Source organism: Hippichthys cyanospilos, unplaced genomic scaffold (assembly GCF_059441005.1).
Source record: "Hippichthys cyanospilos isolate Australia breed blue-spotted pipefish unplaced genomic scaffold, RoL_Hcya_1.0 HiC_scaffold_26, whole genome shotgun sequence".
NCBI classification, from domain to species: domain Eukaryota; kingdom Metazoa; phylum Chordata; class Actinopteri; order Syngnathiformes; family Syngnathidae; genus Hippichthys; species Hippichthys cyanospilos.
The window spans coordinates 578,346-722,524 of NW_028283382.1; positions in this window are offsets into that span (position 1 = coordinate 578,346).

The following is a 144,179-nucleotide window of genomic DNA, read 5'->3' on the forward strand; positions in this document are numbered from 1 at the left end:
ATTTATAGTCAACATTAATGTAATGTCCCAAACAAGCGTTTTCAGCCCGAGTGGAGCACATTTTGACCCTTTTTTTAAAAACATCATTGTACATTGAAATTTCTGCTTGCGTATGCTTTAGAAGCAAGAATTAAGAGGACTACATTCATTATTTCAGCTGAAAAATGCTTAGTTTATGATTTATAGTCAACATTAATGTCATGTCCCAAACAAGCGTTTTCAGCCCGAGTGGAGCACATTTTGACTGTTTTTTTAAAAACATCATTGTACATTGAAATTTCTGCTTGCGTATGCTTTAGAAGCAAGAATTAAGAGGACTACATTCATTATTTCAGCTGAAAAATGCTTAGTTTATGATTTATAGTCAACATTAATGAAATGTCCCCAACAGCGTTTTCAGCCCGAGTGGAGCACATTTTGACTGTTTTTTTTAAAAACATCATTGTACATTGAAATTTTTGCTTGCGTATGCTTTAGAAGCAAGAATTAAGAGGACTACATTCATTATTTCAGCTGAAAAATGCTTAGTTTATGATTTATAGTCAACATTAAGGAAATGTTCCGAACAAGCGTTTTCAGCCCGAGTGGAGCACATTTTGACCGTTTTTTAAAAAACATCATTGTACATTGAAATTTCTTTTTGCGTATGCTTTAGAAGCAAGAATTAAGAGGACTACATTCATTATTTCAGCTGAAAAATGCTTAGTTTATCATTTATAGTCAACATTAATGTAATGTCCCAAACAAGCGTTTTCAGCCCGAGTGGAGCACATTTTGACTGTTTTTTTAAAAACATCATTGTACATTGAAATTTCTGCTTGCGTATGCTTTAGAAGCAAGAATTAAGAGGACTACATTCATTATTTCAGCTGAAAAATGCTTAGTTTATGATTTATAGTCAACATTAATGTCATGTCCCAAACAAGCGTTTTCAGCCCGAGTGGAGCACATTTTGACTGTTTTTTTAAAAACATCATTGTACATTGAAATTTCTGCTTGCGTATGCTTTAGAAGCAAGAATTAAGAGGACTACATTCATTATTTCAGCTGAAAAATGCTTAGTTTATGATTTATAGTCAACATTAATGAAATGTTCCAAACAAGCGTTTTCAGCCCGAGTGGAGCACATTTTGACCCTTTTTTTAAAAACATCATTGTACATTGAAATTTCTGCTTGCGTATGCTTTAGAAGCAAGAATTAAGAGGACTACATTCATTATTTCAGCTGAAAAATGCTTAGTTTTTGATTTGTAGTCAACATTAATGAAATGTCCCCAACAGCGTTTTCAGCCCGAGTGGAGCGCATTTTGACTGTTTTTTTTAAAAACATCATTGTACATTGAAATTTCTGCTTGCGTATGCTTTAGAAGCAAGAATTAAGAGGACTACATTCATTATTTCAGCTGAAAAATGCTTAGTTTATGATTTATAGTCAACATTAATGAAATGTCCCCAACAGCGTTTTCAGCCCGAGTGGAGCGCATTTTGACTGTTTTTTTTAAAAACATCATTGTACATTGAAATTTCTGCTTGCATATGCTTTAGAAGCAAGAATTAAGAGGACTACATTCATTATTTCAGCTGAAAAATGCTTAGTTTATGATTTATAGTCAACATTAAGGAAATGTTCCGAACAAGCGTTTTCAGCCCGAGTGGAGCACATTTTGACCGTTTTTTTAAAAACATCATTGTACATTGAAATTTCTGTTTGCGTATGCTTTAGAAGCAAGAATTAAGAGGACTACATTCATTATTTCAGCTGAAAAATGCTTAGTTTATGATTTATAGTCAACATTAATGTAATGTCCCAAACAAGCGTTTTCAGCCCGAGTGGAGCACATTTTGACTGTTTTTTTAAAAACATCATTGTACATTGAAATTTCTGCTTGCGTATGTTTTAGAAGCAAGAATTAAGAGGACTACATTCATTATTTCAGCTGAAAAATGCTTAGTTTATGATTTATAGTCAACATTAATGAAATGTCCCCAACAGCGTTTTCAGCCCGAGTGGAGCACATTTTGACTGTTTTTTTAAAAACATCATTGTACATTGAAATTTCTGCTTGCGTATGCTTTAGAAGCAAGAATTAAGAGGACTACATTCATTATTTCAGCTGAAAAATGCTTAGTTTATGATTTATAGTCAACATTAATGAAATGTCCCCAACAGCGTTTTCAGCCCGAGTGGAGCACATTTTGACTGTTTTTTTAAAAACATCATTGTACATTGAAATTTCTGCTTGCGTATGCTTTAGAAGCAAGAATTAAGAGGACTACATTCATTATTTCAGCTGAAAAATGCTTAGTTTATGATTTATAGTCAACATTAATGTCATGTCCCAAACAAGCGTTTTCAGCCCGAGTGGAGCACATTTTGACTGTTTTTTTAAAAACATCATTGTACATTGAAATTTCTGCTTGCGTATGCTTTAGAAGCAAGAATTAAGAGGACTACATTCATTATTTCAGCTGAAAAATGCTTAGTTTATGATTTATAGTCAACATTAAGGAAATGTTCCAAACAAGCGTTTTCAGCCCGAGTGGAGCACATTTTGACCCTTTTTTTAAAAACATCATTGTACATTGAAATTTCTGCTTGCGTATGCTTTAGAAGCAAGAATTAAGAGGACTACATTCATTATTTCAGCTGAAAAATGCTTAGTTTATGATTTATAGTCAACATTAATGTCATGTCCCAAACAAGCGTTTTCAGCCCGAGTGGAGCACATTTTGACTGTTTTTTTAAAAACATCATTGTACATTGAAATTTCTGCTTGCGTATGCTTTAGAAGCAAGAATTAAGAGGACTACATTCATTATTTCAGCTGAAAAATGCTTAGTTTATGATTTATAGTCAACATTAATGAAATGTTCCAAACAAGCGTTTTCAGCCCGAGTGGAGCACATTTTGACCCTTTTTTTAAAAACATCATTGTACATTGAAATTTCTGCTTGCCTATGCTTTAGAAGCAAGAATTAAGAGGACTACATTCATTATTTCAGCTGAAAAATGCTTAGTTTATGATTTATAGTCAACATTAATGTCATGTCCCAAACAAGCGTTTTCAGCCCGAGTGGAGCACATTTTGACTGTTTTTTTAAAAACATCATTGTACATTGAAATTTCTGCTTGCGTATGCTTTAGAAGCAAGAATTAAGAGGACTACATTCATTATTTCAGCTGAAAAATGCTTAGTTTATGATTTATAGTCAACATTAATGAAATGTTCCAAACAAGCGTTTTCAGCCCGAGTGGAGCACATTTTGACCCTTTTTTTAAAAACATCATTGTACATTGAAATTTCTGCTTGCGTATGCTTTAGAAGCAAGAATTAAGAGGACTACATTCATTATTTCAGCTGAAAAATGCTTAGTTTTTGATTTGTAGTCAACATTAATGAAATGTCCCCAACAGCGTTTTCAGCCCGAGTGGAGCGCATTTTGACTGTTTTTTTTAAAAACATCATTGTACATTGAAATTTCTGCTTGCGTATGCTTTAGAAGCAAGAATTAAGAGGACTACATTCATTATTTCAGCTGAAAAATGCTTAGTTTATGATTTATAGTCAACATTAATGAAATGTCCCCAACAGCGTTTTCAGCCCGAGTGGAGCACATTTTGACTGTTTTTTTAAAAACATCATTGTACATTGAAATTTCTGCTTGCGTATGCTTTAGAAGCAAGAATTAAGAGGACTACATTCATTATTTCAGCTGAAAAATGCTTAGTTTATGATTTATAGTCAACATTAATGAAATGTCCCCAACAGCGTTTTCAGCCCGAGTGGAGCACATTTTGACTGTTTTTTTAAAAACATCATTGTACATTGAAATTTCTGCTTGCGTATGCTTTAGAAGCAAGAATTAAGAGGACTACATTCATTATTTCAGCTGAAAAATGCTTAGTTTATGATTTATAGTCAACATTAATGTCATGTCCCAAACAAGCGTTTTCAGCCCGAGTGGAGCACATTTTGACTGTTTTTTTAAAAACATCATTGTACATTGAAATTTCTGCTTGCGTATGCTTTAGAAGCAAGAATTAAGAGGACTACATTCATTATTTCAGCTGAAAAATGCTTAGTTTATGATTTATAGTCAACATTAAGGAAATGTTCCAAACAAGCGTTTTCAGCCCGAGTGGAGCACATTTTGACCCTTTTTTTAAAAACATCATTGTACATTGAAATTTCTGCTTGCGTATGCTTTAGAAGCAAGAATTAAGAGGACTACATTCATTATTTCAGCTGAAAAATGCTTAGTTTATGATTTATAGTCAACATTAATGTCATGTCCCAAACAAGCGTTTTCAGCCCGAGTGGAGCACATTTTGACTGTTTTTTTAAAAACATCATTGTACATTGAAATTTCTGCTTGCGTATGCTTTAGAAGCAAGAATTAAGAGGACTACATTCATTATTTCAGCTGAAAAATGCTTAGTTTATGATTTATAGTCAACATTAATGAAATGTTCCAAACAAGCGTTTTCAGCCCGAGTGGAGCACATTTTGACCCTTTTTTTAAAAACATCATTGTACATTGAAATTTCTGCTTGCCTATGCTTTAGAAGCAAGAATTAAGAGGACTACATTCATTATTTCAGCTGAAAAATGCTTAGTTTATGATTTATAGTCAACATTAATGTCATGTCCCAAACAAGCGTTTTCAGCCCGAGTGGAGCACATTTTGACTGTTTTTTTAAAAACATCATTGTACATTGAAATTTCTGCTTGCGTATGCTTTAGAAGCAAGAATTAAGAGGACTACATTCATTATTTCAGCTGAAAAATGCTTAGTTTATGATTTATAGTCAACATTAATGAAATGTTCCAAACAAGCGTTTTCAGCCCGAGTGGAGCACATTTTGACCCTTTTTTTAAAAACATCATTGTACATTGAAATTTCTGCTTGCGTATGCTTTAGAAGCAAGAATTAAGAGGACTACATTCATTATTTCAGCTGAAAAATGCTTAGTTTTTGATTTGTAGTCAACATTAATGAAATGTCCCCAACAGCGTTTTCAGCCCGAGTGGAGCGCATTTTGACTGTTTTTTTTAAAAACATCATTGTACATTGAAATTTCTGCTTGCGTATGCTTTAGAAGCAAGAATTAAGAGGACTACATTCATTATTTCAGCTGAAAAATGCTTAGTTTATGATTTATAGTCAACATTAATGAAATGTCCCCAACAGCGTTTTCAGCCCGAGTGGAGCGCATTTTGACTGTTTTTTTTAAAAACATCATTGTACATTGAAATTTCTGCTTGCGTATGCTTTAGAAGCAAGAATTAAGAGGACTACATTCATTATTTCAGCTGAAAAATGCTTAGTTTATGATTTATAGTCAACATTAAGGAAATGTTCCGAACAAGCGTTTTCAGCCCGAGTGGAGCACATTTTGACCGTTTTTTTAAAAACATCATTGTACATTGAAATTTCTGTTTGCGTATGCTTTAGAAGCAAGAATTAAGAGGACTACATTCATTATTTCAGCTGAAAAATGCTTAGTTTATGATTTATAGTCAACATTAATGTAATGTCCCAAACAAGCGTTTTCAGCCCGAGTGGAGCACATTTTGACTGTTTTTTTAAAAACATCATTGTACATTGAAATTTCTGCTTGCGTATGTTTTAGAAGCAAGAATTAAGAGGACTACATTCATTATTTCAGCTGAAAAATGCTTAGTTTATGATTTATAGTCAACATTAATGAAATGTCCCCAACAGCGTTTTCAGCCCGAGTGGAGCACATTTTGACTGTTTTTTTAAAAACATCATTGTACATTGAAATTTCTGCTTGCGTATGCTTTAGAAGCAAGAATTAAGAGGACTACATTCATTATTTCAGCTGAAAAATGCTTAGTTTATGATTTATAGTCAACATTAATGAAATGTCCCCAACAGCGTTTTCAGCCCGAGTGGAGCACATTTTGACTGTTTTTTTAAAAACATCATTGTACATTGAAATTTCTGCTTGCGTATGCTTTAGAAGCAAGAATTAAGAGGACTACATTCATTATTTCAGCTGAAAAATGCTTAGTTTATGATTTATAGTCAACATTAATGTCATGTCCCAAACAAGCGTTTTCAGCCCGAGTGGAGCACATTTTGACTGTTTTTTTAAAAACATCATTGTACATTGAAATTTCTGCTTGCGTATGCTTTAGAAGCAAGAATTAAGAGGACTACATTCATTATTTCAGCTGAAAAATGCTTAGTTTATGATTTATAGTCAACATTAAGGAAATGTTCCAAACAAGCGTTTTCAGCCCGAGTGGAGCACATTTTGACCCTTTTTTTAAAAACATCATTGTACATTGAAATTTCTGCTTGCGTATGCTTTAGAAGCAAGAATTAAGAGGACTACATTCATTATTTCAGCTGAAAAATGCTTAGTTTATGATTTATAGTCAACATTAATGTCATGTCCCAAACAAGCGTTTTCAGCCCGAGTGGAGCACATTTTGACTGTTTTTTTAAAAACATCATTGTACATTGAAATTTCTGCTTGCGTATGCTTTAGAAGCAAGAATTAAGAGGACTACATTCATTATTTCAGCTGAAAAATGCTTAGTTTATGATTTATAGTCAACATTAATGAAATGTTCCAAACAAGCGTTTTCAGCCCGAGTGGAGCACATTTTGACCCTTTTTTTAAAAACATCATTGTACATTGAAATTTCTGCTTGCCTATGCTTTAGAAGCAAGAATTAAGAGGACTACATTCATTATTTCAGCTGAAAAATGCTTAGTTTATGATTTATAGTCAACATTAATGTCATGTCCCAAACAAGCGTTTTCAGCCCGAGTGGAGCACATTTTGACTGTTTTTTTAAAAACATCATTGTACATTGAAATTTCTGCTTGCGTATGCTTTAGAAGCAAGAATTAAGAGGACTACATTCATTATTTCAGCTGAAAAATGCTTAGTTTATGATTTATAGTCAACATTAATGAAATGTTCCAAACAAGCGTTTTCAGCCCGAGTGGAGCACATTTTGACCCTTTTTTTAAAAACATCATTGTACATTGAAATTTCTGCTTGCGTATGCTTTAGAAGCAAGAATTAAGAGGACTACATTCATTATTTCAGCTGAAAAATGCTTAGTTTTTGATTTGTAGTCAACATTAATGAAATGTCCCCAACAGCGTTTTCAGCCCGAGTGGAGCGCATTTTGACTGTTTTTTTTAAAAACATCATTGTACATTGAAATTTCTGCTTGCGTATGCTTTAGAAGCAAGAATTAAGAGGACTACATTCATTATTTCAGCTGAAAAATGCTTAGTTTATGATTTATAGTCAACATTAAGGAAATGTTCCGAACAAGCGTTTTCAGCCCGAGTGGAGCACATTTTGACCGTTTTTTAAAAAACATCATTGTACATTGAAATTTCTTTTTGCGTATGCTTTAGAAGCAAGAATTAAGAGGACTACATTCATTATTTCAGCTGAAAAATGCTTAGTTTATGATTTATAGTCAACATTAATGTAATGTCCCAAACAAGCGTTTTCAGCCCGAGTGGAGCACATTTTGACTGTTTTTTTAAAAACATCATTGTACATTGAAATTTCTGCTTGCGTATGCTTTAGAAGCAAGAATTAAGAGGACTACATTCATTATTTCAGCTGAAAAATGCTTAGTTTATGATTTATAGTCAACATTAATGTCATGTCCCAAACAAGCGTTTTCAGCCCGAGTGGAGCACATTTTGACTGTTTTTTTAAAAACATCATTGTACATTGAAATTTCTGCTTGCGTATGCTTTAGAAGCAAGAATTAAGAGGACTACATTCATTATTTCAGCTGAAAAATGCTTAGTTTATGATTTATAGTCAACATTAATGAAATGTTCCAAACAAGCGTTTTCAGCCCGAGTGGAGCACATTTTGACCCTTTTTTTAAAAACATCATTGTACATTGAAATTTCTGCTTGCGTATGCTTTAGAAGCAAGAATTAAGAGGACTACATTCATTATTTCAGCTGAAAAATGCTTGGTTTTTGATTTGTAGTCAACATTAATGAAATGTCCCCAACAGCGTTTTCAGCCCGAGTGGAGCACATTTTGACCCTTTTTTTAAAAACATCATTGTACATTGAAATTTCTGCTTGCGTATGCTTTAGAAGCAAGAATTAAGAGGACTACATTCATTATTTCAGCTGAAAAATGCTTAGTTTATGATTTATAGTCAACATTAATGTCATGTCCCCAACAGCGTTTTCAGCCCGAGTGGAGCACATTTTGACTGTTTTTTTAAAAACATCATTGTACATTGAAATTTCTGCTTGCGTATGCTTTAGAAGCAAGAATTAAGAGGACTACATTCATTATTTCAGCTGAAAAATGCTTAGTTTATGATTTATAGTCAACATTAATGAAATGTTCCAAACAAGCGTTTTCAGCCCGAGTGGAGCACATTTTGACCCTTTTTTTAAAAACATCATTGTACATTGAAATTTCTGCTTGCGTATGCTTTAGAAGCAAGAATTAAGAGGACTACATTCATTATTTCAGCTGAAAAATGCTTAGTTTTTGATTTGTAGTCAACATTAATGAAATGTCCCCAACAGCGTTTTCAGCCCGAGTGGAGCGCATTTTGACTGTTTTTTTTAAAAACATCATTGTACATTGAAATTTCTGCTTGCGTATGCTTTAGAAGCAAGAATTAAGAGGACTACATTCATTATTTCAGCTGAAAAATGCTTAGTTTATGATTTATAGTCAACATTAAGGAAATGTTCCGAACAAGCGTTTTCAGCCCGAGTGGAGCACATTTTGACCGTTTTTTAAAAAACATCATTGTACATTGAAATTTCTTTTTGCGTATGCTTTAGAAGCAAGAATTAAGAGGACTACATTCATTATTTCAGCTGAAAAATGCTTAGTTTATGATTTATAGTCAACATTAATGTAATGTCCCAAACAAGCGTTTTCAGCCCGAGTGGAGCACATTTTGACTGTTTTTTTAAAAACATCATTGTACATTGAAATTTCTGCTTGCGTATGCTTTAGAAGCAAGAATTAAGAGGACTACATTCATTATTTCAGCTGAAAAATGCTTAGTTTATGATTTATAGTCAACATTAATGTCATGTCCCAAACAAGCGTTTTCAGCCCGAGTGGAGCACATTTTGACTGTTTTTTTAAAAACATCATTGTACATTGAAATTTCTGCTTGCGTATGCTTTAGAAGCAAGAATTAAGAGGACTACATTCATTATTTCAGCTGAAAAATGCTTAGTTTATGATTTATAGTCAACATTAATGAAATGTTCCAAACAAGCGTTTTCAGCCCGAGTGGAGCACATTTTGACCCTTTTTTTAAAAACATCATTGTACATTGAAATTTCTGCTTGCGTATGCTTTAGAAGCAAGAATTAAGAGGACTACATTCATTATTTCAGCTGAAAAATGCTTAGTTTTTGATTTGTAGTCAACATTAATGAAATGTCCCCAACAGCGTTTTCAGCCCGAGTGGAGCGCATTTTGACTGTTTTTTTTAAAAACATCATTGTACATTGAAATTTCTGCTTGCGTATGCTTTAGAAGCAAGAATTAAGAGGACTACATTCATTATTTCAGCTGAAAAATGCTTAGTTTTTGATTTATAGTCAACATTAATGAAATGTCCCCAACAGCGTTTTCAGCCCGAGTGGAGCACATTTTGACTGTTTTTTTTAAAAACATCATTGTACATTGAAATTTCTGCTTGCGTATGCTTTAGAAGCAAGAATTAAGAGGACTACATTCATTATTTCAGCTGAAAAATGCTTAGTTTATGATTTATAGTCAACATTAAGGAAATGTTCCGAACAAGCGTTTTCAGCCCGAGTGGAGCACATTTTGACCGTTTTTTAAAAAACATCATTGTACATTGAAATTTCTGTTTGCGTATGCTTTAGAAGCAAGAATTAAGAGGACTACATTCATTATTTCAGCTGAAAAATGCTTAGTTTATGATTTATAGTCAACATTAATGTAATGTCCCAAACAAGCGTTTTCAGCCCGAGTGGAGCACATTTTGACCGTTTTTTTAAAAACATCATTGTACATTGAAATTTCTGCTTGCGTATGCTTTAGAAGCAAGAATTAAGAGGACTACATTCATTATTTCAGCTGAAAAATGCTTAGTTTATGATTTATAGTCAACATTAATGAAATGTCCCCAACAGCGTTTTCAGCCCGAGTGGAGCACATTTTGACTGTTTTTTTAAAAACATCATTGTACATTGAAATTTCTGCTTGCGAATGCTTTAGAAGCAAGAATTAAGAGGACTACATTCATTATTTCAGCTGAAAAATGCTTAGTTTTTGATTTGTAGTCAACATTAATGAAATGTCCCCAACAGCGTTTTCAGCCCGAGTGGAGCACATTTTGACTGTTTTTTTTAAAAACATCATTGTACATTGAAATTTCTGCTTGCGTATGCTTTAGAAGCAAGAATTAAGAGGACTACATTCATTATTTCAGCTGAAAAATGCTTAGTTTATGATTTATAGTCAACATTAAGGAAATGTTCCGAACAAGCGTTTTCAGCCCGAGTGGAGCACATTTTGACCGTTTTTTTAAAAACATCATTGTACATTGAAATTTCTGCTTGCGTATGCTTTAGAAGCAAGAATTAAGAGGACTACATTCATTATTTCAGCTGAAAAATGCTTAGTTTATGATTTATAGTCAACATTAATGAAATGTCCCCAACAGCGTTTTCAGCCCGAGTGGAGCGCATTTTGACTGTTTGTTTTAAAAACATCATTGTACATTGAAATTTCTGCTTGCGTATGCTTTAGAAGCAAGAATTAAGAGGACTACATTCATTATTTCAGCTGAAAAATGCTTAGTTTATGATTTATAGTCAACATTAAGGAAATGTTCCGAACAAGCGTTTTCAGCCCGAGTGGAGCACATTTTGACCGTTTTTTTAAAAACATCATTGTACATTGAAATTTCTGCTTGCGTATGCTTTAGAAGCAAGAATTAAGAGGACTACATTCATTATTTCAGCTGAAAAATGCTTAGTTTATGATTTATAGTCAACATTAATGTCATGTCCCAAACAAGCGTTTTCAGCCCGAGTGGAGCACATTTTGACTGTTTTTTTAAAAACATCATTGTACATTGAAATTTCTGCTTGCGTATGCTTTAGAAGCAAGAATTAAGAGGACTACATTCATTATTTCAGCTGAAAAATGCTTAGTTTATGATTTATAGTCAACATTAATGAAATGTCCCCAACAGCGTTTTCAGCCCGAGTGGAGCACATTTTGACTGTTTTTTTAAAAACATCATTGTACATTGAAATTTCTGCTTGCGTATGCTTTAGAAGCAAGAATTAAGAGGACTACATTCATTATTTCAGCTGAAAAATGCTTAGTTTATGATTTATAGTCAACATTAATGAAATGTCCCCAACAGCGTTTTCAGCCCGAGTGGAGCACATTTTGACTGTTTTTTTAAAAACATCATTGTACATTGAAATTTCTGCTTGCGTATGCTTTAGAAGCAAGAATTAAGAGGACTACATTCATTATTTCAGCTGAAAAATGCTTAGTTTATGATTTATAGTCAACATTAATGTCATGTCCCAAACAAGCGTTTTCAGCCCGAGTGGAGCACATTTTGACTGTTTTTTTAAAAACATCATTGTACATTGAAATTTCTGCTTGCGTATGCTTTAGAAGCAAGAATTAAGAGGACTACATTCATTATTTCAGCTGAAAAATGCTTAGTTTATGATTTATAGTCAACATTAATGAAATGTTCCAAACAAGCGTTTTCAGCCCGAGTGGAGCACATTTTGACTGTTTTTTTAAAACATCATTGTACATTAAAATTTCTGCTTGCGTATGCTGTAGAAGCAAGAATTAAGAGGACTACATTCATTATTTCAGCTGAAAAATGCTTAGTTTATGATTTATAGTCAACATTAATGTAATGTCCCAAACAAGCGTTTTCAGCCCGAGTGGAGCACATTTTGACTGTTTTTTTAAAAACATCATTGTACATTGAAATATCTGCTTGCGTATGCTTTAGAAGCAAGAATTAAGAGGACTACATTCATTATTTCAGCTGAAAAATGCTTAGTTTATGATTTATAGTCAACATTAATGTAATGTCCCAAACAAGCGTTTTCAGCCCGAGTGGAGCACATTTTGACTGTTTTTTAAAAACATCATTGTACATTGAAATTTCTGCTTGCGTATGCTTTAGAAGCAAGAATTAAGAGGACTACATTCATTATTTCAGCTGAAAAATGCTTAGTTTTTGATTTATAGTCAACATTAATGAAATGTCCCCAACAGCGTTTTCAGCCCGAGTGGAGCACATTTTGACTGTTTTTTTTAAAAACATCATTGTACATTGAAATTTCTGCTTGCGTATGCTTTAGAAGCAAGAATTAAGAGGACTACATTCATTATTTCAGCTGAAAAATGCTTAGTTTATGATTTATAGTCAACATTAATGAAATGTTCCAAACAAGCGTTTTCAGCCCGAGTGGAGCACATTTTGACCGTTTTTTTAAAAAGATCATTGTACATTGAAATTTCTGCTTGCGTATGCTTTAGAAGCAAGAATTAAGAGGACTACATTCATTATTTCAGCTGAAAAATGCTTAGTTTATGATTTATAGTCAACATTAATGTCATGTCCCAAACAAGCGTTTTCAGCCCGAGTGGAGCACATTTTGACTGTTTTTTTAAAAACATCATTGTACATTGAAATTTCTGCTTGCGTATGCTTTAGAAGCAAGAATTAAGAGGACTACATTCATTATTTCAGCTGAAAAATGCTTAGTTTATGATTTATAGTCAACATTAAGGAAATGTTCCAAACAAGCGTTTTCAGCCCGAGTGGAGCACATTTTGACCCTTTTTTTAAAAACATCACTGTACATTGAAATTTCTGCTTGCGTATGCTTTAGAAGCAAGAATTAAGAGGACTACATTCATTATTTTAGCTGAAAAATGCTTAGTTTATGATTTATAGTCAACATTAATGTCATGTCCCAAACAAGCGTTTTCAGCCCGAGTGGAGCACATTTTGACTGTTTTTTTAAAAACATCATTGTACATTGAAATTTCTGCTTGCGTATGCTTTAGAAGCAAGAATTAAGAGGACTACATTCATTATTTCAGCTGAAAAATGCTTAGTTTATGATTTATAGTCAACATTAATGAAATGTTCCAAACAAGCGTTTTCAGCCCGAGTGGAGCACATTTTGACCCTTTTTTTAAAAACATCATTGTACATTGAAATTTCTGCTTGCGTATGCTTTAGAAGCAAGAATTAAGAGGACTACATTCATTATTTCAGCTGAAAAATGCTTAGTTTATGATTTATAGTCAACATTAATGTCATGTCCCAAACAAGCGTTTTCAGCCCGAGTGGAGCACATTTTGACCGTTTTTTAAAAAACATCATTGTACATTGAAATTTCTGTTTGCGTATGCTTTAGAAGCAAGAATTAAGAGGACTACATTCATTATTTCAGCTGAAAAATGCTTAGTTTATGATTTATAGTCAACATAAATGTAATGTCCCAAACAAGCGTTTTCAGCCCGAGTGGAGCACATTTTGACCGTTTTTTTAAAAACATCATTGTACATTGAAATTTCTGCTTGCGTATGCTTTAGAAGCAAGAATTAAGAGGACTACATTCATTATTTCAGCTGAAAAATGCTTAGTTTATGATTTATAGTCAACATTAATGAAATGTCCCCAACAGCGTTTTCAGCCCGAGTGGAGCGCATTTTGACTGTTTTTTTTAAAAACATCATTGTACATTGAAATTTCTGCTTGCGTATGCTTTAGAAGCAAGAATTAAGAGGACTACATTCATTATTTCAGCTGAAAAATGCTTAGTTTTTGATTTGTAGTCAACATTAATGAAATGTCCCCAACAGCGTTTTCAGCCCGAGTGGAGCACATTTTGACTGTTTTTTTTAAAAACATCATTGTACATTGAAATTTCTGCTTGCGTATGCTTTGGAAGCAAGAATTAAGAGGACTACATTCATTATTTCAGCTGAAAAATGCTTAGTTTATGATTTATAGTCAACAATAATGAAATGTTCCAAACAAGCGTTTTCAGCCCGAGTGGAGCACATTTTGACCGTTTTTTTAAAAAGATCATTGTACTTTGAAATTTCTGCTTGCGTATGCTTTAGAAGCAAGAATTAAGAGGACTACATTCATTATTTCAGCTGAAAAATGCTTAGTTTATGATTTATAGTCAACATTAATGTCATGTCCCAAACAAGCGTTTTCAGCCCGAGTGGAGCACATTTTGACTGTTTTTTTAAAAACATCATTGTACATTGAAATTTCTGCTTGCGTATGCTTTAGAAGCAAGAATTAAGAGGACTACATTCATTATTTCAGCTGAAAAATGCTTAGTTTATGATTTATAGTCAACATTAAGGAAATGTTCCAAACAAGCGTTTTCAGCCCGAGTGGAGCACATTTTGACCCTTTTTTTAAAAACATCATTGTACATTGAAATTTCTGCTTGCGTATGCTTTAGAAGCAAGAATTAAGAGGACTACATTCATTATTTCAGCTGAAAAATGCTTAGTTTATGATTTATAGTCAACATTAAGGAAATGTTCCAAACAAGCGTTTTCAGCCCGAGTGGAGCACATTTTGACCCTTTTTTTAAAAACATCATTGTACATTGAAATTTCTGCTTGCGTATGCTTTAGAAGCAAGAATTAAGAGGACTACATTCATTATTTCAGCTGAAAAATGCTTAGTTTATGATTTATAGTCAACATTAATGTCATGTCCCAAACAAGCGTTTTCAGCCCGAGTGGAGCACATTTTGACCGTTTTTTAAAAAACATCATTGTACATTGAAATTTCTGTTTGCGTATGCTTTAGAAGCAAGAATTAAGAGGACTACATTCATTATTTCAGCTGAAAAATGCTTAGTTTATGATTTATAGTCAACATTAATGTAATGTCCCAAACAAGCGTTTTCAGCCCGAGTGGAGCACATTTTGACCGTTTTTTTAAAAACATCATTGTACATTGAAATTTCTGCTTGCGTATGCTTTAGAAGCAAGAATTAAGAGGACTACATTCATTATTTCAGCTGAAAAATGCTTAGTTTATGATTTATAGTCAACATTAATGAAATGTCCCCAACAGCGTTTTCAGCCCGAGTGGAGCGCATTTTGACTGTTTTTTTTAAAAACATCATTGTACATTGAAATTTCTGCTTGCGTATGCTTTAGAAGCAAGAATTAAGAGGACTACATTCATTATTTCAGCTGAAAAATGCTTAGTTTTTGATTTGTAGTCAACATTAATGAAATGTCCCCAACAGCGTTTTCAGCCCGAGTGGAGCACATTTTGACTGTTTTTTTTAAAAACATCATTGTACATTGAAATTTCTGCTTGCGTATGCTTTGGAAGCAAGAATTAAGAGGACTACATTCATTATTTCAGCTGAAAAATGCTTAGTTTATGATTTATAGTCAACAATAATGAAATGTTCCAAACAAGCGTTTTCAGCCTGAGTGGAGCACATTTTGACCCTTTTTTTAAAAACATCATTGTACATTGAAATTTCTGCTTGCGTATGCTTTAGAAGCAAGAATTAAGAGGACTACATTCATTATTTCAGCTGAAAAATGCTTAGTTTTTGATTTGTAGTCAACATTAATGAAATGTCCCCAACAGCGTTTTCAGCCCGAGTGGAGCACATTTTGACCGTTTTTTAAAAAACATCATTGTACATTGAAATTTCTGTTTGCGTATGCTTTAGAAGCAAGAATTAAGAGGACTACATTCATTATTTCAGCTGAAAAATGCTTAGTTTATGATTTATAGTCAACATAAATGTAATGTCCCAAACAAGCGTTTTCAGCCCGAGTGGAGCACATTTTGACCGTTTTTTTAAAAACATCATTGTACATTGAAATTTCTGCTTGCGTATGCTTTAGAAGCAAGAATTAAGAGGACTACATTCATTATTTCAGCTGAAAAATGCTTAGTTTATGATTTATAGTCAACATTAATGAAATGTCCCCAACAGCGTTTTCAGCCCGAGTGGAGCGCATTTTGACTGTTTTTTTTAAAAACATCATTGTACATTGAAATTTCTGCTTGCGTATGCTTTAGAAGCAAGAATTAAGAGGACTACATTCATTATTTCAGCTGAAAAATGCTTAGTTTTTGATTTGTAGTCAACATTAATGAAATGTCCCCAACAGCGTTTTCAGCCCGAGTGGAGCACATTTTGACCGTTTTTTTAAAAAGATCATTGTACTTTGAAATTTCTGCTTGCATATGCTTTAGAAGCAAGAATTAAGAGGACTACATTCATTATTTCAGCTGAAAAATGCTTAGTTTATGATTTATAGTCAACATTAATGTCATGTCCCAAACAAGCGTTTTCAGCCCGAGTGGAGCACATTTTGACTGTTTTTTTAAAAACATCATTGTACATTGAAATTTCTGCTTGCGTATGCTTTAGAAGCAAGAATTAAGAGGACTACATTCATTATTTCAGCTGAAAAATGCTTAGTTTATGATTTATAGTCAACATTAAGGAAATGTTCCAAACAAGCGTTTTCAGCCCGAGTGGAGCACATTTTGACCCTTTTTTTAAAAACATCATTGTACATTGAAATTTCTGCTTGCGTATGCTTTAGAAGCAAGAATTAAGAGGACTACATTCATTATTTCAGCTGAAAAATGCTTAGTTTATGATTTATAGTCAACATTAATGTCATGTCCCAAACAAGCGTTTTCAGCCCGAGTGGAGCACATTTTGACTGTTTTTTTAAAAACATCATTGTACATTGAAATTTCTGCTTGCGTATGCTTTAGAAGCAAGAATTAAGAGGACTACATTCATTATTTCAGCTGAAAAATGCTTAGTTTATGATTTATAGTCAACATTAATGAAATGTTCCAAACAAGCGTTTTCAGCCCGAGTGGAGCACATTTTGACCCTTTTTTTAAAAACATCATTGTACATTGAAATTTCTGCTTGCGTATGCTTTAGAAGCAAGAATTAAGAGGACTACATTCATTATTTCAGCTGAAAAATGCTTAGTTTATGATTTATAGTCAACATTAATGTCATGTCCCAAACAAGCGTTTTCAGCCCGAGTGGAGCACATTTTGACCGTTTTTTAAAAAACATCATTGTACATTGAAATTTCTGTTTGCGTATGCTTTAGAAGCAAGAATTAAGAGGACTACATTCATTATTTCAGCTGAAAAATGCTTAGTTTATGATTTATAGTCAACATTAATGTAATGTCCCAAACAAGCGTTTTCAGCCCGAGTGGAGCACATTTTGACCGTTTTTTTAAAAACATCATTGTACATTGAAATTTCTGCTTGCGTATGCTTTAGAAGCAAGAATTAAGAGGACTACATTCATTATTTCAGCTGAAAAATGCTTAGTTTATGATTTATAGTCAACATTAATGAAATGTCCCCAACAGCGTTTTCAGCCCGAGTGGAGCGCATTTTGACTGTTTTTTTTAAAAACATCATTGTACATTGAAATTTCTGCTTGCGTATGCTTTAGAAGCAAGAATTAAGAGGACTACATTCATTATTTCAGCTGAAAAATGCTTAGTTTTTGATTTGTAGTCAACATTAATGAAATGTCCCCAACAGCGTTTTCAGCCCGAGTGGAGCACATTTTGACTGTTTTTTTTAAAAACATCATTGTACATTGAAATTTCTGCTTGCGTATGCTTTGGAAGCAAGAATTAAGAGGACTACATTCATTATTTCAGCTGAAAAATGCTTAGTTTATGATTTATAGTCAACATTAATGTAATGTCCCAAACAAGCGTTTTCAGCCCGAGTGGAGCACATTTTGACCGTTTTTTTAAAAACATCATTGTACATTGAAATTTCTGCTTGCGTATGCTTTAGAAGCAAGAATTAAGAGGACTACATTCATTATTTCAGCTGAAAAATGCTTAGTTTATGATTTATAGTCAACATTAATGAAATGTCCCCAACAGCGTTTTCAGCCCGAGTGGAGCGCATTTTGACTGTTTTTTTTAAAAACATCATTGTACATTGAAATTTCTGCTTGCGTATGCTTTAGAAGCAAGAATTAAGAGGACTACATTCATTATTTCAGCTGAAAAATGCTTAGTTTTTGATTTGTAGTCAACATTAATGAAATGTCCCCAACAGCGTTTTCAGCCCGAGTGGAGCACATTTTGACTGTTTTTTTTAAAAACATCATTGTACATTGAAATTTCTGCTTGCGTATGCTTTGGAAGCAAGAATTAAGAGGACTACATTCATTATTTCAGCTGAAAAATGCTTAGTTTATGATTTATAGTCAACATTAATGAAATGTTCCAAACAAGCGTTTTCAGCCCGAGTGGAGCACATTTTGACCCTTTTTTTAAAAACATCATTGTACATTGAAATTTCTGCTTGCGTATGCTTTAGAAGCAAGAATTAAGAGGACTACATTCATTATTTCAGCTGAAAAATGCTTAGTTTTTGATTTGTAGTCAACATTAATGAAATGTCCCCAACAGCGTTTTCAGCCCGAGTGGAGCGCATTTTGACTGTTTTTTTTAAAAACATCATTGTACATTGAAATTTCTGCTTGCGTATGCTTTAGAAGCAAGAATTAAGAGGACTACATTCATTATTTCAGCTGAAAAATGCTTAGTTTATGATTTATAGTCAACATTAAGGAAATGTTCCGAACAAGCGTTTTCAGCCCGAGTGGAGCACATTTTGACCGTTTTTTAAAAAACATCATTGTACATTGAAATTTCTGTTTGCGTATGCTTTAGAAGCAAGAATTAAGAGGACTACATTCATTATTTCAGCTGAAAAATGCTTAGTTTATGATTTATAGTCAACATTAATGTAATGTCCCAAACAAGCGTTTTCAGCACGAGTGGAGCACATTTTGACCGTTTTTTTAAAAACATCATTGTACATTGAAATTTCTGCTTGCGTATGCTTTAGAAGCAAGAATTAAGAGGACTACATTCATTATTTCAGCTGAAAAATGCTTAGTTTATGATTTATAGTCAACATTAATGAAATGTCCCCAACAGCGTTTTCAGCCCGAGTGGAGCACATTTTGACTGTTTTTTTAAAAACATCATTGTACATTGAAATTTCTGCTTGCGTATGCTTTAGAAGCAAGAATTAAGAGGACTACATTCATTATTTCAGCTGAAAAATGCTTAGTTTTTGATTTATAGTCAACATTAATGAAATGTCCCCAACAGCGTTTTCAGCCCGAGTGGAGCACATTTTGACTGTTTTTTTTAAAAACATCATTGTACATTGAAATTTCTGCTTGCGTATGCTTTAGAAGCAAGAATTAAGAGGACTACATTCATTATTTCAGCTGAAAAATGCTTAGTTTATGATTTATAGTCAACATTAATGAAATGTTCCAAACAAGCGTTTTCAGCCCGAGTGGAGCACATTTTGACCCTTTTTTTAAAAACATCATTGTACATTGAAATTTCTGCTTGCGTATGCTTTAGAAGCAAGAATTAAGAGGACTACATTCATTATTTCAGCTGAAAAATGCTTAGTTTATGATTTATAGTTAACATTAATGTCATGTCCCAAACAAGCGTTTTCAGCCCGAGTGGAGCACATTTTGACTGTTTTTTTAAAAACATCATTGTACATTGAAATTTCTGCTTGCGTATGCTTTAGAAGCGAGAATTAAGAGGACTACATTCATTATTTCAGCTGAAAAATGCTTAGTTTATGATTTATAGTCAACATTAATGAAATGTTCCAAACAAGCGTTTTCAGCCCGAGTGGAGCACATTTTGACCCTTTTTTTAAAAACATCATTGTACATTGAAATTTCTGCTTGCGTATGCTTTAGAAGCAAGAATTAAGAGGACTACATTCATTATTTCAGCTGAAAAATGCTTAGTTTATGATTTATAGTCAACATTAATGTCATGTCCCAAACAAGCGTTTTCAGCCCGAGTGGAGCACATTTTGACTGTTTTTTTAAAACATCATTGTACATTAAAATTTCTGCTTGCTTATGCTTTAGAAGCAAGAATTAAGAGGACTACATTCATTATTTCAGCTGAAAAATGCTTAGTTTATGATTTATAGTCAACATTAATGAAATGTCCCCAACAGCGTTTTCAGCCCGAGTGGAGCACATTTTGACTGTTTTTTTAAAAACATCATTGTACATTGAAATTTCTGCTTGCGTATGCTTTAGAAGCAAGAATTAAGAGGACTACATTCATTATTTCAGCTGAAAAATGCTTAGTTTTTGATTTATAGTCAACATTAATGAAATGTCCCCAACAGCGTTTTCAGCCCGAGTGGAGCACATTTTGACTGTTTTTTTTAAAAACATCATTGTACATTGAAATTTCTGCTTGCGTATGCTTTAGAAGCAAGAATTAAGAGGACTACATTCATTATTTCAGCTGAAAAATGCTTAGTTTATGATTTATAGTCAACATTAATGAAATGTTCCAAACAAGCGTTTTCAGCCTGAGTGGAGCACATTTTGACCGTTTTTTTAAAAAGATCATTGTACTTTGAAATTTCTGCTTGCGTATGCTTTAGAAGCAAGAATTAAGAGGACTACATTCATTATTTCAGCTGAAAAATGCTTAGTTTATGATTTATAGTCAACATTAATGTCATGTCCCAAACAAGCGTTTTCAGCCCGAGTGGAGCACATTTTGACTGTTTTTTTAAAAACATCATTGTACATTGAAATTTCTGCTTGCGTATGCTTTAGAAGCAAGAATTAAGAGGACTACATTCATTATTTCAGCTGAAAAATGCTTAGTTTATGATTTATAGTCAACATTAAGGAAATGTTCCAAACAAGCGTTTTCAGCCCGAGTGGAGCACATTTTGACCCTTTTTTTAAAAACATCATTGTACATTGAAATTTCTGCTTGCGTATGCTTTAGAAGCAAGAATTAAGAGGACTACATTCATTATTTTAGCTGAAAAATGCTTAGTTTATGATTTATAGTCAACATTAATGTCATGTCCCAAACAAGCGTTTTCAGCCCGAGTGGAGCACATTTTGACTGTTTTTTTAAAAACATCATTGTACATTGAAATTTCTGCTTGCGTATGCTTTAGAAGCAAGAATTAAGAGGACTACATTCATTATTTCAGCTGAAAAATGCTTAGTTTATGATTTATAGTCAACATTAATGAAATGTTCCAAACAAGCGTTTTCAGCCCGAGTGGAGCACATTTTGACCCTTTTTTTAAAAACATCATTGTACATTGAAATTTCTGCTTGCGTATGCTTTAGAAGCAAGAATTAAGAGGACTACATTCATTATTTCAGCTGAAAAATGCTTAGTTTTTGATTTGTAGTCAACATTAATGAAATGTCCCCAACAGCGTTTTCAGCCCGAGTGGAGCGCATTTTGACTGTTTTTTTTAAAAACATCATTGTACATTGAAATTTCTGCTTGCGTATGCTTTAGAAGCAAGAATTAAGAGGACTACATTCATTATTTCAGCTGAAAAATGCTTAGTTTATGATTTATAGTCAACATTAATGAAATGTCCCCAACAGCGTTTTCAGCCCGAGTGGAGCACATTTTGACTGTTTTTTTAAAAACATCATTGTACATTGAAATTTCTGCTTGCGTATGCTTTAGAAGCAAGAATTAAGAGGACTACATTCATTATTTCAGCTGAAAAATGCTTAGTTTATGATTTATAGTCAACATTAATGAAATGTCCCCAACAGCCTTTTCAGCCCGAGTGGAGCACATTTTGACTGTTTTTTTAAAAACATCATTGTACATTGAAATTTCTGCTTGCGTATGCTTTAGAAGCAAGAATTAAGAGGACTACATTCATTATTTCAGCTGAAAAATGCTTAGTTTATGATTTATAGTCAACATTAATGTCATGTCCCAAACAAGCGTTTTCAGCCCGAGTGGAGCACATTTTGACTGTTTTTTTAAAAACATCATTGTACATTGAAATTTCTGCTTGCGTATGCTTTAGAAGCAAGAATTAAGAGGACTACATTCATTATTTCAGCTGAAAAATGCTTAGTTTATGATTTATAGTCAACATTAAGGAAATGTTCCAAACAAGCGTTTTCAGCCCGAGTGGAGCACATTTTGACCCTTTTTTTAAAAACATCATTGTACATTGAAATTTCTGCTTGCGTATGCTTTAGAAGCAAGAATTAAGAGGACTACATTCATTATTTCAGCTGAAAAATGCTTAGTTTATGATTTATAGTCAACATTAATGTCATGTCCCAAACAAGCGTTTTCAGCCCGAGTGGAGCACATTTTGACTGTTTTTTTAAAAACATCATTGTACATTGAAATTTCTGCTTGCGTATGCTTTAGAAGCAAGAATTAAGAGGACTACATTCATTATTTCAGCTGAAAAATGCTTAGTTTATGATTTATAGTCAACATTAATGAAATGTTCCAAACAAGCGTTTTCAGCCCGAGTGGAGCACATTTTGACCCTTTTTTTAAAAACATCATTGTACATTGAAATTTCTGCTTGCCTATGCTTTAGAAGCAAGAATTAAGAGGACTACATTCATTATTTCAGCTGAAAAATGCTTAGTTTATGATTTATAGTCAACATTAATGTCATGTCCCAAACAAGCGTTTTCAGCCCGAGTGGAGCACATTTTGACTGTTTTTTTAAAAACATCATTGTACATTGAAATTTCTGCTTGCGTATGCTTTAGAAGCAAGAATTAAGAGGACTACATTCATTATTTCAGCTGAAAAATGCTTAGTTTATGATTTATAGTCAACATTAATGAAATGTTCCAAACAAGCGTTTTCAGCCCGAGTGGAGCACATTTTGACCCTTTTTTTAAAAACATCATTGTACATTGAAATTTCTGCTTGCGTATGCTTTAGAAGCAAGAATTAAGAGGACTACATTCATTATTTCAGCTGAAAAATGCTTAGTTTTTGATTTGTAGTCAACATTAATGAAATGTCCCCAACAGCGTTTTCAGCCCGAGTGGAGCGCATTTTGACTGTTTTTTTTAAAAACATCATTGTACATTGAAATTTCTGCTTGCGTATGCTTTAGAAGCAAGAATTAAGAGGACTACATTCATTATTTCAGCTGAAAAATGCTTAGTTTATGATTTATAGTCAACATTAATGAAATGTCCCCAACAGCGTTTTCAGCCCGAGTGGAGCGCATTTTGACTGTTTTTTTTAAAAACATCATTGTACATTGAAATTTCTGCTTGCGTATGCTTTAGAAGCAAGAATTAAGAGGACTACATTCATTATTTCAGCTGAAAAATGCTTAGTTTATGATTTATAGTCAACATTAAGGAAATGTTCCGAACAAGCGTTTTCAGCCCGAGTGGAGCACATTTTGACCGTTTTTTTAAAAACATCATTGTACATTGAAATTTCTGTTTGCGTATGCTTTAGAAGCAAGAATTAAGAGGACTACATTCATTATTTCAGCTGAAAAATGCTTAGTTTATGATTTATAGTCAACATTAATGTAATGTCCCAAACAAGCGTTTTCAGCCCGAGTGGAGCACATTTTGACTGTTTTTTTAAAAACATCATTGTACATTGAAATTTCTGCTTGCGTATGTTTTAGAAGCAAGAATTAAGAGGACTACATTCATTATTTCAGCTGAAAAATGCTTAGTTTATGATTTATAGTCAACATTAATGAAATGTCCCCAACAGCGTTTTCAGCCCGAGTGGAGCACATTTTGACTGTTTTTTTAAAAACATCATTGTACATTGAAATTTCTGCTTGCGTATGCTTTAGAAGCAAGAATTAAGAGGACTACATTCATTATTTCAGCTGAAAAATGCTTAGTTTATGATTTATAGTCAACATTAATGAAATGTCCCCAACAGCGTTTTCAGCCCGAGTGGAGCACATTTTGACTGTTTTTTTAAAAACATCATTGTACATTGAAATTTCTGCTTGCGTATGCTTTAGAAGCAAGAATTAAGAGGACTACATTCATTATTTCAGCTGAAAAATGCTTAGTTTATGATTTATAGTCAACATTAATGTCATGTCCCAAACAAGCGTTTTCAGCCCGAGTGGAGCACATTTTGACTGTTTTTTTAAAAACATCATTGTACATTGAAATTTCTGCTTGCGTATGCTTTAGAAGCAAGAATTAAGAGGACTACATTCATTATTTCAGCTGAAAAATGCTTAGTTTATGATTTATAGTCAACATTAAGGAAATGTTCCAAACAAGCGTTTTCAGCCCGAGTGGAGCACATTTTGACCCTTTTTTTAAAAACATCATTGTACATTGAAATTTCTGCTTGCGTATGCTTTAGAAGCAAGAATTAAGAGGACTACATTCATTATTTCAGCTGAAAAATGCTTAGTTTATGATTTATAGTCAACATTAATGTCATGTCCCAAACAAGCGTTTTCAGCCCGAGTGGAGCACATTTTGACTGTTTTTTTAAAAACATCATTGTACATTGAAATTTCTGCTTGCGTATGCTTTAGAAGCAAGAATTAAGAGGACTACATTCATTATTTCAGCTGAAAAATGCTTAGTTTATGATTTATAGTCAACATTAATGAAATGTTCCAAACAAGCGTTTTCAGCCCGAGTGGAGCACATTTTGACCCTTTTTTTAAAAACATCATTGTACATTGAAATTTCTGCTTGCCTATGCTTTAGAAGCAAGAATTAAGAGGACTACATTCATTATTTCAGCTGAAAAATGCTTAGTTTATGATTTATAGTCAACATTAATGTCATGTCCCAAACAAGCGTTTTCAGCCCGAGTGGAGCACATTTTGACTGTTTTTTTAAAAACATCATTGTACATTGAAATTTCTGCTTGCGTATGCTTTAGAAGCAAGAATTAAGAGGACTACATTCATTATTTCAGCTGAAAAATGCTTAGTTTATGATTTATAGTCAACATTAATGAAATGTTCCAAACAAGCGTTTTCAGCCCGAGTGGAGCACATTTTGACCCTTTTTTTAAAAACATCATTGTACATTGAAATTTCTGCTTGCGTATGCTTTAGAAGCAAGAATTAAGAGGACTACATTCATTATTTCAGCTGAAAAATGCTTAGTTTTTGATTTGTAGTCAACATTAATGAAATGTCCCCAACAGCGTTTTCAGCCCGAGTGGAGCGCATTTTGACTGTTTTTTTTAAAAACATCATTGTACATTGAAATTTCTGCTTGCGTATGCTTTAGAAGCAAGAATTAAGAGGACTACATTCATTATTTCAGCTGAAAAATGCTTAGTTTATGATTTATAGTCAACATTAATGAAATGTCCCCAACAGCGTTTTCAGCCCGAGTGGAGCGCATTTTGACTGTTTTTTTTAAAAACATCATTGTACATTGAAATTTCTGCTTGCGTATGCTTTAGAAGCAAGAATTAAGAGGACTACATTCATTATTTCAGCTGAAAAATGCTTAGTTTATGATTTATAGTCAACATTAAGGAAATGTTCCGAACAAGCGTTTTCAGCCCGAGTGGAGCACATTTTGACCGTTTTTTTAAAAACATCATTGTACATTGAAATTTCTGTTTGCGTATGCTTTAGAAGCAAGAATTAAGAGGACTACATTCATTATTTCAGCTGAAAAATGCTTAGTTTATGATTTATAGTCAACATTAATGTAATGTCCCAAACAAGCGTTTTCAGCCCGAGTGGAGCACATTTTGACTGTTTTTTTAAAAACATCATTGTACATTGAAATTTCTGCTTGCGTATGTTTTAGAAGCAAGAATTAAGAGGACTACATTCATTATTTCAGCTGAAAAATGCTTAGTTTATGATTTATAGTCAACATTAATGAAATGTCCCCAACAGCGTTTTCAGCCCGAGTGGAGCACATTTTGACTGTTTTTTTAAAAACATCATTGTACATTGAAATTTCTGCTTGCGTATGCTTTAGAAGCAAGAATTAAGAGGACTACATTCATTATTTCAGCTGAAAAATGCTTAGTTTATGATTTATAGTCAACATTAATGAAATGTCCCCAACAGCGTTTTCAGCCCGAGTGGAGCACATTTTGACTGTTTTTTTAAAAACATCATTGTACATTGAAATTTCTGCTTGCGTATGCTTTAGAAGCAAGAATTAAGAGGACTACATTCATTATTTCAGCTGAAAAATGCTTAGTTTATGATTTATAGTCAACATTAATGTCATGTCCCAAACAAGCGTTTTCAGCCCGAGTGGAGCACATTTTGACTGTTTTTTTAAAAACATCATTGTACATTGAAATTTCTGCTTGCGTATGCTTTAGAAGCAAGAATTAAGAGGACTACATTCATTATTTCAGCTGAAAAATGCTTAGTTTATGATTTATAGTCAACATTAAGGAAATGTTCCAAACAAGCGTTTTCAGCCCGAGTGGAGCACATTTTGACCCTTTTTTTAAAAACATCATTGTACATTGAAATTTCTGCTTGCGTATGCTTTAGAAGCAAGAATTAAGAGGACTACATTCATTATTTCAGCTGAAAAATGCTTAGTTTATGATTTATAGTCAACATTAATGTCATGTCCCAAACAAGCGTTTTCAGCCCGAGTGGAGCACATTTTGACTGTTTTTTTAAAAACATCATTGTACATTGAAATTTCTGCTTGCGTATGCTTTAGAAGCAAGAATTAAGAGGACTACATTCATTATTTCAGCTGAAAAATGCTTAGTTTATGATTTATAGTCAACATTAATGAAATGTTCCAAACAAGCGTTTTCAGCCCGAGTGGAGCACATTTTGACCCTTTTTTTAAAAACATCATTGTACATTGAAATTTCTGCTTGCCTATGCTTTAGAAGCAAGAATTAAGAGGACTACATTCATTATTTCAGCTGAAAAATGCTTAGTTTATGATTTATAGTCAACATTAATGTCATGTCCCAAACAAGCGTTTTCAGCCCGAGTGGAGCACATTTTGACTGTTTTTTTAAAAACATCATTGTACATTGAAATTTCTGCTTGCGTATGCTTTAGAAGCAAGAATTAAGAGGACTACATTCATTATTTCAGCTGAAAAATGCTTAGTTTATGATTTATAGTCAACATTAATGAAATGTTCCAAACAAGCGTTTTCAGCCCGAGTGGAGCACATTTTGACCCTTTTTTTAAAAACATCATTGTACATTGAAATTTCTGCTTGCGTATGCTTTAGAAGCAAGAATTAAGAGGACTACATTCATTATTTCAGCTGAAAAATGCTTAGTTTTTGATTTGTAGTCAACATTAATGAAATGTCCCCAACAGCGTTTTCAGCCCGAGTGGAGCGCATTTTGACTGTTTTTTTTAAAAACATCATTGTACATTGAAATTTCTGCTTGCGTATGCTTTAGAAGCAAGAATTAAGAGGACTACATTCATTATTTCAGCTGAAAAATGCTTAGTTTATGATTTATAGTCAACATTAAGGAAATGTTCCGAACAAGCGTTTTCAGCCCGAGTGGAGCACATTTTGACCGTTTTTTAAAAAACATCATTGTACATTGAAATTTCTTTTTGCGTATGCTTTAGAAGCAAGAATTAAGAGGACTACATTCATTATTTCAGCTGAAAAATGCTTAGTTTATGATTTATAGTCAACATTAATGTAATGTCCCAAACAAGCGTTTTCAGCCCGAGTGGAGCACATTTTGACTGTTTTTTTAAAAACATCATTGTACATTGAAATTTCTGCTTGCGTATGCTTTAGAAGCAAGAATTAAGAGGACTACATTCATTATTTCAGCTGAAAAATGCTTAGTTTATGATTTATAGTCAACATTAATGTCATGTCCCAAACAAGCGTTTTCAGCCCGAGTGGAGCACATTTTGACTGTTTTTTTAAAAACATCATTGTACATTGAAATTTCTGCTTGCGTATGCTTTAGAAGCAAGAATTAAGAGGACTACATTCATTATTTCAGCTGAAAAATGCTTAGTTTATGATTTATAGTCAACATTAATGAAATGTTCCAAACAAGCGTTTTCAGCCCGAGTGGAGCACATTTTGACCCTTTTTTTAAAAACATCATTGTACATTGAAATTTCTGCTTGCGTATGCTTTAGAAGCAAGAATTAAGAGGACTACATTCATTATTTCAGCTGAAAAATGCTTGGTTTTTGATTTGTAGTCAACATTAATGAAATGTCCCCAACAGCGTTTTCAGCCCGAGTGGAGCACATTTTGACCCTTTTTTTAAAAACATCATTGTACATTGAAATTTCTGCTTGCGTATGCTTTAGAAGCAAGAATTAAGAGGACTACATTCATTATTTCAGCTGAAAAATGCTTAGTTTATGATTTATAGTCAACATTAATGTCATGTCCCCAACAGCGTTTTCAGCCCGAGTGGAGCACATTTTGACTGTTTTTTTAAAAACATCATTGTACATTGAAATTTCTGCTTGCGTATGCTTTAGAAGCAAGAATTAAGAGGACTACATTCATTATTTCAGCTGAAAAATGCTTAGTTTATGATTTATAGTCAACATTAATGAAATGTTCCAAACAAGCGTTTTCAGCCCGAGTGGAGCACATTTTGACCCTTTTTTTAAAAACATCATTGTACATTGAAATTTCTGCTTGCGTATGCTTTAGAAGCAAGAATTAAGAGGACTACATTCATTATTTCAGCTGAAAAATGCTTAGTTTTTGATTTGTAGTCAACATTAATGAAATGTCCCCAACAGCGTTTTCAGCCCGAGTGGAGCGCATTTTGACTGTTTTTTTTAAAAACATCATTGTACATTGAAATTTCTGCTTGCGTATGCTTTAGAAGCAAGAATTAAGAGGACTACATTCATTATTTCAGCTGAAAAATGCTTAGTTTATGATTTATAGTCAACATTAAGGAAATGTTCCGAACAAGCGTTTTCAGCCCGAGTGGAGCACATTTTGACCGTTTTTTAAAAAACATCATTGTACATTGAAATTTCTTTTTGCGTATGCTTTAGAAGCAAGAATTAAGAGGACTACATTCATTATTTCAGCTGAAAAATGCTTAGTTTATGATTTATAGTCAACATTAATGTAATGTCCCAAACAAGCGTTTTCAGCCCGAGTGGAGCACATTTTGACTGTTTTTTTAAAAACATCATTGTACATTGAAATTTCTGCTTGCGTATGCTTTAGAAGCAAGAATTAAGAGGACTACATTCATTATTTCAGCTGAAAAATGCTTAGTTTATGATTTATAGTCAACATTAATGTCATGTCCCAAACAAGCGTTTTCAGCCCGAGTGGAGCACATTTTGACTGTTTTTTTAAAAACATCATTGTACATTGAAATTTCTGCTTGCGTATGCTTTAGAAGCAAGAATTAAGAGGACTACATTCATTATTTCAGCTGAAAAATGCTTAGTTTATGATTTATAGTCAACATTAATGAAATGTTCCAAACAAGCGTTTTCAGCCCGAGTGGAGCACATTTTGACCCTTTTTTTAAAAACATCATTGTACATTGAAATTTCTGCTTGCGTATGCTTTAGAAGCAAGAATTAAGAGGACTACATTCATTATTTCAGCTGAAAAATGCTTAGTTTTTGATTTGTAGTCAACATTAATGAAATGTCCCCAACAGCGTTTTCAGCCCGAGTGGAGCGCATTTTGACTGTTTTTTTTAAAAACATCATTGTACATTGAAATTTCTGCTTGCGTATGCTTTAGAAGCAAGAATTAAGAGGACTACATTCATTATTTCAGCTGAAAAATGCTTAGTTTATGATTTATAGTCAACATTAAGGAAATGTTCCGAACAAGCGTTTTCAGCCCGAGTGGAGCACATTTTGACCGTTTTTTAAAAAACATCATTGTACATTGAAATTTCTGTTTGCGTATGCTTTAGAAGCAAGAATTAAGAGGACTACATTCATTATTTCAGCTGAAAAATGCTTAGTTTATGATTTATAGTCAACATTAATGTAATGTCCCAAACAAGCGTTTTCAGCCCGAGTGGAGCACATTTTGACCGTTTTTTTAAAAACATCATTGTACATTGAAATTTCTGCTTGCGTATGCTTTAGAAGCAAGAATTAAGAGGACTACATTCATTATTTCAGCTGAAAAATGCTTAGTTTATGATTTATAGTCAACATTAATGAAATGTCCCCAACAGCGTTTTCAGCCCGAGTGGAGCACATTTTGACTGTTTTTTTAAAAACATCATTGTACATTGAAATTTCTGCTTGCGAATGCTTTAGAAGCAAGAATTAAGAGGACTACATTCATTATTTCAGCTGAAAAATGCTTAGTTTTTGATTTGTAGTCAACATTAATGAAATGTCCCCAACAGCGTTTTCAGCCCGAGTGGAGCACATTTTGACTGTTTTTTTTAAAAACATCATTGTACATTGAAATTTCTGCTTGCGTATGCTTTAGAAGCAAGAATTAAGAGGACTACATTCATTATTTCAGCTGAAAAATGCTTAGTTTATGATTTATAGTCAACATTAAGGAAATGTTCCGAACAAGCGTTTTCAGCCCGAGTGGAGCACATTTTGACCGTTTTTTTAAAAACATCATTGTACATTGAAATTTCTGCTTGCGTATGCTTTAGAAGCAAGAATTAAGAGGACTACATTCATTATTTCAGCTGAAAAATGCTTAGTTTATGATTTATAGTCAACATTAATGAAATGTCCCCAACAGCGTTTTCAGCCCGAGTGGAGCGCATTTTGACTGTTTGTTTTAAAAACATCATTGTACATTGAAATTTCTGCTTGCGTATGCTTTAGAAGCAAGAATTAAGAGGACTACATTCATTATTTCAGCTGAAAAATGCTTAGTTTATGATTTATAGTCAACATTAAGGAAATGTTCCGAACAAGCGTTTTCAGCCCGAGTGGAGCACATTTTGACCGTTTTTTTAAAAACATCATTGTACATTGAAATTTCTGCTTGCGTATGCTTTAGAAGCAAGAATTAAGAGGACTACATTCATTATTTCAGCTGAAAAATGCTTAGTTTATGATTTATAGTCAACATTAATGTCATGTCCCAAACAAGCGTTTTCAGCCCGAGTGGAGCACATTTTGACTGTTTTTTTAAAAACATCATTGTACATTGAAATTTCTGCTTGCGTATGCTTTAGAAGCAAGAATTAAGAGGACTACATTCATTATTTCAGCTGAAAAATGCTTAGTTTATGATTTATAGTCAACATTAATGAAATGTCCCCAACAGCGTTTTCAGCCCGAGTGGAGCACATTTTGACTGTTTTTTTAAAAACATCATTGTACATTGAAATTTCTGCTTGCGAATGCTTTAGAAGCAAGAATTAAGAGGACTACATTCATTATTTCAGCTGAAAAATGCTTAGTTTTTGATTTGTAGTCAACATTAATGAAATGTCCCCAACAGCGTTTTCAGCCCGAGTGGAACACATTTTGACTGTTTTTTTTAAAAACATCATTGTACATTGAAATTTCTGCTTGCGTATGCTTTAGAAGCAAGAATTAAGAGGACTACATTCATTATTTCAGCTGAAAAATGCTTAGTTTTTGATTTGTAGTCAACATTAATGAAATGTCCCCAACAGCGTTTTCAGCCCGAGTGGAGCGCATTTTGACTGTTTTTTTTAAAAACATCATTGTACATTGAAATTTCTGCTTGCGTATGCTTTAGAAGCAAGAATTAAGAGGACTACATTCATTATTTCAGCTGAAAAATGCTTAGTTTATGATTTATAGTCAACATTAATGAAATGTCCCCAACAGCGTTTTCAGCCCGAGTGGAGCGCATTTTGACTGTTTTTTTTAAAAACATCATTGTACATTGAAATTTCTGCTTGCGTATGCTTTAGAAGCAAGAATTAAGAGGACTACATTCATTATTTCAGCTGAAAAATGCTTAGTTTATGATTTATAGTCAACATTAAGGAAATGTTCCGAACAAGCGTTTTCAGCCCGAGTGGAGCACATTTTGACCGTTTTTTTAAAAACATCATTGTACATTGAAATTTCTGTTTGCGTATGCTTTAGAAGCAAGAATTAAGAGGACTACATTCATTATTTCAGCTGAAAAATGCTTAGTTTATGATTTATAGTCAACATTAATGTAATGTCCCAAACAAGCGTTTTCAGCCCGAGTGGAGCACATTTTGACTGTTTTTTTAAAAACATCATTGTACATTGAAATTTCTGCTTGCGTATGCTTTAGAAGCAAGAATTAAGAGGACTACATTCATTATTTCAGCTGAAAAATGCTTAGTTTATGATTTATAGTCAACATTAATGAAATGTCCCCAACAGCGTTTTCAGCCCGAGTGGAGCACATTTTGACCCTTTTTTTAAAAACATCATTGTACATTGAAATTTCTGCTTGCGTATGCTTTAGAAGCAAGAATTAAGAGGACTACATTCATTATTTCAGCTGAAAAATGCTTAGTTTATGATTTATAGTCAACATTAATGAAATGTTCCAAACAAGCGTTTTCAGCCCGAGTGGAGCACATTTTGACCCTTTTTTTAAAAACATCATTGTACATTGAAATTTCTGCTTGCGTATGCTTTAGAAGCAAGAATTAAGAGGACTACATTCATTATTTCAGCTGAAAAATGCTTAGTTTTTGATTTGTAGTCAACATTAATGAAATGTCCCCAACAGCGTTTTCAGCCCGAGTGGAGCGCATTTTGACTGTTTTTTTTAAAAACATCATTGTACATTGAAATTTCTGCTTGCGTATGCTTTAGAAGCAAGAATTAAGAGGACTACATTCATTATTTCAGCTGAAAAATGCTTAGTTTATGATTTATAGTCAACATTAAGGAAATGTTCCGAACAAGCGTTTTCAGCCCGAGTGGAGCACATTTTGACCGTTTTTTAAAAAACATCATTGTACATTGAAATTTCTTTTTGCGTATGCTTTAGAAGCAAGAATTAAGAGGACTACATTCATTATTTCAGCTGAAAAATGCTTAGTTTATGATTTATAGTCAACATTAATGTAATGTCCCAAACAAGCGTTTTCAGCCCGAGTGGAGCACATTTTGACTGTTTTTTTAAAAACATCATTGTACATTGAAATTTCTGCTTGCGTATGCTTTAGAAGCAAGAATTAAGAGGACTACATTCATTATTTCAGCTGAAAAATGCTTAGTTTATGATTTATAGTCAACATTAATGTCATGTCCCAAACAAGCGTTTTCAGCCCGAGTGGAGCACATTTTGACTGTTTTTTTAAAAACATCATTGTACATTGAAATTTCTGCTTGCGTATGCTTTAGAAGCAAGAATTAAGAGGACTACATTCATTATTTCAGCTGAAAAATGCTTAGTTTATGATTTATAGTCAACATTAATGAAATGTTCCAAACAAGCGTTTTCAGCCCGAGTGGAGCACATTTTGACCCTTTTTTTAAAAACATCATTGTACATTGAAATTTCTGCTTGCGTATGCTTTAGAAGCAAGAATTAAGAGGACTACATTCATTATTTCAGCTGAAAAATGCTTAGTTTTTGATTTGTAGTCAACATTAATGAAATGTCCCCAACAGCGTTTTCAGCCCGAGTGGAGCGCATTTTGACTGTTTTTTTAAAAACATCATTGTACATTGAAATTTCTGCTTGCGAATGCTTTAGAAGCAAGAATTAAGAGGACTACATTCATTATTTCAGCTGAAAAATGCTTAGTTTTTGATTTGTAGTCAACATTAATGAAATGTCCCCAACAGCGTTTTCAGCCCGAGTGGAGCACATTTTGACTGTTTTTTTAAAAACATCATTGTACATTGAAATTTCTGCTTGCGTATGCTTTAGAAGCAAGAATTAAGAGGACTACATTCATTATTTCAGCTGAAAAATGCTTAGTTTATGATTTATAGTCAACATTAAGGAAATGTTCCAAACAAGCGTTTTCAGCCCGAGTGGAGCACATTTTGACCCTTTTTTTTAAAAACATCATTGTACATTGAAATTTCTGCTTGCGTATGCTTTAGAAGCAAGAATTAAGAGGACTACATTCATTATTTCAGCTGAAAAATGCTTAGTTTATGATTTATAGTCAACATTAATGTCATGTCCCAAACAAGCGTTTTCAGCCCGAGTGGAGCACATTTTGACTGTTTTTTTAAAAACATCATTGTACATTGAAATTTCTGCTTGCGTATGCTTTAGAAGAAAGAATTAAGAGGACTACATTCATTATTTCAGCTGAAAAATGCTTAGTTTATGATTTATAGTCAACATTAATGAAATGTTCCAAACAAGCGTTTTCAGCCCGAGTGGAGCACATTTTGACCCTTTTTTTAAAAACATCATTGTACATTGAAATTTCTGCTTGCGTATGCTTTAGAAGCAAGAATTAAGAGGACTACATTCATTATTTCAGCTGAAAAATGCTTAGTTTATGATTTATAGTCAACATTAATGTCATGTCCCAAACAAGCGTTTTCAGCCCGAGTGGAGCACATTTTGACTGTTTTTTTAAAAACATCATTGTACATTGAAATTTCTGCTTGCGTATGCTTTAGAAGCAAGAATTAAGAGGACTACATTCATTATTTCAGCTGAAAAATGCTTAGTTTATGATTTATAGTCAACATTAATGAAATGTTCCAAACAAGCGTTTTCAGCCCGAGTGGAGCACATTTTGACCCTTTTTTTAAAAACATCATTGTACATTGAAATTTCTGCTTGCGTATGCTTTAGAAGCAAGAATTAAGAGGACTACATTCATTATTTCAGCTGAAAAATGCTTAGTTTATGATTTATAGTCAACATTAAGGAAATGTTCCGAACAAGCGTTTTCAGCCCGAGTGGAGCACATTTTGACCGTTTTTTAAAAAACATCATTGTACATTGAAATTTCTGCTTGCGTATGCTTTAGAAGCAAGAATTAAGAGGACTACATTCATTATTTCAGCTGAAAAATGCTTAGTTTTTGATTTGTAGTCAACATTAATGAAATGTCCCCAACAGCGTTTTCAGCCCGAGTGGAGCGCATTTTGACTGTTTTTTTTAAAAACATCATTGTACATTGAAATTTCTGCTTGCGTATGCTTTAGAAGCAAGAATTAAGAGAACTACATTCATTATTTCAGCTGAAAAATGCTTAGTTTATGATTTATAGTCAACATTAAGGAAATGTTCCGAACAAGCGTTTTCAGCCCGAGTGGAGCACATTTTGACCGTTTTTTAAAAAACATCATTGTACATTGAAATTTCTGTTTGCGTATGCTTTAGAAGCAAGAATTAAGAGGACTACATTCATTATTTCAGCTGAAAAATGCTTAGTTTATGATTTATAGTCAACATTAATGAAATGTCCCCAACAGCGTTTTCAGCCCGAGTGGAGCACATTTTGACTGTTTTTTTAAAAACATCATTGTACATTGAAATTTCTGCTTGCGAATGCTTTAGAAGCAAGAATTAAGAGGACTACATTCATTATTTCAGCTGAAAAATGCTTAGTTTTTGATTTGTAGTCAACATTAATGAAATGTCCCCAACAGCGTTTTCAGCCCGAGTGGAGCACATTTTGACTGTTTTTTTTAAAAACATCATTGTACATTGAAATTTCTGCTTGCGTATGCTTTAGAAGCAAGAATTAAGAGGACTACATTCATTATTTCAGCTGAAAAATGCTTAGTTTATGATTTATAGTCAACATTAAGGAAATGTTCCGAACAAGCGTTTTCAGCCCGAGTGGAGCACATTTTGACCGTTTTTTTAAAAACATCATTGTACATTGAAATTTCTGCTTGCGTATGCTTTAGAAGCAAGAATTAAGAGGACTACATTCATTATTTCAGCTGAAAAATGCTTAGTTTATGATTTATAGTCAACATTAAGGAAATGTTCCGAACAAGCGTTTTCAGCCCGAGTGGAGCACATTTTGACCGTTTTTTAAAAAACATCATTGTACATTGAAATTTCTGTTTGCGTATGCTTTAGAAGCAAGAATTAAGAGGACTACATTCATTATTTCAGCTGAAAAATGCTTAGTTTATGATTTATAGTCAACATTAATGTCATGTCCCAAACAAGCGTTTTCAGCCCGAGTGGAGCACATTTTGACCGTTTTTTTAAAAACATCATTGTACATTGAAATTTCTGCTTGCGTATGCTTTAGAAGCAAGAATTAAGAGGACTACATTCATTATTTCAGCTGAAAAATGCTTAATTTATGATTTATAGTCAACATTAATGAAATGTTCCAAACAAGCGTTTTCAGCCCGAGTGGAGCACATTTTGACCCTTTTTTTAAAAACATCATTGTACATTGAAATTTCTGCTTGCGAATGCTTTAGAAGCAAGAATTAAGAGGACTACATTCATTATTTCAGCTGAAAAATGCTTAGTTTTTGATTTGTAGTCAACATTAATGAAATGTCCCCAACAGCGTTTTCAGCCCGAGTGGAGCGCATTTTGACTGTTTTTTTTAAAAACATCATTGTACATTGAAATTTCTGCTTGCGTATGCTTTAGAAGCAAGAATTAAGAGGACTACATTCATTATTTCAGCTGAAAAATGCTTAGTTTATGATTTATAGTCAACATTAAGGAAATGTTCCGAACAAGCGTTTTCAGCCCGAGTGGAGCACATTTTGACCGTTTTTTAAAAAACATCATTGTACATTGAAATTTCTGTTTGCGTATGCTTTAGAAGCAAGAATTAAGAGGACTACATTCATTATTTCAGCTGAAAAATGCTTAGTTTATGATTTATAGTCAACATTAATGTCATGTCCCAAACAAGCGTTTTCAGCCCGAGTGGAGCACATTTTGACCGTTTTTTTAAAAACATCATTGTACATTGAAATTTCTGCTTGCGTATGCTTTAGAAGCAAGAATTAAGAGGACTACATTCATTATTTCAGCTGAAAAATGCTTAATTTATGATTTATAGTCAACATTAATGAAATGTTCCAAACAAGCGTTTTCAGCCCGAGTGGAGCACATTTTGACCCTTTTTTTAAAAACATCATTGTACATTGAAATTTCTGCTTGCGAATGCTTTAGAAGCAAGAATTAAGAGGACTACATTCATTATTTCAGCTGAAAAATGCTTAGTTTTTGATTTGTAGTCAACATTAATGAAATGTCCCCAACAGCGTTTTCAGCCCGAGTGGAGCACATTTTGACCGTTTTTTTAAAAACATCATTGTACATTGAAATTTCTGCTTGCGTATGCTTTAGAAGCAAGAATTAAGAGGACTACATTCATTATTTCAGCTGAAAAATGCTTAGTTTATGATTTATAGTCAACATTAATGAAATGTCCCCAACAGCGTTTTCAGCCCGAGTGGAGCACATTTTGACTGTTTTTTTAAAAACATCATTGTACATTGAAATTTCTGCTTGCGAATGCTTTAGAAGCAAGAATTAAGAGGACTACATTCATTATTTCAGCTGAAAAATGCTTAGTTTTTGATTTGTAGTCAACATTAATGAAATGTCCCCAACAGCGTTTTCAGCCCGAGTGGAGCACATTTTGACTGTTTTTTTTAAAAACATCATTGTACATTGAAATTTCTGCTTGCGTATGCTTTAGAAGCAAGAATTAAGAGGACTACATTCATTATTTCAGCTGAAAAATGCTTAGTTTATGATTTATAGTCAACATTAATGTCATGTCCCAAACAAGCGTTTTCAGCCCGAGTGGAGCACATTTTGACTGTTTTTTTAAAAACATCATTGTACATTGAAATTTCTGCTTGCGTATGCTTTAGAAGCAAGAATTAAGAGGACTACATTCATTATTTCAGCTGAAAAATGCTTAGTTTATGATTTATAGTCAACATTAAGGAAATGTTCCGAACAAGCGTTTTCAGCCCGAGTGGAGCACATTTTGACCGTTTTTTTAAAAACATCATTGTACATTGAAATTTCTGCTTGCGTATGCTTTAGAAGCAAGAATTAAGAGGACTACATTCATTCTTTCAGCTGAAAAATGCTTAGTTTATGATTTATAGTCAACATTAATGAAATGTCCCCAACAGCGTTTTCAGCCCGAGTGGAGCACATTTTGACTGTTTTTTTAAAAACATCATTGTACATTGAAATTTCTGCTTGCGTATGCTTTAGAAGCAAGAATTAAGAGGACTACATTCATTATTTCAGCTGAAAAATGCTTAGTTTATGATTTATAGTCAACATTAATGAAATGTTCCAAACAAGCGTTTTCAGCCCGAGTGGAGCACATTTTGACCGTTTTTTTAAAAACATCATTGTACATTGAAATTTCTGCTTGCGTATGCTTTAGAAGCAAGAATTAAGAGGACTACATTCATTATTTCAGCTGAAAAATGCTTAGTTTATGATTTATAGTCAACATTAAGGAAATGTTCCGAACAAGCGTTTTCAGCCCGAGTGGAGCATTTTGACCGTTTTTTAAAAAACATCATTGTACATTGAAATTTCTGTTTGCGTATGCTTTAGAAGCAAGAATTAAGAGGACTACATTCATTATTTCAGCTGAAAAATGCTTAGTTTATGATTTATAGTCAACATTAATGTAATGTCCCAAACAAGCGTTTTCAGCCCGAGTGGAGCACATTTTGACCGTTTTTTTAAAAACATCATTGTACATTGAAATTTCTGCTTGCGTATGCTTTAGAAGCAAGAATTAAGAGGACTACATTCATTATTTCAGCTGAAAAATGCTTAGTTTATGATTTATAGTCAACATTAATGAAATGTCCCCAACAGCGTTTTCAGCCCGAGTGGAGCACATTTTGACTGTTTTTTTAAAAACATCATTGTACATTGAAATTTCTGCTTGCGAATGCTTTAGAAGCAAGAATTAAGAGGACTACATTCATTATTTCAGCTGAAAAATGCTTAGTTTTTGATTTGTAGTCAACATTAATGAAATGTCCCCAACAGCGTTTTCAGCCCGAGTGGAGCACATTTTGACTGTTTTTTTTAAAAACATCATTGTACATTGAAATTTCTGCTTGCGTATGCTTTAGAAGCAAGAATTAAGAGGACTACATTCATTATTTCAGCTGAAAAATGCTTAGTTTATGATTTATAGTCAACATTAAGGAAATGTTCCGAACAAGCGTTTTCAGCCCGAGTGGAGCACATTTTGACCGTTTTTTTAAAAACATCATTGTACATTGAAATTTCTGCTTGCGTATGCTTTAGAAGCAAGAATTAAGAGGACTACATTCATTATTTCAGCTGAAAAATGCTTAGTTTATGATTTATAGTCAACATTAATGAAATGTCCCCAACAGCGTTTTCAGCCCGAGTGGAGCGCATTTTGACTGTTTTTTTTAAAAACATCATTGTACATTGAAATTTCTGCTTGCGTATGCTTTAGAAGCAAGAATTAAGAGGACTACATTCATTATTTCAGCTGAAAAATGCTTAGTTTTTGATTTATAGTCAACATTAAGGAAATGTTCCGAACAAGCGTTTTCAGCCCGAGTGGAGCACATTTTGACCGTTTTTTTAAAAACATCATTGTACATTGAAATTTCTGCTTGCGTATGCTTTAGAAGCAAGAATTAAGAGGACTACATTCATTATTTCAGCTGAAAAATGCTTAGTTTATGATTTATAGTCAACATTAATGTCATGTCCCAAACAAGCGTTTTCAGCCCGAGTGGAGCACATTTTGACTGTTTTTTTAAAAACATCATTGTACATTGAAATTTCTGCTTGCGTATGCTTTAGAAGCAAGAATTAAGAGGACTACATTCATTATTTCAGCTGAAAAATGCTTAGTTTATGATTTATAGTCAACATTAATGTAATGTCCCAAACAAGCGTTTTCAGCCCGAGTGGAGCACATTTTGACCGTTTTTTTAAAAACATCATTGTACATTGAAATTTCTGCTTGCGTATGCTTAAGAAGCAAGAATTAAGAGGACTACATTCATTATTTCAGCTGAAAAATGCTTAGTTTATGATTTATAGTCAACATTAATGAAATGTCCCCAACAGCGTTTTCAGCCCGAGTGGAGCGCATTTTGACTGTTTTTTTTAAAAACATCATTGTACATTGAAATTTCTGCTTGCGTATGCTTTAGAAGCAAGAATTAAGAGGACTACATTCATTATTTCAGCTGAAAAATGCTTAGTTTTTGATTTGTAGTCAACATTAATGAAATGTCCCCAACAGCGTTTTCAGCCCGAGTGGAGCACATTTTGACTGTTTTTTTTAAAAACATCATTGTACATTGAAATTTCTGCTTGCGTATGCTTTGGAAGCAAGAATTAAGAGGACTACATTCATTATTTCAGCTGAAAAATGCTTAGTTTATGATTTATAGTCAACATTAATGAAATGTTCCAAACAAGCGTTTTCAGCCCGAGTGGAGCACATTTTGACCCTTTTTTTAAAAACATCATTGTACATTGAAATTTCTGCTTGCGTATGCTTTAGAAGCAAGAATTAAGAGGACTACATTCATTATTTCAGCTGAAAAATGCTTAGTTTTTGATTTGTAGTCAACATTAATGAAATGTCCCCAACAGCGTTTTCAGCCCGAGTGGAGCGCATTTTGACTGTTTTTTTTAAAAACATCATTGTACATTGAAATTTCTGCTTGCGTATGCTTTAGAAGCAAGAATTAAGAGGACTACATTCATTATTTCAGCTGAAAAATGCTTAGTTTATGATTTATAGTCAACATTAAGGAAATGTTCCGAACAAGCGTTTTCAGCCCGAGTGGAGCACATTTTGACCGTTTTTTAAAAAACATCATTGTACATTGAAATTTCTGTTTGCGTATGCTTTAGAAGCAAGAATTAAGAGGACTACATTCATTATTTCAGCTGAAAAATGCTTAGTTTATGATTTATAGTCAACATTAATGTAATGTCCCAAACAAGCGTTTTCAGCCCGAGTGGAGCACATTTTGACCGTTTTTTTAAAAACATCATTGTACATTGAAATTTCTGCTTGCGTATGCTTTAGAAGCAAGAATTAAGAGGACTACATTCATTATTTCAGCTGAAAAATGCTTAGTTTATGATTTATAGTCAACATTAATGAAATGTCCCCAACAGCGTTTTCAGCCCGAGTGGAGCACATTTTGACTGTTTTTTTAAAAACATCATTGTACATTGAAATTTCTGCTTGCGTATGCTTTAGAAGCAAGAATTAAGAGGACTACATTCATTATTTCAGCTGAAAAATGCTTAGTTTTTGATTTATAGTCAACATTAATGAAATGTCCCCAACAGCGTTTTCAGCCCGAGTGGAGCACATTTTGACTGTTTTTTTTAAAAACATCATTGTACATTGAAATTTCTGCTTGCGTATGCTTTAGAAGCAAGAATTAAGAGGACTACATTCATTATTTCAGCTGAAAAATGCTTAGTTTATGATTTATAGTCAACATTAATGAAATGTTCCAAACAAGCGTTTTCAGCCCGAGTGGAGCACATTTTGACCCTTTTTTTAAAAACATCATTGTACATTGAAATTTCTGCTTGCGTATGCTTTAGAAGCAAGAATTAAGAGGACTACATTCATTATTTCAGCTGAAAAATGCTTAGTTTATGATTTATAGTTAACATTAATGTCATGTCCCAAACAAGCGTTTTCAGCCCGAGTGGAGCACATTTTGACTGTTTTTTTAAAAACATCATTGTACATTGAAATTTCTGCTTGCGTATGCTTTAGAAGCAAGAATTAAGAGGACTACATTCATTATTTCAGCTGAAAAATGCTTAGTTTATGATTTATAGTCAACATTAATGTCATGTCCCAAACAAGCGTTTTCAGCCCGAGTGGAGCACATTTTGACTGTTTTTTTAAAAACATCATTGTACATTGAAATTTCTGCTTGCGTATGCTTTAGAAGCAAGAATTAAGAGGACTACATTCATTATTTCAGCTGAAAAATGCTTAGTTTATGATTTATAGTCAACATTAATGAAATGTTCCAAACAAGCGTTTTCAGCCCGAGTGGAGCACATTTTGACCCTTTTTTTAAAAACATCATTGTACATTGAAATTTCTGCTTGCGTATGCTTTAGAAGCAAGAATTAAGAGGACTACATTCATTATTTCAGCTGAAAAATGCTTAGTTTATGATTTATAGTCAACATTAATGTAATGTCCCAAACAAGCGTTTTCAGCCCGAGTGGAGCACATTTTGACCGTTTTTTTAAAAACATCATTGTACATTGAAATTTCTGCTTGCGTATGCTTTAGAAGCAAGAATTAAGAGGACTACATTCATTATTTCAGCTGAAAAATGCTTAGTTTATGATTTATAGTCAACATTAATGAAATGTCCCCAACAGCGTTTTCAGCCCGAGTGGAGCGCATTTTGACTGTTTTTTTTAAAAACATCATTGTACATTGAAATTTCTGCTTGCGTATGCTTTAGAAGCAAGAATTAAGAGGACTACATTCATTATTTCAGCTGAAAAATGCTTAGTTTTTGATTTGTAGTCAACATTAATGAAATGTCCCCAACAGCGTTTTCAGCCCGAGTGGAGCACATTTTGACTGTTTTTTTTAAAAACATCATTGTACATTGAAATTTCTGCTTGCGTATGCTTTGGAAGCAAGAATTAAGAGGACTACATTCATTATTTCAGCTGAAAAATGCTTAGTTTATGATTTATAGTCAACATTAATGAAATGTTCCAAACAAGCGTTTTCAGCCCGAGTGGAGCACATTTTGACCCTTTTTTTAAAAACATCATTGTACATTGAAATTTCTGCTTGCGTATGCTTTAGAAGCAAGAATTAAGAGGACTACATTCATTATTTCAGCTGAAAAATGCTTAGTTTTTGATTTGTAGTCAACATTAATGAAATGTCCCCAACAGCGTTTTCAGCCCGAGTGGAGCGCATTTTGACTGTTTTTTTTAAAAACATCATTGTACATTGAAATTTCTGCTTGCGTATGCTTTAGAAGCAAGAATTAAGAGGACTACATTCATTATTTCAGCTGAAAAATGCTTAGTTTATGATTTATAGTCAACATTAAGGAAATGTTCCGAACAAGCGTTTTCAGCCCGAGTGGAGCACATTTTGACCGTTTTTTAAAAAACATCATTGTACATTGAAATTTCTGTTTGCGTATGCTTTAGAAGCAAGAATTAAGAGGACTACATTCATTATTTCAGCTGAAAAATGCTTAGTTTATGATTTATAGTCAACATTAATGTAATGTCCCAAACAAGCGTTTTCAGCACGAGTGGAGCACATTTTGACCGTTTTTTTAAAAACATCATTGTACATTGAAATTTCTGCTTGCGTATGCTTTAGAAGCAAGAATTAAGAGGACTACATTCATTATTTCAGCTGAAAAATGCTTAGTTTATGATTTATAGTCAACATTAATGAAATGTCCCCAACAGCGTTTTCAGCCCGAGTGGAGCACATTTTGACTGTTTTTTTAAAAACATCATTGTACATTGAAATTTCTGCTTGCGTATGCTTTAGAAGCAAGAATTAAGAGGACTACATTCATTATTTCAGCTGAAAAATGCTTAGTTTTTGATTTATAGTCAACATTAATGAAATGTCCCCAACAGCGTTTTCAGCCCGAGTGGAGCACATTTTGACTGTTTTTTTTAAAAACATCATTGTACATTGAAATTTCTGCTTGCGTATGCTTTAGAAGCAAGAATTAAGAGGACTACATTCATTATTTCAGCTGAAAAATGCTTAGTTTATGATTTATAGTCAACATTAATGAAATGTTCCAAACAAGCGTTTTCAGCCCGAGTGGAGCACATTTTGACCCTTTTTTTAAAAACATCATTGTACATTGAAATTTCTGCTTGCGTATGCTTTAGAAGCAAGAATTAAGAGGACTACATTCATTATTTCAGCTGAAAAATGCTTAGTTTATGATTTATAGTCAACATTAATGAAATGTCCCCAACAGCGTTTTCAGCCCGAGTGGAGCGCATTTTGACTGTTTTTTTTAAAAACATCATTGTACATTGAAATTTCTGCTTGCGTATGCTTTAGAAGCAAGAATTAAGAGGACTACATTCATTATTTCAGCTGAAAAATGCTTAGTTTATGATTTATAGTCAACATTAATGAAATGTTCCAAACAAGCGTTTTCAGCCCGAGTGGAGCACATTTTGACCGTTTTTTTAAAAACATCATTGTACATTGAAATTTCTGCTTGCGTATGCTTTAGAAGCAAGAATTAAGAGGACTACATTCATTATTTCAGCTGAAAAATGCTTAGTTTTTGATTTGTAGTCAACATTAATGAAATGTCCCCAACAGCGTTTTCAGCCCGAGTGGAGCGCATTTTGACTGTTTTTTTTAAAAACATCATTGTACATTGAAATTTCTGCTTGCGTATGCTTTAGAAGCAAGAATTAAGAGGACTACATTCATTATTTCAGCTGAAAAATGCTTAGTTTATGATTTATAGTCAACATTAAGGAAATGTTCCGAACAAGCGTTTTCAGCCCGAGTGGAGCACATTTTGACCGTTTTTTAAAAAACATCATTGTACATTGAAATTTCTGTTTGCGTATGCTTTAGAAGCAAGAATTAAGAGGACTACATTCATTATTTCAGCTGAAAAATGCTTAGTTTATGATTTATAGTCAACATTAATGTAATGTCCCAAACAAGCGTTTTCAGCACGAGTGGAGCACATTTTGACCGTTTTTTTAAAAACATCATTGTACATTGAAATTTCTGCTTGCGTATGCTTTCGAAGCAAGAATTAAGAGGACTACATTCATTATTTCAGCTGAAAAATGCTTAGTTTATGATTTATAGTCAACATTAATGAAATGTCCCCAACAGCGTTTTCAGCCCGAGTGGAGCACATTTTGACTGTTTTTTTAAAAACATCATTGTACATTGAAATTTCTGCTTGCGTATGCTTTAGAAGCAAGAATTAAGAGGACTACATTCATTATTTCAGCTGAAAAATGCTTAGTTTTTGATTTATAGTCAACATTAATGAAATGTCCCCAACAGCGTTTTCAGCCCGAGTGGAGCACATTTTGACTGTTTTTTTTAAAAACATCATTGTACATTGAAATTTCTGCTTGCGTATGCTTTAGAAGCAAGAATTAAGAGGACTACATTCATTATTTCAGCTGAAAAATGCTTAGTTTATGATTTATAGTCAACATTAATGAAATGTTCCAAACAAGCGTTTTCAGCCCGAGTGGAGCACATTTTGACCCTTTTTTTAAAAACATCATTGTACATTGAAATTTCTGCTTGCGTATGCTTTAGAAGCAAGAATTAAGAGGACTACATTCATTATTTCAGCTGAAAAATGCTTAGTTTATGATTTATAGTTAACATTAATGTCATGTCCCAAACAAGCGTTTTCAGCCCGAGTGGAGCACATTTTGACTGTTTTTTTAAAAACATCATTGTACATTGACATTTCTGCTTGCGTATGCTTTAGAAGCGAGAATTAAGAGGACTACATTCATTATTTCAGCTGAAAAATGCTTAGTTTATGATTTATAGTCAACATTAATGAAATGTTCCAAACAAGCGTTTTCAGCCCGAGTGGAGCACATTTTGACCCTTTTTTTAAAAACATCATTGTACATTGAAATTTCTGCTTGCGTATGCTTTAGAAGCAAGAATTAAGAGGACTACATTCATTATTTCAGCTGAAAAATGCTTAGTTTATGATTTATAGTCAACATTAATGTCATGTCCCAAACAAGCGTTTTCAGCCCGAGTGGAGCACATTTTGACTGTTTTTTTAAAACATCATTGTACATTAAAATTTCTGCTTGCTTATGCTTTAGAAGCAAGAATTAAGAGGACTACATTCATTATTTCAGCTGAAAAATGCTTAGTTTATGATTTATAGTCAACATTAATGAAATGTCCCCAACAGCGTTTTCAGCCCGAGTGGAGCACATTTTGACTGTTTTTTTAAAAACATCATTGTACATTGAAATTTCTGCTTGCGTATGCTTTAGAAGCAAGAATTAAGAGGACTACATTCATTATTTCAGCTGAAAAATGCTTAGTTTTTGATTTATAGTCAACATTAATGAAATGTCCCCAACAGCGTTTTCAGCCCGAGTGGAGCACATTTTGACTGTTTTTTTTAAAAACATCATTGTACATTGAAATTTCTGCTTGCGTATGCTTTAGAAGCAAGAATTAAGAGGACTACATTCATTATTTCAGCTGAAAAATGCTTAGTTTATGATTTATAGTCAACATTAATGAAATGTTCCAAACAAGCGTTTTCAGCCCGAGTGGAGCACATTTTGACCGTTTTTTTAAAAAGATCATTGTACTTTGAAATTTCTGCTTGCGTATGCTTTAGAAGCAAGAATTAAGAGGACTACATTCATTATTTCAGCTGAAAAATGCTTAGTTTATGATTTATAGTCAACATTAATGTCATGTCCCAAACAAGCGTTTTCAGCCCGAGTGGAGCACATTTTGACTGTTTTTTTAAAAACATCATTGTACATTGAAATTTCTGCTTGCGTATGCTTTAGAAGCAAGAATTAAGAGGACTACATTCATTATTTCAGCTGAAAAATGCTTAGTTTATGATTTATAGTCAACATTAATGAAATGTTCCAAACAAGCGTTTTCAGCCCGAGTGGAGCACATTTTGACCCTTTTTTTAAAAACATCATTGTACATTGAAATTTCTGCTTGCGTATGCTTTAGAAGCAAGAATTAAGAGGACTACATTCATTATTTCAGCTGAAAAATGCTTAGTTTTTGATTTGTAGTCAACATTAATGAAATGTCCCCAACAGCGTTTTCAGCCCGAGTGGAGCGCATTTTGACTGTTTTTTTTAAAAACATCATTGTACATTGAAATTTCTGCTTGCGTATGCTTTAGAAGCAAGAATTAAGAGGACTACATTCATTATTTCAGCTGAAAAATGCTTAGTTTATGATTTATAGTCAACATTAAGGAAATGTTCCGAACAAGCGTTTTCAGCCCGAGTGGAGCACATTTTGACCGTTTTTTAAAAAACATCATTGTACATTGAAATTTCTTTTTGCGTATGCTTTAGAAGCAAGAATTAAGAGGACTACATTCATTATTTCAGCTGAAAAATGCTTAGTTTATGATTTATAGTCAACATTAATGTAATGTCCCAAACAAGCGTTTTCAGCCCGAGTGGAGCACATTTTGACTGTTTTTTTAAAAACATCATTGTACATTGAAATTTCTGCTTGCGTATGCTTTAGAAGCAAGAATTAAGAGGACTACATTCATTATTTCAGCTGAAAAATGCTTAGTTTATGATTTATAGTCAACATTAATGTCATGTCCCAAACAAGCGTTTTCAGCCCGAGTGGAGCACATTTTGACTGTTTTTTTAAAAACATCATTGTACATTGAAATTTCTGCTTGCGTATGCTTTAGAAGCAAGAATTAAGAGGACTACATTCATTATTTCAGCTGAAAAATGCTTAGTTTATGATTTATAGTCAACATTAATGAAATGTTCCAAACAAGTGTTTTCAGCCCGAGTGGAGCACATTTTGACCCTTTTTTTAAAAACATCATTGTACATTGAAATTTCTGCTTGCGTATGCTTTAGAAGCAAGAATTAAGAGGACTACATTCATTATTTCAGCTGAAAAATGCTTAGTTTTTGATTTGTAGTCAACATTAATGAAATGTCCCCAACAGCGTTTTCAGCCCGAGTGGAGCGCATTTTGACTGTTTTTTTTAAAAACATCATTGTACATTGAAATTTCTGCTTGCGTATGCTTTAGAAGCAAGAATTAAGAGGACTACATTCATTATTTCAGCTGAAAAATGCTTAGTTTATGATTTATAGTCAACATTAAGGAAATGTTCCGAACAAGCGTTTTCAGCCCGAGTGGAGCACATTTTGACCGTTTTTTAAAAAACATCATTGTACATTGAAATTTCTGTTTGCGTATGCTTTAGAAGCAAGAATTAAGAGGACTACATTCATTATTTCAGCTGAAAAATGCTTAGTTTATGATTTATAGTCAACATTAATGTAATGTCCCAAACAAGCGTTTTCAGCCCGAGTGGAGCACATTTTGACCGTTTTTTTAAAAACATCATTGTACATTGAAATTTCTGCTTGCGTATGCTTTAGAAGCAAGAATTAAGAGGACTACATTCATTATTTCAGCTGAAAAATGCTTAGTTTATGATTTATAGTCAACATTAATGAAATGTCCCCAACAGCGTTTTCAGCCCGAGTGGAGCACATTTTGACTGTTTTTTTAAAAACATCATTGTACATTGAAATTTCTGCTTGCGTATGCTTTAGAAGCAAGAATTAAGAGGACTACATTCATTATTTCAGCTGAAAAATGCTTAGTTTTTGATTTATAGTCAACATTAATGAAATGTCCCCAACAGCGTTTTCAGCCCGAGTGGAGCACATTTTGACCCTTTTTTTAAAAACATCATTGTACATTGAAATTTCTGCTTGCGTATGCTTTAGAAGCAAGAATTAAGAGGACTACATTCATTATTTCAGCTGAAAAATGCTTAGTTTATGATTTATAGTCAACATTAATGAAATGTTCCAAACAAGCGTTTTCAGCCCGAGTGGAGCACATTTTGACCCTTTTTTTAAAAACATCATTGTACATTGAAATTTCTGCTTGCGTATGCTTTAGAAGCAAGAATTAAGAGGACTACATTCATTATTTCAGCTGAAAAATGCTTAGTTTATGATTTATAGTTAACATTAATGTCATGTCCCAAACAAGCGTTTTCAGCCCGAGTGGAGCACATTTTGACTGTTTTTTTAAAAACATCATTGTACATTGAAATTTCTGCTTGCGTATGCTTTAGAAGCAAGAATTAAGAGGACTACATTCATTATTTCAGCTGAAAAATGCTTAGTTTATGATTTATAGTCAACATTAATGTCATGTCCCAAACAAGCGTTTTCAGCCCGAGTGGAGCACATTTTGACTGTTTTTTTAAAAACATCATTGTACATTGAAATTTCTGCTTGCGTATGCTTTAGAAGCAAGAATTAAGAGGACTACATTCATTATTTCAGCTGAAAAATGCTTAGTTTATGATTTATAGTCAACATTAATGAAATGTTCCAAACAAGCGTTTTCAGCCCGAGTGGAGCACATTTTGACCCTTTTTTTAAAAACATCATTGTACATTGAAATTTCTGCTTGCGTATGCTTTAGAAGCAAGAATTAAGAGGACTACATTCATTATTTCAGCTGAAAAATGCTTAGTTTATGATTTATAGTCAACATTAATGTAATGTCCCAAACAAGCGTTTTCAGCCCGAGTGGAGCACATTTTGACCGTTTTTTTAAAAACATCATTGTACATTGAAATTTCTGCTTGCGTATGCTTTAGAAGCAAGAATTAAGAGGACTACATTCATTATTTCAGCTGAAAAATGCTTAGTTTATGATTTATAGTCAACATTAATGAAATGTCCCCAACAGCGTTTTCAGCCCGAGTGGAGCGCATTTTGACTGTTTTTTTTAAAAACATCATTGTACATTGAAATTTCTGCTTGCGTATGCTTTAGAAGCAAGAATTAAGAGGACTACATTCATTATTTCAGCTGAAAAATGCTTAGTTTTTGATTTGTAGTCAACATTAATGAAATGTCCCCAACAGCGTTTTCAGCCCGAGTGGAGCACATTTTGACTGTTTTTTTTAAAAACATCATTGTACATTGAAATTTCTGCTTGCGTATGCTTTGGAAGCAAGAATTAAGAGGACTACATTCATTATTTCAGCTGAAAAATGCTTAGTTTATGATTTATAGTCAACATTAATGAAATGTTCCAAACAAGCGTTTTCAGCCCGAGTGGAGCACATTTTGACCCTTTTTTTAAAAACATCATTGTACATTGAAATTTCTGCTTGCGTATGCTTTAGAAGCAAGAATTAAGAGGACTACATTCATTATTTCAGCTGAAAAATGCTTAGTTTTTGATTTGTAGTCAACATTAATGAAATGTCCCCAACAGCGTTTTCAGCCCGAGTGGAGCGCATTTTGACTGTTTTTTTTAAAAACATCATTGTACATTGAAATTTCTGCTTGCGTATGCTTTAGAAGCAAGAATTAAGAGGACTACATTCATTATTTCAGCTGAAAAATGCTTAGTTTATGATTTATAGTCAACATTAAGGAAATGTTCCGAACAAGCGTTTTCAGCCCGAGTGGAGCACATTTTGACCGTTTTTTAAAAAACATCATTGTACATTGAAATTTCTGTTTGCGTATGCTTTAGAAGCAAGAATTAAGAGGACTACATTCATTATTTCAGCTGAAAAATGCTTAGTTTATGATTTATAGTCAACATTAATGTAATGTCCCAAACAAGCGTTTTCAGCACGAGTGGAGCACATTTTGACCGTTTTTTTAAAAACATCATTGTACATTGAAATTTCTGCTTGCGTATGCTTTAGAAGCAAGAATTAAGAGGACTACATTCATTATTTCAGCTGAAAAATGCTTAGTTTATGATTTATAGTCAACATTAATGAAATGTCCCCAACAGCGTTTTCAGCCCGAGTGGAGCACATTTTGACTGTTTTTTTAAAAACATCATTGTACATTGAAATTTCTGCTTGCGTATGCTTTAGAAGCAAGAATTAAGAGGACTACATTCATTATTTCAGCTGAAAAATGCTTAGTTTTTGATTTATAGTCAACATTAATGAAATGTCCCCAACAGCGTTTTCAGCCCGAGTGGAGCACATTTTGACTGTTTTTTTTAAAAACATCATTGTACATTGAAATTTCTGCTTGCGTATGCTTTAGAAGCAAGAATTAAGAGGACTACATTCATTATTTCAGCTGAAAAATGCTTAGTTTATGATTTATAGTCAACATTAATGAAATGTTCCAAACAAGCGTTTTCAGCCCGAGTGGAGCACATTTTGACCCTTTTTTTAAAAACATCATTGTACATTGAAATTTCTGCTTGCGTATGCTTTAGAAGCAAGAATTAAGAGGACTACATTCATTATTTCAGCTGAAAAATGCTTAGTTTATGATTTATAGTCAACATTAATGAAATGTCCCCAACAGCGTTTTCAGCCCGAGTGGAGCGCATTTTGACTGTTTTTTTTAAAAACATCATTGTACATTGAAATTTCTGCTTGCGTATGCTTTAGAAGCAAGAATTAAGAGGACTACATTCATTATTTCAGCTGAAAAATGCTTAGTTTATGATTTATAGTCAACATTAATGAAATGTTCCAAACAAGCGTTTTCAGCCCGAGTGGAGCACATTTTGACCCTTTTTTTAAAAACATCATTGTACATTGAAATTTCTGCTTGCGTATGCTTTAGAAGCAAGAATTAAGAGGACTACATTCATTATTTCAGCTGAAAAATGCTTAGTTTTTGATTTGTAGTCAACATTAATGAAATGTCCCCAACAGCGTTTTCAGCCCGAGTGGAGCGCATTTTGACTGTTTTTTTTAAAAACATCATTGTACATTGAAATTTCTGCTTGCGTATGCTTTAGAAGCAAGAATTAAGAGGACTACATTCATTATTTCAGCTGAAAAATGCTTAGTTTATGATTTATAGTCAACATTAAGGAAATGTTCCGAACAAGCGTTTTCAGCCCGAGTGGAGCACATTTTGACCGTTTTTTAAAAAACATCATTGTACATTGAAATTTCTGTTTGCGTATGCTTTAGAAGCAAGAATTAAGAGGACTACATTCATTATTTCAGCTGAAAAATGCTTAGTTTATGATTTATAGTCAACATTAATGTAATGTCCCAAACAAGCGTTTTCAGCACGAGTGGAGCACATTTTGACCGTTTTTTTAAAAACATCATTGTACATTGAAATTTCTGCTTGCGTATGCTTTAGAAGCAAGAATTAAGAGGACTACATTCATTATTTCAGCTGAAAAATGCTTAGTTTATGATTTATAGTCAACATTAATGAAATGTCCCCAACAGCGTTTTCAGCCCGAGTGGAGCACATTTTGACTGTTTTTTTAAAAACATCATTGTACATTGAAATTTCTGCTTGCGTATGCTTTAGAAGCAAGAATTAAGAGGACTACATTCATTATTTCAGCTGAAAAATGCTTAGTTTTTGATTTATAGTCAACATTAATGAAATGTCCCCAACAGCGTTTTCAGCCCGAGTGGAGCACATTTTGACTGTTTTTTTTAAAAACATCATTGTACATTGAAATTTCTGCTTGCGTATGCTTTAGAAGCAAGAATTAAGAGGACTACATTCATTATTTCAGCTGAAAAATGCTTAGTTTATGATTTATAGTCAACATTAATGAAATGTTCCAAACAAGCGTTTTCAGCCCGAGTGGAGCACATTTTGACCCTTTTTTTAAAAACATCATTGTACATTGAAATTTCTGCTTGCGTATGCTTTAGAAGCAAGAATTAAGAGGACTACATTCATTATTTCAGCTGAAAAATGCTTAGTTTATGATTTATAGTTAACATTAATGTCATGTCCCAAACAAGCGTTTTCAGCCCGAGTGGAGCACATTTTGACTGTTTTTTTAAAAACATCATTGTACATTGACATTTCTGCTTGCGTATGCTTTAGAAGCGAGAATTAAGAGGACTACATTCATTATTTCAGCTGAAAAATGCTTAGTTTATGATTTATAGTCAACATTAATGAAATGTTCCAAACAAGCGTTTTCAGCCCGAGTGGAGCACATTTTGACCCTTTTTTTAAAAACATCATTGTACATTGAAATTTCTGCTTGCGTATGCTTTAGAAGCAAGAATTAAGAGGACTACATTCATTATTTCAGCTGAAAAATGCTTAGTTTATGATTTATAGTCAACATTAATGTCATGTCCCAAACAAGCGTTTTCAGCCCGAGTGGAGCACATTTTGACTGTTTTTTTAAAACATCATTGTACATTAAAATTTCTGCTTGCTTATGCTTTAGAAGCAAGAATTAAGAGGACTACATTCATTATTTCAGCTGAAAAATGCTTAGTTTATGATTTATAGTCAACATTAATGAAATGTCCCCAACAGCGTTTTCAGCCCGAGTGGAGCACATTTTGACTGTTTTTTTAAAAACATCATTGTACATTGAAATTTCTGCTTGCGTATGCTTTAGAAGCAAGAATTAAGAGGACTACATTCATTATTTCAGCTGAAAAATGCTTAGTTTTTGATTTATAGTCAACATTAATGAAATGTCCCCAACAGCGTTTTCAGCCCGAGTGGAGCACATTTTGACTGTTTTTTTTAAAAACATCATTGTACATTGAAATTTCTGCTTGCGTATGCTTTAGAAGCAAGAATTAAGAGGACTACATTCATTATTTCAGCTGAAAAATGCTTAGTTTATGATTTATAGTCAACATTAATGAAATGTTCCAAACAAGCGTTTTCAGCCCGAGTGGAGCACATTTTGACCGTTTTTTTAAAAAGATCATTGTACTTTGAAATTTCTGCTTGCGTATGCTTTAGAAGCAAGAATTAAGAGGACTACATTCATTATTTCAGCTGAAAAATGCTTAGTTTATGATTTATAGTCAACATTAATGTCATGTCCCAAACAAGCGTTTTCAGCCCGAGTGGAGCACATTTTGACTGTTTTTTTAAAAACATCATTGTACATTGAAATTTCTGCTTGCGTATGCTTTAGAAGCAAGAATTAAGAGGACTACATTCATTATTTCAGCTGAAAAATGCTTAGTTTATGATTTATAGTCAACATTAATGAAATGTTCCAAACAAGCGTTTTCAGCCCGAGTGGAGCACATTTTGACCCTTTTTTTAAAAACATCATTGTACATTGAAATTTCTGCTTGCGTATGCTTTAGAAGCAAGAATTAAGAGGACTACATTCATTATTTCAGCTGAAAAATGCTTAGTTTTTGATTTGTAGTCAACATTAATGAAATGTCCCCAACAGCGTTTTCAGCCCGAGTGGAGCGCATTTTGACTGTTTTTTTTAAAAACATCATTGTACATTGAAATTTCTGCTTGCGTATGCTTTAGAAGCAAGAATTAAGAGGACTACATTCATTATTTCAGCTGAAAAATGCTTAGTTTATGATTTATAGTCAACATTAAGGAAATGTTCCGAACAAGCGTTTTCAGCCCGAGTGGAGCACATTTTGACCGTTTTTTAAAAAACATCATTGTACATTGAAATTTCTTTTTGCGTATGCTTTAGAAGCAAGAATTAAGAGGACTACATTCATTATTTCAGCTGAAAAATGCTTAGTTTATGATTTATAGTCAACATTAATGTAATGTCCCAAACAAGCGTTTTCAGCCCGAGTGGAGCACATTTTGACTGTTTTTTTAAAAACATCATTGTACATTGAAATTTCTGCTTGCGTATGCTTTAGAAGCAAGAATTAAGAGGACTACATTCATTATTTCAGCTGAAAAATGCTTAGTTTATGATTTATAGTCAACATTAATGTCATGTCCCAAACAAGCGTTTTCAGCCCGAGTGGAGCACATTTTGACTGTTTTTTTAAAAACATCATTGTACATTGAAATTTCTGCTTGCGTATGCTTTAGAAGCAAGAATTAAGAGGACTACATTCATTATTTCAGCTGAAAAATGCTTAGTTTATGATTTATAGTCAACATTAATGAAATGTTCCAAACAAGTGTTTTCAGCCCGAGTGGAGCACATTTTGACCCTTTTTTTAAAAACATCATTGTACATTGAAATTTCTGCTTGCGTATGCTTTAGAAGCAAGAATTAAGAGGACTACATTCATTATTTCAGCTGAAAAATGCTTAGTTTTTGATTTGTAGTCAACATTAATGAAATGTCCCCAACAGCGTTTTCAGCCCGAGTGGAGCGCATTTTGACTGTTTTTTTTAAAAACATCATTGTACATTGAAATTTCTGCTTGCGTATGCTTTAGAAGCAAGAATTAAGAGGACTACATTCATTATTTCAGCTGAAAAATGCTTAGTTTATGATTTATAGTCAACATTAATGAAATGTCCCCAACAGCGTTTTCAGCCCGAGTGGAGCGCATTTTGACTGTTTTTTTTAAAAACATCATTGTACATTGAAATTTCTGCTTGCGTATGCTTTAGAAGCAAGAATTAAGAGGACTACATTCATTATTTCAGCTGAAAAATGCTTAGTTTATGATTTATAGTCAACATTAAGGAAATGTTCCGAACAAGCGTTTTCAGCCCGAGTGGAGCACATTTTGACCGTTTTTTTAAAAACATCATTGTACATTGAAATTTCTGCTTGCGTATGCTTTAGAAGCAAGAATTAAGAGGACTACATTCATTATTTCAGCTGAAAAATGCTTAGTTTATGATTTATAGTCAACATTAATGTCATGTCCCAAACAAGCGTTTTCAGCCCGAGTGGAGCACATTTTGACTGTTTTTTTAAAAACATCATTGTACATTGAAATTTCTGCTTGCGTATGCTTTAGAAGCAAGAATTAAGAGGACTACATTCATTATTTCAGCTGAAAAATGCTTAGTTTATGATTTATAGTCAACATTAATGAAATGTCCCCAACAGCGTTTTCAGCCCGAGTGGAGCACATTTTGACCCTTTTTTTAAAAACATCATTGTACATTGAAATTTCTGCTTGCGTATGCTTTAGAAGCAAGAATTAAGAGGACTACATTCATTATTTCAGCTGAAAAATGCTTAGTTTATGATTTATAGTCAACATTAATGTCATGTCCCCAACAGCGTTTTCAGCCCGAGTGGAGCACATTTTGACTGTTTTTTTAAAAACATCATTGTACATTGAAATTTCTGCTTGCGTATGCTTTAGAAGCAAGAATTAAGAGGACTACATTCATTATTTCAGCTGAAAAATGCTTAGTTTATGATTTATAGTCAACATTAATGAAATGTTCCAAACAAGCGTTTTCAGCCCGAGTGGAGCACATTTTGACCCTTTTTTTAAAAACATCATTGTACATTGAAATTTCTGCTTGCGTATGCTTTAGAAGCAAGAATTAAGAGGACTACATTCATTATTTCAGCTGAAAAATGCTTAGTTTTTGATTTGTAGTCAACATTAATGAAATGTCCCCAACAGCGTTTTCAGCCCGAGTGGAGCGCATTTTGACTGTTTTTTTTAAAAACATCATTGTACATTGAAATTTCTGCTTGCGTATGCTTTAGAAGCAAGAATTAAGAGGACTACATTCATTATTTCAGCTGAAAAATGCTTAGTTTATGATTTATAGTCAACATTAAGGAAATGTTCCGAACAAGCGTTTTCAGCCCGAGTGGAGCACATTTTGACCGTTTTTTAAAAAACATCATTGTACATTGAAATTTCTTTTTGCGTATGCTTTAGAAGCAAGAATTAAGAGGACTACATTCATTATTTCAGCTGAAAAATGCTTAGTTTATGATTTATAGTCAACATTAATGTAATGTCCCAAACAAGCGTTTTCAGCCCGAGTGGAGCACATTTTGACTGTTTTTTTAAAAACATCATTGTACATTGAAATTTCTGCTTGCGTATGCTTTAGAAGCAAGAATTAAGAGGACTACATTCATTATTTCAGCTGAAAAATGCTTAGTTTATGATTTATAGTCAACATTAATGTCATGTCCCAAACAAGCGTTTTCAGCCCGAGTGGAGCACATTTTGACTGTTTTTTTAAAAACATCATTGTACATTGAAATTTCTGCTTGCGTATGCTTTAGAAGCAAGAATTAAGAGGACTACATTCATTATTTCAGCTGAAAAATGCTTAGTTTATGATTTATAGTCAACATTAATGAAATGTTCCAAACAAGCGTTTTCAGCCCGAGTGGAGCACATTTTGACCCTTTTTTTAAAAACATCATTGTACATTGAAATTTCTGCTTGCGTATGCTTTAGAAGCAAGAATTAAGAGGACTACATTCATTATTTCAGCTGAAAAATGCTTAGTTTTTGATTTGTAGTCAACATTAATGAAATGTCCCCAACAGCGTTTTCAGCCCGAGTGGAGCGCATTTTGACTGTTTTTTTTAAAAACATCATTGTACATTGAAATTTCTGCTTGCGTATGCTTTAGAAGCAAGAATTAAGAGGACTACATTCATTATTTCAGCTGAAAAATGCTTAGTTTATGATTTATAGTCAACATTAAGGAAATGTTCCGAACAAGCGTTTTCAGCCCGAGTGGAGCACATTTTGACCGTTTTTTAAAAAACATCATTGTACATTGAAATTTCTGTTTGCGTATGCTTTAGAAGCAAGAATTAAGAGGACTACATTCATTATTTCAGCTGAAAAATGCTTAGTTTATGATTTATAGTCAACATTAATGTAATGTCCCAAACAAGCGTTTTCAGCCCGAGTGGAGCACATTTTGACCGTTTTTTTAAAAACATCATTGTACATTGAAATTTCTGCTTGCGTATGCTTTAGAAGCAAGAATTAAGAGGACTACATTCATTATTTCAGCTGAAAAATGCTTAGTTTATGATTTATAGTCAACATTAATGAAATGTCCCCAACAGCGTTTTCAGCCCGAGTGGAGCACATTTTGACTGTTTTTTTAAAAACATCATTGTACATTGAAATTTCTGCTTGCGAATGCTTTAGAAGCAAGAATTAAGAGGACTACATTCATTATTTCAGCTGAAAAATGCTTAGTTTTTGATTTGTAGTCAACATTAATGAAATGTCCCCAACAGCGTTTTCAGCCCGAGTGGAGCACATTTTGACTGTTTTTTTTAAAAACATCATTGTACATTGAAATTTCTGCTTGCGTATGCTTTAGAAGCAAGAATTAAGAGGACTACATTCATTATTTCAGCTGAAAAATGCTTAGTTTATGATTTATAGTCAACATTAAGGAAATGTTCCGAACAAGCGTTTTCAGCCCGAGTGGAGCACATTTTGACCGTTTTTTTAAAAACATCATTGTACATTGAAATTTCTGCTTGCGTATGCTTTAGAAGCAAGAATTAAGAGGACTACATTCATTATTTCAGCTGAAAAATGCTTAGTTTATGATTTATAGTCAACATTAATGTAATGTCCCAAACAAGCGTTTTCAGCCCGAGTGGAGCACATTTTGACTGTTTTTTTAAAAACATCATTGTACATTGAAATTTCTGCTTGCGTATGCTTTAGAAGCAAGAATTAAGAGGACTACATTCATTATTTCAGCTGAAAAATGCTTAGTTTATGATTTATAGTCAACATTAATGTCATGTCCCAAACAAGCGTTTTCAGCCCGAGTGGAGCACATTTTGACTGTTTTTTCAAAAACATCATTGTACATTGAAATTTCTGCTTGCGTATGCTTTAGAAGCAAGAATTAAGAGGACTACATTCATTATTTCAGCTGAAAAATGCTTAGTTTTTGATTTGTAGTCAACATTAATGAAATGTCCCCAACAGCGTTTTCAGCCCGAGTGGAGCGCATTTTGACTGTTTTTTTTAAAAACATCATTGTACATTGAAATTTCTGCTTGCGTATGCTTTAGAAGCAAGAATTAAGAGGACTACATTCATTATTTCAGCTGAAAAATGCTTAGTTTTTGATTTGTAGTCAACATTAATGAAATGTCCCCAACAGCGTTTTCAGCCCGAGTGGAGCACATTTTGACCGTTTTTTTAAAAACATCATTGTACATTGAAATTTCTGCTTGCGTATGCTTTAGAAGCAAGAATTAAGAGGACTACATTCATTATTTCAGCTGAAAAATGCTTAGTTTATGATTTATAGTCAACATTAATGAAATGTCCCCAACAGCGTTTTCAGCCCGAGTGGAGCACATTTTGACTGTTTTTTTAAAAACATCATTGTACATTGAAATTTCTGCTTGCGAATGCTTTAGAAGCAAGAATTAAGAGGACTACATTCATTATTTCAGCTGAAAAATGCTTAGTTTTTGATTTGTAGTCAACATTAATGAAATGTCCCCAACAGCGTTTTCAGCCCGAGTGGAGCACATTTTGACTGTTTTTTTTAAAAACATCATTGTACATTGAAATTTCTGCTTGCGTATGCTTTAGAAGCAAGAATTAAGAGGACTACATTCATTATTTCAGCTGAAAAATGCTTAGTTTATGATTTATAGTCAACATTAAGGAAATGTTCCGAACAAGCGTTTTCAGCCCGAGTGGAGCACATTTTGACCGTTTTTTTAAAAACATCATTGTACATTGAAATTTCTGCTTGCGTATGCTTTAGAAGCAAGAATTAAGAGGACTACATTCATTATTTCAGCTGAAAAATGCTTAGTTTATGATTTATAGTCAACATTAATGAAATGTCCCCAACAGCGTTTTCAGCCCGAGTGGAGCGCATTTTGACTGTTTTTTTTAAAAACATCATTGTACATTGAAATTTCTGCTTGCGTATGCTTTAGAAGCAAGAATTAAGAGGACTACATTCATTATTTCAGCTGAAAAATGCTTAGTTTATGATTTATAGTCAACATTAAGGAAATGTTCCGAACAAGCGTTTTCAGCCCGAGTGGAGCACATTTTGACTGTTTTTTTAAAAACATCATTGTACATTGAAATTTCTGCTTGCGTATGCTTTAGAAGCAAGAATTAAGAGGACTACATTCATTATTTCAGCTGAAAAATGCTTAGTTTATGATTTATAGTCAACATTAATGAAATGTCCCCAACAGCGTTTTCAGCCCGAGTGGAGCACATTTTGACTGTTTTTTTAAAAACATCATTGTACATTGAAATTTCTGCTTGCGAATGCTTTAGAAGCAAGAATTAAGAGGACTACATTCATTATTTCAGCTGAAAAATGCTTAGTTTTTGATTTGTAGTCAACATTAATGAAATGTCCCCAACAGCGTTTTCAGCCCGAGTGGAGCACATTTTGACTGTTTTTTTTAAAAACATCATTGTACATTGAAATTTCTGCTTGCGTATGCTTTAGAAGCAAGAATTAAGAGGACTACATTCATTATTTCAGCTGAAAAATGCTTAGTTTTTGATTTGTAGTCAACATTAATGAAATGTCCCCAACAGCGTTTTCAGCCCGAGTGGAGCGCATTTTGACTGTTTTTTTTAAAAACATCATTGTACATTGAAATTTCTGCTTGCGTATGCTTTAGAAGCAAGAATTAAGAGGACTACATTCATTATTTCAGCTGAAAAATGCTTAGTTTATGATTTATAGTCAACATTAATGAAATGTCCCCAACAGCGTTTTCAGCCCGAGTGGAGCGCATTTTGACTGTTTTTTTTAAAAACATCATTGTACATTGAAATTTCTGCTTGCGTATGCTTTAGAAGCAAGAATTAAGAGGACTACATTCATTATTTCAGCTGAAAAATGCTTAGTTTATGATTTATAGTCAACATTAAGGAAATGTTCCGAACAAGCGTTTTCAGCCCGAGTGGAGCACATTTTGACCGTTTTTTTAAAAACATCATTGTACATTGAAATTTCTGTTTGCGTATGCTTTAGAAGCAAGAATTAAGAGGACTACATTCATTATTTCAGCTGAAAAATGCTTAGTTTATGATTTATAGTCAACATTAATCTAATGTCCCAAACAAGCGTTTTCAGCCCGAGTGGAGCACATTTTGACTGTTTTTTGAAAAACATCATTGTACATTGAAATTTCTGCTTGTGTATGCTTTAGAAGCAAGAATTAAGAGGACTACATTCATTATTTCAGCTGAAAAATGCTTAGTTTATGATTTATAGTCAACATTAATGAAATGTCCCCAACAGCGTTTTCAGCCCGAGTGGAGCACATTTTGACTGTTTTTTTAAAAACATCATTGTACATTGAAATTTCTGCTTGCGTATGCTTTAGAAGCAAGAATTAAGAGGACTACATTCATTATTTCAGCTGAAAAATGCTTAGTTTATGATTTATAGTCAACATTAATGAAATGTCCCCAACAGCGTTTTCAGCCCGAGTGGAGCACATTTTGACTGTTTTTTTAAAAACATCATTGTACATTGAAATTTCTGCTTGCGTATGCTTTAGAAGCAAGAATTAAGAGGACTACATTCATTATTTCAGCTGAAAAATGCTTAGTTTATGATTTATAGTCAACATTAATGTCATGTCCCAAACAAGCGTTTTCAGCCCGAGTGGAGCACATTTTGACTGTTTTTTTAAAAACATCATTGTACATTGAAATTTCTGCTTGCGTATGCTTTAGAAGCAAGAATTAAGAGGACTACATTCATTATTTCAGCTGAAAAATGCTTAGTTTATGATTTATAGTCAACATTAAGGAAATGTTCCAAACAAGCGTTTTCAGCCCGAGTGGAGCACATTTTGACCCTTTTTTTAAAAACATCATTGTACATTGAAATTTCTGCTTGCGTATGCTTTAGAAGCAAGAATTAAGAGGACTACATTCATTATTTCAGCTGAAAAATGCTTAGTTTATGATTTATAGTCAACATTAATGAAATGTTCCAAACAAGCGTTTTCAGCCCGAGTGGAGCACATTTTGACCCTTTTTTTAAAAACATCATTGTACATTGAAATTTCTGCTTGCGTATGCTTTAGAAGCAAGAATTAAGAGGACTACATTCATTATTTCAGCTGAAAAATGCTTAGTTTTTGATTTGTAGTCAACATTAATGAAATGTCCCCAACAGCGTTTTCAGCCCGAGTGGAGCGCATTTTGACTGTTTTTTTTAAAAACATCATTGTACATTGAAATTTCTGCTTGCGTATGCTTTAGAAGCAAGAATTAAGAGGACTACATTCATTATTTCAGCTGAAAAATGCTTAGTTTATGATTTATAGTCAACATTAAGGAAATGTTCCGAACAAGCGTTTTCAGCCCGAGTGGAGCACATTTTGACCGTTTTTTAAAAAACATCATTGTACATTGAAATTTCTGTTTGCGTATGCTTTAGAAGCAAGAATTAAGAGGACTACATTCATTATTTCAGCTGAAAAATGCTTAGTTTATGATTTATAGTCAACATTAATGTAATGTCCCAAACAAGCGTTTTCAGCCCGAGTGGAGCACATTTTGACCGTTTTTTTAAAAACATCATTGTACATTGAAATTTCTGCTTGCGTATGCTTTAGAAGCAAGAATTAAGAGGACTACATTCATTATTTCAGCTGAAAAATGCTTAGTTTATGATTTATAGTCAACATTAATGAAATGTCCCCAACAGCGTTTTCAGCCCGAGTGGAGCACATTTTGACTGTTTTTTTAAAAACATCATTGTACATTGAAATTTCTGCTTGCGAATGCTTTAGAAGCAAGAATTAAGAGGACTACATTCATTATTTCAGCTGAAAAATGCTTAGTTTTTGATTTGTAGTCAACATTAATGAAATGTCCCCAACAGCGTTTTCAGCCCGAGTGGAGCACATTTTGACTGTTTTTTTAAAAACATCATTGTACATTGAAATTTCTGCTTGCGTATGCTTTAGAAGCAAGAATTAAGAGGACTACATTCATTATTTCAGCTGAAAAATGCTTAGTTTATGATTTATAGTCAACATTAAGGAAATGTTCCAAACAAGCGTTTTCAGCCCGAGTGGAGCACATTTTGACCCTTTTTTTAAAAACATCATTGTACATTGAAATTTCTGCTTGCGTATGCTTTAGAAGCAAGAATTAAGAGGACTACATTCATTATTTCAGCTGAAAAATGCTTAGTTTATGATTTATAGTCAACATTAATGTCATGTCCCAAACAAGCGTTTTCAGCCCGAGTGGAGCACATTTTGACTGTTTTTTTAAAAACATCATTGTACATTGAAATTTCTGCTTGCGTATGCTTTAGAAGCAAGAATTAAGAGGACTACATTCATTATTTCAGCTGAAAAATGCTTAGTTTATGATTTATAGTCAACATTAATGAAATGTTCCAAACAAGCGTTTTCAGCCCGAGTGGAGCACATTTTGACCCTTTTTTTAAAAACATCATTGTACATTGAAATTTCTGCTTGCGTATGCTTTAGAAGCAAGAATTAAGAGGACTACATTCATTATTTAAGCTGAAAAATGCTTAGTTTTTGATTTGTAGTCAACATTAATGAAATATCCCCAACAGCGTTTTCAGCCCGAGTGGAGCACATTTTGACCCTTTTTTTAAAAACATCATTGTACATTGAAATTTCTGCTTGCGTATGCTTTAGAAGCAAGAATTAAGAGGACTACATTCATTATTTCAGCTGAAAAATGCTTAGTTTATGATTTATAGTCAACATTAATGTCATGTCCCAAACAAGCGTTTTCAGCCCGAGTGGAGCACATTTTGACTGTTTTTTTAAAAACATCATTGTACATTGAAATTTCTGCTTGCGTATGCTTTAGAAGCAAGAATTAAGAGGACTACATTCATTATTTCAGCTGAAAAATGCTTAGTTTATGATTTATAGTCAACATTAATGTCATGTCCCAAACAAGCGTTTTCAGCCCGAGTGGAGCACATTTTGACTGTTTTTTTAAAAACATCATTGTACATTGAAATTTCTGCTTGCGTATGCTTTAGAAGCAAGAATTAAGAGGACTACATTCATTATTTCAGCTGAAAAATGCTTAGTTTATGATTTATAGTCAACATTAATGAAATGTTCCAAACAAGCGTTTTCAGCCCGAGTGGAGCACATTTTGACCCTTTTTTTAAAAACATCATTGTACATTGAAATTTCTGCTTGCGTATGCTTTAGAAGCAAGAATTAAGAGGACTACATTCATTATTTCAGCTGAAAAATGCTTAGTTTTTGATTTGTAGTCAACATTAATGAAATGTCCCCAACAGCGTTTTCAGCCCGAGTGGAGCGCATTTTGACTGTTTTTTTTAAAAACATCATTGTACATTGAAATTTCTGCTTGCGTATGCTTTAGAAGCAAGAATTAAGAGGACTACATTCATTATTTCAGCTGAAAAATGCTTAGTTTTTGATTTGTAGTCAACATTAATGAAATGTCCCCAACAGCGTTTTCAGCCCGAGTGGAGCGCATTTTGACTGTTTTTTTTAAAAACATCATTGTACATTGAAATTTCTGCTTGCGTATGCTTTAGAAGCAAGAATTAAGAGGACTACATTCATTATTTCAGCTGAAAAATGCTTAGTTTATGATTTATAGTCAACATTAATGAAATGTTCCGAACAAGCGTTTTCAGCCCGAGTGGAGCACATTTTGACCGTTTTTTAAAAAACATCATTGTACATTGAAATTTCTTTTTGCGTATGCTTTAGAAGCAAGAATTAAGAGGACTACATTCATTATTTCAGCTGAAAAATGCTTAGTTTATGATTTATAGTCAACATTAATGTAATGTCCCAAACAAGCGTTTTCAGCCCGAGTGGAGCACATTTTGACTGTTTTTTTAAAAACATCATTGTACATTGAAATTTCTGCTTGCGTATGCTTTAGAAGCAAGAATTAAGAGGACTACATTCATTATTTCAGCTGAAAAATGCTTAGTTTATGATTTATAGTCAACATTAATGTCATGTCCCAAACAAGCGTTTTCAGCCCGAGTGGAGCACATTTTGACTGTTTTTTTAAAAACATCATTGTACATTGAAATTTCTGCTTGCGTATGCTTTAGAAGCAAGATTTAAGAGGACTACATTCATTATTTCAGCTGAAAAATGCTTAGTTTATGATTTATAGTCAACATTAATGAAATGTTCCAAACAAGCGTTTTCAGCCCGAGTGGAGCACATTTTGACTGTTTTTTTAAAAACATCATTGTACATTGAAATTTCTGCTTGCGTATGCTTTAGAAGCAAGAATTAGGAGGACTACATTCATTATTTCGGCTGAAAAATGCTTAGTTTATGATTTATAGTCAACATTAATGAAATGTCCCCAACAGCGTTTTCAGCCTGAGTGGAGCACATTTTGACTGTTTTTTTAAAAACATCATTGTACATTGAAATTTCTGCTTGCGTATGCTTTAGAAGCAAGAATTAAGAGGACTACATTCATTATTTCAGCTGAAAAATGCTTAGTTTTTGATTTATAGTCAACATTAATGAAATGTCCCCAACAGCGTTTTCAGCCCGAGTGGAGCACATTTTGACTGTTTTTTTTAAAAACATCATTGTACATTGAAATTTCTGCTTGCGTATGCTTTAGAAGCAAGAATTAAGAGGACTACATTCATTATTTCAGCTGAAAAATGCTTAGTTTATGAATTATAGTCAACATTAATGAAATGTTCCAAACAAGCGTTTTCAGCCCGAGTGGAGCACATTTTGACAGTTTTTTTAAAAACATCATTGTACATTGAAATTTCTGTTTGCGTATGCTTTAGAAGCAAGAATTAAGAGGACTACATTCATTATTTCAGCTGAAAAATGCTTAGTTTATGATTTATAGTCAACATTAATGTAATGTCCCAAACAAGCGTTTTCAGCCCGAGTGGAGCACATTTTGACTGTTTTTTTAAAAACATCATTGTACATTGAAATTTCTGCTTGCGTATGCTTTAGAAGCAAGAATTAAGAGGACTACATTCATTATTTCAGCTGAAAAATGCTTAGTTTATGATTTATAGTCAACATTAATGTCATGTCCCAAACAAGCGTTTTCAGCCCGAGTGGAGCACATTTTGACTGTTTTTTTAAAAACATCATTGTACATTGAAATTTCTGCTTGCGTATGCTTTAGAAGCAAGAATTAAGAGGACTACATTCATTATTTCAGCTGAAAAATGCTTAGTTTATGATTTATAGTCAACATTAATGAAATGTTCCAAACAAGCGTTTTCAGCCCGAGTGGAGCACATTTTGACCCTTTTTTTAAAAACATCATTGTACATTGAAATTTCTGCTTGCGTATGCTTTAGAAGCAAGAATTAAGAGGACTACATTCATTATTTCAGCTGAAAAATGCTTAGTTTTTGATTTGTAGTCAACATTAATGAAATGTCCCCAACAGCGTTTTCAGCCCGAGTGGAGCACATTTTGACCCTTTTTTTAAAAACATCATTGTACATTGAAATTTCTGCTTGCGTATGCTTTAGAAGCAAGAATTAAGAGGACTACATTCATTATTTCAGCTGAAAAATGCTTAGTTTATGATTTATAGTCAACATTAATGTCATGTCCCCAACAGCGTTTTCAGCCCGAGTGGAGCACATTTTGACTGTTTTTTTAAAAACATCATTGTACATTGAAATTTCTGCTTGCGTATGCTTTAGAAGCAAGAATTAAGAGGACTACATTCATTATTTCAGCTGAAAAATGCTTAGTTTATGATTTATAGTCAACATTAATGAAATGTTCCAAACAAGCGTTTTCAGCCCGAGTGGAGCACATTTTGACCCTTTTTTTAAAAACATCATTGTACATTGAAATTTCTGCTTGCGTATGCTTTAGAAGCAAGAATTAAGAGGACTACATTCATTATTTCAGCTGAAAAATGCTAAGTTTTTGATTTGTAGTCAACATTAATGAAATGTCCCCAACAGCGTTTTCAGCCCGAGTGGAGCGCATTTTGACTGTTTTTTTTAAAAACATCATTGTACATTGAAATTTCTGCTTGCGTATGCTTTAGAAGCAAGAATTAAGAGGACTACATTCATTATTTCAGCTGAAAAATGCTTAGTTTATGATTTATAGTCAACATTAAGGAAATGTTCCGAACAAGCGTTTTCAGCCCGAGTGGAGCACATTTTGACCGTTTTTTAAAAAACATCATTGTACATTGAAATTTCTTTTTGCGTATGCTTTAGAAGCAAGAATTAAGAGGACTACATTCATTATTTCAGCTGAAAAATGCTTAGTTTATGATTTATAGTCAACATTAATGTAATGTCCCAAACAAGCGTTTTCAGCCCGAGTGGAGCACATTTTGACTGTTTTTTTAAAAACATCATTGTACATTGAAATTTCTGCTTGCGTATGCTTTAGAAGCAAGAATTAAGAGGACTACATTCATTATTTCAGCTGAAAAATGCTTAGTTTATGATTTATAGTCAACATTAATGTCATGTCCCAAACAAGCGTTTTCAGCCCGAGTGGAGCACATTTTGACTGTTTTTTTAAAAACATCATTGTACATTGAAATTTCTGCTTGCGTATGCTTTAGAAGCAAGAATTAAGAGGACTACATTCATTATTTCAGCTGAAAAATGCTTAGTTTATGATTTATAGTCAACATTAATGAAATGTTCCAAACAAGCGTTTTCAGCCCGAGTGGAGCACATTTTGACCCTTTTTTTAAAAACATCATTGTACATTGAAATTTCTGCTTGCGTATGCTTTAGAAGCAAGAATTAAGAGGACTACATTCATTATTTCAGCTGAAAAATGCTTAGTTTTTGATTTGTAGTCAACATTAATGAAATGTCCCCAACAGCGTTTTCAGCCCGAGTGGAGCGCATTTTGACTGTTTTTTTTAAAAACATCATTGTACATTGAAATTTCTGCTTGCGTATGCTTTAGAAGCAAGAATTAAGAGGACTACATTCATTATTTCAGCTGAAAAATGCTTAGTTTATGATTTATAGTCAACATTAAGGAAATGTTCCGAACAAGCGTTTTCAGCCCGAGTGGAGCACATTTTGACCGTTTTTTAAAAAACATCATTGTACATTGAAATTTCTGCTTGCGTATGCTTTAGAAGCAAGAATTAAGAGGACTACATTCATTATTTCAGCTGAAAAATGCTTAGTTTTTGATTTGTAGTCAACATTAATGAAATGTCCCCAACAGCGTTTTCAGCCCGAGTGGAGCGCATTTTGACTGTTTTTTTTAAAAACATCATTGTACATTGAAATTTCTGCTTGCGTATGCTTTAGAAGCAAGAATTAAGAGGACTACATTCATTATTTCAGCTGAAAAATGCTTAGTTTATGATTTATAGTCAACATTAAGGAAATGTTCCGAACAAGCGTTTTCAGCCCGAGTGGAGCACATTTTGACCGTTTTTTAAAAAACATCATTGTACATTGAAATTTCTGTTTGCGTATGCTTTAGAAGCAAGAATTAAGAGGACTACATTCATTATTTCAGCTGAAAAATGCTTAGTTTATGATTTATAGTCAACATTAATGTAATGTCCCAAACAAGCGTTTTCAGCCCGAGTGGAGCACATTTTGACCGTTTTTTTAAAAACATCATTGTACATTGAAATTTCTGCTTGCGTATGCTTTAGAAGCAAGAATTAAGAGGACTACATTCATTATTTCAGCTGAAAAATGCTTAGTTTATGATTTATAGTCAACATTAATGAAATGTCCCCAACAGCGTTTTCAGCCCGAGTGGAGCACATTTTGACTGTTTTTTTAAAAACATCATTGTACATTGAAATTTCTGCTTGCGAATGCTTTAGAAGCAAGAATTAAGAGGACTACATTCATTATTTCAGCTGAAAAATGCTTAGTTTTTGATTTGTAGTCAACATTAATGAAATGTCCCCAACAGCGTTTTCAGCCCGAGTGGAGCACATTTTGACTGTTTTTTTTAAAAACATCATTGTACATTGAAATTTCTGCTTGCGTATGCTTTAGAAGCAAGAATTAAGAGGACTACATTCATTATTTCAGCTGAAAAATGCTTAGTTTATGATTTATAGTCAACATTAAGGAAATGTTCCGAACAAGCGTTTTCAGCCCGAGTGGAGCACATTTTGACCGTTTTTTAAAAAACATCATTGTACATTGAAATTTCTGTTTGCGTATGCTTTAGAAGCAAGAATTAAGAGGACTACATTCATTATTTCAGCTGAAAAATGCTTAGTTTATGATTTATAGTCAACATTAATGTAATGTCCCAAACAAGCGTTTTCAGCCCGAGTGGAGCACATTTTGACCGTTTTTTTAAAAACATCATTGTACATTGAAATTTCTGCTTGCGTATGCTTTAGAAGCAAGAATTAAGAGGACTACATTCATTATTTCAGCTGAAAAATGCTTAGTTTATGATTTATAGTCAACATTAAGGAAATGTTCCGAACAAGCGTTTTCAGCCCGAGTGGAGCACATTTTGACCGTTTTTTAAAAAACATCATTGTACATTGAAATTTCTGTTTGCGTATGCTTTAGAAGCAAGAATTAAGAGGACTACATTCATTATTTCAGCTGAAAAATGCTTAGTTTATGATTTATAGTCAACATTAATGTCATGTCCCAAACAAGCGTTTTCAGCCCGAGTGGAGCACATTTTGACCGTTTTTTTAAAAACATCATTGTACATTGAAATTTCTGCTTGCGTATGCTTTAGAAGCAAGAATTAAGAGGACTACATTCATTATTTCAGCTGAAAAATGCTTAGTTTATGATTTATAGTCAACATTAATGAAATGTTCCAAACAAGCGTTTTCAGCCCGAGTGGAGCACATTTTGACCCTTTTTTTAAAAACATCATTGTACATTGAAATTTCTGCTTGCGAATGCTTTAGAAGCAAGAATTAAGAGGACTACATTCATTATTTCAGCTGAAAAATGCTTAGTTTTTGATTTGTAGTCAACATTAATGAAATGTCCCCAACAGCGTTTTCAGCCCGAGTGGAGCGCATTTTGACTGTTTTTTTTAAAAACATCATTGTACATTGAAATTTCTGCTTGCGTATGCTTTAGAAGCAAGAATTAAGAGGACTACATTCATTATTTCAGCTGAAAAATGCTTAGTTTATGATTTATAGTCAACATTAAGGAAATGTTCCGAACAAGCGTTTTCAGCCCGAGTGGAGCACATTTTGACCGTTTTTTAAAAAACATCATTGTACATTGAAATTTCTGTTTGCGTATGCTTTAGAAGCAAGAATTAAGAGGACTACATTCATTATTTCAGCTGAAAAATGCTTAGTTTATGATTTATAGTCAACATTAATGTAATGTCCCAAACAAGCGTTTTCAGCCCGAGTGGAGCACATTTTGACCGTTTTTTTAAAAACATCATTGTACATTGAAATTTCTGCTTGCGTATGCTTTAGAAGCAAGAATTAAGAGGACTACATTCATTATTTCAGCTGAAAAATGCTTAGTTTATGATTTATAGTCAACATTAATGAAATGTCCCCAACAGCGTTTTCAGCCCGAGTGGAGCACATTTTGACTGTTTTTTTAAAAACATCATTGTACATTGAAATTTCTGCTTGCGAATGCTTTAGAAGCAAGAATTAAGAGGACTACATTCATTATTTCAGCTGAAAAATGCTTAGTTTTTGATTTGTAGTCAACATTAATGAAATGTCCCCAACAGCGTTTTCAGCCCGAGTGGAGCACATTTTGACTGTTTTTTTTAAAAACATCATTGTACATTGAAATTTCTGCTTGCGTATGCTTTAGAAGCAAGAATTAAGAGGACTACATTCATTATTTCAGCTGAAAAATGCTTAGTTTATGATTTATAGTCAACATTAATGTCATGTCCCAAACAAGCGTTTTCAGCCCGAGTGGAGCACATTTTGACTGTTTTTTTAAAAACATCATTGTACATTGAAATTTCTGCTTGCGTATGCTTTAGAAGCAAGAATTAAGAGGACTACATTCATTATTTCAGCTGAAAAATGCTTAGTTTATGATTTATAGTCAACATTAAGGAAATGTTCCGAACAAGCGTTTTCAGCCCGAGTGGAGCACATTTTGACCGTTTTTTTAAAAACATCATTGTACATTGAAATTTCTGCTTGCGTATGCTTTAGAAGCAAGAATTAAGAGGACTACATTCATTCTTTCAGCTGAAAAATGCTAAGTTTATGATTTATAGTCAACATTAATGAAATGTCCCCAACAGCGTTTTCAGCCCGAGTGGAGCGCATTTTGACTGTTTTTTTTAAAAACATCATTGTACATTGAAATTTCTGCTTGCGTATGCTTTAGAAGCAAGAATTAAGAGGACTACATTCATTATTTCAGCTGAAAAATGCTTAGTTTATGATTTATAGTCAACATTAATGAAATGTCCCCAACAGCGTTTTCAGCCCGAGTGGAGCACATTTTGACTGTTTTTTTAAAAACATCATTGTACATTGAAATTTCTGCTTGCGTATGCTTTAGAAGCAAGAATTAAGAGGACTACATTCATTATTTCAGCTGAAAAATGCTTAGTTTATGATTTATAGTCAACATTAATGAAATGTTCCAAACAAGCGTTTTCAGCCCGAGTGGAGCACATTTTGACCGTTTTTTTAAAAAGATCATTGTACTTTGAAATTTCTGCTTGCGTATGCTTTAGAAGCAAGAATTAAGAGGACTACATTCATTATTTCAGCTGAAAAATGCTTAGTTTATGATTTATAGTCAACATTAAGGAAATGTTCCGAACAAGCGTTTTCAGCCCGAGTGGAGCATTTTGACCGTTTTTTAAAAAACATCATTGTACATTGAAATTTCTGTTTGCGTATGCTTTAGAAGCAAGAATTAAGAGGACTACATTCATTATTTCAGCTGAAAAATGCTTAGTTTATGATTTATAGTCAACATTAATGTAATGTCCCAAACAAGCGTTTTCAGCCCGAGTGGAGCACATTTTGACCGTTTTTTTAAAAACATCATTGTACATTGAAATTTCTGCTTGCGTATGCTTTAGAAGCAAGAATTAAGAGGACTACATTCATTATTTCAGCTGAAAAATGCTTAGTTTATGATTTATAGTCAACATTAATGAAATGTCCCCAACAGCGTTTTCAGCCCGAGTGGAGCACATTTTGACTGTTTTTTTAAAAACATCATTGTACATTGAAATTTCTGCTTGCGAATGCTTTAGAAGCAAGAATTAAGAGGACTACATTCATTATTTCAGCTGAAAAATGCTTAGTTTTTGATTTGTAGTCAACATTAATGAAATGTCCCCAACAGCGTTTTCAGCCCGAGTGGAGCACATTTTGACTGTTTTTTTTAAAAACATCATTGTACATTGAAATTTCTGCTTGCGTATGCTTTAGAAGCAAGAATTAAGAGGACTACATTCATTATTTCAGCTGAAAAATGCTTAGTTTATGATTTATAGTCAACATTAAGGAAATGTTCCGAACAAGCGTTTTCAGCCCGAGTGGAGCACATTTTGACCGTTTTTTTAAAAACATCATTGTACATTGAAATTTCTGCTTGCGTATGCTTTAGAAGCAAGAATTAAGAGGACTACATTCATTATTTCAGCTGAAAAATGCTTAGTTTATGATTTATAGTCAACATTAATGAAATGTCCCCAACAGCGTTTTCAGCCCGAGTGGAGCGCATTTTGACTGTTTTTTTTAAAAACATCATTGTACATTGAAATTTCTGCTTGCGTATGCTTTAGAAGCAAGAATTAAGAGGACTACATTCATTATTTCAGCTGAAAAATGCTTAGTTTATGATTTATAGTCAACATTAAGGAAATGTTCCGAACAAGCGTTTTCAGCCCGAGTGGAGCACATTTTGACCGTTTTTTTAAAAACATCATTGTACATTGAAATTTCTGCTTGCGTATGCTTTAGAAGCAAGAATTAAGAGGACTACATTCATTATTTCAGCTGAAAAATGCTTAGTTTATGATTTATAGTCAACATTAATGTCATGTCCCAAACAAGCGTTTTCAGCCCGAGTGGAGCACATTTTGACTGTTTTTTTAAAAACATCATTGTACATTGAAATTTCTGCTTGCGTATGCTTTAGAAGCAAGAATTAAGAGGACTACATTCATTATTTCAGCTGAAAAATGCTTAGTTTATGATTTATAGTCAACATTAATGTAATGTCCCAAACAAGCGTTTTCAGCCCGAGTGGAGCACATTTTGACCGTTTTTTTAAAAACATCATTGTACATTGAAATTTCTGCTTGCGTATGCTTAAGAAGCAAGAATTAAGAGGACTACATTCATTATTTCAGCTGAAAAATGCTTAGTTTATGATTTATAGTCAACATTAATGAAATGTCCCCAACAGCGTTTTCAGCCCGAGTGGAGCGCATTTTGACTGTTTTTTTTAAAAACATCATTGTACATTGAAATTTCTGCTTGCGTATGCTTTAGAAGCAAGAATTAAGAGGACTACATTCATTATTTCAGCTGAAAAATGCTTAGTTTTTGATTTGTAGTCAACATTAATGAAATGTCCCCAACAGCGTTTTCAGCCCGAGTGGAGCACATTTTGACTGTTTTTTTTAAAAACATCATTGTACATTGAAATTTCTGCTTGCGTATGCTTTGGAAGCAAGAATTAAGAGGACTACATTCATTATTTCAGCTGAAAAATGCTTAGTTTATGATTTATAGTCAACATTAATGAAATGTTCCAAACAAGCGTTTTCAGCCCGAGTGGAGCACATTTTGACCCTTTTTTTAAAAACATCATTGTACATTGAAATTTCTGCTTGCGTATGCTTTAGAAGCAAGAATTAAGAGGACTACATTCATTATTTCAGCTGAAAAATGCTTAGTTTTTGATTTGTAGTCAACATTAATGAAATGTCCCCAACAGCGTTTTCAGCCCGAGTGGAGCGCATTTTGACTGTTTTTTTTAAAAACATCATTGTACATTGAAATTTCTGCTTGCGTATGCTTTAGAAGCAAGAATTAAGAGGACTACATTCATTATTTCAGCTGAAAAATGCTTAGTTTATGATTTATAGTCAACATTAAGGAAATGTTCCGAACAAGCGTTTTCAGCCCGAGTGGAGCACATTTTGACCGTTTTTTAAAAAACATCATTGTACATTGAAATTTCTGTTTGCGTATGCTTTAGAAGCAAGAATTAAGAGGACTACATTCATTATTTCAGCTGAAAAATGCTTAGTTTATGATTTATAGTCAACATTAATGTAATGTCCCAAACAAGCGTTTTCAGCCCGAGTGGAGCACATTTTGACCGTTTTTTTAAAAACATCATTGTACATTGAAATTTCTGCTTGCGTATGCTTTAGAAGCAAGAATTAAGAGGACTACATTCATTATTTCAGCTGAAAAATGCTTAGTTTATGATTTATAGTCAACATTAATGAAATGTCCCCAACAGCGTTTTCAGCCCGAGTGGAGCACATTTTGACTGTTTTTTTAAAAACATCATTGTACATTGAAATTTCTGCTTGCGTATGCTTTAGAAGCAAGAATTAAGAGGACTACATTCATTATTTCAGCTGAAAAATGCTTAGTTTTTGATTTATAGTCAACATTAATGAAATGTCCCCAACAGCGTTTTCAGCCCGAGTGGAGCACATTTTGACTGTTTTTTTTAAAAACATCATTGTACATTGAAATTTCTGCTTGCGTATGCTTTAGAAGCAAGAATTAAGAGGACTACATTCATTATTTCAGCTGAAAAATGCTTAGTTTATGATTTATAGTCAACATTAATGAAATGTTCCAAACAAGCGTTTTCAGCCCGAGTGGAGCACATTTTGACCCTTTTTTTAAAAACATCATTGTACATTGAAATTTCTGCTTGCGTATGCTTTAGAAGCAAGAATTAAGAGGACTACATTCATTATTTCAGCTGAAAAATGCTTAGTTTATGATTTATAGTTAACATTAATGTCATGTCCCAAACAAGCGTTTTCAGCCCGAGTGGAGCACATTTTGACTGTTTTTTTAAAAACATCATTGTACATTGAAATTTCTGCTTGCGTATGCTTTAGAAGCGAGAATTAAGAGGACTACATTCATTATTTCAGCTGAAAAATGCTTAGTTTATGATTTATAGTCAACATTAATGAAATGTTCCAAACAAGCGTTTTCAGCCCGAGTGGAGCACATTTTGACCCTTTTTTTAAAAACATCATTGTACATTGAAATTTCTGCTTGCGTATGCTTTAGAAGCAAGAATTAAGAGGACTACATTCATTATTTCAGCTGAAAAATGCTTAGTTTATGATTTATAGTCAACATTTAATGTCATGTCCCAAACAAGCGTTTTCAGCCCGAGTGGAGCACATTTTGACTGTTTTTTTAAAAACATCATTGTACATTGAAATTTCTGCTTGCGTATGCTTTAGAAGCAAGAATTAAGAGGACTACATTCATTATTTCAGCTGAAAAATGCTTAGTTTATGATTTATAGTCAACATTAATGAAATGTCCCCAACAGCGTTTTCAGCCCGAGTGGAGCACATTTTGACTGTTTTTTTAAAAACATCATTGTACATTGAAATTTCTGCTTGCGAATGCTTTAGAAGCAAGAATTAAGAGGACTACATTCATTATTTCAGCTGAAAAATGCTTAGTTTTTGATTTGTAGTCAACATTAATGAAATGTCCCCAACAGCGTTTTCAGCCCGAGTGGAGCACATTTTGACTGTTTTTTTTAAAAACATCATTGTACATTGAAATTTCTGCTTGCGTATGCTTTAGAAGCAAGAATTAAGAGGACTACATTCATTATTTCAGCTGAAAAATGCTTAGTTTATGATTTATAGTCAACATTAAGGAAATGTTCCGAACAAGCGTTTTCAGCCCGAGTGGAGCACATTTTGACCGTTTTTTTAAAAACATCATTGTACATTGAAATTTCTGCTTGCGTATGCTTTAGAAGCAAGAATTAAGAGGACTACATTCATTATTTCAGCTGAAAAATGCTTAGTTTATGATTTATAGTCAACATTAATGAAATGTCCCCAACAGCGTTTTCAGCCCGAGTGGAGCGCATTTTGACCCTTTTTTTAAAAACATCATTGTACATTGAAATTTCTGCTTGCGTATGTTTTAGAAGCAAGAATTAAGAGGACTACATTCATTATTTCAGCTGAAAAATGCTTAGTTTATGATTTATAGTCAACATTAATGAAATGTCCCCAACAGCGTTTTCAGCCCGAGTGGAGCACATTTTGACTGTTTTTTTAAAAACATCATTGTACATTGAAATTTCTGCTTGCGTATGCTTTAGAAGCAAGAATTAAGAGGACTACATTCATTATTTCAGCTGAAAAATGCTTAGTTTATGATTTATAGTCAACATTAATGAAATGTCCCCAACAGCGTTTTCAGCCCGAGTGGAGCACATTTTGACTGTTTTTTTAAAAACATCATTGTACATTGAAATTTCTGCTTGCGAATGCTTTAGAAGCAAGAATTAAGAGGACTACATTCATTATTTCAGCTGAAAAATGCTTAGTTTTTGATTTGTAGTCAACATTAATGAAATGTCCCCAACAGCGTTTTCAGCCCGAGTGGAGCACATTTTGACTGTTTTTTTTAAAAACATCATTGTACATTGAAATTTCTGCTTGCGTATGCTTTAGAAGCAAGAATTAAGAGGACTACATTCATTATTTCAGCTGAAAAATGCTTAGTTTATGATTTATAGTCAACATTAAGGAAATGTTCCGAACAAGCGTTTTCAGCCCGAGTGGAGCACATTTTGACCGTTTTTTTAAAAACATCATTGTACATTGAAATTTCTGCTTGCGTATGCTTTAGAAGCAAGAATTAAGAGGACTACATTCATTATTTCAGCTGAAAAATGCTTAGTTTATGATTTATAGTCAACATTAATGAAATGTCCCCAACAGCGTTTTCAGCCCGAGTGGAGCGCATTTTGACCCTTTTTTTAAAAACATCATTGTACATTGAAATTTCTGCTTGCGTATGTTTTAGAAGCAAGAATTAAGAGGACTACATTCATTATTTCAGCTGAAAAATGCTTAGTTTATGATTTATAGTCAACATTAATGAAATGTCCCCAACAGCGTTTTCAGCCCGAGTGGAGCACATTTTGACTGTTTTTTTAAAAACATCATTGTACATTGAAATTTCTGCTTGCGTATGCTTTAGAAGCAAGAATTAAGAGGACTACATTCATTATTTCAGCTGAAAAATGCTTAGTTTATGATTTATAGTCAACATTAATGAAATGTCCCCAACAGCGTTTTCAGCCCGAGTGGAGCACATTTTGACTGTTTTTTTAAAAACATCATTGTACATTGAAATTTCTGCTTGCGAATGCTTTAGAAGCAAGAATTAAGAGGACTACATTCATTATTTCAGCTGAAAAATGCTTAGTTTTTGATTTGTAGTCAACATTAATGAAATGTCCCCAACAGCGTTTTCAGCCCGAGTGGAGCACATTTTGACTGTTTTTTTAAAAACATGATTGTACATTGAAATTTCTGCTTGCGTATGCTTTAGAAGCAAGAATTAAGAGGACTACATTCATTATTTCAGCTGAAAAATGCTTAGTTTATGATTTATAGTCAACATTAAGGAAATGTTCCGAACAAGCGTTTTCAGCCCGAGTGGAGCACATTTTGACCGTTTTTTTAAAAACATCATTGTACATTGAAATTTCTGTTTGCGTATGCTTTAGAAGCAAGAATTAAGAGGACTACATTCATTATTTCAGCTGAAAAATGCTTAGTTTATGATTTATAGTCAACATTAATGAAATGTTCCAAACAAGCGTTTTCAGCCCGAGTGGAGCACATTTTGACCCTTTTTTTAAAAACATCATTGTACATTGAAATTTCTGCTTGCGTATGCTTTAGAAGCAAGAATTAAGAGGACTACATTCATTATTTCAGCTGAAAAATGCTTAGTTTATGATTTATAGTCAACATTAAGGAAATGTTCCGAACAAGCGTTTTCAGCCCGAGTGGAGCACATTTTGACCGTTTTTTTAAAAACATCATTGTACATTGAAATTTCTGCTTGCGTATGCTTTAGAAGCAAGAATTAAGAGGACTACATTCATTATTTCAGCTGAAAAATGCTTAGTTTATGATTTATAGTCAACATTAATGTCATGTCCCAAACAAGCGTTTTCAGCCCGAGTGGAGCACATTTTGACTGTTTTTTTAAAAACATCATTGTACATTGAAATTTCTGCTTGCGTATGCTTTAGAAGCAAGAATTAAGAGGACTACATTCATTATTTCAGCTGAAAAATGCTTAGTTTATGATTTATAGTCAACATTAATGTAATGTCCCAAACAAGCGTTTTCAGCCCGAGTGGAGCACATTTTGACCGTTTTTTTAAAAACATCATTGTACATTGAAATTTCTGCTTGCGTATGCTTTAGAAGCAAGAATTAAGAGGACTACATTCATTATTTCAGCTGAAAAATGCTTAGTTTATGATTTATAGTCAACATTAATGAAATGTCCCCAACAGCGTTTTCAGCCCGAGTGGAGCGCATTTTGACTGTTTTTTTTAAAAACATCATTGTACATTGAAATTTCTGCTTGCGTATGCTTTAGAAGCAAGAATTAAGAGGACTACATTCATTATTTCAGCTGAAAAATGCTTAGTTTATGATTTATAGTCAACATTAAGGAAATGTTCCGAACAAGCGTTTTCAGCCCGAGTGGAGCACATTTTGACCGTTTTTTAAAAAACATCATTGTACATTGAAATTTCTGTTTGCGTATGCTTTAGAAGCAAGAATTAAGAGGACTACATTCATTATTTCAGCTGAAAAATGCTTAGTTTATGATTTATAGTCAACATTAATGTAATGTCCCAAACAAGCGTTTTCAGCCCGAGTGGAGCACATTTTGACCGTTTTTTTAAAAACATCATTGTACATTGAAATTTCTGCTTGCGTATGCTTTAGAAGCAAGAATTAAGAGGACTACATTCATTATTTCAGCTGAAAAATGCTTAGTTTATGATTTATAGTCAACATTAATGAAATGTCCCCAACAGCGTTTTCAGCCCGAGTGGAGCACATTTTGACTGTTTTTTTAAAAACATCATTGTACATTGAAATTTCTGCTTGCGTATGCTTTAGAAGCAAGAATTAAGAGGACTACATTCATTATTTCAGCTGAAAAATGCTTAGTTTTTGATTTATAGTCAACATTAATGAAATGTCCCCAACAGCGTTTTCAGCCCGAGTGGAGCACATTTTGACTGTTTTTTTTAAAAACATCATTGTACATTGAAATTTCTGCTTGCGTATGCTTTAGAAGCAAGAATTAAGAGGACTACATTCATTATTTCAGCTGAAAAATGCTTAGTTTATGATTTATAGTCAACATTAATGAAATGTTCCAAACAAGCGTTTTCAGCCCGAGTGGAGCACATTTTGACCCTTTTTTTAAAAACATCATTGTACATTGAAATTTCTGCTTGCGTATGCTTTAGAAGCAAGAATTAAGAGGACTACATTCATTATTTCAGCTGAAAAATGCTTAGTTTATGATTTATAGTTAACATTAATGTCATGTCCCAAACAAGCGTTTTCAGCCCGAGTGGAGCACATTTTGACCGTTTTTTAAAAAACATCATTGTACATTGAAATTTCTGTTTGCGTATGCTTTAGAAGCAAGAATTAAGAGGACTACATTCATTATTTCAGCTGAAAAATGCTTAGTTTATGATTTATAGTCAACATTAATGAAATGTCCCCAACAGCGTTTTCAGCCCGAGTGGAGCACATTTTGACTGTTTTTTTAAAAACATCATTGTACATTGAAATTTCTGCTTGCGTATGCTTTAGAAGCAAGAATTAAGAGGACTACATTCATTATTTCAGCTGAAAAATGCTTAGTTTTTGATTTATAGTCAACATTAATGAAATGTCCCCAACAGCGTTTTCAGCCCGAGTGGAGCACATTTTGACTGTTTTTTTTAAAAACATCATTGTACATTGAAATTTCTGCTTGCGTATGCTTTAGAAGCAAGAATTAAGAGGACTACATTCATTATTTCAGCTGAAAAATGCTTAGTTTATGATTTATAGTCAACATTAATGAAATGTTCCAAACAAGCGTTTTCAGCCCGAGTGGAGCACATTTTGACCCTTTTTTTAAAAACATCATTGTACATTGAAATTTCTGCTTGCGTATGCTTTAGAAGCAAGAATTAAGAGGACTACATTCATTATTTCAGCTGAAAAATGCTTAGTTTATGATTTATAGTTAACATTAATGTCATGTCCCAAACAAGCGTTTTCAGCCCGAGTGGAGCACATTTTGACTGTTTTTTTAAAAACATCATTGTACATTGAAATTTCTGCTTGCGTATGCTTTAGAAGCGAGAATTAAGAGGACTACATTCATTATTTCAGCTGAAAAATGCTTAGTTTATGATTTATAGTCAACATTAATGAAATGTTCCAAACAAGCGTTTTCAGCCCGAGTGGAGCACATTTTGACCCTTTTTTTAAAAACATCATTGTACATTGAAATTTCTGCTTGCGTATGCTTTAGAAGCAAGAATTAAGAGGACTACATTCATTATTTCAGCTGAAAAATGCTTAGTTTATGATTTATAGTCAACATTAATGTCATGTCCCAAACAAGCGTTTTCAGCCCGAGTGGAGCACATTTTGACTGTTTTTTTAAAACATCATTGTACATTAAAATTTCTGCTTGCTTATGCTTTAGAAGCAAGAATTAAGAGGACTACATTCATTATTTCAGCTGAAAAATGCTTAGTTTATGATTTATAGTCAACATTAATGAAATGTCCCCAACAGCGTTTTCAGCCCGAGTGGAGCACATTTTGACTGTTTTTTTAAAAACATCATTGTACATTGAAATTTCTGCTTGCGTATGCTTTAGAAGCAAGAATTAAGAGGACTACATTCATTATTTCAGCTGAAAAATGCTTAGTTTTTGATTTATAGTCAACATTAATGAAATGTCCCCAACAGCGTTTTCAGCCCGAGTGGAGCACATTTTGACTGTTTTTTTTAAAAACATCATTGTACATTGAAATTTCTGCTTGCGTATGCTTTAGAAGCAAGAATTAAGAGGACTACATACATTATTTCAGCTGAAAAATGCTTAGTTTATGATTTATAGTCAACATTAATGAAATGTTCCAAACAAGCGTTTTCAGCCCGAGTGGAGCACATTTTGACCGTTTTTTTAAAAAGATCATTGTACTTTGAAATTTCTGCTTGCGTATGCTTTAGAAGCAAGAATTAAGAGGACTACATTCATTATTTCAGCTGAAAAATGCTTAGTTTATGATTTATAGTCAACATTAATGTCATGTCCCAAACAAGCGTTTTCAGCCCGAGTGGAGCACATTTTGACTGTTTTTTTAAAAACATCATTGTACATTGAAATTTCTGCTTGCGTATGCTTTAGAAGCAAGAATTAAGAGGACTACATTCATTATTTCAGCTGAAAAATGCTTAGTTTATGATTTATAGTCAACATTAAGGAAATGTTCCAAACAAGCGTTTTCAGCCCGAGTGGAGCACATTTTGACCCTTTTTTTAAAAACATCATTGTACATTGAAATTTCTGCTTGCGTATGCTTTAGAAGCAAGAATTAAGAGGACTACATTCATTATTTCAGCTGAAAAATGCTTAGTTTATGATTTATAGTCAACATTAATGTCATGTCCCAAACAAGCGTTTTCAGCCCGAGTGGAGCACATTTTGACTGTTTTTTTAAAAACATCATTGTACATTGAAATTTCTGCTTGCGTATGCTTTAGAAGCAAGAATTAAGAGGACTACATTCATTATTTCAGCTGAAAAATGCTTAGTTTATGATTTATAGTCAACATTAATGAAATGTTCCAAACAAGCGTTTTCAGCCCGAGTGGAGCACATTTTGACCCTTTTTTTAAAAACATCATTGTACATTGAAATTTCTGCTTGCGTATGCTTTAGAAGCAAGAATTAAGAGGACTACATTCATTATTTCAGCTGAAAAATGCTTAGTTTATGATTTATAGTCAACATTAATGTCATGTCCCAAACAAGCGTTTTCAGCCCGAGTGGAGCACATTTTGACTGTTTTTTTAAAAACATCATTGTACATTGAAATTTCTGCTTGCGTATGCTTTAGAAGCAAGAATTAAGAGGACTACATTCATTATTTCAGCTGAAAAATGCTTAGTTTATGATTTATAGTCAACATTAATGAAATGTTCCAAACAAGCGTTTTCAGCCCGAGTGGAGCACATTTTGACCCTTTTTTTAAAAACATCATTGTACATTGAAATTTCTGCTTGCGTATGCTTTAGAAGCAAGAATTAAGAGGACTACATTCATTATTTCAGCTGAAAAATGCTTAGTTTTTGATTTGTAGTCAACATTAATGAAATGTCCCCAACAGCGTTTTCAGCCCGAGTGGAGCGCATTTTGACTGTTTTTTTTAAAAACATCATTGTACATTGAAATTTCTGCTTGCGTATGCTTTAGAAGCAAGAATTAAGAGGACTACATTCATTATTTCAGCTGAAAAATGCTTAGTTTATGATTTATAGTCAACATTAAGGAAATGTTCCGAACAAGCGTTTTCAGCCCGAGTGGAGCACATTTTGACCGTTTTTTAAAAAACATCATTGTACATTGAAATTTCTTTTTGCGTATGCTTTAGAAGCAAGAATTAAGAGGACTACATTCATTATTTCAGCTGAAAAATGCTTAGTTTATGATTTATAGTCAACATTAATGTAATGTCCCAAACAAGCGTTTTCAGCCCGAGTGGAGCACATTTTGACTGTTTTTTTAAAAACATCATTGTACATTGAAATTTCTGCTTGCGTATGCTTTAGAAGCAAGAATTAAGAGGACTACATTCATTATTTCAGCTGAAAAATGCTTAGTTTATGATTTATAGTCAACATTAATGTCATGTCCCAAACAAGCGTTTTCAGCCCGAGTGGAGCACATTTTGACTGTTTTTTTAAAAACATCATTGTACATTGAAATTTCTGCTTGCGTATGCTTTAGAAGCAAGAATTAAGAGGACTACATTCATTATTTCAGCTGAAAAATGCTTAGTTTATGATTTATAGTCAACATTAATGAAATGTTCCAAACAAGCGTTTTCAGCCCGAGTGGAGCACATTTTGACCCTTTTTTTAAAAACATCATTGTACATTGAAATTTCTGCTTGCGTATGCTTTAGAAGCAAGAATTAAGAGGACTACATTCATTATTTCAGCTGAAAAATGCTTAGTTTATGATTTATAGTTAACATTAATGTCATGTCCCAAACAAGCGTTTTCAGCCCGAGTGGAGCACATTTTGACTGTTTTTTTAAAAACATCATTGTACATTGAAATTTCTGCTTGCGTATGCTTTAGAAGCGAGAATTAAGAGGACTACATTCATTATTTCAGCTGAAAAATGCTTAGTTTATGATTTATAGTCAACATTAATGAAATGTTCCAAACAAGCGTTTTCAGCCCGAGTGGAGCACATTTTGACCCTTTTTTTAAAAACATCATTGTACATTGAAATTTCTGCTTGCGTATGCTTTAGAAGCAAGAATTAAGAGGACTACATTCATTATTTCAGCTGAAAAATGCTTAGTTTTTGATTTGTAGTCAACATTAATGAAATGTCCCCAACAGCGTTTTCAGCCCGAGTGGAGCACATTTTGACTGTTTTTTTTAAAAACATCATTGTACATTGAAATTTCTGCTTGCGTATGCTTTAGAAGCAAGAATTAAGAGGACTACATTCATTATTTCAGCTGAAAAATGCTTAGTTTATGATTTATAGTCAACATTAAGGAAATGTTCCGAACAAGCGTTTTCAGCCCGAGTGGAGCACATTTTGACCGTTTTTTAAAAAACATCATTGTACATTGAAATTTCTGTTTGCGTATGCTTTAGAAGCAAGAATTAAGAGGACTACATTCATTATTTCAGCTGAAAAATGCTTAGTTTATGATTTATAGTCAACATTAATGTAATGTCCCAAACAAGCGTTTTCAGCCCGAGTGGAGCACATTTTGACCGTTTTTTTAAAAACATCATTGTACATTGAAATTTCTGCTTGCGTATGCTTTAGAAGCAAGAATTAAGAGGACTACATTCATTATTTCAGCTGAAAAATGCTTAGTTTATGATTTATAGTCAACATTAAGGAAATGTTCCGAACAAGCGTTTTCAGCCCGAGTGGAGCACATTTTGACCGTTTTTTAAAAAACATCATTGTACATTGAAATTTCTGTTTGCGTATGCTTTAGAAGCAAGAATTAAGAGGACTACATTCATTATTTCAGCTGAAAAATGCTTAGTTTATGATTTATAGTCAACATTAATGTCATGTCCCAAACAAGCGTTTTCAGCCCGAGTGGAGCACATTTTGACCGTTTTTTTAAAAACATCATTGTACATTGAAATTTCTGCTTGCGTATGGTTTAGAAGCAAGAATTAAGAGGACTACATTCATTATTTCAGCTGAAAAATGCTTAGTTTATGATTTATAGTCAACATTAATGAAATGTTCCAAACAAGCGTTTTCAGCCCGAGTGGAGCACATTTTGACCCTTTTTTTAAAAACATCATTGTACATTGAAATTTCTGCTTGCGAATGCTTTAGAAGCAAGAATTAAGAGGACTACATTCATTATTTCAGCTGAAAAATGCTTAGTTTTTGATTTGTAGTCAACATTAATGAAATGTCCCCAACAGCGTTTTCAGCCCGAGTGGAGCGCATTTTGACTGTTTTTTTTAAAAACATCATTGTACATTGAAATTTCTGCTTGCGTATGCTTTAGAAGCAAGAATTAAGAGGACTACATTCATTATTTCAGCTGAAAAATGCTTAGTTTATGATTTATAGTCAACATTAAGGAAATGTTCCGAACAAGCGTTTTCAGCCCGAGTGGAGCACATTTTGACCGTTTTTTAAAAAACATCATTGTACATTGAAATTTCTGTTTGCGTATGCTTTAGAAGCAAGAATTAAGAGGACTACATTCATTATTTCAGCTGAAAAATGCTTAGTTTATGATTTATAGTCAACATTAATGTAATGTCCCAAACAAGCGTTTTCAGCCCGAGTGGAGCACATTTTGACCGTTTTTTTAAAAACATCATTGTACATTGAAATTTCTGCTTGCGTATGCTTTAGAAGCAAGAATTAAGAGGACTACATTCATTATTTCAGCTGAAAAATGCTTAGTTTATGATTTATAGTCAACATTAATGAAATGTTCCAAACAAGCGTTTTCAGCCCGAGTGGAGCACATTTTGACTGTTTTTTTAAAAACATCATTGTACATTGAAATTTCTGCTTGCGTATGCTTTAGAAGCAAGAATTAGGAGGACTACATTCATTATTTCGGCTGAAAAATGCTTAGTTTATGATTTATAGTCAACATTAATGAAATGTCCCCAACAGCGTTTTCAGCCTGAGTGGAGCACATTTTGACTGTTTTTTTAAAAACATCATTGTACATTGAAATTTCTGCTTGCGTATGCTTTAGAAGCAAGAATTAAGAGGACTACATTCATTATTTCAGCTGAAAAATGCTTAGTTTTTGATTTATAGTCAACATTAATGAAATGTCCCCAACAGCGTTTTCAGCCCGAGTGGAGCACATTTTGACTGTTTTTTTTAAAAACATCATTGTACATTGAAATTTCTGCTTGCGTATGCTTTAGAAGCAAGAATTAAGAGGACTACATTCATTATTTCAGCTGAAAAATGCTTAGTTTATGAATTATAGTCAACATTAATGAAATGTTCCAAACAAGCGTTTTCAGCCCGAGTGGAGCACATTTTGACAGTTTTTTTAAAAACATCATTGTACATTGAAATTTCTGTTTGCGTATGCTTTAGAAGCAAGAATTAAGAGGACTACATTCATTATTTCAGCTGAAAAATGCTTAGTTTATGATTTATAGTCAACATTAATGTAATGTCCCAAACAAGCGTTTTCAGCCCGAGTGGAGCACATTTTGACTGTTTTTTTAAAAACATCATTGTACATTGAAATTTCTGCTTGCGTATGCTTTAGAAGCAAGAATTAAGAGGACTACATTCATTATTTCAGCTGAAAAATGCTTAGTTTATGATTTATAGTCAACATTAATGTCATGTCCCAAACAAGCGTTTTCAGCCCGAGTGGAGCACATTTTGACTGTTTTTTTAAAAACATCATTGTACATTGAAATTTCTGCTTGCGTATGCTTTAGAAGCAAGAATTAAGAGGACTACATTCATTATTTCAGCTGAAAAATGCTTAGTTTATGATTTATAGTCAACATTAATGAAATGTTCCAAACAAGCGTTTTCAGCCCGAGTGGAGCACATTTTGACCCTTTTTTTAAAAACATCATTGTACATTGAAATTTCTGCTTGCGTATGCTTTAGAAGCAAGAATTAAGAGGACTACATTCATTATTTCAGCTGAAAAATGCTTAGTTTATGATTTATAGTCAACATTAATGTCATGTCCCAAACAAGCGTTTTCAGCCCGAGTGGAGCACATTTTGACTGTTTTTTTAAAAACATCATTGTACATTGAAATTTCTGCTTGCGTATGCTTTAGAAGCAAGAATTAAGAGGACTACATTCATTATTTCAGCTGAAAAATGCTTAGTTTATGATTTATAGTCAACATTAATGAAATGTTCCAAACAAGCGTTTTCAGCCCGAGTGGAGCACATTTTGACCCTTTTTTTAAAAACATCATTGTACATTGAAATTTCTGCTTGCGTATGCTTTAGAAGCAAGAATTAAGAGGACTACATTCATTATTTCAGCTGAAAAATGCTTAGTTTATGATTTATAGTCAACATTAATGTCATGTCCCAAACAAGCGTTTTCAGCCCGAGTGGAGCACATTTTGACTGTTTTTTTAAAAACATCATTGTACATTGAAATTTCTGCTTGCGTATGCTTTAGAAGCAAGAATTAAGAGGACTACATTCATTATTTCAGCTGAAAAATGCTTAGTTTATGATTTATAGTCAACATTAATGAAATGTTCCAAACAAGCGTTTTCAGCCCGAGTGGAGCACATTTTGACCCTTTTTTTAAAAACATCATTGTACATTGAAATTTCTGCTTGCGTATGCTTTAGAAGCAAGAATTAAGAGGACTACATTCATTATTTCAGCTGAAAAATGCTTAGTTTTTGATTTGTAGTCAACATTAATGAAATGTCCCCAACAGCGTTTTCAGCCCGAGTGGAGCGCATTTTGACTGTTTTTTTTAAAAACATCATTGTACATTGAAATTTCTGCTTGCGTATGCTTTAGAAGCAAGAATTAAGAGGACTACATTCATTATTTCAGCTGAAAAATGCTTAGTTTATGATTTATAGTCAACATTAAGGAAATGTTCCGAACAAGCGTTTTCAGCCCGAGTGGAGCACATTTTGACCGTTTTTTAAAAAACATCATTGTACATTGAAATTTCTTTTTGCGTATGCTTTAGAAGCAAGAATTAAGAGGACTACATTCATTATTTCAGCTGAAAAATGCTTAGTTTATGATTTATAGTCAACATTAATGTAATGTCCCAAACAAGCGTTTTCAGCCCGAGTGGAGCACATTTTGACTGTTTTTTTAAAAACATCATTGTACATTGAAATTTCTGCTTGCGTATGCTTTAGAAGCAAGAATTAAGAGGACTACATTCATTATTTCAGCTGAAAAATGCTTAGTTTATGATTTATAGTCAACATTAATGTCATGTCCCAAACAAGCGTTTTCAGCCCGAGTGGAGCACATTTTGACTGTTTTTTTAAAAACATCATTGTACATTGAAATTTCTGCTTGCGTATGCTTTAGAAGCAAGAATTAAGAGGACTACATTCATTATTTCAGCTGAAAAATGCTTAGTTTATGATTTATAGTCAACATTAATGAAATGTTCCAAACAAGCGTTTTCAGCCCGAGTGGAGCACATTTTGACCCTTTTTTTAAAAACATCATTGTACATTGAAATTTCTGCTTGCGTATGCTTTAGAAGCAAGAATTAAGAGGACTACATTCATTATTTCAGCTGAAAAATGCTTAGTTTATGATTTATAGTTAACATTAATGTCATGTCCCAAACAAGCGTTTTCAGCCCGAGTGGAGCACATTTTGACTGTTTTTTTAAAAACATCATTGTACATTGAAATTTCTGCTTGCGTATGCTTTAGAAGCGAGAATTAAGAGGACTACATTCATTATTTCAGCTGAAAAATGCTTAGTTTATGATTTATAGTCAACATTAATGAAATGTTCCAAACAAGCGTTTTCAGCCCGAGTGGAGCACATTTTGACCCTTTTTTTAAAAACATCATTGTACATTGAAATTTCTGCTTGCGTATGCTTTAGAAGCAAGAATTAAGAGGACTACATTCATTATTTCAGCTGAAAAATGCTTAGTTTTTGATTTGTAGTCAACATTAATGAAATGTCCCCAACAGCGTTTTCAGCCCGAGTGGAGCACATTTTGACTGTTTTTTTTAAAAACATCATTGTACATTGAAATTTCTGCTTGCGTATGCTTTAGAAGCAAGAATTAAGAGGACTACATTCATTATTTCAGCTGAAAAATGCTTAGTTTATGATTTATAGTCAACATTAAGGAAATGTTCCGAACAAGCGTTTTCAGCCCGAGTGGAGCACATTTTGACCGTTTTTTAAAAAACATCATTGTACATTGAAATTTCTGTTTGCGTATGCTTTAGAAGCAAGAATTAAGAGGACTACATTCATTATTTCAGCTGAAAAATGCTTAGTTTATGATTTATAGTCAACATTAATGTAATGTCCCAAACAAGCGTTTTCAGCCCGAGTGGAGCACATTTTGACCGTTTTTTTAAAAACATCATTGTACATTGAAATTTCTGCTTGCGTATGCTTTAGAAGCAAGAATTAAGAGGACTACATTCATTATTTCAGCTGAAAAATGCTTAGTTTATGATTTATAGTCAACATTAAGGAAATGTTCCGAACAAGCGTTTTCAGCCCGAGTGGAGCACATTTTGACCGTTTTTTAAAAAACATCATTGTACATTGAAATTTCTGTTTGCGTATGCTTTAGAAGCAAGAATTAAGAGGACTACATTCATTATTTCAGCTGAAAAATGCTTAGTTTATGATTTATAGTCAACATTAATGTCATGTCCCAAACAAGCGTTTTCAGCCCGAGTGGAGCACATTTTGACCGTTTTTTTAAAAACATCATTGTACATTGAAATTTCTGCTTGCGTATGGTTTAGAAGCAAGAATTAAGAGGACTACATTCATTATTTCAGCTGAAAAATGCTTAGTTTATGATTTATAGTCAACATTAATGAAATGTTCCAAACAAGCGTTTTCAGCCCGAGTGGAGCACATTTTGACCCTTTTTTTAAAAACATCATTGTACATTGAAATTTCTGCTTGCGAATGCTTTAGAAGCAAGAATTAAGAGGACTACATTCATTATTTCAGCTGAAAAATGCTTAGTTTTTGATTTGTAGTCAACATTAATGAAATGTCCCCAACAGCGTTTTCAGCCCGAGTGGAGCGCATTTTGACTGTTTTTTTTAAAAACATCATTGTACATTGAAATTTCTGCTTGCGTATGCTTTAGAAGCAAGAATTAAGAGGACTACATTCATTATTTCAGCTGAAAAATGCTTAGTTTATGATTTATAGTCAACATTAAGGAAATGTTCCGAACAAGCGTTTTCAGCCCGAGTGGAGCACATTTTGACCGTTTTTTAAAAAACATCATTGTACATTGAAATTTCTGTTTGCGTATGCTTTAGAAGCAAGAATTAAGAGGACTACATTCATTATTTCAGCTGAAAAATGCTTAGTTTATGATTTATAGTCAACATTAATGTAATGTCCCAAACAAGCGTTTTCAGCCCGAGTGGAGCACATTTTGACCGTTTTTTTAAAAACATCATTGTACATTGAAATTTCTGCTTGCGTATGCTTTAGAAGCAAGAATTAAGAGGACTACATTCATTATTTCAGCTGAAAAATGCTTAGTTTATGATTTATAGTTAACATTAATGTCATGTCCCAAACAAGCGTTTTCAGCCCGAGTGGAGCACATTTTGACTGTTTTTTTAAAAACATCATTGTACATTGAAATTTCTGCTTGCGTATGCTTTAGAAGCGAGAATTAAGAGGACTACATTCATTATTTCAGCTGAAAAATGCTTAGTTTATGATTTATAGTCAACATTAATGAAATGTTCCAAACAAGCGTTTTCAGCCCGAGTGGAGCACATTTTGACCCTTTTTTTAAAAACATCATTGTACATTGAAATTTCTGCTTGCGTATGCTTTAGAAGCAAGAATTAAGAGGACTACATTCATTATTTCAGCTGAAAAATGCTTAGTTTTTGATTTATAGTCAACATTAATGAAATGTCCCCAACAGCGTTTTCAGCCCGAGTGGAGCACATTTTGACTGTTTTTTTTAAAAACATCATTGTACATTGAAATTTCTGCTTGCGTATGCTTTAGAAGCAAGAATTAAGAGGACTACATTCATTATTTCAGCTGAAAAATGCTTAGTTTATGATTTATAGTCAACATTAATGAAATGTTCCAAACAAGCGTTTTCAGCCCGAGTGGAGCACATTTTGACCGTTTTTTTAAAAAGATCATTGTACTTTGAAATTTCTGCTTGCGTATGCTTTAGAAGCAAGAATTAAGAGGACTACATTCATTATTTCAGCTGAAAAATGCTTAGTTTATGATTTATAGTCAACATTAATGTCATGTCCCAAACAAGCGTTTTCAGCCCGAGTGGAGCACATTTTGACTGTTTTTTTAAAAACATCATTGTACATTGAAATTTCTGCTTGCGTATGCTTTAGAAGCAAGAATTAAGAGGACTACATTCATTATTTCAGCTGAAAAATGCTTAGTTTATGATTTATAGTCAACATTAAGGAAATGTTCCAAACAAGCGTTTTCAGCCCGAGTGGAGCACATTTTGACCCTTTTTTTAAAAACATCATTGTACATTGAAATTTCTGCTTGCGTATGCTTTAGAAGCAAGAATTAAGAGGACTACATTCATTATTTCAGCTGAAAAATGCTTAGTTTATGATTTATAGTCAACATTAATGTCATGTCCCAAACAAGCGTTTTCAGCCCGAGTGGAGCACATTTTGACTGTTTTTTTAAAAACATCATTGTACATTGAAATTTCTGCTTGCGTATGCTTTAGAAGCAAGAATTAAGAGGACTACATTCATTATTTCAGCTGAAAAATGCTTAGTTTATGATTTATAGTCAACATTAATGAAATGTTCCAAACAAGCGTTTTCAGCCCGAGTGGAGCACATTTTGACTGTTTTTTTTAAAAACATCATTGTACATTGAAATTTCTGCTTGCGTATGCTTTGGAAGCAAGAATTAAGAGGACTACATTCATTATTTCAGCTGAAAAATGCTTAGTTTATGATTTATAGTCAACAATAATGAAATGTTCCAAACAAGCGTTTTCAGCCCGAGTGGAGCACATTTTGACCCTTTTTTTAAAAACATCATTGTACATTGAAATTTCTGCTTGCGTATGCTTTAGAAGCAAGAATTAAGAGGACTACATTCATTATTTCAGCTGAAAAATGCTTAGTTTTTGATTTGTAGTCAACATCAATGAAATGTCCCCAACAGCGTTTTCAGCCCGAGTGGAGCGCATTTTGACTGTTTTTTTTAAAAACATCATTGTACATTGAAATTTCTGCTTGCGTATGCTTTAGAAGCAAGAATTAAGAGGACTACATTCATTATTTCAGCTGAAAAATGCTTAGTTTATGATTTATAGTCAACATTAAGGAAATGTTCCGAACAGGCGTTTTCAGCCCGAGTGGAGCACATTTTGACCGTTTTTTAAAAAACATCATTGTACATTGAAATTTCTGTTTGCGTATGCTTTAGAAGCAAGAATTAAGAGGACTACATTCATTATTTCAGCTGAAAAATGCTTAGTTTATGATTTATAGTCAACATTAATGAAATGTCCCCAACAGCGTTTTCAGCCCGAGTGGAGCACATTTTGACTGTTTTTTTAAAAACATCATTGTACATTGAAATTTCTGCTTGCGTATGCTTTAGAAGCAAGAATTAAGAGGACTACATTCATTATTTCAGCTGAAAAATGCTTAGTTTTTGATTTATAGTCAACATTAATGAAATGTCCCCAACAGCGTTTTCAGCCCGAGTGGAGCACATTTTGACTGTTTTTTTTAAAAACATCATTGTACATTGAAATTTCTGCTTGCGTATGCTTTAGAAGCAAGAATTAAGAGGACTACATTCATTATTTCAGCTGAAAAATGCTTAGTTTTTGATTTGTAGTCAACATTAATGAAATGTCCCCAACAGCGTTTTCAGCCCGAGTGGAGCACATTTTGACTGTTTTTTTTAAAAACATCATTGTACATTGAAATTTCTGCTTGCGTATGCTTTAGAAGCAAGAATTAAGAGGACTACATTCATTATTTCAGCTGAAAAATGCTTAGTTTATGATTTATAGTCAACATTAAGGAAATGTTCCGAACAAGCGTTTTCAGCCCGAGTGGAGCACATTTTGACCGTTTTTTAAAAAACATCATTGTACATTGAAATTTCTGTTTGCGTATGCTTTAGAAGCAAGAATTAAGAGGACTACATTCATTATTTCAGCTGAAAAATGCTTAGTTTATGATTTATAGTCAACATTAATGTAATGTCCCAAACAAGCGTTTTCAGCCCGAGTGGAGCACATTTTGACCGTTTTTTTAAAAACATCATTGTACATTGAAATTTCTGCTTGCGTATGCTTTAGAAGCAAGAATTAAGAGGACTACATTCATTATTTCAGCTGAAAAATGCTTAGTTTATGATTTATAGTCAACATTAAGGAAATGTTCCGAACAAGCGTTTTCAGCCCGAGTGGAGCACATTTTGACCGTTTTTTAAAAAACATCATTGTACATTGAAATTTCTGTTTGCGTATGCTTTAGAAGCAAGAATTAAGAGGACTACATTCATTATTTCAGCTGAAAAATGCTTAGTTTATGATTTATAGTCAACATTAATGTCATGTCCCAAACAAGCGTTTTCAGCCCGAGTGGAGCACATTTTGACCGTTTTTTTAAAAACATCATTGTACATTGAAATTTCTGCTTGCGTATGGTTTAGAAGCAAGAATTAAGAGGACTACATTCATTATTTCAGCTGAAAAATGCTTAGTTTATGATTTATAGTCAACATTAATGAAATGTTCCAAACAAGCGTTTTCAGCCCGAGTGGAGCACATTTTGACCCTTTTTTTAAAAACATCATTGTACATTGAAATTTCTGCTTGCGAATGCTTTAGAAGCAAGAATTAAGAGGACTACATTCATTATTTCAGCTGAAAAATGCTTAGTTTTTGATTTGTAGTCAACATTAATGAAATGTCCCCAACAGCGTTTTCAGCCCGAGTGGAGCGCATTTTGACTGTTTTTTTTAAAAACATCATTGTACATTGAAATTTCTGCTTGCGTATGCTTTAGAAGCAAGAATTAAGAGGACTACATTCATTATTTCAGCTGAAAAATGCTTAGTTTATGATTTATAGTCAACATTAAGGAAATGTTCCGAACAAGCGTTTTCAGCCCGAGTGGAGCACATTTTGACCGTTTTTTAAAAAACATCATTGTACATTGAAATTTCTGTTTGCGTATGCTTTAGAAGCAAGAATTAAGAGGACTACATTCATTATTTCAGCTGAAAAATGCTTAGTTTATGATTTATAGTCAACATTAATGTAATGTCCCAAACAAGCGTTTTCAGCCCGAGTGGAGCACATTTTGACCGTTTTTTTAAAAACATCATTGTACATTGAAATTTCTGCTTGCGTATGCTTTAGAAGCAAGAATTAAGAGGACTACATTCATTATTTCAGCTGAAAAATGCTTAGTTTATGATTTATAGTTAACATTAATGTCATGTCCCAAACAAGCGTTTTCAGCCCGAGTGGAGCACATTTTGACTGTTTTTTTAAAAACATCATTGTACATTGAAATTTCTGCTTGCGTATGCTTTAGAAGCGAGAATTAAGAGGACTACATTCATTATTTCAGCTGAAAAATGCTTAGTTTATGATTTATAGTCAACATTAATGAAATGTTCCAAACAAGCGTTTTCAGCCCGAGTGGAGCACATTTTGACCCTTTTTTTAAAAACATCATTGTACATTGAAATTTCTGCTTGCGTATGCTTTAGAAGCAAGAATTAAGAGGACTACATTCATTATTTCAGCTGAAAAATGCTTAGTTTTTGATTTATAGTCATTAATGAAATGTCCCCAACAGCGTTTTCAGCCCGAGTGGAGCACATTTTGACTGTTTTTTTTAAAAACATCATTGTACATTGAAATTTCTGCTTGCGTATGCTTTAGAAGCAAGAATTAAGAGGACTACATTCATTATTTCAGCTGAAAAATGCTTAGTTTATGATTTATAGTCAACATTAATGAAATGTTCCAAACAAGCGTTTTCAGCCCGAGTGGAGCACATTTTGACCGTTTTTTTAAAAAGATCATTGTACTTTGAAATTTCTGCTTGCGTATGCTTTAGAAGCAAGAATTAAGAGGACTACATTCATTATTTCAGCTGAAAAATGCTTAGTTTATGATTTATAGTCAACATTAATGTCATGTCCCAAACAAGCGTTTTCAGCCCGAGTGGAGCACATTTTGACTGTTTTTTTAAAAACATCATTGTACATTGAAATTTCTGCTTGCGTATGCTTTAGAAGCAAGAATTAAGAGGACTACATTCATTATTTCAGCTGAAAAATGCTTAGTTTATGATTTATAGTCAACATTAAGGAAATGTTCCAAACAAGCGTTTTCAGCCCGAGTGGAGCACATTTTGACCCTTTTTTTAAAAACATCATTGTACATTGAAATTTCTGCTTGCGTATGCTTTAGAAGCAAGAATTAAGAGGACTACATTCATTATTTCAGCTGAAAAATGCTTAGTTTATGATTTATAGTCAACATTAATGTCATGTCCCAAACAAGCGTTTTCAGCCCGAGTGGAGCACATTTTGACTGTTTTTTTAAAAACATCATTGTACATTGAAATTTCTGCTTGCGTATGCTTTAGAAGCAAGAATTAAGAGGACTACATTCATTATTTCAGCTGAAAAATGCTTAGTTTATGATTTATAGTCAACATTAATGAAATGTTCCAAACAAGCGTTTTCAGCCCGAGTGGAGCACATTTTGACTGTTTTTTTTAAAAACATCATTGTACATTGAAATTTCTGCTTGCGTATGCTTTGGAAGCAAGAATTAAGAGGACTACATTCATTATTTCAGCTGAAAAATGCTTAGTTTATGATTTATAGTCAACAATAATGAAATGTTCCAAACAAGCGTTTTCAGCCCGAGTGGAGCACATTTTGACCCTTTTTTTAAAAACATCATTGTACATTGAAATTTCTGCTTGCGTATGCTTTAGAAGCAAGAATTAAGAGGACTACATTCATTATTTCAGCTGAAAAATGCTTAGTTTTTGATTTGTAGTCAACATCAATGAAATGTCCCCAACAGCGTTTTCAGCCCGAGTGGAGCGCATTTTGACTGTTTTTTTTAAAAACATCATTGTACATTGAAATTTCTGCTTGCGTATGCTTTAGAAGCAAGAATTAAGAGGACTACATTCATTATTTCAGCTGAAAAATGCTTAGTTTATGATTTATAGTCAACATTAAGGAAATGTTCCGAACAGGCGTTTTCAGCCCGAGTGGAGCACATTTTGACCGTTTTTTAAAAAACATCATTGTACATTGAAATTTCTGTTTGCGTATGCTTTAGAAGCAAGAATTAAGAGGACTACATTCATTATTTCAGCTGAAAAATGCTTAGTTTATGATTTATAGTCAACATTAATGAAATGTCCCCAACAGCGTTTTCAGCCCGAGTGGAGCACATTTTGACTGTTTTTTTAAAAACATCATTGTACATTGAAATTTCTGCTTGCGTATGCTTTAGAAGCAAGAATTAAGAGGACTACATTCATTATTTCAGCTGAAAAATGCTTAGTTTTTGATTTATAGTCAACATTAATGAAATGTCCCCAACAGCGTTTTCAGCCCGAGTGGAGCACATTTTGACTGTTTTTTTTAAAAACATCATTGTACATTGAAATTTCTGCTTGCGTATGCTTTAGAAGCAAGAATTAAGAGGACTACATTCATTATTTCAGCTGAAAAATGCTTAGTTTATGATTTATAGTCAACATTAATGAAATGTTCCAAACAAGCGTTTTCAGCCCGAGTGGAGCACATTTTGACCCTTTTTTTAAAAACATCATTGTACATTGAAATTTCTGCTTGCGTATGCTTTAGAAGCAAGAATTAAGAGGACTACATTCATTATTTCAGCTGAAAAATGCTTAGTTTATGATTTATAGTTAACATTAATGTCATGTCCCAAACAAGCGTTTTCAGCCCGAGTGGAGCACATTTTGACTGTTTTTTTAAAAACATCATTGTACATTGAAATTTCTGCTTGCGTATGCTTTAGAAGCGAGAATTAAGAGGACTACATTCATTATTTCAGCTGAAAAATGCTTAGTTTATGATTTATAGTCAACATTAATGAAATGTTCCAAACAAGCGTTTTCAGCCCGAGTGGAGCACATTTTGACCCTTTTTTTAAAAACATCATTGTACATTGAAATTTCTGCTTGCGTATGCTTTAGAAGCAAGAATTAAGAGGACTACATTCATTATTTCAGCTGAAAAATGCTTAGTTTATGATTTATAGTCAACATTAATGTCATGTCCCAAACAAGCGTTTTCAGCCCGAGTGGAGCACATTTTGACTGTTTTTTTAAAACATCATTGTACATTAAAATTTCTGCTTGCTTATGCTTTAGAAGCAAGAATTAAGAGGACTACATTCATTATTTCAGCTGAAAAATGCTTAGTTTATGATTTATAGTCAACATTAATGAAATGTCCCCAACAGCGTTTTCAGCCCGAGTGGAGCACATTTTGACTGTTTTTTTAAAAACATCATTGTACATTGAAATTTCTGCTTGCGTATGCTTTAGAAGCAAGAATTAAGAGGACTACATTCATTATTTCAGCTGAAAAATGCTTAGTTTTTGATTTATAGTCAACATTAATGAAATGTCCCCAACAGCGTTTTCAGCCCGAGTGGAGCACATTTTGACTGTTTTTTTTAAAAACATCATTGTACATTGAAATTTCTGCTTGCGTATGCTTTAGAAGCAAGAATTAAGAGGACTACATACATTATTTCAGCTGAAAAATGCTTAGTTTATGATTTATAGTCAACATTAATGAAATGTTCCAAACAAGCGTTTTCAGCCCGAGTGGAGCACATTTTGACCGTTTTTTTAAAAAGATCATTGTACTTTGAAATTTCTGCTTGCGTATGCTTTAGAAGCAAGAATTAAGAGGACTACATTCATTATTTCAGCTGAAAAATGCTTAGTTTATGATTTATAGTCAACATTAATGTCATGTCCCAAACAAGCGTTTTCAGCCCGAGTGGAGCACATTTTGACTGTTTTTTTAAAAACATCATTGTACATTGAAATTTCTGCTTGCGTATGCTTTAGAAGCAAGAATTAAGAGGACTACATTCATTATTTCAGCTGAAAAATGCTTAGTTTTTGATTTGTAGTCAACATTAATGAAATGTCCCCAACAGCGTTTTCAGCCCGAGTGGAGCACATTTTGACTGTTTTTTTTAAAAACATCATTGTACATTGAAATTTCTGCTTGCGTATGCTTTAGAAGCAAGAATTAAGAGGACTACATTCATTATTTCAGCTGAAAAATGCTTAGTTTATGATTTATAGTCAACATTAATGAAATGTCCCCAACAGCGTTTTCAGCCCGAGTGGAGCACATTTTGACCGTTTTTTAAAAAACATCATTGTACATTGAAATTTCTGTTTGCGTATGCTTTAGAAGCAAGAATTAAGAGGACTACATTCATTATTTCAGCTGAAAAATGCTTAGTTTATGATTTATAGTCAACATTAATGTAATGTCCCAAACAAGCGTTTTCAGCCCGAGTGGAGCACATTTTGACCGTTTTTTTAAAAACATCATTGTACATTGAAATTTCTGCTTGCGTATGCTTTAGAAGCAAGAATTAAGAGGACTACATTCATTATTTCAGCTGAAAAATGCTTAGTTTATGATTTATAGTCAACATTAAGGAAATGTTCCGAACAAGCGTTTTCAGCCCGAGTGGAGCACATTTTGACCGTTTTTTAAAAAACATCATTGTACATTGAAATTTCTGTTTGCGTATGCTTTAGAAGCAAGAATTAAGAGGACTACATTCATTATTTCAGCTGAAAAATGCTTAGTTTATGATTTATAGTCAACATTAATGAAATGTCCCCAACAGCGTTTTCAGCCCGAGTGGAGCACATTTTGACCCTTTTTTTAAAAACATCATTGTACATTGAAATTTCTGCTTGCGTATGCTTTAGAAGCAAGAATTAAGAGGACTACATTCATTATTTCAGCTGAAAAATGCTTAGTTTTTGATTTGTAGTCAACATCAATGAAATGTCCCCAACAGCGTTTTCAGCCCGAGTGGAGCGCATTTTGACTGTTTTTTTTAAAAACATCATTGTACATTGAAATTTCTGCTTGCGTATGCTTTAGAAGCAAGAATTAAGAGGACTACATTCATTATTTCAGCTGAAAAATGCTTAGTTTATGATTTATAGTCAACATTAAGGAAATGTTCCGAACAGGCGTTTTCAGCCCGAGTGGAGCACATTTTGACCGTTTTTTAAAAAACATCATTGTACATTGAAATTTCTGTTTGCGTATGCTTTAGAAGCAAGAATTAAGAGGACTACATTCATTATTTCAGCTGAAAAATGCTTAGTTTATGATTTATAGTCAACATTAATGAAATGTCCCCAACAGCGTTTTCAGCCCGAGTGGAGCACATTTTGACTGTTTTTTTAAAAACATCATTGTACATTGAAATTTCTGCTTGCGTATGCTTTAGAAGCAAGAATTAAGAGGACTACATTCATTATTTCAGCTGAAAAATGCTTAGTTTTTGATTTATAGTCAACATTAATGAAATGTCCCCAACAGCGTTTTCAGCCCGAGTGGAGCACATTTTGACTGTTTTTTTTAAAAACATCATTGTACATTGAAATTTCTGCTTGCGTATGCTTTAGAAGCAAGAATTAAGAGGACTACATTCATTATTTCAGCTGAAAAATGCTTAGTTTTTGATTTGTAGTCAACATTAATGAAATGTCCCCAACAGCGTTTTCAGCCCGAGTGGAGCACATTTTGACTGTTTTTTTTAAAAACATCATTGTACATTGAAATTTCTGCTTGCGTATGCTTTAGAAGCAAGAATTAAGAGGACTACATTCATTATTTCAGCTGAAAAATGCTTAGTTTATGATTTATAGTCAACATTAAGGAAATGTTCCGAACAAGCGTTTTCAGCCCGAGTGGAGCACATTTTGACCGTTTTTTAAAAAACATCATTGTACATTGAAATTTCTGTTTGCGTATGCTTTAGAAGCAAGAATTAAGAGGACTACATTCATTATTTCAGCTGAAAAATGCTTAGTTTATGATTTATAGTCAACATTAATGTAATGTCCCAAACAAGCGTTTTCAGCCCGAGTGGAGCACATTTTGACCGTTTTTTTAAAAACATCATTGTACATTGAAATTTCTGCTTGCGTATGCTTTAGAAGCAAGAATTAAGAGGACTACATTCATTATTTCAGCTGAAAAATGCTTAGTTTATGATTTATAGTCAACATTAAGGAAATGTTCCGAACAAGCGTTTTCAGCCCGAGTGGAGCACATTTTGACCGTTTTTTAAAAAACATCATTGTACATTGAAATTTCTGTTTGCGTATGCTTTAGAAGCAAGAATTAAGAGGACTACATTCATTATTTCAGCTGAAAAATGCTTAGTTTATGATTTATAGTCAACATTAATGTCATGTCCCAAACAAGCGTTTTCAGCCCGAGTGGAGCACATTTTGACCGTTTTTTTAAAAACATCATTGTACATTGAAATTTCTGCTTGCGTATGGTTTAGAAGCAAGAATTAAGAGGACTACATTCATTATTTCAGCTGAAAAATGCTTAGTTTATGATTTATAGTCAACATTAATGAAATGTTCCAAACAAGCGTTTTCAGCCCGAGTGGAGCACATTTTGACCCTTTTTTTAAAAACATCATTGTACATTGAAATTTCTGCTTGCGAATGCTTTAGAAGCAAGAATTAAGAGGACTACATTCATTATTTCAGCTGAAAAATGCTTAGTTTTTGATTTGTAGTCAACATTAATGAAATGTCCCCAACAGCGTTTTCAGCCCGAGTGGAGCGCATTTTGACTGTTTTTTTTAAAAACATCATTGTACATTGAAATTTCTGCTTGCGTATGCTTTAGAAGCAAGAATTAAGAGGACTACATTCATTATTTCAGCTGAAAAATGCTTAGTTTATGATTTATAGTCAACATTAAGGAAATGTTCCGAACAAGCGTTTTCAGCCCGAGTGGAGCACATTTTGACCGTTTTTTAAAAAACATCATTGTACATTGAAATTTCTGTTTGCGTATGCTTTAGAAGCAAGAATTAAGAGGACTACATTCATTATTTCAGCTGAAAAATGCTTAGTTTATGATTTATAGTCAACATTAATGTAATGTCCCAAACAAGCGTTTTCAGCCCGAGTGGAGCACATTTTGACCGTTTTTTTAAAAACATCATTGTACATTGAAATTTCTGCTTGCGTATGCTTTAGAAGCAAGAATTAAGAGGACTACATTCATTATTTCAGCTGAAAAATGCTTAGTTTATGATTTATAGTTAACATTAATGTCATGTCCCAAACAAGCGTTTTCAGCCCGAGTGGAGCACATTTTGACTGTTTTTTTAAAAACATCATTGTACATTGAAATTTCTGCTTGCGTATGCTTTAGAAGCGAGAATTAAGAGGACTACATTCATTATTTCAGCTGAAAAATGCTTAGTTTATGATTTATAGTCAACATTAATGAAATGTTCCAAACAAGCGTTTTCAGCCCGAGTGGAGCACATTTTGACCCTTTTTTTAAAAACATCATTGTACATTGAAATTTCTGCTTGCGTATGCTTTAGAAGCAAGAATTAAGAGGACTACATTCATTATTTCAGCTGAAAAATGCTTAGTTTTTGATTTATAGTCATTAATGAAATGTCCCCAACAGCGTTTTCAGCCCGAGTGGAGCACATTTTGACTGTTTTTTTTAAAAACATCATTGTACATTGAAATTTCTGCTTGCGTATGCTTTAGAAGCAAGAATTAAGAGGACTACATTCATTATTTCAGCTGAAAAATGCTTAGTTTATGATTTATAGTCAACATTAATGAAATGTTCCAAACAAGCGTTTTCAGCCCGAGTGGAGCACATTTTGACCGTTTTTTTAAAAAGATCATTGTACTTTGAAATTTCTGCTTGCGTATGCTTTAGAAGCAAGAATTAAGAGGACTACATTCATTATTTCAGCTGAAAAATGCTTAGTTTATGATTTATAGTCAACATTAATGTCATGTCCCAAACAAGCGTTTTCAGCCCGAGTGGAGCACATTTTGACTGTTTTTTTAAAAACATCATTGTACATTGAAATTTCTGCTTGCGTATGCTTTAGAAGCAAGAATTAAGAGGACTACATTCATTATTTCAGCTGAAAAATGCTTAGTTTATGATTTATAGTCAACATTAAGGAAATGTTCCAAACAAGCGTTTTCAGCCCGAGTGGAGCACATTTTGACCCTTTTTTTAAAAACATCATTGTACATTGAAATTTCTGCTTGCGTATGCTTTAGAAGCAAGAATTAAGAGGACTACATTCATTATTTCAGCTGAAAAATGCTTAGTTTATGATTTATAGTCAACATTAATGTCATGTCCCAAACAAGCGTTTTCAGCCCGAGTGGAGCACATTTTGACTGTTTTTTTAAAAACATCATTGTACATTGAAATTTCTGCTTGCGTATGCTTTAGAAGCAAGAATTAAGAGGACTACATTCATTATTTCAGCTGAAAAATGCTTAGTTTATGATTTATAGTCAACATTAATGAAATGTTCCAAACAAGCGTTTTCAGCCCGAGTGGAGCACATTTTGACTGTTTTTTTTAAAAACATCATTGTACATTGAAATTTCTGCTTGCGTATGCTTTGGAAGCAAGAATTAAGAGGACTACATTCATTATTTCAGCTGAAAAATGCTTAGTTTATGATTTATAGTCAACAATAATGAAATGTTCCAAACAAGCGTTTTCAGCCCGAGTGGAGCACATTTTGACCCTTTTTTTAAAAACATCATTGTACATTGAAATTTCTGCTTGCGTATGCTTTAGAAGCAAGAATTAAGAGGACTACATTCATTATTTCAGCTGAAAAATGCTTAGTTTTTGATTTGTAGTCAACATCAATGAAATGTCCCCAACAGCGTTTTCAGCCCGAGTGGAGCGCATTTTGACTGTTTTTTTTAAAAACATCATTGTACATTGAAATTTCTGCTTGCGTATGCTTTAGAAGCAAGAATTAAGAGGACTACATTCATTATTTCAGCTGAAAAATGCTTAGTTTATGATTTATAGTCAACATTAAGGAAATGTTCCGAACAGGCGTTTTCAGCCCGAGTGGAGCACATTTTGACCGTTTTTTAAAAAACATCATTGTACATTGAAATTTCTGTTTGCGTATGCTTTAGAAGCAAGAATTAAGAGGACTACATTCATTATTTCAGCTGAAAAATGCTTAGTTTATGATTTATAGTCAACATTAATGAAATGTCCCCAACAGCGTTTTCAGCCCGAGTGGAGCACATTTTGACTGTTTTTTTAAAAACATCATTGTACATTGAAATTTCTGCTTGCGTATGCTTTAGAAGCAAGAATTAAGAGGACTACATTCATTATTTCAGCTGAAAAATGCTTAGTTTTTGATTTATAGTCAACATTAATGAAATGTCCCCAACAGCGTTTTCAGCCCGAGTGGAGCACATTTTGACTGTTTTTTTTAAAAACATCATTGTACATTGAAATTTCTGCTTGCGTATGCTTTAGAAGCAAGAATTAAGAGGACTACATTCATTATTTCAGCTGAAAAATGCTTAGTTTATGATTTATAGTCAACATTAATGAAATGTTCCAAACAAGCGTTTTCAGCCCGAGTGGAGCACATTTTGACCCTTTTTTTAAAAACATCATTGTACATTGAAATTTCTGCTTGCGTATGCTTTAGAAGCAAGAATTAAGAGGACTACATTCATTATTTCAGCTGAAAAATGCTTAGTTTATGATTTATAGTTAACATTAATGTCATGTCCCAAACAAGCGTTTTCAGCCCGAGTGGAGCACATTTTGACTGTTTTTTTAAAAACATCATTGTACATTGAAATTTCTGCTTGCGTATGCTTTAGAAGCGAGAATTAAGAGGACTACATTCATTATTTCAGCTGAAAAATGCTTAGTTTATGATTTATAGTCAACATTAATGAAATGTTCCAAACAAGCGTTTTCAGCCCGAGTGGAGCACATTTTGACCCTTTTTTTAAAAACATCATTGTACATTGAAATTTCTGCTTGCGTATGCTTTAGAAGCAAGAATTAAGAGGACTACATTCATTATTTCAGCTGAAAAATGCTTAGTTTATGATTTATAGTCAACATTAATGTCATGTCCCAAACAAGCGTTTTCAGCCCGAGTGGAGCACATTTTGACTGTTTTTTTAAAACATCATTGTACATTAAAATTTCTGCTTGCTTATGCTTTAGAAGCAAGAATTAAGAGGACTACATTCATTATTTCAGCTGAAAAATGCTTAGTTTATGATTTATAGTCAACATTAATGAAATGTCCCCAACAGCGTTTTCAGCCCGAGTGGAGCACATTTTGACTGTTTTTTTAAAAACATCATTGTACATTGAAATTTCTGCTTGCGTATGCTTTAGAAGCAAGAATTAAGAGGACTACATTCATTATTTCAGCTGAAAAATGCTTAGTTTTTGATTTATAGTCAACATTAATGAAATGTCCCCAACAGCGTTTTCAGCCCGAGTGGAGCACATTTTGACTGTTTTTTTTAAAAACATCATTGTACATTGAAATTTCTGCTTGCGTATGCTTTAGAAGCAAGAATTAAGAGGACTACATACATTATTTCAGCTGAAAAATGCTTAGTTTATGATTTATAGTCAACATTAATGAAATGTTCCAAACAAGCGTTTTCAGCCCGAGTGGAGCACATTTTGACCGTTTTTTTAAAAAGATCATTGTACTTTGAAATTTCTGCTTGCGTATGCTTTAGAAGCAAGAATTAAGAGGACTACATTCATTATTTCAGCTGAAAAATGCTTAGTTTATGATTTATAGTCAACATTAATGTCATGTCCCAAACAAGCGTTTTCAGCCCGAGTGGAGCACATTTTGACTGTTTTTTTAAAAACATCATTGTACATTGAAATTTCTGCTTGCGTATGCTTTAGAAGCAAGAATTAAGAGGACTACATTCATTATTTCAGCTGAAAAATGCTTAGTTTTTGATTTGTAGTCAACATTAATGAAATGTCCCCAACAGCGTTTTCAGCCCGAGTGGAGCACATTTTGACTGTTTTTTTTAAAAACATCATTGTACATTGAAATTTCTGCTTGCGTATGCTTTAGAAGCAAGAATTAAGAGGACTACATTCATTATTTCAGCTGAAAAATGCTTAGTTTATGATTTATAGTCAACATTAATGAAATGTCCCCAACAGCGTTTTCAGCCCGAGTGGAGCACATTTTGACCGTTTTTTAAAAAACATCATTGTACATTGAAATTTCTGTTTGCGTATGCTTTAGAAGCAAGAATTAAGAGGACTACATTCATTATTTCAGCTGAAAAATGCTTAGTTTATGATTTATAGTCAACATTAATGTAATGTCCCAAACAAGCGTTTTCAGCCCGAGTGGAGCACATTTTGACCGTTTTTTTAAAAACATCATTGTACATTGAAATTTCTGCTTGCGTATGCTTTAGAAGCAAGAATTAAGAGGACTACATTCATTATTTCAGCTGAAAAATGCTTAGTTTATGATTTATAGTCAACATTAAGGAAATGTTCCGAACAAGCGTTTTCAGCCCGAGTGGAGCACATTTTGACCGTTTTTTAAAAAACATCATTGTACATTGAAATTTCTGTTTGCGTATGCTTTAGAAGCAAGAATTAAGAGGACTACATTCATTATTTCAGCTGAAAAATGCTTAGTTTATGATTTATAGTCAACATTAATGTCATGTCCCAAACAAGCGTTTTCAGCCCGAGTGGAGCACATTTTGACCGTTTTTTTAAAAACATCATTGTACATTGAAATTTCTGCTTGCGTATGCTTTAGAAGCAAGAATTAAGAGGACTACATTCATTATTTCAGCTGAAAAATGCTTAGTTTATGATTTATAGTCAACATTAATGAAATGTTCCAAACAAGCGTTTTCAGCCCGAGTGGAGCACATTTTGACCCTTTTTTTAAAAACATCATTGTACATTGAAATTTCTGCTTGCGAATGCTTTAGAAGCAAGAATTAAGAGGACTACATTCATTATTTCAGCTGAAAAATGCTTAGTTTTTGATTTGTAGTCAACATTAATGAAATGTCCCCAACAGCGTTTTCAGCCCGAGTGGAGCGCATTTTGACTGTTTTTTTTAAAAACATCATTGTACATTGAAATTTCTGCTTGCGTATGCTTTAGAAGCAAGAATTAAGAGGACTACATTCATTATTTCAGCTGAAAAATGCTTAGTTTTTGATTTATAGTCAACATTAATGAAATGTCCCCAACAGCGTTTTCAGCCCGAGTGGAGCACATTTTGACTGTTTTTTTTAAAAACATCATTGTACATTGAAATTTCTGCTTGCGTATGCTTTAGAAGCAAGAATTAAGAGGACTACATACATTATTTCAGCTGAAAAATGCTTAGTTTATGATTTATAGTCAACATTAATGAAATGTTCCAAACAAGCGTTTTCAGCCCGAGTGGAGCACATTTTGACCGTTTTTTTAAAAAGATCATTGTACTTTGAAATTTCTGCTTGCGTATGCTTTAGAAGCAAGAATTAAGAGGACTACATTCATTATTTCAGCTGAAAAATGCTTAGTTTATGATTTATAGTCAACATTAATGTCATGTCCCAAACAAGCGTTTTCAGCCCGAGTGGAGCACATTTTGACTGTTTTTTTAAAAACATCATTGTACATTGAAATTTCTGCTTGCGTATGCTTTAGAAGCAAGAATTAAGAGGACTACATTCATTATTTCAGCTGAAAAATGCTTAGTTTTTGATTTGTAGTCAACATTAATGAAATGTCCCCAACAGCGTTTTCAGCCCGAGTGGAGCACATTTTGACTGTTTTTTTTAAAAACATCATTGTACATTGAAATTTCTGCTTGCGTATGCTTTAGAAGCAAGAATTAAGAGGACTACATTCATTATTTCAGCTGAAAAATGCTTAGTTTATGATTTATAGTCAACATTAATGAAATGTCCCCAACAGCGTTTTCAGCCCGAGTGGAGCACATTTTGACCGTTTTTTAAAAAACATCATTGTACATTGAAATTTCTGTTTGCGTATGCTTTAGAAGCAAGAATTAAGAGGACTACATTCATTATTTCAGCTGAAAAATGCTTAGTTTATGATTTATAGTCAACATTAATGTAATGTCCCAAACAAGCGTTTTCAGCCCGAGTGGAGCACATTTTGACCGTTTTTTTAAAAACATCATTGTACATTGAAATTTCTGCTTGCGTATGCTTTAGAAGCAAGAATTAAGAGGACTACATTCATTATTTCAGCTGAAAAATGCTTAGTTTATGATTTATAGTCAACATTAAGGAAATGTTCCGAACAAGCGTTTTCAGCCCGAGTGGAGCACATTTTGACCGTTTTTTAAAAAACATCATTGTACATTGAAATTTCTGTTTGCGTATGCTTTAGAAGCAAGAATTAAGAGGACTACATTCATTATTTCAGCTGAAAAATGCTTAGTTTATGATTTATAGTCAACATTAATGTCATGTCCCAAACAAGCGTTTTCAGCCCGAGTGGAGCACATTTTGACCGTTTTTTTAAAAACATCATTGTACATTGAAATTTCTGCTTGCGTATGCTTTAGAAGCAAGAATTAAGAGGACTACATTCATTATTTCAGCTGAAAAATGCTTAGTTTATGATTTATAGTCAACATTAATGAAATGTTCCAAACAAGCGTTTTCAGCCCGAGTGGAGCACATTTTGACCCTTTTTTTAAAAACATCATTGTACATTGAAATTTCTGCTTGCGAATGCTTTAGAAGCAAGAATTAAGAGGACTACATTCATTATTTCAGCTGAAAAATGCTTAGTTTTTGATTTGTAGTCAACATTAATGAAATGTCCCCAACAGCGTTTTCAGCCCGAGTGGAGCGCATTTTGACTGTTTTTTTTAAAAACATCATTGTACATTGAAATTTCTGCTTGCGTATGCTTTAGAAGCAAGAATTAAGAGGACTACATTCATTATTTCAGCTGAAAAATGCTTAGTTTATGATTTATAGTCAACATTAAGGAAATGTTCCGAACAAGCGTTTTCAGCCCGAGTGGAGCACATTTTGACCGTTTTTTAAAAAACATCATTGTACATTGAAATTTCTGTTTGCGTATGCTTTAGAAGCAAGAATTAAGAGGACTACATTCATTATTTCAGCTGAAAAATGCTTAGTTTATGATTTATAGTCAACATTAATGTAATGTCCCAAACAAGCGTTTTCAGCCCGAGTGGAGCACATTTTGACCGTTTTTTTAAAAACATCATTGTACATTGAAATTTCTGCTTGCGTATGCTTTAGAAGCAAGAATTAAGAGGACTACATTCATTATTTCAGCTGAAAAATGCTTAGTTTATGATTTATAGTCAACATTAATGAAATGTCCCCAACAGCGTTTTCAGCCCGAGTGGAGCACATTTTGACTGTTTTTTTAAAAACATCATTGTACATTGAAATTTCTGCTTGCGAATGCTTTAGAAGCAAGAATTAAGAGGACTACATTCATTATTTCAGCTGAAAAATGCTTAGTTTTTGATTTGTAGTCAACATTAATGAAATGTCCCCAACAGCGTTTTCAGCCCGAGTGGAGCACATTTTGACTGTTTTTTTTAAAAACATCATTGTACATTGAAATTTCTGCTTGCGTATGCTTTAGAAGCAAGAATTAAGAGGACTACATTCATTATTTCAGCTGAAAAATGCTTAGTTTATGATTTATAGTCAACATTAATGTCATGTCCCAAACAAGCGTTTTCAGCCCGAGTGGAGCACATTTTGACTGTTTTTTTAAAAACATCATTGTACATTGAAATTTCTGCTTGCGTATGCTTTAGAAGCAAGAATTAAGAGGACTACATTCATTATTTCAGCTGAAAAATGCTTAGTTTATGATTTATAGTCAACATTAAGGAAATGTTCCGAACAAGCGTTTTCAGCCCGAGTGGAGCACATTTTGACCGTTTTTTTAAAAACATCATTGTACATTGAAATTTCTGCTTGCGTATGCTTTAGAAGCAAGAATTAAGAGGACTACATTCATTCTTTCAGCTGAAAAATGCTAAGTTTATGATTTATAGTCAACATTAATGAAATGTCCCCAACAGCGTTTTCAGCCCGAGTGGAGCGCATTTTGACTGTTTTTTTTAAAAACATCATTGTACATTGAAATTTCTGCTTGCGTATGCTTTAGAAGCAAGAATTAAGAGGACTACATTCATTATTTCAGCTGAAAAATGCTTAGTTTATGATTTATAGTCAACATTAAGGAAATGTTCCGAACAAGCGTTTTCAGCCCGAGTGGAGCACATTTTGACCGTTTTTTAAAAAACATCATTGTACATTGAAATTTCTTTTTGCGTATGCTTTAGAAGCAAGAATTAAGAGGACTACATTCATTATTTCAGCTGAAAAATGCTTAGTTTATGATTTATAGTCAACATTAATGTAATGTCCCAAACAAGCGTTTTCAGCCCGAGTGGAGCACATTTTGACTGTTTTTTTAAAAACATCATTGTACATTGAAATTTCTGCTTGCGTATGCTTTAGAAGCAAGAATTAAGAGGACTACATTCATTATTTCAGCTGAAAAATGCTTAGTTTATGATTTATAGTCAACATTAATGTCATGTCCCAAACAAGCGTTTTCAGCCCGAGTGGAGCACATTTTGACTGTTTTTTTAAAAACATCATTGTACATTGAAATTTCTGCTTGCGTATGCTTTAGAAGCAAGAATTAAGAGGACTACATTCATTATTTCAGCTGAAAAATGCTTAGTTTATGATTTATAGTCAACATTAATGAAATGTTCCAAACAAGCGTTTTCAGCCCGAGTGGAGCACATTTTGACCCTTTTTTTAAAAACATCATTGTACATTGAAATTTCTGCTTGCGTATGCTTTAGAAGCAAGAATTAAGAGGACTACATTCATTATTTCAGCTGAAAAATGCTTAGTTTATGATTTATAGTTAACATTAATGTCATGTCCCAAACAAGCGTTTTCAGCCCGAGTGGAGCACATTTTGACTGTTTTTTTAAAAACATCATTGTACATTGAAATTTCTGCTTGCGTATGCTTTAGAAGCGAGAATTAAGAGGACTACATTCATTATTTCAGCTGAAAAATGCTTAGTTTATGATTTATAGTCAACATTAATGAAATGTTCCAAACAAGCGTTTTCAGCCCGAGTGGAGCACATTTTGACCCTTTTTTTAAAAACATCATTGTACATTGAAATTTCTGCTTGCGTATGCTTTAGAAGCAAGAATTAAGAGGACTACATTCATTATTTCAGCTGAAAAATGCTTAGTTTTTGATTTGTAGTCAACATTAATGAAATGTCCCCAACAGCGTTTTCAGCCCGAGTGGAGCACATTTTGACTGTTTTTTTTAAAAACATCATTGTACATTGAAATTTCTGCTTGCGTATGCTTTAGAAGCAAGAATTAAGAGGACTACATTCATTATTTCAGCTGAAAAATGCTTAGTTTATGATTTATAGTCAACATTAAGGAAATGTTCCGAACAAGCGTTTTCAGCCCGAGTGGAGCACATTTTGACCGTTTTTTAAAAAACATCATTGTACATTGAAATTTCTGTTTGCGTATGCTTTAGAAGCAAGAATTAAGAGGACTACATTCATTATTTCAGCTGAAAAATGCTTAGTTTATGATTTATAGTCAACATTAATGTAATGTCCCAAACAAGCGTTTTCAGCCCGAGTGGAGCACATTTTGACCGTTTTTTTAAAAACATCATTGTACATTGAAATTTCTGCTTGCGTATGCTTTAGAAGCAAGAATTAAGAGGACTACATTCATTATTTCAGCTGAAAAATGCTTAGTTTATGATTTATAGTCAACATTAAGGAAATGTTCCGAACAAGCGTTTTCAGCCCGAGTGGAGCACATTTTGACCGTTTTTTAAAAAACATCATTGTACATTGAAATTTCTGTTTGCGTATGCTTTAGAAGCAAGAATTAAGAGGACTACATTCATTATTTCAGCTGAAAAATGCTTAGTTTATGATTTATAGTCAACATTAATGTCATGTCCCAAACAAGCGTTTTCAGCCCGAGTGGAGCACATTTTGACCGTTTTTTTAAAAACATCATTGTACATTGAAATTTCTGCTTGCGTATGCTTTAGAAGCAAGAATTAAGAGGACTACATTCATTATTTCAGCTGAAAAATGCTTAGTTTATGATTTATAGTCAACATTAATGAAATGTTCCAAACAAGCGTTTTCAGCCCGAGTGGAGCACATTTTGACCCTTTTTTTAAAAACATCATTGTACATTGAAATTTCTGCTTGCGAATGCTTTAGAAGCAAGAATTAAGAGGACTACATTCATTATTTCAGCTGAAAAATGCTTAGTTTTTGATTTGTAGTCAACATTAATGAAATGTCCCCAACAGCGTTTTCAGCCCGAGTGGAGCGCATTTTGACTGTTTTTTTTAAAAACATCATTGTACATTGAAATTTCTGCTTGCGTATGCTTTAGAAGCAAGAATTAAGAGGACTACATTCATTATTTCAGCTGAAAAATGCTTAGTTTATGATTTATAGTCAACATTAAGGAAATGTTCCGAACAAGCGTTTTCAGCCCGAGTGGAGCACATTTTGACCGTTTTTTAAAAAACATCATTGTACATTGAAATTTCTGTTTGCGTATGCTTTAGAAGCAAGAATTAAGAGGACTACATTCATTATTTCAGCTGAAAAATGCTTAGTTTATGATTTATAGTCAACATTAATGTAATGTCCCAAACAAGCGTTTTCAGCCCGAGTGGAGCACATTTTGACCGTTTTTTTAAAAACATCATTGTACATTGAAATTTCTGCTTGCGTATGCTTTAGAAGCAAGAATTAAGAGGACTACATTCATTATTTCAGCTGAAAAATGCTTAGTTTATGATTTATAGTCAACATTAATGAAATGTCCCCAACAGCGTTTTCAGCCCGAGTGGAGCACATTTTGACTGTTTTTTTAAAAACATCATTGTACATTGAAATTTCTGCTTGCGAATGCTTTAGAAGCAAGAATTAAGAGGACTACATTCATTATTTCAGCTGAAAAATGCTTAGTTTTTGATTTGTAGTCAACATTAATGAAATGTCCCCAACAGCGTTTTCAGCCCGAGTGGAGCACATTTTGACTGTTTTTTTTAAAAACATCATTGTACATTGAAATTTCTGCTTGCGTATGCTTTAGAAGCAAGAATTAAGAGGACTACATTCATTATTTCAGCTGAAAAATGCTTAGTTTATGATTTATAGTCAACATTAATGTCATGTCCCAAACAAGCGTTTTCAGCCCGAGTGGAGCACATTTTGACTGTTTTTTTAAAAACATCATTGTACATTGAAATTTCTGCTTGCGTATGCTTTAGAAGCAAGAATTAAGAGGACTACATTCATTATTTCAGCTGAAAAATGCTTAGTTTATGATTTATAGTCAACATTAAGGAAATGTTCCGAACAAGCGTTTTCAGCCCGAGTGGAGCACATTTTGACCGTTTTTTTAAAAACATCATTGTACATTGAAATTTCTGCTTGCGTATGCTTTAGAAGCAAGAATTAAGAGGACTACATTCATTCTTTCAGCTGAAAAATGCTAAGTTTATGATTTATAGTCAACATTAATGAAATGTCCCCAACAGCGTTTTCAGCCCGAGTGGAGCGCATTTTGACTGTTTTTTTTAAAAACATCATTGTACATTGAAATTTCTGCTTGCGTATGCTTTAGAAGCAAGAATTAAGAGGACTACATTCATTATTTCAGCTGAAAAATGCTTAGTTTATGATTTATAGTCAACATTAATGAAATGTCCCCAACAGCGTTTTCAGCCCGAGTGGAGCACATTTTGACTGTTTTTTTAAAAACATCATTGTACATTGAAATTTCTGCTTGCGTATGCTTTAGAAGCAAGAATTAAGAGGACTACATTCATTATTTCAGCTGAAAAATGCTTAGTTTATGATTTATAGTCAACATTAATGAAATGTTCCAAACAAGCGTTTTCAGCCCGAGTGGAGCACATTTTGACCGTTTTTTTAAAAACATCATTGTACATTGAAATTTCTGCTTGCGTATGCTTTAGAAGCAAGAATTAAGAGGACTACATTCATTATTTCAGCTGAAAAATGCTTAGTTTATGATTTATAGTCAACATTAAGGAAATGTTCCGAACAAGCGTTTTCAGCCCGAGTGGAGCATTTTGACCGTTTTTTAAAAAACATCATTGTACATTGAAATTTCTGTTTGCGTATGCTTTAGAAGCAAGAATTAAGAGGACTACATTCATTATTTCAGCTGAAAAATGCTTAGTTTATGATTTATAGTCAACATTAATGTAATGTCCCAAACAAGCGTTTTCAGCCCGAGTGGAGCACATTTTGACCGTTTTTTTAAAAACATCATTGTACATTGAAATTTCTGCTTGCGTATGCTTTAGAAGCAAGAATTAAGAGGACTACATTCATTATTTCAGCTGAAAAATGCTTAGTTTATGATTTATAGTCAACATTAATGAAATGTCCCCAACAGCGTTTTCAGCCCGAGTGGAGCACATTTTGACTGTTTTTTTAAAAACATCATTGTACATTGAAATTTCTGCTTGCGAATGCTTTAGAAGCAAGAATTAAGAGGACTACATTCATTATTTCAGCTGAAAAATGCTTAGTTTTTGATTTGTAGTCAACATTAATGAAATGTCCCCAACAGCGTTTTCAGCCCGAGTGGAGCACATTTTGACTGTTTTTTTTAAAAACATCATTGTACATTGAAATTTCTGCTTGCGTATGCTTTAGAAGCAAGAATTAAGAGGACTACATTCATTATTTCAGCTGAAAAATGCTTAGTTTATGATTTATAGTCAACATTAAGGAAATGTTCCGAACAAGCGTTTTCAGCCCGAGTGGAGCACATTTTGACCGTTTTTTTAAAAACATCATTGTACATTGAAATTTCTGCTTGCGTATGCTTTAGAAGCAAGAATTAAGAGGACTACATTCATTATTTCAGCTGAAAAATGCTTAGTTTATGATTTATAGTCAACATTAATGAAATGTCCCCAACAGCGTTTTCAGCCCGAGTGGAGCGCATTTTGACTGTTTTTTTTAAAAACATCATTGTACATTGAAATTTCTGCTTGCGTATGCTTTAGAAGCAAGAATTAAGAGGACTACATTCATTATTTCAGCTGAAAAATGCTTAGTTTATGATTTATAGTCAACATTAAGGAAATGTTCCGAACAAGCGTTTTCAGCCCGAGTGGAGCACATTTTGACCGTTTTTTTAAAAACATCATTGTACATTGAAATTTCTGCTTGCGTATGCTTTAGAAGCAAGAATTAAGAGGACTACATTCATTATTTCAGCTGAAAAATGCTTAGTTTATGATTTATAGTCAACATTAATGTCATGTCCCAAACAAGCGTTTTCAGCCCGAGTGGAGCACATTTTGACTGTTTTTTTAAAAACATCATTGTACATTGAAATTTCTGCTTGCGTATGCTTTAGAAGCAAGAATTAAGAGGACTACATTCATTATTTCAGCTGAAAAATGCTTAGTTTATGATTTATAGTCAACATTAATGTAATGTCCCAAACAAGCGTTTTCAGCCCGAGTGGAAGACATTTTGACCGTTTTTTTAAAAACATCATTGTACATTGAAATTTCTGCTTGCGTATGCTTAAGAAGCAAGAATTAAGAGGACTACATTCATTATTTCAGCTGAAAAATGCTTAGTTTATGATTTATAGTCAACATTAATGAAATGTCCCCAACAGCGTTTTCAGCCCGAGTGGAGCGCATTTTGACTGTTTTTTTTAAAAACATCATTGTACATTGAAATTTCTGCTTGCGTATGCTTTAGAAGCAAGAATTAAGAGGACTACATTCATTATTTCAGCTGAAAAATGCTTAGTTTTTGATTTGTAGTCAACATTAATGAAATGTCCCCAACAGCGTTTTCAGCCCGAGTGGAGCACATTTTGACTGTTTTTTTTAAAAACATCATTGTACATTGAAATTTCTGCTTGCGTATGCTTTGGAAGCAAGAATTAAGAGGACTACATTCATTATTTCAGCTGAAAAATGCTTAGTTTATGATTTATAGTCAACATTAATGAAATGTTCCAAACAAGCGTTTTCAGCCCGAGTGGAGCACATTTTGACCCTTTTTTTAAAAACATCATTGTACATTGAAATTTCTGCTTGCGTATGCTTTAGAAGCAAGAATTAAGAGGACTACATTCATTATTTCAGCTGAAAAATGCTTAGTTTTTGATTTGTAGTCAACATTAATGAAATGTCCCCAACAGCGTTTTCAGCCCGAGTGGAGCGCATTTTGACTGTTTTTTTTAAAAACATCATTGTACATTGAAATTTCTGCTTGCGTATGCTTTAGAAGCAAGAATTAAGAGGACTACATTCATTATTTCAGCTGAAAAATGCTTAGTTTATGATTTATAGTCAACATTAAGGAAATGTTCCGAACAAGCGTTTTCAGCCCGAGTGGAGCACATTTTGACCGTTTTTTAAAAAACATCATTGTACATTGAAATTTCTGTTTGCGTATGCTTTAGAAGCAAGAATTAAGAGGACTACATTCATTATTTCAGCTGAAAAATGCTTAGTTTATGATTTATAGTCAACATTAATGTAATGTCCCAAACAAGCGTTTTCAGCCCGAGTGGAGCACATTTTGACCGTTTTTTTAAAAACATCATTGTACATTGAAATTTCTGCTTGCGTATGCTTTAGAAGCAAGAATTAAGAGGACTACATTCATTATTTCAGCTGAAAAATGCTTAGTTTATGATTTATAGTCAACATTAATGAAATGTCCCCAACAGCGTTTTCAGCCCGAGTGGAGCACATTTTGACTGTTTTTTTAAAAACATCATTGTACATTGAAATTTCTGCTTGCGTATGCTTTAGAAGCAAGAATTAAGAGGACTACATTCATTATTTCAGCTGAAAAATGCTTAGTTTTTGATTTATAGTCAACATTAATGAAATGTCCCCAACAGCGTTTTCAGCCCGAGTGGAGCACATTTTGACTGTTTTTTTTAAAAACATCATTGTACATTGAAATTTCTGCTTGCGTATGCTTTAGAAGCAAGAATTAAGAGGACTACATTCATTATTTCAGCTGAAAAATGCTTAGTTTATGATTTATAGTCAACATTAATGAAATGTTCCAAACAAGCGTTTTCAGCCCGAGTGGAGCACATTTTGACCCTTTTTTTAAAAACATCATTGTACATTGAAATTTCTGCTTGCGTATGCTTTAGAAGCAAGAATTAAGAGGACTACATTCATTATTTCAGCTGAAAAATGCTTAGTTTATGATTTATAGTTAACATTAATGTCATGTCCCAAACAAGCGTTTTCAGCCCGAGTGGAGCACATTTTGACTGTTTTTTTAAAAACATCATTGTACATTGAAATTTCTGCTTGCGTATGCTTTAGAAGCGAGAATTAAGAGGACTACATTCATTATTTCAGCTGAAAAATGCTTAGTTTATGATTTATAGTCAACATTAATGAAATGTTCCAAACAAGCGTTTTCAGCCCGAGTGGAGCACATTTTGACCCTTTTTTTAAAAACATCATTGTACATTGAAATTTCTGCTTGCGTATGCTTTAGAAGCAAGAATTAAGAGGACTACATTCATTATTTCAGCTGAAAAATGCTTAGTTTATGATTTATAGTCAACATTAATGTCATGTCCCAAACAAGCGTTTTCAGCCCGAGTGGAGCACATTTTGACTGTTTTTTTAAAAACATCATTGTACATTGAAATTTCTGCTTGCGTATGCTTTAGAAGCAAGAATTAAGAGGACTACATTCATTATTTCAGCTGAAAAATGCTTAGTTTATGATTTATAGTCAACATTAATGAAATGTCCCCAACAGCGTTTTCAGCCCGAGTGGAGCACATTTTGACTGTTTTTTTAAAAACATCATTGTACATTGAAATTTCTGCTTGCGAATGCTTTAGAAGCAAGAATTAAGAGGACTACATTCATTATTTCAGCTGAAAAATGCTTAGTTTTTGATTTGTAGTCAACATTAATGAAATGTCCCCAACAGCGTTTTCAGCCCGAGTGGAGCACATTTTGACTGTTTTTTTTAAAAACATCATTGTACATTGAAATTTCTGCTTGCGTATGCTTTAGAAGCAAGAATTAAGAGGACTACATTCATTATTTCAGCTGAAAAATGCTTAGTTTATGATTTATAGTCAACATTAAGGAAATGTTCCGAACAAGCGTTTTCAGCCCGAGTGGAGCACATTTTGACCGTTTTTTTAAAAACATCATTGTACATTGAAATTTCTGCTTGCGTATGCTTTAGAAGCAAGAATTAAGAGGACTACATTCATTATTTCAGCTGAAAAATGCTTAGTTTATGATTTATAGTCAACATTAATGAAATGTCCCCAACAGCGTTTTCAGCCCGAGTGGAGCGCATTTTGACCCTTTTTTTAAAAACATCATTGTACATTGAAATTTCTGCTTGCGTATGTTTTAGAAGCAAGAATTAAGAGGACTACATTCATTATTTCAGCTGAAAAATGCTTAGTTTATGATTTATAGTCAACATTAATGAAATGTCCCCAACAGCGTTTTCAGCCCGAGTGGAGCACATTTTGACTGTTTTTTTAAAAACATCATTGTACATTGAAATTTCTGCTTGCGTATGCTTTAGAAGCAAGAATTAAGAGGACTACATTCATTATTTCAGCTGAAAAATGCTTAGTTTATGATTTATAGTCAACATTAATGAAATGTCCCCAACAGCGTTTTCAGCCCGAGTGGAGCACATTTTGACTGTTTTTTTAAAAACATCATTGTACATTGAAATTTCTGCTTGCGTATGCTTTAGAAGCAAGAATTAAGAGGACTACATTCATTATTTCAGCTGAAAAATGCTTAGTTTTTGATTTGTAGTCAACATTAATGAAATGTCCCCAACAGCGTTTTCAGCCCGAGTGGAGCACATTTTGACTGTTTTTTTTAAAAACATCATTGTACATTGAAATTTCTGCTTGCGTATGCTTTAGAAGCAAGAATTAAGAGGACTACATTCATTATTTCAGCTGAAAAATGCTTAGTTTATGATTTATAGTCAACATTAAGGAAATGTTCCGAACAAGCGTTTTCAGCCCGAGTGGAGCACATTTTGACCGTTTTTTTAAAAACATCATTGTACATTGAAATTTCTGCTTGCGTATGCTTTAGAAGCAAGAATTAAGAGGACTACATTCATTATTTCAGCTGAAAAATGCTTAGTTTATGATTTATAGTCAACATTAATGAAATGTCCCCAACAGCGTTTTCAGCCCGAGTGGAGCGCATTTTGACCCTTTTTTTAAAAACATCATTGTACATTGAAATTTCTGCTTGCGTATGTTTTAGAAGCAAGAATTAAGAGGACTACATTCATTATTTCAGCTGAAAAATGCTTAGTTTATGATTTATAGTCAACATTAATGAAATGTCCCCAACAGCGTTTTCAGCCCGAGTGGAGCACATTTTGACTGTTTTTTTAAAAACATCATTGTACATTGAAATTTCTGCTTGCGTATGCTTTAGAAGCAAGAATTAAGAGGACTACATTCATTATTTCAGCTGAAAAATGCTTAGTTTATGATTTATAGTCAACATTAATGAAATGTCCCCAACAGCGTTTTCAGCCCGAGTGGAGCACATTTTGACTGTTTTTTTAAAAACATCATTGTACATTGAAATTTCTGCTTGCGAATGCTTTAGAAGCAAGAATTAAGAGGACTACATTCATTATTTCAGCTGAAAAATGCTTAGTTTTTGATTTGTAGTCAACATTAATGAAATGTCCCCAACAGCGTTTTCAGCCCGAGTGGAGCACATTTTGACTGTTTTTTTAAAAACATCATTGTACATTGAAATTTCTGCTTGCGTATGCTTTAGAAGCAAGAATTAAGAGGACTACATTCATTATTTCAGCTGAAAAATGCTTAGTTTATGATTTATAGTCAACATTAAGGAAATGTTCCGAACAAGCGTTTTCAGCCCGAGTGGAGCACATTTTGACCGTTTTTTTAAAAACATCATTGTACATTGAAATTTCTGTTTGCGTATGCTTTAGAAGCAAGAATTAAGAGGACTACATTCATTATTTCAGCTGAAAAATGCTTAGTTTATGATTTATAGTCAACATTAATGAAATGTTCCAAACAAGCGTTTTCAACCCGAGTGGAGCACATTTTGACCCTTTTTTTAAAAACATCATTGTACATTGAAATTTCTGCTTGCGTATGCTTTAGAAGCAAGAATTAAGAGGACTACATTCATTATTTCAGCTGAAAAATGCTTAGTTTATGATTTATAGTCAACATTAAGGAAATGTTCCGAACAAGCGTTTTCAGCCCGAGTGGAGCACATTTTGACCGTTTTTTTAAAAACATCATTGTACATTGAAATTTCTGCTTGCGTATGCTTTAGAAGCAAGAATTAAGAGGACTACATTCATTATTTCAGCTGAAAAATGCTTAGTTTATGATTTATAGTCAACATTAATGTCATGTCCCAAACAAGCGTTTTCAGCCCGAGTGGAGCACATTTTGACTGTTTTTTTAAAAACATCATTGTACATTGAAATTTCTGCTTGCGTATGCTTTAGAAGCAAGAATTAAGAGGACTACATTCATTATTTCAGCTGAAAAATGCTTAGTTTATGATTTATAGTCAACATTAATGTAATGTCCCAAACAAGCGTTTTCAGCCCGAGTGGAGCACATTTTGACCGTTTTTTTAAAAACATCATTGTACATTGAAATTTCTGCTTGCGTATGCTTTAGAAGCAAGAATTAAGAGGACTACATTCATTATTTCAGCTGAAAAATGCTTAGTTTATGATTTATAGTCAACATTAATGAAATGTCCCCAACAGCGTTTTCAGCCCGAGTGGAGCGCATTTTGACTGTTTTTTTTAAAAACATCATTGTACATTGAAATTTCTGCTTGCGTATGCTTTAGAAGCAAGAATTAAGAGGACTACATTCATTATTTCAGCTGAAAAATGCTTAGTTTATGATTTATAGTCAACATTAAGGAAATGTTCCGAACAAGCGTTTTCAGCCCGAGTGGAGCACATTTTGACCGTTTTTTAAAAAACATCATTGTACATTGAAATTTCTGTTTGCGTATGCTTTAGAAGCAAGAATTAAGAGGACTACATTCATTATTTCAGCTGAAAAATGCTTAGTTTATGATTTATAGTCAACATTAATGTAATGTCCCAAACAAGCGTTTTCAGCCCGAGTGGAGCACATTTTGACCGTTTTTTTAAAAACATCATTGTACATTGAAATTTCTGCTTGCGTATGCTTTAGAAGCAAGAATTAAGAGGACTACATTCATTATTTCAGCTGAAAAATGCTTAGTTTATGATTTATAGTCAACATTAATGAAATGTCCCCAACAGCGTTTTCAGCCCGAGTGGAGCACATTTTGACTGTTTTTTTAAAAACATCATTGTACATTGAAATTTCTGCTTGCGTATGCTTTAGAAGCAAGAATTAAGAGGACTACATTCATTATTTCAGCTGAAAAATGCTTAGTTTTTGATTTATAGTCAACATTAATGAAATGTCCCCAACAGCGTTTTCAGCCCGAGTGGAGCACATTTTGACTGTTTTTTTTAAAAACATCATTGTACATTGAAATTTCTGCTTGCGTATGCTTTAGAAGCAAGAATTAAGAGGACTACATTCATTATTTCAGCTGAAAAATGCTTAGTTTATGATTTATAGTCAACATTAATGAAATGTTCCAAACAAGCGTTTTCAGCCCGAGTGGAGCACATTTTGACCCTTTTTTTAAAAACATCATTGTACATTGAAATTTCTGCTTGCGTATGCTTTAGAAGCAAGAATTAAGAGGACTACATTCATTATTTCAGCTGAAAAATGCTTAGTTTATGATTTATAGTTAACATTAATGTCATGTCCCAAACAAGCGTTTTCAGCCCGAGTGGAGCACATTTTGACTGTTTTTTTAAAAACATCATTGTACATTGAAATTTCTGCTTGCGTATGCTTTAGAAGCGAGAATTAAGAGGACTACATTCATTATTTCAGCTGAAAAATGCTTAGTTTATGATTTATAGTCAACATTAATGAAATGTTCCAAACAAGCGTTTTCAGCCCGAGTGGAGCACATTTTGACCCTTTTTTTAAAAACATCATTGTACATTGAAATTTCTGCTTGCGTATGCTTTAGAAGCAAGAATTAAGGGGACTACATTCATTATTTCAGCTGAAAAATGCTTAGTTTATGATTTATAGTCAACATTAATGTCATGTCCCAAACAAGCGTTTTCAGCCCGAGTGGAGCACATTTTGACTGTTTTTTTAAAACATCATTGTACATTAAAATTTCTGCTTGCTTATGCTTTAGAAGCAAGAATTAAGAGGACTACATTCATTATTTCAGCTGAAAAATGCTTAGTTTATGATTTATAGTCAACATTAATGAAATGTCCCCAACAGCGTTTTCAGCCCGAGTGGAGCACATTTTGACTGTTTTTTTAAAAACATCATTGTACATTGAAATTTCTGCTTGCGTATGCTTTAGAAGCAAGAATTAAGAGGACTACATTCATTATTTCAGCTGAAAAATGCTTAGTTTTTGATTTATAGTCAACATTAATGAAATGTCCCCAACAGCGTTTTCAGCCCGAGTGGAGCACATTTTGACTGTTTTTTTTAAAAACATCATTGTACATTGAAATTTCTGCTTGCGTATGCTTTAGAAGCAAGAATTAAGAGGACTACATTCATTATTTCAGCTGAAAAATGCTTAGTTTATGATTTATAGTCAACATTAATGAAATGTTCCAAACAAGCGTTTTCAGCCCGAGTGGAGCACATTTTGACCGTTTTTTTAAAAAGATCATTGTACTTTGAAATTTCTGCTTGCGTATGCTTTAGAAGCAAGAATTAAGAGGACTACATTCATTATTTCAGCTGAAAAATGCTTAGTTTATGATTTATAGTCAACATTAATGTCATGTCCCAAACAAGCGTTTTCAGCCCGAGTGGAGCACATTTTGACTGTTTTTTTAAAAACATCATTGTACATTGAAATTTCTGCTTGCGTATGCTTTAGAAGCAAGAATTAAGAGGACTACATTCATTATTTCAGCTGAAAAATGCTTAGTTTATGATTTATAGTCAACATTAAGGAAATGTTCCAAACAAGCGTTTTCAGCCCGAGTGGAGCACATTTTGACCCTTTTTTTAAAAACATCATTGTACATTGAAATTTCTGCTTGCGTATGCTTTAGAAGCAAGAATTAAGAGGACTACATTCATTATTTCAGCTGAAAAATGCTTAGTTTATGATTTATAGTCAACATTAATGTCATGTCCCAAACAAGCGTTTTCAGCCCGAGTGGAGCACATTTTGACTGTTTTTTTAAAAACATCATTGTACATTGAAATTTCTGCTTGCGTATGCTTTAGAAGCAAGAATTAAGAGGACTACATTCATTATTTCAGCTGAAAAATGCTTAGTTTATGATTTATAGTCAACATTAATGAAATGTTCCAAACAAGCGTTTTCAGCCCGAGTGGAGCACATTTTGACTGTTTTTTTTAAAAACATCATTGTACATTGAAATTTCTGCTTGCGTATGCTTTGGAAGCAAGAATTAAGAGGACTACATTCATTATTTCAGCTGAAAAATGCTTAGTTTATGATTTATAGTCAACAATAATGAAATGTTCCAAACAAGCGTTTTCAGCCCGAGTGGAGCACATTTTGACCCTTTTTTTAAAAACATCATTGTACATTGAAATTTCTGCTTGCGTATGCTTTAGAAGCAAGAATTAAGAGGACTACATTCATTATTTCAGCTGAAAAATGCTTAGTTTTTGATTTGTAGTCAACATTAATGAAATGTCCCCAACAGCGTTTTCAGCCCGAGTGGAGCGCATTTTGACTGTTTTTTTTAAAAACATCATTGTACATTGAAATTTCTGCTTGCGTATGCTTTAGAAGCAAGAATTAAGAGGACTACATTCATTATTTCAGCTGAAAAATGCTTAGTTTATGATTTATAGTCAACATTAAGGAAATGTTCCGAACAGGCGTTTTCAGCCCGAGTGGAGCACATTTTGACCGTTTTTTAAAAAACATCATTGTACATTGAAATTTCTGTTTGCGTATGCTTTAGAAGCAAGAATTAAGAGGACTACATTCATTATTTCAGCTGAAAAATGCTTAGTTTATGATTTATAGTCAACATTAATGAAATGTCCCCAACAGCGTTTTCAGCCCGAGTGGAGCACATTTTGACTGTTTTTTTAAAAACATCATTGTACATTGAAATTTCTGCTTGCGTATGCTTTAGAAGCAAGAATTAAGAGGACTACATTCATTATTTCAGCTGAAAAATGCTTAGTTTATGATTTATAGTCAACATTAATGTCATGTCCCAAACAAGCGTTTTCAGCCCGAGTGGAGCACATTTTGACCCTTTTTTTAAAAACATCATTGTACATTGAAATTTCTGCTTGCGTATGCTTTAGAAGCAAGAATTAAGAGGACTACATTCATTATTTCAGCTGAAAAATGCTTAGTTTATGATTTATAGTCAACATTAATGAAATGTTCCAAACAAGCGTTTTCAGCCCGAGTGGAGCACATTTTGACCGTTTTTTTAAAAAGATCATTGTACTTTGAAATTTCTGCTTGCGTATGCTTTAGAAGCAAGAATTAAGAGGACTACATTCATTATTTCAGCTGAAAAATGCTTAGTTTATGATTTATAGTCAACATTAATGTCATGTCCCAAACAAGCGTTTTCAGCCCGAGTGGAGCACATTTTGACTGTTTTTTTAAAAACATCATTGTACATTGAAATTTCTGCTTGCGTATGCTTTAGAAGCAAGAATTAAGAGGACTACATTCATTATTTCAGCTGAAAAATGCTTAGTTTATGATTTATAGTCAACATTAAGGAAATGTTCCAAACAAGCGTTTTCAGCCCGAGTGGAGCACATTTTGACCCTTTTTTTAAAAACATCATTGTACATTGAAATTTCTGCTTGCGTATGCTTTAGAAGCAAGAATTAAGAGGACTACATTCATTATTTCAGCTGAAAAATGCTTAGTTTATGATTTATAGTCAACATTAATGTCATGTCCCAAACAAGCGTTTTCAGCCCGAGTGGAGCACATTTTGACTGTTTTTTTAAAAACATCATTGTACATTGAAATTTCTGCTTGCGTATGCTTTAGAAGCAAGAATTAAGAGGACTACATTCATTATTTCAGCTGAAAAATGCTTAGTTTATGATTTATAGTCAACATTAATGAAATGTTCCAAACAAGCGTTTTCAGCCCGAGTGGAGCACATTTTGACTGTTTTTTTTAAAAACATCATTGTACATTGAAATTTCTGCTTGCGTATGCTTTGGAAGCAAGAATTAAGAGGACTACATTCATTATTTCAGCTGAAAAATGCTTAGTTTATGATTTATAGTCAACAATAATGAAATGTTCCAAACAAGCGTTTTCAGCCCGAGTGGAGCACATTTTGACCCTTTTTTTAAAAACATCATTGTACATTGAAATTTCTGCTTGCGTATGCTTTAGAAGCAAGAATTAAGAGGACTACATTCATTATTTCAGCTGAAAAATGCTTAGTTTTTGATTTGTAGTCAACATTAATGAAATGTCCCCAACAGCGTTTTCAGCCCGAGTGGAGCGCATTTTGACTGTTTTTTTTAAAAACATCATTGTACATTGAAATTTCTGCTTGCGTATGCTTTAGAAGCAAGAATTAAGAGGACTACATTCATTATTTCAGCTGAAAAATGCTTAGTTTATGATTTATAGTCAACATTAAGGAAATGTTCCGAACAGGCGTTTTCAGCCCGAGTGGAGCACATTTTGACCGTTTTTTAAAAAACATCATTGTACATTGAAATTTCTGTTTGCGTATGCTTTAGAAGCAAGAATTAAGAGGACTACATTCATTATTTAAGCTGAAAAATGCTTAGTTTATGATTTATAGTCAACATTAATGAAATGTCCCCAACAGCGTTTTCAGCCCGAGTGGAGCACATTTTGACTGTTTTTTTAAAAACATCATTGTACATTGAAATTTCTGCTTGCGTATGCTTTAGAAGCAAGAATTAAGAGGACTACATTCATTATTTCAGCTGAAAAATGCTTAGTTTTTGATTTATAGTCAACATTAATGAAATGTCCCCAACAGCGTTTTCAGCCCGAGTGGAGCACATTTTGACTGTTTTTTTTAAAAACATCATTGTACATTGAAATTTCTGCTTGCGTATGCTTTAGAAGCAAGAATTAAGAGGACTACATTCATTATTTCAGCTGAAAAATGCTTAGTTTATGATTTATAGTCAACATTAATGAAATGTTCCAAACAAGCGTTTTCAGCCCGAGTGGAGCACATTTTGACCCTTTTTTTAAAAACATCATTGTACATTGAAATTTCTGCTTGCGTATGCTTTAGAAGCAAGAATTAAGAGGACTACATTCATTATTTCAGCTGAAAAATGCTTAGTTTATGATTTATAGTTAACATTAATGTCATGTCCCAAACAAGCGTTTTCAGCCCGAGTGGAGCACATTTTGACTGTTTTTTTAAAAACATCATTGTACATTGAAATTTCTGCTTGCGTATGCTTTAGAAGCGAGAATTAAGAGGACTACATTCATTATTTCAGCTGAAAAATGCTTAGTTTATGATTTATAGTCAACATTAATGAAATGTTCCAAACAAGCGTTTTCAGCCCGAGTGGAGCACATTTTGACCCTTTTTTTAAAAACATCATTGTACATTGAAATTTCTGCTTGCGTATGCTTTAGAAGCAAGAATTAAGAGGACTACATTCATTATTTCAGCTGAAAAATGCTTAGTTTATGATTTATAGTCAACATTAATGTCATGTCCCAAACAAGCGTTTTCAGCCCGAGTGGAGCACATTTTGACTGTTTTTTTAAAACATCATTGTACATTAAAATTTCTGCTTGCTTATGCTTTAGAAGCAAGAATTAAGAGGACTACATTCATTATTTCAGCTGAAAAATGCTTAGTTTATGATTTATAGTCAACATTAATGAAATGTCCCCAACAGCGTTTTCAGCCCGAGTGGAGCACATTTTGACTGTTTTTTTAAAAACATCATTGTACATTGAAATTTCTGCTTGCGTATGCTTTAGAAGCAAGAATTAAGAGGACTACATTCATTATTTCAGCTGAAAAATGCTTAGTTTTTGATTTATAGTCAACATTAATGAAATGTCCCCAACAGCGTTTTCAGCCCGAGTGGAGCACATTTTGACTGTTTTTTTTAAAAACATCATTGTACATTGAAATTTCTGCTTGCGTATGCTTTAGAAGCAAGAATTAAGAGGACTACATACATTATTTCAGCTGAAAAATGCTTAGTTTATGATTTATAGTCAACATTAATGAAATGTTCCAAACAAGCGTTTTCAGCCCGAGTGGAGCACATTTTGACCGTTTTTTTAAAAAGATCATTGTACTTTGAAATTTCTGCTTGCGTATGCTTTAGAAGCAAGAATTAAGAGGACTACATTCATTATTTCAGCTGAAAAATGCTTAGTTTATGATTTATAGTCAACATTAATGTCATGTCCCAAACAAGCGTTTTCAGCCCGAGTGGAGCACATTTTGACTGTTTTTTTAAAAACATCATTGTACATTGAAATTTCTGCTTGCGTATGCTTTAGAAGCAAGAATTAAGAGGACTACATTCATTATTTCAGCTGAAAAATGCTTAGTTTATGATTTATAGTCAACATTAATGAAATGTTCCAAACAAGCGTTTTCAGCCCGAGTGGAGCACATTTTGACCCTTTTTTTAAAAACATCATTGTACATTGAAATTTCTGCTTGCGTATGCTTTAGAAGCAAGAATTAAGAGGACTACATTCATAATTTCAGCTGAAAAATGCTTAGTTTATGATTTATAGTCAACATTAATGTCATGTCCCAAACAAGCGTTTTCAGCCCGAGTGGAGCACATTTTGACTGTTTTTTTAAAAACATCATTGTACATTGAAATTTCTGCTTGCGTATGCTTTAGAAGCAAGAATTAAGAGGACTACATTCATTATTTCAGCTGAAAAATGCTTAGTTTATGATTTATAGTCAACATTAATGAAATGTTCCAAACAAGCGTTTTCAGCCCGAGTGGAGCACATTTTGACCCTTTTTTTAAAAACATCATTGTACATTGAAATTTCTGCTTGCGTATGCTTTAGAAGCAAGAATTAAGAGGACTACATTCATTATTTCAGCTGAAAAATGCTTAGTTTATGATTTATAGTCAACATTAATGTCATGTCCCAAACAAGCGTTTTCAGCCCGAGTGGAGCACATTTTGACTGTTTTTTTAAAAACATCATTGTACATTGAAATTTCTGCTTGCGTATGCTTTAGAAGCAAGAATTAAGAGGACTACATTCATTATTTCAGCTGAAAAATGCTTAGTTTATGATTTATAGTCAACATTAATGAAATGTTCCAAACAAGCGTTTTCAGCCCGAGTGGAGCACATTTTGACCCTTTTTTTAAAAACATCATTGTACATTGAAATTTCTGCTTGCGTATGCTTTAGAAGCAAGAATTAAGAGGACTACATTCATTATTTCAGCTGAAAAATGCTTAGTTTTTGATTTGTAGTCAACATTAATGAAATGTCCCCAACAGCGTTTTCAGCCCGAGTGGAGCGCATTTTGACTGTTTTTTTTAAAAACATCATTGTACATTGAAATTTCTGCTTGCGTATGCTTTAGAAGCAAGAATTAAGAGGACTACATTCATTATTTCAGCTGAAAAATGCTTAGTTTATGATTTATAGTCAACATTAAGGAAATGTTCCGAACAAGCGTTTTCAGCCCGAGTGGAGCACATTTTGACCATTTTTTAAAAAACATCATTGTACATTGAAATTTCTGCTTGCGTATGCTTTAGAAGCAAGAATTAAGAGGACTACATTCATTATTTCAGCTGAAAAATGCTTAGTTTATGATTTATAGTTAACATTAATGTCATGTCCCAAACAAGCGTTTTCAGCCCGAGTGGAGCACATTTTGACTGTTTTTTTAAAAACATCATTGTACATTGAAATTTCTGCTTGCGTATGCTTTAGAAGCAAGAATTAAGAGGACTACATTCATTATTTCAGCTGAAAAATGCTTAGTTTTTGATTTATAGTCAACATTAATGAAATGTCCCCAACAGCGTTTTCAGCCCGAGTGGAGCACATTTTGACTGTTTTTTTTAAAAACATCATTGTACATTGAAATTTCTGCTTGCGTATGCTTTAGAAGCAAGAATTAAGAGGACTACATTCATTATTTCAGCTGAAAAATGCTTAGTTTATGATTTATAGTCAACATTAATGAAATGTTCCAAACAAGCGTTTTCAGCCCGAGTGGAGCACATTTTGACCCTTTTTTTAAAAACATCATTGTACATTGAAATTTCTGCTTGCGTATGCTTTAGAAGCAAGAATTAAGAGGACTACATTCATTATTTCAGCTGAAAAATGCTTAGTTTATGATTTATAGTCAACATTAATGTCATGTCCCAAACAAGCGTTTTCAGCCCGAGTGGAGCACATTTTGACTGTTTTTTTAAAAACATCATTGTACATTGAAATTTCTGCTTGCGTATGCTTTAGAAGCAAGAATTAAGAGGACTACATTCATTATTTCAGCTGAAAAATGCTTAGTTTATGATTTATAGTCAACATTAATGAAATGTTCCAAACAAGCGTTTTCAGCCCGAGTGGAGCACATTTTGACCCTTTTTTTAAAAACATCATTGTACATTGAAATTTCTGCTTGCGTATGCTTTAGAAGCAAGAATTAAGAGGACTACATTCATTATTTCAGCTGAAAAATGCTTAGTTTATGATTTATAGTCAACATTAATGTCATGTCCCAAACAAGCGTTTTCAGCCCGAGTGGAGCACATTTTGACTGTTTTTTTAAAAACATCATTGTACATTGAAATTTCTGCTTGCGTATGCTTTAGAAGCAAGAATTAAGAGGACTACATTCATTATTTCAGCTGAAAAATGCTTAGTTTATGATTTATAGTCAACATTAATGAAATGTTCCAAACAAGCGTTTTCAGCCCGAGTGGAGCACATTTTGACCCTTTTTTTAAAAACATCATTGTACATTGAAATTTCTGCTTGCGTATGCTTTAGAAGCAAGAATTAAGAGGACTACATTCATTATTTCAGCTGAAAAATGCTTAGTTTTTGATTTGTAGTCAACATTAATGAAATGTCCCCAACAGCGTTTTCAGCCCGAGTGGAGCGCATTTTGACTGTTTTTTTTAAAAACATCATTGTACATTGAAATTTCTGCTTGCGTATGCTTTAGAAGCAAGAATTAAGAGGACTACATTCATTATTTCAGCTGAAAAATGCTTAGTTTATGATTTATAGTCAACATTAAGGAAATGTTCCGAACAAGCGTTTTCAGCCCGAGTGGAGCACATTTTGACCATTTTTTAAAAAACATCATTGTACATTGAAATTTCTGCTTGCGTATGCTTTAGAAGCAAGAATTAAGAGGACTACATTCATTATTTCAGCTGAAAAATGCTTAGTTTATGATTTATAGTCAACATTAATGAAATGTTCCAAACAAGCGTTTTCAGCCCGAGTGGAGCACATTTTGACTGTTTTTTTTAAAAACATCATTGTACATTGAAATTTCTGCTTGCGTATGCTTTGGAAGCAAGAATTAAGAGGACTACATTCATTATTTCAGCTGAAAAATGCTTAGTTTATGATTTATAGTCAACAATAATGAAATGTTCCAAACAAGCGTTTTCAGCCCGAGTGGAGCACATTTTGACCCTTTTTTTAAAAACATCATTGTACATTGAAATTTCTGCTTGCGTATGCTTTAGAAGCAAGAATTAAGAGGACTACATTCATTATTTCAGCTGAAAAATGCTTAGTTTTTGATTTGTAGTCAACATTAATGAAATGTCCCCAACAGCGTTTTCAGCCCGAGTGGAGCGCATTTTGACTGTTTTTTTTAAAAACATCATTGTACATTGAAATTTCTGCTTGCGTATGCTTTAGAAGCAAGAATTAAGAGGACTACATTCATTATTTCAGCTGAAAAATGCTTAGTTTATGATTTATAGTCAACATTAAGGAAATGTTCCGAACAGGCGTTTTCAGCCCGAGTGGAGCACATTTTGACCGTTTTTTAAAAAACATCATTGTACATTGAAATTTCTGTTTGCGTATGCTTTAGAAGCAAGAATTAAGAGGACTACATTCATTATTTAAGCTGAAAAATGCTTAGTTTATGATTTATAGTCAACATTAATGAAATGTCCCCAACAGCGTTTTCAGCCCGAGTGGAGCACATTTTGACTGTTTTTTTAAAAACATCATTGTACATTGAAATTTCTGCTTGCGTATGCTTTAGAAGCAAGAATTAAGAGGACTACATTCATTATTTCAGCTGAAAAATGCTTAGTTTTTGATTTATAGTCAACATTAATGAAATGTCCCCAACAGCGTTTTCAGCCCGAGTGGAGCACATTTTGACTGTTTTTTTAAAAACATCATTGTACATTGAAATTTCTGCTTGCGTATGCTTTAGAAGCAAGAATTAAGAGGACTACATTCATTATTTCAGCTGAAAAATGCTTAGTTTATGATTTATAGTCAACATTAATGAAATGTTCCAAACAAGCGTTTTCAGCCCGAGTGGAGCACATTTTGACCCTTTTTTTAAAAACATCATTGTACATTGAAATTTCTGCTTGCGTATGCTTTAGAAGCAAGAATTAAGAGGACTACATTCATTATTTCAGCTGAAAAATGCTTAGTTTATGATTTATAGTCAACATTAATGAAATGTTCCAAACAAGCGTTTTCAGCCCGAGTGGAGCACATTTTGACCGTTTTTTTAAAAAGATCATTGTACTTTGAAATTTCTGCTTGCGTATGCTTTAGAAGCAAGAATTAAGAGGACTACATTCATTATTTCAGCTGAAAAATGCTTAGTTTATGATTTATAGTCAACATTAATGTCATGTCCCAAACAAGCGTTTTCAGCCCGAGTGGAGCACATTTTGACTGTTTTTTTAAAAACATCATTGTACATTGAAATTTCTGCTTGCGTATGCTTTAGAAGCAAGAATTAAGAGGACTACATTCATTATTTCAGCTGAAAAATGCTTAGTTTATGATTTATAGTCAACATTAAGGAAATGTTCCAAACAAGCGTTTTCAGCCCGAGTGGAGCACATTTTGACCCTTTTTTTAAAAACATCATTGTACATTGAAATTTCTGCTTGCGTATGCTTTAGAAGCAAGAATTAAGAGGACTACATTCATTATTTCAGCTGAAAAATGCTTAGTTTATGATTTATAGTCAACATTAATGAAATGTTCCAAACAAGTGTTTTCAGCCCGAGTGGAGCACATTTTGACCCTTTTTTTAAAAACATCATTGTACATTGAAATTTCTGCTTGCGTATGCTTTAGAAGCAAGAATTAAGAGGACTACATTCATTATTTCAGCTGAAAAATGCTTAGTTTATGATTTATAGTCAACATTAATGAAATGTCCCCAACAGCGTTTTCAGCCCGAGTGGAGCACATTTTGACTGTTTTTTTAAAAACATCATTGTACATTGAAATTTCTGCTTGCGTATGCTTTAGAAGCAAGAATTAAGAGGACTACATTCATTATTTCAGCTGAAAAATGCTTAGTTTTTGATTTATAGTCAACATTAATGAAATGTCCCCAACAGCGTTTTCAGCCCGAGTGGAGCACATTTTGACTGTTTTTTTTAAAAACATCATTGTACATTGAAATTTCTGCTTGCGTATGCTTTAGAAGCAAGAATTAAGAGGACTACATTCATTATTTCAGCTGAAAAATGCTTAGTTTATGATTTATAGTCAACATTAATGAAATGTTCCAAACAAGCGTTTTCAGCCCGAGTGGAGCACATTTTGACCCTTTTTTTAAAAACATCATTGTACATTGAAATTTCTGCTTGCGTATGCTTTAGAAGCAAGAATTAAGAGGACTACATTCATTATTTCAGCTGAAAAATGCTTAGTTTATGATTTATAGTCAACATTAATGTCATGTCCCAAACAAGCGTTTTCAGCCCGAGTGGAGCACATTTTGACTGTTTTTTTAAAAACATCATTGTACATTGAAATTTCTGCTTGCGTATGCTTTAGAAGCAAGAATTAAGAGGACTACATTCATTATTTCAGCTGAAAAATGCTTAGTTTATGATTTATAGTCAACATTAATGAAATGTTCCAAACAAGCGTTTTCAGCCCGAGTGGAGCACATTTTGACCCTTTTTTTAAAAACATCATTGTACATTGAAATTTCTGCTTGCGTATGCTTTAGAAGCAAGAATTAAGAGGACTACATTCATTATTTCAGCTGAAAAATGCTTAGTTTATGATTTATAGTTAACATTAATGTCATGTCCCAAACAAGCGTTTTCAGCCCGAGTGGAGCACATTTTGACTGTTTTTTTAAAAACATCATTGTACATTGAAATTTCTGCTTGCGTATGCTTTAGAAGCAAGAATTAAGAGGACTACATTCATTATTTCAGCTGAAAAATGCTTAGTTTATGATTTATAGTCAACATTAATGAAATGTTCCAAACAAGCGTTTTCAGCCCGAGTGGAGCACATTTTGACCCTTTTTTTAAAAACATCATTGTACATTGAAATTTCTGCTTGCGTATGCTTTAGAAGCAAGAATTAAGAGGACTACATTCATTATTTCAGCTGAAAAATGCTTAGTTTTTGATTTGTAGTCAACATTAATGAAATGTCCCCAACAGCGTTTTCAGCCCGAGTGGAGCGCATTTTGACTGTTTTTTTTAAAAACATCATTGTACATTGAAATTTCTGCTTGCGTATGCTTTAGAAGCAAGAATTAAGAGGACTACATTCATTATTTCAGCTGAAAAATGCTTAGTTTATGATTTATAGTCAACATTAAGGAAATGTTCCGAACAAGCGTTTTCAGCCCGAGTGGAGCACATTTTGACCATTTTTTAAAAAACATCATTGTACATTGAAATTTCTGCTTGCGTATGCTTTAGAAGCAAGAATTAAGAGGACTACATTCATTATTTCAGCTGAAAAATGCTTAGTTTATGATTTATAGTCAACATTAATGAAATGTTCCAAACAAGCGTTTTCAGCCCGAGTGGAGCACATTTTGACTGTTTTTTTTAAAAACATCATTGTACATTGAAATTTCTGCTTGCGTATGCTTTGGAAGCAAGAATTAAGAGGACTACATTCATTATTTCAGCTGAAAAATGCTTAGTTTATGATTTATAGTCAACAATAATGAAATGTTCCAAACAAGCGTTTTCAGCCCGAGTGGAGCACATTTTGACCCTTTTTTTAAAAACATCATTGTACATTGAAATTTCTGCTTGCGTATGCTTTAGAAGCAAGAATTAAGAGGACTACATTCATTATTTCAGCTGAAAAATGCTTAGTTTTTGATTTGTAGTCAACATTAATGAAATGTCCCCAACAGCGTTTTCAGCCCGAGTGGAGCGCATTTTGACTGTTTTTTTTAAAAACATCATTGTACATTGAAATTTCTGCTTGCGTATGCTTTAGAAGCAAGAATTAAGAGGACTACATTCATTATTTCAGCTGAAAAATGCTTAGTTTATGATTTATAGTCAACATTAAGGAAATGTTCCGAACAGGCGTTTTCAGCCCGAGTGGAGCACATTTTGACCGTTTTTTAAAAAACATCATTGTACATTGAAATTTCTGTTTGCGTATGCTTTAGAAGCAAGAATTAAGAGGACTACATTCATTATTTAAGCTGAAAAATGCTTAGTTTATGATTTATAGTCAACATTAATGAAATGTCCCCAACAGCGTTTTCAGCCCGAGTGGAGCACATTTTGACTGTTTTTTTAAAAACATCATTGTACATTGAAATTTCTGCTTGCGTATGCTTTAGAAGCAAGAATTAAGAGGACTACATTCATTATTTCAGCTGAAAAATGCTTAGTTTTTGATTTATAGTCAACATTAATGAAATGTCCCCAACAGCGTTTTCAGCCCGAGTGGAGCACATTTTGACTGTTTTTTTTAAAAACATCATTGTACATTGAAATTTCTGCTTGCGTATGCTTTAGAAGCAAGAATTAAGAGGACTACATTCATTATTTCAGCTGAAAAATGCTTAGTTTATGATTTATAGTCAACATTAATGAAATGTTCCAAACAAGCGTTTTCAGCCCGAGTGGAGCACATTTTGACCCTTTTTTTAAAAACATCATTGTACATTGAAATTTCTGCTTGCGTATGCTTTAGAAGCAAGAATTAAGAGGACTACATTCATTATTTCAGCTGAAAAATGCTTAGTTTATGATTTATAGTCAACATTAATGAAATGTTCCAAACAAGCGTTTTCAGCCCGAGTGGAGCACATTTTGACCGTTTTTTTAAAAAGATCATTGTACTTTGAAATTTCTGCTTGCGTATGCTTTAGAAGCAAGAATTAAGAGGACTACATTCATTATTTCAGCTGAAAAATGCTTAGTTTATGATTTATAGTCAACATTAATGTCATGTCCCAAACAAGCGTTTTCAGCCCGAGTGGAGCACATTTTGACTGTTTTTTTAAAAACATCATTGTACATTGAAATTTCTGCTTGCGTATGCTTTAGAAGCAAGAATTAAGAGGACTACATTCATTATTTCAGCTGAAAAATGCTTAGTTTATGATTTATAGTCAACATTAAGGAAATGTTCCAAACAAGCGTTTTCAGCCCGAGTGGAGCACATTTTGACCCTTTTTTTAAAAACATCATTGTACATTGAAATTTCTGCTTGCGTATGCTTTAGAAGCAAGAATTAAGAGGACTACATTCATTATTTCAGCTGAAAAATGCTTAGTTTATGATTTATAGTCAACATTAATGTCATGTCCCAAACAAGCGTTTTCAGCCCGAGTGGAGCACATTTTGACTGTTTTTTTAAAAACATCATTGTACATTGAAATTTCTGCTTGCGTATGCTTTAGAAGCAAGAATTAAGAGGACTACATTCATTATTTCAGCTGAAAAATGCTTAGTTTATGATTTATAGTCAACATTAATGAAATGTTCCAAACAAGCGTTTTCAGCCCGAGTGGAGCACATTTTGACTGTTTTTTTTAAAAACATCATTGTACATTGAAATTTCTGCTTGCGTATGCTTTGGAAGCAAGAATTAAGAGGACTACATTCATTATTTCAGCTGAAAAATGCTTAGTTTATGATTTATAGTCAACAATAATGAAATGTTCCAAACAAGCGTTTTCAGCCCGAGTGGAGCACATTTTGACCCTTTTTTTAAAAACATCATTGTACATTGAAATTTCTGCTTGCGTATGCTTTAGAAGCAAGAATTAAGAGGACTACATTCATTATTTCAGCTGAAAAATGCTTAGTTTTTGATTTGTAGTCAACATTAATGAAATGTCCCCAACAGCGTTTTCAGCCCGAGTGGAGCGCATTTTGACTGTTTTTTTTAAAAACATCATTGTACATTGAAATTTCTGCTTGCGTATGCTTTAGAAGCAAGAATTAAGAGGACTACATTCATTATTTCAGCTGAAAAATGCTTAGTTTATGATTTATAGTCAACATTAAGGAAATGTTCCGAACAAGCGTTTTCAGCCCGAGTGGAGCACATTTTGACCGTTTTTTAAAAAACATCATTGTACATTGAAATTTCTGTTTGCGTATGCTTTAGAAGCAAGAATTAAGAGGACTACATTCATTATTTCAGCTGAAAAATGCTTAGTTTATGATTTATAGTCAACATTAATGTAATGTCCCAAACAAGCGTTTTCAGCCCGAGTGGAGCACATTTTGACCGTTTTTTTAAAAACATCATTGTACATTGAAATTTCTGCTTGCGTATGCTTTAGAAGCAAGAATTAAGAGGACTACATTCATTATTTCAGCTGAAAAATGCTTAGTTTATGATTTATAGTCAACATTAATGAAATGTCCCCAACAGCGTTTTCAGCCCGAGTGGAGCACATTTTGACTGTTTTTTTAAAAACATCATTGTACATTGAAATTTCTGCTTGCGAATGCTTTAGAAGCAAGAATTAAGAGGACTACATTCATTATTTCAGCTGAAAAATGCTTAGTTTTTGATTTGTAGTCAACATTAATGTAATGTCCCAAACAAGCGTTTTCAGCCCGAGTGGAGCACATTTTGACCGTTTTTTTAAAAACATCATTGTACATTGAAATTTCTGCTTGCGTATGCTTTAGAAGCAAGAATTAAGAGGACTACATTCATTATTTCAGCTGAAAAATGCTTAGTTTATGATTTATAGTTAACATTAATGTCATGTCCCAAACAAGCGTTTTCAGCCCGAGTGGAGCACATTTTGACTGTTTTTTTAAAAACATCATTGTACATTGAAATTTCTGCTTGCGTATGCTTTAGAAGCGAGAATTAAGAGGACTACATTCATTATTTCAGCTGAAAAATGCTTAGTTTATGATTTATAGTCAACATTAATGAAATGTTCCAAACAAGCGTTTTCAGCCCGAGTGGAGCACATTTTGACCCTTTTTTTAAAAACATCATTGTACATTGAAATTTCTGCTTGCGTATGCTTTAGAAGCAAGAATTAAGAGGACTACATTCATTATTTCAGCTGAAAAATGCTTAGTTTATGATTTATAGTCAACATTAATGTCATGTCCCAAACAAGCGTTTTCAGCCCGAGTGGAGCACATTTTGACTGTTTTTTTAAAACATCATTGTACATTAAAATTTCTGCTTGCTTATGCTTTAGAAGCAAGAATTAAGAGGACTACATTCATTATTTCAGCTGAAAAATGCTTAGTTTATGATTTATAGTCAACATTAATGAAATGTCCCCAACAGCGTTTTCAGCCCGAGTGGAGCACATTTTGACTGTTTTTTTAAAAACATCATTGTACATTGAAATTTCTGCTTGCGTATGCTTTAGAAGCAAGAATTAAGAGGACTACATTCATTATTTCAGCTGAAAAATGCTTAGTTTTTGATTTATAGTCAACATTAATGAAATGTCCCCAACAGCGTTTTCAGCCCGAGTGGAGCACATTTTGACTGTTTTTTTTAAAAACATCATTGTACATTGAAATTTCTGCTTGCGTATGCTTTAGAAGCAAGAATTAAGAGGACTACATACATTATTTCAGCTGAAAAATGCTTAGTTTATGATTTATAGTCAACATTAATGAAATGTTCCAAACAAGCGTTTTCAGCCCGAGTGGAGCACATTTTGACCGTTTTTTTAAAAAGATCATTGTACTTTGAAATTTCTGCTTGCGTATGCTTTAGAAGCAAGAATTAAGAGGACTACATTCATTATTTCAGCTGAAAAATGCTTAGTTTATGATTTATAGTCAACATTAATGTCATGTCCCAAACAAGCGTTTTCAGCCCGAGTGGAGCACATTTTGACTGTTTTTTTAAAAACATCATTGTACATTGAAATTTCTGCTTGCGTATGCTTTAGAAGCAAGAATTAAGAGGACTACATTCATTATTTCAGCTGAAAAATGCTTAGTTTATGATTTATAGTCAACATTAATGAAATGTTCCAAACAAGCGTTTTCAGCCCGAGTGGAGCACATTTTGACCCTTTTTTTAAAAACATCATTGTACATTGAAATTTCTGCTTGCGTATGCTTTAGAAGCAAGAATTAAGAGGACTACATTCATTATTTCAGCTGAAAAATGCTTAGTTTATGATTTATAGTCAACATTAATGTCATGTCCCAAACAAGCGTTTTCAGCCCGAGTGGAGCACATTTTGACTGTTTTTTTAAAAACATCATTGTACATTGAAATTTCTGCTTGCGTATGCTTTAGAAGCAAGAATTAAGAGGACTACATTCATTATTTCAGCTGAAAAATGCTTAGTTTATGATTTATAGTCAACATTAATGAAATGTTCCAAACAAGCGTTTTCAGCCCGAGTGGAGCACATTTTGACCCTTTTTTTAAAAACATCATTGTACATTGAAATTTCTGCTTGCGTATGCTTTAGAAGCAAGAATTAAGAGGACTACATTCATTATTTCAGCTGAAAAATGCTTAGTTTATGATTTATAGTCAACATTAATGTCATGTCCCAAACAAGCGTTTTCAGCCCGAGTGGAGCACATTTTGACTGTTTTTTTAAAAACATCATTGTACATTGAAATTTCTGCTTGCGTATGCTTTAGAAGCAAGAATTAAGAGGACTACATTCATTATTTCAGCTGAAAAATGCTTAGTTTATGATTTATAGTCAACATTAATGAAATGTTCCAAACAAGCGTTTTCAGCCCGAGTGGAGCACATTTTGACCCTTTTTTTAAAAACATCATTGTACATTGAAATTTCTGCTTGCGTATGCTTTAGAAGCAAGAATTAAGAGGACTACATTCATTATTTCAGCTGAAAAATGCTTAGTTTTTGATTTGTAGTCAACATTAATGAAATGTCCCCAACAGCGTTTTCAGCCCGAGTGGAGCGCATTTTGACTGTTTTTTTTAAAAACATCATTGTACATTGAAATTTCTGCTTGCGTATGCTTTAGAAGCAAGAATTAAGAGGACTACATTCATTATTTCAGCTGAAAAATGCTTAGTTTATGATTTATAGTCAACATTAAGGAAATGTTCCGAACAAGCGTTTTCAGCCCGAGTGGAGCACATTTTGACCATTTTTTAAAAAACATCATTGTACATTGAAATTTCTGCTTGCGTATGCTTTAGAAGCAAGAATTAAGAGGACTACATTCATTATTTCAGCTGAAAAATGCTTAGTTTATGATTTATAGTTAACATTAATGTCATGTCCCAAACAAGCGTTTTCAGCCCGAGTGGAGCACATTTTGACTGTTTTTTTAAAAACATCATTGTACATTGAAATTTCTGCTTGCGTATGCTTTAGAAGCAAGAATTAAGAGGACTACATTCATTATTTCAGCTGAAAAATGCTTAGTTTTTGATTTATAGTCAACATTAATGAAATGTCCCCAACAGCGTTTTCAGCCCGAGTGGAGCACATTTTGACTGTTTTTTTTAAAAACATCATTGTACATTGAAATTTCTGCTTGCGTATGCTTTAGAAGCAAGAATTAAGAGGACTACATTCATTATTTCAGCTGAAAAATGCTTAGTTTATGATTTATAGTCAACATTAATGAAATGTTCCAAACAAGCGTTTTCAGCCCGAGTGGAGCACATTTTGACCCTTTTTTTAAAAACATCATTGTACATTGAAATTTCTGCTTGCGTATGCTTTAGAAGCAAGAATTAAGAGGACTACATTCATTATTTCAGCTGAAAAATGCTTAGTTTATGATTTATAGTCAACATTAATGTCATGTCCCAAACAAGCGTTTTCAGCCCGAGTGGAGCACATTTTGACTGTTTTTTTAAAAACATCATTGTACATTGAAATTTCTGCTTGCGTATGCTTTAGAAGCAAGAATTAAGAGGACTACATTCATTATTTCAGCTGAAAAATGCTTAGTTTATGATTTATAGTCAACATTAATGAAATGTTCCAAACAAGCGTTTTCAGCCCGAGTGGAGCACATTTTGACCCTTTTTTTAAAAACATCATTGTACATTGAAATTTCTGCTTGCGTATGCTTTAGAAGCAAGAATTAAGAGGACTACATTCATTATTTCAGCTGAAAAATGCTTAGTTTATGATTTATAGTCAACATTAATGTCATGTCCCAAACAAGCGTTTTCAGCCCGAGTGGAGCACATTTTGACTGTTTTTTTAAAAACATCATTGTACATTGAAATTTCTGCTTGCGTATGCTTTAGAAGCAAGAATTAAGAGGACTACATTCATTATTTCAGCTGAAAAATGCTTAGTTTATGATTTATAGTCAACATTAATGTCATGTCCCAAACAAGCGTTTTCAGCCCGAGTGGAGCACATTTTGACTGTTTTTTTAAAAACATCATTGTACATTGAAATTTCTGCTTGCGTATGCTTTAGAAGCAAGAATTAAGAGGACTACATTCATTATTTCAGCTGAAAAATGCTTAGTTTATGATTTATAGTCAACATTAATGAAATGTTCCAAACAAGCGTTTTCAGCCCGAGTGGAGCACATTTTGACCCTTTTTTTAAAAACATCATTGTACATTGAAATTTCTGCTTGCGTATGCTTTAGAAGCAAGAATTAAGAGGACTACATTCATTATTTCAGCTGAAAAATGCTTAGTTTTTGATTTGTAGTCAACATTAATGAAATGTCCCCAACAGCGTTTTCAGCCCGAGTGGAGCGCATTTTGACTGTTTTTTTTAAAAACATCATTGTACATTGAAATTTCTGCTTGCGTATGCTTTAGAAGCAAGAATTAAGAGGACTACATTCATTATTTCAGCTGAAAAATGCTTAGTTTATGATTTATAGTCAACATTAAGGAAATGTTCCGAACAAGCGTTTTCAGCCCGAGTGGAGCACATTTTGACCATTTTTTAAAAAACATCATTGTACATTGAAATTTCTGCTTGCGTATGCTTTAGAAGCAAGAATTAAGAGGACTACATTCATTATTTCAGCTGAAAAATGCTTAGTTTATGATTTATAGTTAACATTAATGTCATGTCCCAAACAAGCGTTTTCAGCCCGAGTGGAGCACATTTTGACTGTTTTTTTAAAAACATCATTGTACATTGAAATTTCTGCTTGCGTATGCTTTAGAAGCAAGAATTAAGAGGACTACATTCATTATTTCAGCTGAAAAATGCTTAGTTTTTGATTTATAGTCAACATTAATGAAATGTCCCCAACAGCGTTTTCAGCCCGAGTGGAGCACATTTTGACTGTTTTTTTTAAAAACATCATTGTACATTGAAATTTCTGCTTGCGTATGCTTTAGAAGCAAGAATTAAGAGGACTACATTCATTATTTCAGCTGAAAAATGCTTAGTTTATGATTTATAGTCAACATTAATGAAATGTTCCAAACAAGCGTTTTCAGCCCGAGTGGAGCACATTTTGACCCTTTTTTTAAAAACATCATTGTACATTGAAATTTCTGCTTGCGTATGCTTTAGAAGCAAGAATTAAGAGGACTACATTCATTATTTCAGCTGAAAAATGCTTAGTTTATGATTTATAGTCAACATTAATGTCATGTCCCAAACAAGCGTTTTCAGCCCGAGTGGAGCACATTTTGACTGTTTTTTTAAAAACATCATTGTACATTGAAATTTCTGCTTGCGTATGCTTTAGAAGCAAGAATTAAGAGGACTACATTCATTATTTCAGCTGAAAAATGCTTAGTTTATGATTTATAGTCAACATTAATGAAATGTTCCAAACAAGCGTTTTCAGCCCGAGTGGAGCACATTTTGACCCTTTTTTTAAAAACATCATTGTACATTGAAATTTCTGCTTGCGTATGCTTTAGAAGCAAGAATTAAGAGGACTACATTCATTATTTCAGCTGAAAAATGCTTAGTTTATGATTTATAGTCAACATTAATGTCATGTCCCAAACAAGCGTTTTCAGCCCGAGTGGAGCACATTTTGACTGTTTTTTTAAAAACATCATTGTACATTGAAATTTCTGCTTGCGTATGCTTTAGAAGCAAGAATTAAGAGGACTACATTCATTATTTCAGCTGAAAAATGCTTAGTTTATGATTTATAGTCAACATTAATGAAATGTTCCAAACAAGCGTTTTCAGCCCGAGTGGAGCACATTTTGACCCTTTTTTTAAAAACATCATTGTACATTGAAATTTCTGCTTGCGTATGCTTTAGAAGCAAGAATTAAGAGGACTACATTCATTATTTCAGCTGAAAAATGCTTAGTTTTTGATTTGTAGTCAACATTAATGAAATGTCCCCAACAGCGTTTTCAGCCCGAGTGGAGCGCATTTTGACTGTTTTTTTTAAAAACATCATTGTACATTGAAATTTCTGCTTGCGTATGCTTTAGAAGCAAGAATTAAGAGGACTACATTCATTATTTCAGCTGAAAAATGCTTAGTTTATGATTTATAGTCAACATTAAGGAAATGTTCCGAACAAGCGTTTTCAGCCCGAGTGGAGCACATTTTGACCATTTTTTAAAAAACATCATTGTACATTGAAATTTCTGCTTGCGTATGCTTTAGAAGCAAGAATTAAGAGGACTACATTCATTATTTCAGCTGAAAAATGCTTAGTTTATGATTTATAGTTAACATTAATGTCATGTCCCAAACAAGCGTTTTCAGCCCGAGTGGAGCACATTTTGACTGTTTTTTTAAAAACATCATTGTACATTGAAATTTCTGCTTGCGTATGCTTTAGAAGCAAGAATTAAGAGGACTACATTCATTATTTCAGCTGAAAAATGCTTAGTTTTTGATTTATAGTCAACATTAATGAAATGTCCCCAACAGCGTTTTCAGCCCGAGTGGAGCACATTTTGACTGTTTTTTTTAAAAACATCATTGTACATTGAAATTTCTGCTTGCGTATGCTTTAGAAGCAAGAATTAAGAGGACTACATTCATTATTTCAGCTGAAAAATGCTTAGTTTATGATTTATAGTCAACATTAATGAAATGTTCCAAACAAGCGTTTTCAGCCCGAGTGGAGCACATTTTGACCCTTTTTTTAAAAACATCATTGTACATTGAAATTTCTGTTTGCGTATGCTTTAGAAGCAAGAATTAAGAGGACTACATTCATTATTTCAGCTGAAAAATGCTTAGTTTATGATTTATAGTCAACATTAATGAAATGTCCCCAACAGCGTTTTCAGCCCGAGTGGAGCACATTTTGACTGTTTTTTTAAAAACATCATTGTACATTGAAATTTCTGCTTGCGTATGCTTTAGAAGCAAGAATTAAGAGGACTACATTCATTATTTCAGCTGAAAAATGCTTAGTTTTTGATTTATAGTCAACATTAATGAAATGTCCCCAACAGCGTTTTCAGCCCGAGTGGAGCACATTTTGACTGTTTTTTTTAAAAACATCATTGTACATTGAAATTTCTGCTTGCGTATGCTTTAGAAGCAAGAATTAAGAGGACTACATTCATTATTTCAGCTGAAAAATGCTTAGTTTATGATTTATAGTCAACATTAATGAAATGTTCCAAACAAGCGTTTTCAGCCCGAGTGGAGCACATTTTGACCCTTTTTTTAAAAACATCATTGTACATTGAAATTTCTGCTTGCGTATGCTTTAGAAGCAAGAATTAAGAGGACTACATTCATTATTTCAGCTGAAAAATGCTTAGTTTATGATTTATAGTTAACATTAATGTCATGTCCCAAACAAGCGTTTTCAGCCCGAGTGGAGCACATTTTGACTGTTTTTTTAAAAACATCATTGTACATTGAAATTTCTGCTTGCGTATGCTTTAGAAGCGAGAATTAAGAGGACTACATTCATTATTTCAGCTGAAAAATGCTTAGTTTATGATTTATAGTCAACATTAATGAAATGTTCCAAACAAGCGTTTTCAGCCCGAGTGGAGCACATTTTGACCCTTTTTTTAAAAACATCATTGTACATTGAAATTTCTGCTTGCGTATGCTTTAGAAGCAAGAATTAAGAGGACTACATTCATTATTTCAGCTGAAAAATGCTTAGTTTATGATTTATAGTCAACATTAATGTCATGTCCCAAACAAGCGTTTTCAGCCCGAGTGGAGCACATTTTGACTGTTTTTTTAAAACATCATTGTACATTAAAATTTCTGCTTGCTTATGCTTTAGAAGCAAGAATTAAGAGGACTACATTCATTATTTCAGCTGAAAAATGCTTAGTTTATGATTTATAGTCAACATTAATGAAATGTCCCCAACAGCGTTTTCAGCCCGAGTGGAGCACATTTTGACTGTTTTTTTAAAAACATCATTGTACATTGAAATTTCTGCTTGCGTATGCTTTAGAAGCAAGAATTAAGAGGACTACATTCATTATTTCAGCTGAAAAATGCTTAGTTTTTGATTTATAGTCAACATTAATGAAATGTCCCCAACAGCGTTTTCAGCCCGAGTGGAGCACATTTTGACTGTTTTTTTTAAAAACATCATTGTACATTGAAATTTCTGCTTGCGTATGCTTTAGAAGCAAGAATTAAGAGGACTACATACATTATTTCAGCTGAAAAATGCTTAGTTTATGATTTATAGTCAACATTAATGAAATGTTCCAAACAAGCGTTTTCAGCCCGAGTGGAGCACATTTTGACCGTTTTTTTAAAAAGATCATTGTACTTTGAAATTTCTGCTTGCGTATGCTTTAGAAGCAAGAATTAAGAGGACTACATTCATTATTTCAGCTGAAAAATGCTTAGTTTATGATTTATAGTCAACATTAATGTCATGTCCCAAACAAGCGTTTTCAGCCCGAGTGGAGCACATTTTGACTGTTTTTTTAAAAACATCATTGTACATTGAAATTTCTGCTTGCGTATGCTTTAGAAGCAAGAATTAAGAGGACTACATTCATTATTTCAGCTGAAAAATGCTTAGTTTATGATTTATAGTCAACATTAAGGAAATGTTCCAAACAAGCGTTTTCAGCCCGAGTGGAGCACATTTTGACCCTTTTTTTAAAAACATCATTGTACATTGAAATTTCTGCTTGCGTATGCTTTAGAAGCAAGAATTAAGAGGACTACATTCATTATTTCAGCTGAAAAATGCTTAGTTTATGATTTATAGTCAACATTAATGTCATGTCCCAAACAAGCGTTTTCAGCCCGAGTGGAGCACATTTTGACTGTTTTTTTAAAAACATCATTGTACATTGAAATTTCTGCTTGCGTATGCTTTAGAAGCAAGAATTAAGAGGACTACATTCATTATTTCAGCTGAAAAATGCTTAGTTTATGATTTATAGTCAACATTAATGAAATGTTCCAAACAAGCGTTTTCAGCCCGAGTGGAGCACATTTTGACCCTTTTTTTAAAAACATCATTGTACATTGAAATTTCTGCTTGCGTATGCTTTAGAAGCAAGAATTAAGAGGACTACATTCATTATTTCAGCTGAAAAATGCTTAGTTTATGATTTATAGTCAACATTAATGTCATGTCCCAAACAAGCGTTTTCAGCCCGAGTGGAGCACATTTTGACTGTTTTTTTAAAAACATCATTGTACATTGAAATTTCTGCTTGCGTATGCTTTAGA